The 123,372-nt window shown below is 37.3% G+C and overlaps 2 protein-coding genes across 3 annotated transcripts; one reads left to right on the top strand and one right to left on the bottom strand.

Moving 5' to 3' along the window:
* Window positions 1-2,291: 2,291 nt before the first annotated feature.
* LOC125240761 (large proline-rich protein bag6-A) lies at window positions 2,292-53,423 on the bottom strand. Of its 2 annotated transcripts, none has more exons than XM_048148823.1 (23): window positions 53,318-53,423; window positions 53,109-53,196; window positions 50,150-50,267; window positions 49,208-49,338; window positions 46,711-46,896; window positions 45,462-45,545; window positions 44,278-44,351; window positions 42,982-43,132; window positions 42,591-42,773; window positions 33,851-34,412; window positions 33,379-33,609; window positions 32,030-32,236; window positions 29,846-29,972; window positions 27,769-27,874; window positions 27,358-27,438; window positions 26,885-27,091; window positions 25,372-25,605; window positions 24,453-24,602; window positions 23,571-23,800; window positions 22,731-22,803; window positions 20,406-20,592; window positions 5,537-5,702; window positions 2,292-4,824 (listed from the first exon to the last, which is right to left on the bottom strand). In XM_048148823.1, the coding sequence occupies exons 2-23, from the start codon at window positions 53,169-53,171 to the stop codon at window positions 4,788-4,790; spliced, it is 3,588 nt and encodes a 1,195-aa protein (XP_048004780.1). In that variant the 5' UTR covers window positions 53,172-53,196; window positions 53,318-53,423; the 3' UTR covers window positions 2,292-4,787. The 2 variants fall into 2 exon arrangements, with proteins under 2 accessions (XP_048004780.1, XP_048004781.1); XM_048148824.1 differs by having other exon boundaries at window positions 33,409-33,609.
* Window positions 53,424-54,198: 775 nt separating this feature from the next.
* On the top strand, window positions 54,199-70,860 carry LOC125241762 (putative peptidyl-prolyl cis-trans isomerase dodo). Its single transcript, XM_048150377.1, has 3 exons — window positions 54,199-54,423; window positions 54,953-55,168; window positions 69,931-70,860. Exons 1-3 carry the CDS (start codon window positions 54,366-54,368, stop codon window positions 70,149-70,151), a joined length of 495 nt encoding a protein of 164 aa, XP_048006334.1. The 5' UTR covers window positions 54,199-54,365; the 3' UTR covers window positions 70,152-70,860.
* The last annotated feature ends 52,512 nt before the right edge of the window (window positions 70,861-123,372 follow it).

Genomic DNA, 123,372 nt, shown 5'->3' with positions numbered 1-123,372 from the left:
TTTTGTCTAAAATATGTAGTTTTTATTACTGATTGATGTGTCAAATACTATTAAATAATAATGCTAAATATATTTACTTTAATGTTAACTACTATCACAAAACTGGCACTAAAACCTCGTTTGTATCGTTTGTTGTTGTTCGAAATACTTAGCAAGACCGATTTTGACACAAAATGGGCTTTCCTGTAAAATTAATAAAATGAAAATTGCAGTGTTATATGCCTTTTAGGTACGGAGTTATTGTCTTAAACGTCGATTAATAATAAATTATAATTTAAAATTGTATTATTTCATCAGAAATCCACCAGAAAACAAAACGAAAAAAAATTGTCCAATTCCGGAACTAGTTCCGGAATTGAAAATCGTCCGATATTGCAAGCCCTAGTGTCTATGTAACTATAGACCCAGAGCCCAGGCCCGCCAGACCTTCCTCAAATTCTCAAGGATGAAACTTTGAGACAATGTAGAGTTCATATCGGCGGTTAATGTGTGCATATTTTCTAGTTCGGCCCATCGGCCAATTTTTTGCTATCAAGTGATGAAGGTGAAAAAAAAAGTGCTTACTTTCCTTAAATTCTCAAGGCTGATTTTTATATATGTGTTAGAGCACGTTGTTAGAAATTGGTTATCATCAATGCCAGACCGTTTCCGCCGGCCATAACTTTTACCAGACGCGACAAAGTTGGCAAAAAACGACTCTAACTTACCTCATTTTCTCAAGCCTGATTATGATATATGATACGCAGGGACCTGTAACTAGACCGTTTGTAAGCAGCCAGACCAATCGGATGGACCCAACCATCCGCCAGACCGACTTAAAGTTTCGATATGAGCATTAGTAGAATTGAAATATTCCGGGTCTATAAAAGCTAAAAACTTGAATTTTCTACATTAAGCTACGTGTATATTGTATACTTGACGTAATAAGCGACTTTAAAAAATTTTACTTCTAAGGAAATAAAAAAATGAAAGTTTATATGTGGTGCAAGATTAATTTTAAGCTATGAATTTTATTTTTAGGCCTAGGCCTGCAAAGTAACTTTTTTTTATAAAATATTGTCCTTTAGAGCATTTTTTTTTATTTCATTGTACGAGTATGTTTGAGAAAAGCACTATACATGCCTCGGCGTGAAAACGGATTCCCGGCCTCGTATCCCTATCCGGCCTCGCTCGCACGCTCGCTCGGCCGTATATACCCACTTGGCCGGAAATCGTCATTTTCCCGGCCTCTGATGTAATGTACTATTATGATAAAAGTCTAATTAAAAGTTCAACTCTCGTGTAGGTACTTAGTTGTATTAACTACGGAACCCTAAAAACCATGTCCAAAAATGCTCATTATACTAAACGCAAAGTGATACTTTTTAAAACGCGTGCGGGAATAAACACACACACACTTATACATAATTGCTAAAGATAAGTTAGATAAGAATGTGCGAGACAGGAGCGTTGTTACCTGCTGGGTGACGTGTATACTCGTATGTCGGTCGACCGTGAAAATGCGAGCGGCCGATCGTAAACCTGCGACCTCGAGCGACAAATGGTACAGTGAGCACAAGATAGTACTCAGGAACATCCAAAAGAACTTTTCCTATCGTTGTGTTAGTTTTCGTTCACACAAACATAGCAAATGTACAAATGTTAATATTTTTTGTTATATAAGCTGTACTTTTTTACCCAACAATATTTAAAGAGGTGATGATCATATTGCTGAACAAGAGTTTCCCTTTAAGCGTACAATTTTCCTAAATAGCCGGGTCCACACAGAGCGAGGCAATGCGCTCACGCGGCAAATGTCCAACGTAGACGTGCCTCGGCCGAGACACGCCTATATGGCACGCTTGCCGCGTGAGCGCATTGCCTCGCTCTGTGTGTACGGGGCGGGGCTATTTACCATAAATTGAGGACAACAAGCGTGTGACGGCGACGGTGCACCAGAGTGAACAATCGCCCGATGGACTTGCCCCGCGGTTTAGATCACTATGTGTGTGCGCACTCGTTATATCAATCAATCAAACAGGTATCTTTATTTGCTAGAATGTGATACGATTGCAGAAAGGGGGAGTTTTAAATTTGTGATGATTAATTTGAATACAACCGAAGGGGAGTCTTAAATCGACAAGAGTTACGATTTTCCTCTTCGCACGTGTATTGTACGACGTTTTTCAGTACAATTATGCCATTTTCTATATAGGCACATCTCTCACTAGTGCGATAAAGTAGCACCGTAAGTATGTACTAAAAATAAATGGAAGTGTAATGAATACTCGAATAAAATAAAACAAAATGTATTACCGTAATCATTAATTATATTTATCTAACGCCACATTAATTACATCAACGCCTATAATTTTATCCTGTGAACTTAAAATACACCCACTACCTTAAACATCACATAGTCAAAAAAAAACAGCAAATTAACTGTTTCTGTGCATTCATACACGGACTATCACACAAAATCGTAAAGTTTAATTCAGATTTTTTTTTATGTGACTCTTGAATACACGGTACAACACTAAGAGAGAAGACAATTATTACAATCTGAATCATTAAATACTATTGCTATCGAAAAAGTTATAATCTGAGGTCGGCGAGTGTGAGCTATTTTCCTACTAATTTAACATGTGGCGCTGACAGATAACTATCCCAACTTGTCCTTTCTCTGTATGATTACATAATCACATATTCCCAAATCGTGTTAATAATATGGAAACAAATTCGCGGTCGCTACGCTCGTTTGCATTTTTATTCTGTATGCGTTTGACTCAACATCCTCTGTCTTTCTAGTATCTAGGTACGTGCTTGTCTGGCATTATAAGGCAAATAGCTCACCCTTTCCGAGCACTGGTAATAATCCGCGCTTGCACCTCCTTACAAACGAATAGGCGAATAAATGACTGCTATTTGATAACACTGATAACATTTAATTTTATTGTTAGTATTTAGCTAAACATCAATACTGTATGTGATGGATCAAAAAGCTGATTAAAGGCTATGTGAATAATAAAATTGCACTAAACGTTATCGCTAAGTAGCAGTTACAATTTGGTTACATTATCGACCGATGCCTGCCAGAATAGTTCGTCATGTCCTTTAAAAGGTAACGAAATTTAAGTCACTGAAGGGTCGGTGTTACACCAGGGGCGGCTCACTACGCGATTCTAATATCGCCGCGCTACAAGTACATGCGAGTTCGCGGCCTATTCAGTGGTGACGACCTTCGCGCGGCGCATTAGAACTCAATGTCGGGTGCACAAGTAACTCAATGTCGGGTGCAGATGTGTGTATGTAATGTAGGTAAGAATTTAGAATGGTGGCATTTTGTGAACATCAAAGGAGTGAGCCTTCTGTACTTGTACTATTATATATTTCGTGGTTGCACTAAACTTTCTGTCAAGCGTTCGCTTTATTGTACGGGAAGTTCCACAGAGCTCTGCTGTGTGACGTTTACGTTAATGTGTCTGTTAACTGTGGTTGATACAACTGGCCCTACGTCGTTCACAGTATTGGTTCGTAGAACGATCAGGCGGAATAATGTGTGTAAAATAGCTTCAATGTGTGAGAACATGTCAAATAGTGGCTTTTATTCTCGTTGTAAAATAATTGATATTCCAAAATGTTTATCAATATCGTGTATACCGACTAGTAGGCTATAATGTAACCAAACTAATGCTTGCATAAGTATATATACAAGAGTACATCAGTCTCATGACACATGTTTCAACAAGTATTGGTCTCCTGTATCGTCCTGACTCAGCACCAAGTAACAAACATGAGCATGGGTCTGCGCAGGTCGGCACTCCACGCCCACCTGGACTACTGCTCTGCACGTACTAACTATTATAACTATTTCACTTTGAATTCAAAATATCTTTTAAAAACATTTTATTAGCATACTGGGTAAAACGAAATGGTTAAAATTAAGTGTTTCTGTTCTGTAATTAGTCATTTTATTTCAAGTAAACGATCAGACGCACTAATATTAAATAAAATGTTAAAACCTCAATTAAAAAAAGAAAAAAAGAATATCTGGCGTATTCTTTCAAACAAAAATATTAACAGTATACGAGTATGTAAGGTCGAGTAGAAAATAAAATGTATAGTATTTGACCTGATATTTCAAATGTAAAAACTTTGGCGTTCATAATTTATAAAAAAACTCAGACTTACAGACAGACAGAACAGTAATGCTAATGGAGGTTCGAAAACAATATTGTATTGGATGCCTACACAACTTACATTCAGCTACAAACTGTAACAATTAAATATTGTGTAAAGCTAGTTAATGTAACACTTGATAAATGGAGAGTCTATTAAATGTTATTATTTTCTAACAGATATATTTAAAATTGTCTCTATCCTTAAACATAACGTTTACACGACATTGTGACAATACGACAAGTATTTGAAACAAGTTAGTTATTTTACATGCAGTAAATTAGAATAAATTAGTTTCGGTAAATTAAACTTATATTTTCTCAAAGGTCAATACACCGGTTGTGCGGCTTGTCGGACATTGTCATCAACTTAAATTATTTGAGTATATTAAAAAAAAATACCAAGACAATAATAGTACAGGCATATATGCATACAGTAGCTTTTAAACAGAAGAAGACTCCTGAAATTTAGATCCCATTCAAGTGGTCGTGTTAAAATTTAGAATGCTAAATTGGATTCAGTCTAAGTAAAACAACACTCGCATACAGTGTGAGTAGGAAATGTTCAACTTAATGTTGGGAGAACGAGGCAGGCGTAGGCTGCGACGAACGAGTGCACGGAGAGTACATTTAAGATTTATCCTCTGTTTTCGGCTCTTTCTTTGTGCTGCAATAAAAAAATTATGGTTAAATACTGAAATGAAAACAAAATAAATCTTTCTACCTTTTAGTATTGTAGTATGGAAATACTATTAATTAGTGAAGTACAATACATATAGGTAGGTATATTGTGGATTATGTGATTGAAAAACCCGTCAAATGCGAGTTTACTTCTATCTCAGCATTAGTCCATGCATGCAACAGAAAGCAAGAAATTTGGGATGTATTTTATAGTTTAGTAAGTGTAATGGTGCTGTTACACGGGCAACACAACTGCCAGTCATTCACATAGCATTGCGGCGTTTGTTCAATACGCACCAACTAACTATGGAGCAAACGCGGCAATGGTATGTGAATTGCTGGCAATTGTGTTGCCCGTGTAACAACACCTTAAGTGCTACGCGATTGTCCCGTTTTAATTTAATAATATGTGTGAGAATAGTGTTGGTTTAAGTCAATATATAATTAGTTTTATTATATGGTGGTACACAGATCTAGATAGGATGGAATAGGCTAGGATGGTAGCTATTGATATTGGCCCACACATTATACATCGTGTTTCTCTTCGATAATTATAAGAGGAGATTATTCAGGTAAAGACATGCATAACAATTTTCAAACCATTGCCTTTTTTCCTTCTGTCTAAAAATGGAGTTGAAAATGTTGATGGTATCGGTGAATAAGTATAGCAATCAGGATGTTTGTCAAGATATACTCACTCGGAGGAGTTGAGGAAGCGCGCCGCGGAGGCGTACCGCAGCGGGTCGTAGTCCTCGGAGTTGGAGGCGCGGCTGCGCGCCATCGTGCGCATGTGCTCGCGGAACGCGCGCCGGACCGCCTCGCTGTCCACCGGCGCGGGCCGCGAGCTCGCCTCGCGGACGCTCTCTGCGACAATCAAACAAACATCTCAACTACTTTTTGAATTCCCCAGTAGGCCCGGCCCACAGGGCCCGAGCCAGGTGCCAAACAATGGTTTTGCGATGGAGAAGGGGGCCCCGATAAATTTAGGTCACTAAATTAGAGCCTGAACCTACCATGAAACTTTAAATATTTGCTCAGTTATACGAGTATAGTAACACAAATTGAGAAAGGCATGTTGAGATGGTTTGGACCAGGGATAGGAACCCTGGTAGTTATATTGTTCGTAATTGGATATTGTTCGTAAACTGTAATAAATTTCGTTCAGTGCGAACAAAATAATTTAGGTTACGGTTATTTCGTTCTCTAAAAGAACGGTTTATTTCAGTAACGTTTAAATGAACGAACAGAATTTTTCGGTTACCAGTATTCGAAAAAAAAACAGAATTTAAAACCAATATTATGTGTTCCGAGACGCCCGTCTTCATAGGTAGCGAGAATTTTCCTTTGTCAATGCCGACGCACCGGGCTCGTTCAAATTCTTGGAATATAAAAACCATTTCAATGACGTTCCCACGAACCGTTCTTTTTGAGTCACTTATATTTTTGGGTAAGGAACTTGAAACTTGGTGAATAGATAATAAATACAAATAGAAGAAAAGTAATTTTAGCGATTTTCAATTTACAGTCCCTATCAGGGATATTTATTTATTTAATCGTATGGCATGCATGTTCAGGCAATCAGAGTACAGCTTTGAGATCATTAAGCCAGGAAACTGCATCGGGTGTCAGGGCATTTAGATCCTCAGCTGGGCCAGGATAAGAGTGGAGGGGGCAGCGCCGGAATATGTGGTCAGTGGTTTGCTCTTCTTCGCCACACTCGCAGAGGGGAGAGTCCTTCCAGCCCCACTTATGTTGCCAGTAATTGCAGCGGCCATGCCCACTTCTCAATCTATTCAGGCGACACCAGGTGTTACGCGGAAGATGAAACCCTCTTGGTTTTCTCGTCGGATCTGAAGGATAGAGGTTGTCTTTTTCTGCCGTAGCACTAGACCATTCAGCTTTCCACCTGTCGGAGATATTGAAGTTGCTTAGGCTTGGCGCTTTAGCATAGGGTGGGTTTCGAGAAGCCAAACGCTGTTGAGGGGGGTGGCAGAATTCTCTGTGGACGGGTAAGTTTGGGTTTTTATTTATTTTGTCCACTTCTCTCTTCAAAGCCTGCGTGCGTCGGAGGTGGCTTAAAACTGGCAGCCAGTGAACCGGAGTGGATTTGACAGTGCCGGAGATGCAGCGCATGGTCTCGTGCAGCTTGACATCAACTTTGTTGGTATGTGCACTACCAAGCCACACCGGAGCACAGTACTCCGCCGCAGAGTACACAAGCGCGATGCCTGATGTGCGCAAGCAATCCGCCGAAGCTCCCCAACTGGTCCCACAGAGTTTATGGAGAAGGTTGTTTCTAGTTGAAACCTTTTGTGAAAGCTTGGTCAAATGTTCCCTATAGGTCAGGGACCTGTCCAACGTAACACCTAGGTATTTCGGGCAAGGGTTGTACTTCAGTACTTCGTTGTCCAGGTATACAGTTGGACGATATTTGGCCATCTGGTTGTAAAGATGAAAACAGGAAACTTCAGTCTTACTTTGGCTAGGTATAAGTCGCCATGCTCTAAAATATGCCGACAGAGATTTTAAGTCCGATGTCAAAGTTTGGGCTCCAGATTCAAAATCTTTACTCTGTGAAACGAGCGCGATGTCATTTGTGTCCAAAGACTACCTCGATCACCCACTCCCTTGTAGTCGCTCGGTACTGTCTAACTTTCCGAACAGTCAACACAGACCCGTGTGTTTGGAGATTGGTCTCAAAATCCCTCTCCAAAACTCCATGCCGCTACCACGGTGGAACTTTGCCCGAGCGGACTGGCAGAAATACAAGGAGCACTTAGACCTTAGCATATCTTCTGCTAACTTGGACCCTGTAGCCTCCAACTATGGTAACATCTGCAAACTAATCATAAAGTCTGCAAAGGCGTCTATACCACGGGGTTACCGAAAAGAATACATACCTGGATGGAGTGGGGAAAGCGAAACCCTATATAAAGAGTACCGAAAAACGGGGAACCATCGCACTGGCGCTGAACTTCTCGCCTCCCTGGATGAGAGCCGAAAAGCAAAGTGGGAAACTGCGGTTGACCAAATGGACTTCAAACAGTCTAGCAGAAAAGCTTGGAGGATCATAAACAGCCTAACGGGAAAGCACAGTAACAACAGAGACAGTGCATGTGTTAACCCAGATGCCATAGCCACCAGAATGGTTGAGTTAACTAGAGCCAAAAGTGATAAAACCTTCACGAAGAAAGTTAAGAAAGAACTCACAGCTCTCAAGCAAAACTCCCCAAGAAACCATGAGCTTGCTGGACCTTTCACTGTCGAGGAAGTTACGAATGCTATTAAACAGCTCAAAAATAACAAAGCCGCTGGCCCTGACAACATATTTAATGAGTTCTTGAAGCACATGGGGCCCATCGCTGTCAGCTGGTTCTCAACCTTCTTCTCCAATATCTTAAAAAACAATGACCTACCTAAACAGTTTAAGTTGGCAAAAGTAATAGCCGTGCCCAAACCAGGAAAGCCTGAAAACCTTGCTGAGAGCTATCGGCCTATTGCTCTTCTAAGTTGTTCTCACAAGCTATTAGAACGCCTTCTTCTAGGCCGCATTGAACCTTTTATAGAAGCTGTCACTCCACCCGAGCAAGCCGGCTTTAGGAAGGGCCGGAACTGTGTTGATCAGGTTTTAGTTCACTAATCACCTAGAAGTCGGATTTCAAAAACGCCTTAAATCAACTACGGTTTTTATAGACCTTACGGCAGCCTACGACACAGTTTGGAGGCACGGTCTTATTAAAAAGCTGATGTCTACAATCCCCAGTAGAGAAGTGGTGGACCTCATCTCCAACATGCTGGCTGAAAGGACTTTCGAAGTTTTCTTGGGAAACAATAGAAGCAGGAAACGTAAGCTGAACAATGGCCTCCCCCAGGGCTCTGTGTTGGCGCCGATGCTGTTCAACTATCAGGGATAAAAAGGGAATGAAAGCTTGTATGATTAGTAGTTTAATTTTATCTCTTGTACACTTTATAAATGCAATTATGGAAAACGCTGAAATTACTTTTCTCTTATTTATATTTATTATCTTTTCACAGAGTTTCAAGTTCCTAACTGAAATAAAAATTTGATCCTCATACAAACTCTCATCCCCTTTTTAACCCCCTATGGAGACGAAAATCGAAAAACGCTGAAAATATTTTCTTCAATTAGTATTTATTATCTTTTTACCAAGTTTCAAGTTCTTAACTCAGAATAAAATTTGGTCCCCATACAAACTGCCATCCCTTTTTTAACCCACTAAAAGGACGAAAATCGAAAAAAGCTGAAATCACTTTTCTTCTACTTCTATTTACTATCTTTTCACCAAGTCTTAAGTTCCTAAGTAAAAATAAAATTGGATTCCCATACAAACTACCATCCCGTTTTTCACCCACTAAAAGGACGAAAATCGAAAAAAGCTGAAATTACTTTTCTTCTACTTTTATTTACTATCTTTTTACAAAGTTTTAAGTTCCTAACTAAAACCGTTCTTTAAAGAAATCATAAACGATTGTTCACTGGACAAAAAAGAATACCGGTTTATGGAACCAGGAACCCTAAAATAACGGTTTAGGGTCAACGTAACGTACGGAACCATTCCGAAAAAAATATCGGTATCCGATCCCTGGTATGGAGAGTGAAGATACAATTAATAACTATGTATAGAAAATAACCCCGGCACCATCGAGCAAAACACGGTACAATCATTCAATTTTTATTTCTTGACACGAAAATACTCTCTAATACTTTCAAATCTGTAAAAAGTGTTATAACCATTTGCGTGGGCGTGGTGATAGTCTGAAAATAAGGCGGAAAGCCTTTATTATTCCACTGCCCAAAATTAATAATCCGATTTCACTCAACCACTTTCGTCCAATATCTATTCTTCCATTTCTGTCCAAAATTTTAGAGGCGGCAGCCCATAAACAATCTCAAAATTTATTTACGGTAACAGCCTACTTTCACCGCTGCAGTCTGGTTTTCGAAGTGGACACAGCACTACCACTGCGCTACTTAAGATATCCGAGGACATTAGGTTCGGCATGGAATCTTCCAAAGTTACGGTGCTGGTGCTGATAGACTTCTCCAATGCTTTTAATGCGGTAGACCATGACCTACTTTTGGCTACTCTCAAACATTTTCGGGTTTCTTCAGATGCGACCAGGTGGTTTTTCTCATATCTGTCCAATCGAATCCAGGCTGTCCGTGCCGGCCACTCGTTTTCTGACTGTTCTGAACTGAGTGCTGGTATACCTCAAGGCGGTATTCTCTCGCCCTTCCTATTTTCTATCTTTATAAATCTTATTACCGCCGAGATTCAAAGCTCTTACCATTTATATGCAGACGACCTCCAGTTGTACGCTCAGGCTAATGTGGATGATGTGAATACAGCCATCTTATTAATAAACGCCGACTTAGATTACATTGCTGAGTGGTCTGCTTGCTTTGGTATTTCCATCAATCCTGCTAAATGCCAAGCCATAATTTTGGGTAGCCAACAGCAACTGTCTAGGTTAAGCTCCGTATCTGTCGCTCCGGTTACTTTCGAAGACGCGGTAATACCACTGAGCAGTAGAGTCAAGAATCTTGGTCTAGTTTTTGATGCCAACCTTTCCTGGCTTGGTCAGCTGTCTGACGTAAATCGCAAAGTTATAGGAACACTTAGAACCCTCTATAGATTTAAAAACTTTTTGCCTGTTAATACGAAAAAGATGTTAGTGCAATCCTTAGTGTTACCAATAATTGATTATGGGGATGTGTGCACTACCAATATCACTCAAGAATTACTCAACAAATTAGACCGTCTCCTAAATAATTGCATCAGATTTATATTCGGACTTCGTAAATACGACCATGTCTCTTTTTACCGTAAGAAGTTCCATTGGCTTTCTATACGTCGCCGAAGATCTTTCCGAATCCTCTGTATTCTATATTCCATCCTGTTCGAGCCTTCTGCTCCTAGATACCTAAACAGTAAATTCTCATTTGATGCTCCTCGCCTGGGATGCGAGTTGCGTACATCCCGCACTCTCAAACTAACCATACCTCCGCATCGCACTGGCTTTATGACAAATTCTTTCGCCGTTCAGGCTAGTCGCCTTTGGAATTCACTCCCTTTGTATATCAGACAAGCTCCAAGTAAGTTTTCATTTAAGCGTTTGTTACGCAAGCACTTGCTAAAACAAGAATTCGAATAAAATCCATCAATATTATATGTATTTCATTGTATGTATTATATGTAATATTTAAAATATTTATTGTAAATATCTATTTATGTAAAAGTATGTGTAGTATATGCTGTATATGTATATATATATAGTTTGCTTTTCTTCTTAGTAAATCACCTTTTTGTTTTCTCTCTGCACCATTTGTATTGAATCTCTGTTTGGCCCTATGGTTGACTGGTAGAGAATGCCTTTTGGCATTAAGTCCGCCATTTGTACATTTTTGTATTTTTTGTGCAATAAAGTTTAAATAAATAAATAAATAAAAAATAGCTGGAGAAGCCACCGAACTCATTGTTACGCAAACGGAATACAAGATTCTATTTCTCTGCCCACCTTAATATTTTTCATCACATTTGCTGCTAAATAAAGGGCTTATCTTATTACATATACCAAAGATTATGAATAAATAACTACTATATTCGTTTTTGTAACTCACGCTTAATAGGCTAGTTTCCTACTAGTCAGATCAGCTTCTTTTTAAGAACTGTCAAAACGATTTGCTAATATCAAAGACATATGTAACTGCGTATAGACAGACAAAGTCTAAGAAAAAAACGTACCTCAAAACCATACTGAAAAAGGTACGGTGACCTAGATGGCGATACATATTTGGGGAACGCTGGGCTAGATGGCGCTAATATTAATATTGGACATTTTAACACATATCAAGCTTAGAATATGGGCACAGTATAATAAAGAGTACTATCGTACAGTATGGCCACCACCCCTCCCCGCTGAAAGTGCCGCCCACCCCCTCTCGGTTACCTCACAGTTACCGCATGTCAAAAACGCGAACAGTCAACCTGTCATATCTCACTCACACAAGCATGGTACGCGTTCACCTACACGAGCTTAGAATGTGTGCTAGGAACGCGCTTCTTTCATATATTTGACCGCCAGTGACCGAGATGTGACATGGGCCAAATTGTCAAAACTGAGGTTCAAAAGTATATCTGAATCTGAATATGGAATTACTATGAAATACTGAGGAGGAGGAGTTTCTCTCTGACTTATTAAATAGAAATTATGTTTAAAGTTAAACTACTGTCCATATTTTTCTTCTAATTATGTGGTGCTTTATTTCGTGCACTGCATATTTTATTTTAAGTATGGAAACTAGCCTATTAGTCCGTTGTTTCTGGAAAGTTATGTATGAAAATGTTGGCATAATTAATGGAAGATTTTTTTTGATTGGGATATGTACATTACAGGCCGAAGTTATTTTTCCATCAACCCTCCCCATCCCTCCCCCCTCTGCGTCACCCCTCTCCCCCCCCCCTTAAATAGCCGAAAATGCGGTTTTTCGCGATTTCTGACAAAACCGTTGTAGATACAGAAAAAGCGTGTAGGAAAAAAGTAATCCTTGATAAATTTACTACAAATCGTTCATTGACACTTTGGTTTTAGCACTTATAGGTTTCGCGTGATCCATCACGAAAGTTGGTCCTTTACTGCAATTTTCTTTAGTTAATGTTAAGTTTTCTCCCAAATTGCTTACGAAATCTGTTTGATATTACTAAAATATTATAAACTGAAAATGAATTTCAGGGGGAAAAATCACTACCATGGGTGGGACTTGAACTCACGGCTACTGGATTGATACTCCAGGGCTCTACCAACAGCTACCAAAAGCTCATCCCCAGTCATAGATATACTATAAAGATCAATGGTACTCCTAGCGACTACTACCGTGAAAATATTACGTCTTAAATAGTTACTGGAATTCCAAGACATATTGGAAATTCCACCCATGGTAGTGATTTTCCCCCCTTAATTTTATTTTAGTCATGAGTTACAATATTTTAGTTATATCAAACAAATTTCGACGATTTCGTATGCATTTTGGGCGAAAACTTAACATTCACTTAAGAAAATTGCAGCAAAGGACCAACTTTCGTCACGGATCACGCGTAAACTATAAGTGCTAGAATCAGATGAATGATTTGTAGTAAATTTATTAAGGATTACTTCGTTCCTACGCGTTTTTTCTGTATCTTCAACAGTTTTGTCAGAAATCGAGAAAAACCGCATTTTCGGCACTTTAAGGGAGGGTAGAGGGGTGACGCAGAGGAGGGAGGAGTGGGGAGGGTTGATGAAAAATAACTTCGGTCTATAACGTACATATTTCAATTAAAAAAAACCTTCCATTAATTATGCGCTAATTTCCCCCTACTATATTATTCACGGGTGTATTAACGGAAAAGTATTAATAACCTAAATATAAAATACATCTACTCTTGTATATTATAATTTTGTTTCCCATTAATAGTCCACAAAGCAAATAAGTTTACAACAATTGTGAACGCGGTACCGTCTAGTTAATCATAACGACTCAAAGCACTCGAACTAAGTTCTTAAGAGGAATTAACTTATACCCAACTAAAGGAAGTAGTTTGCTTCAACAAATACTCGAGTTCGAGAGGACCGTTTGATGAACGGTTGAGTGAATTCAATGCCTAATGACTCCGGAATCGTTTTAATTATACTATGGCAAATACTGGTACTATTTGTACTGCGTAATTAGTTAGTTCTCCGAATGGAATAAATCAATTTTAAAGGGAACGGAAACATTTTATTAAATTGAGAATTTATGAGACGGGTTGTTATCGTATAATAACACCTTAAAATAAAAGTTACAAAACAAAGTCGCTTTTGTGTGTTTGTTTGGAGGCGGTTCCAAAACTTTCATTTCCCGGTTCTGAGTGGGGCTGGAACCAGAACTCCCGGTTCTGTCCCGGTTCTTAGTTTTTTAAAGGTCCATACCAAAAAGTGAAAAAAGGAACCCTTATGGCGCGACTCTGTCCGTCTGTCTGTGTTTTTAAGAGAATCTGCACATTGGATTGAAATAATTAACAAATTCTTGCCCTATACAATACTTTCCTGTGGTTTATTTACGTTATATAAGGAAGAACTATAGTACCTTGGCTTGCAAACAATGTTGCAAATTGCACTACTTACAATAAATATCATGTTTATCTTATCTAGTCAGATTCAACTTTACTAATTATTTTACAAATACTAAAAATGCCAACGCACAAATACAAAAGCAGATACAAAAAAAGATAAATAAATCTGACATTTTGAAAAGAACCGGGAGTACCGGTTCTTAATTTTTAGTCCCGGTTCTTTCGCCACCATAAAATTACCGGGATTTCCCGGGAAATCGAGAACCGGGAAATACCGAGAGCATGCCCTATTTCGCGATGAATTTCAGTGAAAATGACGCTCTTTCATATATGTACCTATCTATAAAAAAGATCCGGGTGGCATATACCAATCTTTTAAGGAAATATTACTATAACCACTTTTAGGATTTATTCTTAATAACAAGAATCATTATAACAACGTGCGAAGAAGGGTCCCAGTAAACGTAATCTTATGGGCATGTCAAATATTAAAGCTAGCGACGGCAGTTGGAAATCAGATTTAACATAGATAAGCCTACAAAATAAGGACTAAACCAGTCTTGCACCTAACGAATAAGTTGTTCGGAAAATGCCCGAGTTTTCTATTATTTTTACATTGATAATGCAGTCGGATTTGCTATCATTTGCAGAGGGATGGTTAAAACATGAAAAGACTTTTGCTGGTATGACCACGCATTACGGAAATTTGCAAACATTAAAAAAACTACTCAGTTCCGTAGATTTCTCTTTATAGCAGCTTATATAAAATTCTAAACTACGTAATTTTATGAATATACTTAATTTTTAGGGTTCCGTACCAAAAAGGTACAACAGGAACCCTTATGGTGCGACTCTGTCCGTCTGTCTGTCCGTCTGTCACATTCCTAAATATCTCGAGAACTACTAATGCTATCAACTTGAAATTTGGAATAGTTGTGAACATTGTGAACCTCAACAAATAGAAGGTATAATTTTTTTAAATTTATTAATTTTAATTGTAGAAAATGGCCAAAATGAAAGGGGGGCAAACTGTAAATTTCAAGTTACTAGGTCAAGTGGGGTATCGTTAGAAAGAGCTCAAATTGAATGTAAATAAACTATTTTTTATAATTTTTTTGTTGTGGAAAAAAAAGAATTTTGAAGGAAAATGTAAAAAAAAATACCGTCCCCCCCCCCCGCCCCTTATCTCCGAAGTTTACCAACGAAAAATTATGAAAATTTTAGGAAACATTGGTTTTATGCTAAATATTACAGGAAAAATATAATCGTGTTTGTATCTTGAAAACTTTTTTTTTAATTCACAAAAAACTTTTCAGATTTTTACTTTTAATTTTTACCTTTTAATTTTACCTTTGCGGATGTATATAGTACTTCAAATTAATACGAGATGTTACTTAAATCATCTTCTTTCCAATAAAGTAAAAATTGTTTAAATCGGTTAACATTATAAAGAATAATCCCTGAAAAACCAACATACTATGGTCGCGGAAATTAGTTAGCGAATTCACCGAGAGATGGCGCTATACACAATAATGCTCATTAGTACATATACTTTTGTCTTCTAGTCAAGTCGTTAGAGTTATGTGAAAACATGAGATTATTTTAACTGGGGAGTTTGAAAGTTTGTACGGAACCCTCGGTGGGCGAGTCCGACTCGCACTTGACCGGTTTTTTTATTTTATTTATTTATTAAGAATACACACAAAAGTTAACAGTATTTCACCAAAGCACTTATGTGGTAATATAATTATGTAAATGTTAAACTGACATAAATAAAAGCAAACACACTTAAAAGTTAAACTATGTTTATTACATTAATCACCTTAGGTGTGTAGAGTCACAGTATAATAAAGAGTACTATCGTACAGTATGGCCACTCCCGCTCCCCGCTGAAAGTGCCGCCCACCCCCTCCCGGTTACCTCACAGTTACCGCCTGTCAAAAACTTGAACAGTCGACCTGTCATATTTCACTCATACAAGCATAGTACGCGTTCACCTACACGAGCTTAGACTGTGTGCTAGGAACGCGCCTCTTTTATATATTTGATCGCGAATGTCCGCGGTGTGGTAGAGTCTATGTACCTTAAGAGTTTTCTGTAAAACACACCAACACTATCAGCAAATATGTCAATATCGTCTGTCTCCAACAGCTGTTAAGAGCAGCTCGGGCTCGAGCGGTGGGGGCTTAATGTTACTTTATGAGTAACTGGTAGAGTTACGAGATGAAGACAGTTCAGTTACTAAAATATCCATCAAGGGACCCTAAAAATATAAATACAGGATCGCGAGGGCTTAACATCCAACTCAAATAAAAAATAAACGTATTCTATACGTCGGACTGCCGCAGTTTTTATTGAAAATAATTTTAGCAGTATTTGCGGTATTTTTGCAGTTTTTCTCGTGCCCTCTACAAAAGTTTACTTCATCTACAGTTGTTGCAACTATAAAAATACTCAATATACCAAATTATTTATTACTGAATAGTTAAATTTGGTTTAATTTATAGTGAATAAATACTTATCATTTTGTATTTCTTTGTTCAAGGTGAGATTTGCCAAACCTATGTATATACACCGTGTTTTCTTGTATTCCGTTAAATTCGACACGTTAGTTTCACTAATAGAAACCACCTGGTAACTTAACTGATAACTTATTAAATAAAAAAGAAATGTTTCATTGTTTTCATACATAATAGACAATTAATAAGTGTAAGAGACCCTTAAGAATAACATTAAAGTTAGTGTCTAGTATCGGCCGTCACATGAAATAGTCATAGTAAGTTATAAAGGCCGTACTACATTTATTGAGCTATTAAATTTTGTTTTTTGAGGTAAGCAGTGACAGCGCCGAATGACTGACTGGCATGTCCGGCGAACTGACAGCCTGAGGACCTTTGACAATGCCCTAATAATTTGAAATTAACAAAGCAATTCCTTCTTGTCGCGTGGTGCCGGTTTTTGTGGAGTATGCAACATGTTTAGCGCACGACAGTGTGACGATAATTTCTGAAATTGTGACGCCTCATGAGACCTTGATGGAGAATACAATTATGGAGCTAGATGAAGCTGTATAATTGAATTTTCTATCGAGATCTCATTACCGAGCGGCAAACTACGCGTATTTGCAGACTGAGCGATGTTTTTAACACGCCGGTTAATAACCTTTTATGTTTATTAAAGGTTAAAAAAATGGCAGTTTTTGGAGTTGGTGCATTTGATCAAAGACATATATATGTAACTCCGTATAGACGGATAAAGTCTAATTTATTTTAGTTTTAGTTTTATTAATTTTAATTTAATTTAGTTAATTTATTATGTTAATATTAGTAATAATCTATGGAATGTATTTCCGGTAATAAATAATTTTCATTTCATTTCATTTCATTTCAAAGCCCTAGAGAAAAAGGTACGGTGGCCTAGATGGCGTTACACCTTTGGGGAACGCTCGGATAGATGGCGCTAATATTAATATTTGACATTGTAACACATATCAAGCTAACAATATGGGCCAAATTGTCAAAACTGAGGTTCAAAAGTTTTAAGCTTGCGTCGAGAGATGGCAGTCTATGCACTGTGATTACACATTTTACTTTGACAGTAACTCTCTATAATACTCGACCCTCTTTGATTTGATAAATTATATTGATAAGTACTTCTACCGGTTGATATTATAAATAAGAAACTATCCAATCTTTAATATTTTTATTGTTACATTATTTACATATACACTATATATATATATATATATATATATATATATATATATATATATATATATATATATATATATATATATATATATATATATATATAATATATATATATATATATATAAAATAAAGGAGACCGTCCATTTAATTATTTTAGAACTTATACGTATACTACCTACGAAAGGGACACATAAATTCCTCATAAACTCTACAACACTAGGACAGTGAAAACCAAAGCCCGAATAAAATGGAAATTTCCAGAAATCCAGGAATGAAAACAAGAAAATAATTTCAAAACATATGCGGCATACTATTGATACTATTTCTATTGTTTTCAGTTTGTATATTTTCCGATCCTAAAATGATTTAATGTTCTATTTATTATGTCTTTCTAATCCCCGTATCAGTTAGTCCTAATATCAAGTTCATTTAAGCGTATTGACATCCGTATTTATTAATTCATTGAGTATGAATTTCAGTCGCAATAGTATCAAGTGGCCCCATAACGGACGACCACCTTAGCTTGCCTCATTTAGAGATCGCTAACGCTAAGGCTATTCGCTAGTAAGAGTATTAGTATAGAGATCCATATCCTTAAACATAACCTGACCAACAAAATTAAATTGTTTAAAAATCCTCCACCGCTACATAGTGAACCGATTTTCATGAAACATGGCTAAGAACACTCCCGACTAATTCAGCTTTTAAACAAAAAAAAACTAAATTTAAATCGGTCCATCCATTCGGATACCACAGACTTGACGTGTCTGTCTGTCTGTCTGTACTTACGTACTTATAACACCCTGTCGTTTTGCGTGGGGGGTTAAAAATCGTCCCCAAACAATGTTCTTTTCATTTCGTTGCAGGTAAGAAAAACAATTGATCTAAAATTTGTAAATCAAGAATTTCAAATGCATAACTACACTCAGAAAGTGTTTATTGTAAGGTAATGTTTGTTATTCGTAGTAAGCGATTCTATTGAATAATCCATTTCTGCACAGTAAGCGCTACTACTAATCAAGTAATCATTATTATTTATTTCCTCACATACTGCGTTGTAACATGTTGTATGATATTATTATGTACAAACATACCTCTTGAAATGTAGGTTTCTTTACTTTCTTTCTACACTTTTATCGTAAATAACTATTATGATTTATGATAAATTATTCAACTAAGAAAGAGCCCTTGAGCGTACATTCACAGAATCGTAAGAAAACATAACAAATGTATTGATTTCACTCTTAAAGGTGTATCAGTTCATGGAAGAGGTTATAAATTACTAACAAACGGATAGGAGTAAATTTGTACGGATATTAAAATATGACTTGTATGCACAGTGACTTCTGAAAATGATCCCAGCACTTGGCAAAGAAAATCAGCATAAAAGTCGGGACTTTTGTGAAAGAAGTTGTTGATATTATACTATAATCTGTGTAGGTACAGTACAGTGTAAAATATGGGTGCATAAGGCCTGATTTAGACAGCGTGCGAACTCGCAAGCGATTTTAGTTTCATTACGGGATGTATAATAATATGCATTCACACATGACTGTAGGTATCTGTATACTGGCGCCCAAGTAATTGTATAGTGCAAGGAACTATATTCAGAAGGATCATTACTATTATTTACCTGTGATGTGGTTGTTGCAATGAAATATCACGTAACGAGGTTTTTTTTTCATGGTGCGTTGACCACCTCCAAAACATGACGAACGAAAGTCGATCTTGAGTAGCGACAGACTAGGTACCTAGACATTTTGACCAAGTTCGGGCACGCTAAGTAGATGCTGTTCCTTGATCTATGGAACGATCAACCGGCAATTTAAAACGCAGGGACGTTTTGATTTTTTTTATAATACGTCGGTGGCCGCCTGATGGAAAGCGGTCACCGTAACCTATGGGCGCCTGCAACTCGAAGAGTGTCACATGCGCGTTGCCACCCCATTAGAAACTTGTACACTCCCTTTTGCTGTGTTAAGTATAAGTACAAAGAGAAAAGCAGACCCCCCTTGCATACAATTTTGAAGCTGACTGTACAAGTTCTAAGGAGGGTTCGGGATGCCGACGACTCAAAGGACAATAGACGGAACAAATTAGTTCCGTAAGTCTTCCCGTCGTCAGCACACCGCACCCTCGTTGAGCTCTGGCAGCCTTACTCACCGGCTCTAGTGCTATTTGGCTGCGGTCTTCTGTAAGGCGGAGGTACTTCCCCAGTTAAGCTCTGTTCTAGATTCAAGCGAGACGATATCCGCTGTGCTGTGCCCTACCACACAAAGCTGAATATCATTCGCTATGCCCTACCTCCTACAATTTAGTTTTAAAGTCATACTGTAAGTAAATTCGCGATGTTCTATGGTAGATTTACAAGAATATTTATTAATCTAACTAGTTACATGAACAGTTTCCGTAAATAATGAATAATGTTAATTTTAAAGCCGAACAAATACCATCAAAGTAACCCTACTTTTTTTTAAAGCGGTTGACGGTGTGTATGAAATTTTTGGTACGATGGTGATATTTCTTAGGATATAAGTCACATATGGGCACATGTGGTTTTAGGCTATGCGCCCACGGACATCTTTGTTTCCGCAACTATTTTCTCTTGGATATGTTTCTATGAAAAGTCGCGTCGCTACGTGGGCGCACTTTCATATTAGCGTATCGTCTGATGTGAGAGACAAAATAGTTGCCGCGAGAAAGTTGGCTGTGGGCGGCCACACTTATTAGCAATATTGACTGACCGTTGATGAAGGAGTCGAGCGTGTGCGGTGGCCGCGACTGGCGCACGCAGCGCCGCTTGCGGCTCGGCATGCCCGACAAGTAGGCGTCGCTGTACGGCTCCTGCGTCGCACTCATGTTGTGCTGGTCGCGAGTGAACACCGGCACCCACTCTTCGCCCCAGTGCTGTAGCAGCATCATTGGCGGCACCTGTACGTACAAAATAGTTTATGCAATCTCACACTAAAGAAATTGTAACAGGCTACTTGACCCTTTTTAGGGTTCCGTAGTCAACTAGGAACCCTTATAGTTTCGCCATGTCTGTCTGTCCGTCCGTCCGTCCGTCCGTCCGTCCGTCCGTCCGTCCGTCCGTCCGTCCGTCCGTCCGCGGATAATCTCAGTAACCGTTAGCACTAGAAAGCTGAAATTTGGTACCAATATGTATATCAATCACGCCGACAAAGTGCAAAAATAAAAAATGGGAAAAAATGTTTTATTAGGGTACCCCCCATACATGTAAAGTGGAGGCTAATTTTTTTTTTCATTTGAACCCCAACGTGTGATATATTGTTGGATAGGTATTTAAAAATGAATAAGGGTTTACTAAGATCGTTTTTTGATAATATTAATATTTTCGGAAATAATCGCTCCTAAAGGAAAAAAAAGTGCGTCCCCCCCCCTCTAACTTTTGAACCATATGTTCAAAAAATATGAAAAAAATCACAAAAGTAGAACTTTATAAAGACTTTCTAGGAAAATTGTTTTGAACTTGATAGGTTCAGTAGTTTTTGAGAAAAATACGGAAAACTACGGAACCCTACACTGAGCGTGGCCCGACACGCTCTTGGCCGGTTTTTTAAAGTCTGTTTTATATGATTAAGCATTGTCCAATTAACCGAAATAAAATATTACCTAATTTTATTATGACTTAAAAACAGCAAAAAATATTTTTAAAGTATACATTTACGTAATCATGCGTAAACAACACAGCCATGTTAATGTATAGATAATCTGTGCTGAGGTCAAGAATGACGTGATGAGTAGAAACTCGAAAACAACATTTTCTGACTTTTTAAGTATGACAGCGTTTTCGGTGGCCAAAATAAATAAAAAATTACACACATTTTTTATCAGTAATATGTATACATCATACACTTTTAATACCCAAAATCTATAAATATTGTTTTTTTTTTGTCAAATACTACAGAAGACAATCATTTATTGTGTCAAATTCGACATGAGTCTAGTAGCCTATTGCAAGGAAAACTTTCAAAGTGATGCTATTAGTTAAAGCGCTCACTAAATTAATAGTAGCCCTGTAGGCAAAGCACGTGATTGCCGCGAGAGTATGTCGCCGCGAGATAAATGACACGTCTTCTTCTAACTGTATTAATGACATAAGGACGGGTAGTCTATCTCGCGGCAATCATGTGCTAACCCTGCTGAGATTTCTGAGAAAAGTGTACTTGGAACGTCATCCAGCAACTGTTGCAATTCTTGCAAGCAGTTCAGATTAGGCTGTACACAGTTCCCAATATTCTTTAAACGAATACTTTCAGCATACAATATAATTTTAAAAAGATTAGTTAACTTGCATGTGTTGTACTAATTTTTTGTCAAGAATGTTGTACATTTGTATTCTAGATTTCTCGTTGTCATGAAAACAGAGAAGTGGTTACAACGTGTAATTTTCTGAAATTGTGTGTATTTTTTACAACGTACACTAGAAACTATAACCACACATTGTGATTTGCGTGTAAAGTATTCTTAAAATTAAAAGGTTGATACTAACAACAACACTCTTAGCTAATCATATAGGTAGACTTGATGCGCTTGTAATAAGGATTACAAATGTACAGCTAACAGTGTTGTCGCAATGGTACGAAACCGGGAAATATCATTATTATTTCTGATTGCCATTCCAATAGTAAAAAATAATTATAAATAAAATACATCAATTGGAATAACATGTTTACATACCTCCCGTTGCCAAATCGTTGCATTTTAATACGAAGGCTGTAAAAATCTGGTATTTGAGTTAGGCCGGCCGCACTTCGGATACGAATTCAGGTCTTTAAGACTTTTACGAATGTGTTGCGCAAAATGAAAAAGTTATTGTTATCAAACTAACCACGATACCGACCAATTCGTATCCAGTAAGCACGCTCACGTACTAACAATCCATGATGTGCTTCCAGAAGTTCCCACTTGGCGTTCCATACAAAGTGATGCTAACCGAAAACGTTTACGTTTCGGCACTTTTTTGAATAAATGCCGAATGGTTCTTGTGAGTGAAGTAAGTACGGGAACGTGATCTATGTGCGACTGGCCTTAGACAGGAAACTTACGAAGTTCAGGTTGTTGGACTGCGAGTCGGGAGACGTCCTTTGAGCCGCAGACTCGCGCTCTGGTCGGCTCGCTCTGTTTCAGTAAAATTATTATTATTTATAATGATATTTATGAGTTCCATTAACCCTTCGTCTGTGTCTGTCAAAAAATTGTCATAAAACAATTAACTTTGATATATTATTTTAAAGTCCAACGCCTTATGTTAGGATCCTTATCAAACACAGACGAAGGGTTAATATGTATTTATATTGGTAACGATGTGAGAAACTCAATTCAAATGAGGGCTGAATATATCAGAATTGGCCAACCATGTTGTTAGAAATAAATTTTAATTTTGATACTTTATTTGTGATAGATGGTATTATAGAATTTCATCCTCTTATAAATGGATACACGTATGTGACTTTTGAACTAAAGGAAATAATGGTAAGTGGCTCTAATTTAGCATCCAAGATTTTACCTGAACGTGTATGTATGAATACATCGCAAGTAAAAGTATGCATCAATCTCAGAATACATCCAAAAGTGAAAAAATAGCATCATTGTCGACAAATCTTAAAAAAAAATTAAGTAAAAATGCATTGTTTTGATGTGACTTGTGATTGTGATGTCGGCTAGGTACTCCGAAAGACACAAATGAAACCGTACCGCGTCACGAAATCTAATTTTATTTATTAACTAATCCGTGAGGCACAAGGACTCCTTCAGATTTGTGTTTTCTGTACACTGCTCGGGTGACGCGACTGAATGAGGGTATTTTATAATGTTAAATGCAGTAATGAATGGTAATTTGAGGTTCCGCTATTATTACGAATAAAAAGTAAGTAAGTAATAAATACCGTGAACTCTGGCTAGGGGTAGAGCGCGAGGGCTGCGGCTCGGCGGCGGGCGCGGCCTCGTTGCCGGGCGCGACGCGCGCGGCGCGTGGGCCCACCTCGCCCGTGGTGCTCGACACGCTGGTGTCGGATGCGCAGGCCGGCGCCGCGCCCGCGCCCGCGCCCGCGCCCGCTCCTGCGCCCGGCGGGGACACGTCCATCGGGCTCGGCTCTTGCGGAGCCGCCGCGGCCGCCTACCAAAATAATATGTACCTCATTATAATGTTCCTCTCTTAATCAAAAAGGGTACTTATAGTCAGTCATTAATAAGGCGCTATTTCCATAGGCGGTTAGTACACTATCATATATCTTATTTTCCAACGTGAAGAAAAAGTACGGCATGTTGTCTATGATCATATTTCTATGATCTATGATAGTGTAATAGCGACAATGTTAAGTAATACTGACAACCTCGTGAAACCCCGATTCGTTAGGGATCCTCAGCAATTAGCTACTTCCGATGCTTAAAAATAAGGGTTTATTCTAGGATTTCGAGGCCATATTATATTAAAGCATGCTGCCAGTACTGACTTCGCATGATGAGAACCGACAATCTCGGGTCCGTTCCAGTAATATAACTATTATAGAGAACCAGTACCAGGAGAACTCCGTAGTATACATCGAAATCAGCTGTAACATTGGTAGGAAATTCCAATAAATCGAATTGTTTGTAAGCGGCTCTGCGACAGCCGATATTTAAACCCCTGAATGCCGTTGTCAAAAATATGTCACTGAATTCCTTCAAGTTGTTACTGTCGGTGACCGATCTGGAATGAGGCGTTTGAGGGGTTAATCCACGAGAACTTTTTGATAGTCAATGTTGTAGATATAGTCGAAAGTACTCACGGCGGGCGCACGTCGAATAACGAACTGCTGTATGGGGTCGACGGGCGTGATGGCGTTCAGGCTGTTGATCACGACGCCGAGGTTCTCCATGCCCAGTGTGATCAGCACTTGCTGGACGTCTTCGCTGCCCCACTCACGCACTTTCTCTTCCTATGTAATAAAAGAAATAATGCTTAAGTAGTAATATATACACACAGAGACATAGTTCTGCAAACGGGAAACAACCTTCCGATAAAAAAATTGAAAATCGAACTTTATTGTTTGAACATTATTACACTATGATGTTGAGTTCTACATGTATCCACTGAACACACCTACTATATATAACCGGTGGACACTATTTAATAATGCAAACGTTGTAACATGGAAAAAAATGGACCAGTTACATTTGTCCCCCAGTCGAGATTTGCCCCGCTGTACCTTATAAATATTTCAATGAAGATATAATGAGGGTTGGTTCCTGCTCGCATATGTAGGTCAGTAAGTACTCAGAAATGATGTTAAGTCTAAATTACTTGTCTAAACGTAGATAACTGTAAGTTGATCACCATACCATATTCACGATATTTAGGTGAAATAGAGGTAAATTCTCGAAAGCTAGGAATGGAACGAACGACAAATGTGTGACACCTGAGTTATAATTTTATTAGTCAATGTGATACACAAGTAGGTTTTTAATCAAATCATCTATTCTATTTGACCCAGCTCTTGGGAATTGATCTGTACTTATGCCACGACCAATTGTGCCGTACTCAAAAGGTACCATTGTTGTATTTTAAGCACAAGGACAAAAAAAGCACGCCATGAGTGTGCACATGTCGGTGAAGACATTCGAAACATGGCGTAGAAGCGCGCAAACACAATTTCGGGTTCAATGCCTTTACTATGGATGTATATATAACAGAATAAAAGTAGGTACCAAAAAAGCTCTAAAGAGCGTGCGCAGTCCGTCGACGCCGTCGCGGCAGCAGTAGGCCATGAGCGTGCACATGTCGGTGAAGAGGTGCGAGAACATGGCGTAGAAGCGCGCCACGAACGCCTCCGTGGCCGAGTCGGACATCACCGACGCCACGATGGCGGGCAGTCGCGACGCGATCAGCGCGCGCATCGACGCGCCCAGGTTGAACTCCGACCGCAGCGGAACTATATCGTCCTAGGAAACGTTTCATGTTGTTACAGATTTAGTGCGAAAATATTTGCCTTCATATTGTTACACGTACCAACGTGTCATGCTATTTCAGTCAGTCTCAGTACAAGATGTACTGACATTGGCTCTAGCATGACAAATACGAACGTTTCCGGAAAAATACGCACTACATCTGTAGTCGTGTATATGGAACTTGCCTATACTTGAATTAAAATATTTTGTAACACGCATGAAATAGAAGAAGCACGCAAGAAAAACATTGACGTATTTTAATCCCAACTTTTATTTAATAAGTCGGTTAGAAACATAAAGTATATTAGTTGACCGTGACGTCACTCAATACGATTTCTTGTTAATTCCATATTAGAAAGTTTTGACAGTTCTTTAAAAGAAGGTGATTTGAATAAAAAGGAAGTAGCCTATTATTTAATTGTGTACTGTAAACATACAATAAAATAAATGTTTTAGCATACTAGACAAGGTAGTCAGGTAAGTTTCAGTGACACGCTGATCATCGGCGCTAAATGGCTAATAACATATGTATTGTATGCTGTTGAGGGAGCGTTTTGGAATAACGCTGAGAGCTGTTCAGCTTTCAGGACGATCGTCCTGATCAGCTACGTCCATTGCTAGGCGCCGATGGTCAGCGTGACCAGCCTTATGTTATAAGCACAGAGAACCTCCTATAGAGTAGCAATCTTGTATATTTTGTTCGCGATATGAGTCACCAGTGTTTGGGGTGCGAGGAGCGGGCGGGGAATGTGTTAAGCGCGCTGTGATTGGCCGTTTCAAGGACGGTGGGCAGTCGCGCCAGATGAAAAGGGACAGAAGTATGACTGTCCCTCTACTGACGCGTAAATGGCCAATGTAAGTTGACCTATGCCGGCTCTGAATAAATTATAAATATGACTTATTTGTGGAATGTAATGCCGTCTGTTTTTAAATTTGAGCTTCTTGTTACCTTTCCACACCATTTCACACTACAGGTGGACATCTTTAAGGCATCAAAATACCCTTTTCCAATTTTTTAGCGCGAAAAACACGCGCTGCTTTCGGGTCTGTTACTTGGTCGATACTGATCGGGCACGGCGAGCGCCCGCGCTTATATCAGTGCAAATACTAGGAAGGCTGGCGACCGCGAGTCGTCTTGTAATGGATGTCTATAGGGGTTGGTCTGTGGTTATAAGGGAAGAAGGAAGGTAGTTATGGTCTCCTGGGCTTCTGCAGAACCCGCGCAGCCTGTGGGAGTAGTGTGGAGGGCGGACACACGCGGGGCTGTACTGACCACGCGCGACAGGAAGTCCTGCTGCTCGTCGACCAGGAAGCCGGCCACGGTCTCGAAGGTGTGCTCGCTGTGCGCGCCGCCCGAGCGCGCGAGCAGCTCCTGCAGGTACACGCGCAGCATCTGCCGCAGCGCCTGGAACTCGTTGGGCACCAGCGCCGACTCGCCCGACACAATCTGCATCGGCTCCGTCAGGAACAGGTGGCGGGCCTAAGTACATACAAAGCTTTAATGATTATTTTTTTTACATAAACGTCAGAATTTAACAAATTTTTATTTTCATTTATTTATTAAACAACTTACACTAACAGGTAAACCAAACATGTAAGTTATAGGTGTACATCACAGGGATGTACAATTTTTTTCAGAATAGGTTGTTGTTAATGAATAATAAGATTTTTAAGCGCGTCATATTGATTTTTCAAGGATGTGAAGAAGTGTTAAAGTAATGTGGTAGTGTATTTTTTTTTACTTACAACGGCCACAAAGAAAGCGTTTGTGAACGAAGCTCGCCCCGGCTCGCTGCTCAGCAAATCCATCATAGTTTGAATGTGATTCTGCGAATTAAAAAAATTAGGTACTTATTAGGAAGTAAAATAACTAGCTTTTTTTATTTAAATATCTGTTTCAAATGTTACTTAGTTATAATGCCTTTAGAAATATAACACATAAAAACTTTTTCTTTTGCGTTCTAGCACATTTTATAAGATGTGAACGTTAAGAGTAAATCGCGAGACGAAAAAACTGTATAGAAATATAGACTTTTGGACAAACTCAGTGGCCGTTCGTGGGACCGTTCGCCGCGCCTCGTTTCACGGGCATCCTGCCTTCATAATATAGTACGGCCTAGTAATATTGTAAAGTAGGAAATGTGTGAGATGAGTAACCTGTGTGAAGTTGGGGTTCCGCTCGCGCAGCACCTCGATGTTCTGCGCGGCGGCGCGGTCGGCGCGCGCGCGCGCGTGCGCGGCCGCCTGGTGCTGCTGCTGCTCCCTGCGCAACAACGTAGACGGTTTACACCACAAACTTTAATGACAAACACTACAACACAACCTCAGAGCACATAATACTAGAGACCGGACAAACCGCCGGCGATCATGTCGCAGTTGTTATGTTGCATGAGCGTACAACGCCGCCAGTTCGCCGTCCGTTGTCGTTGTGACACGTGCAAGAGGACTCGCTAGTGGTTCTCAAGTTCACAACACACAATTTGACTTTGTATATGACATTTATTTCATATTTATGAGGCAAGTGACCGAAATGAAGTTTGTGAAATTTAATAGCAGATGAGGTAACAATGCCTTTGCGCGTGGTGAAAATTATTTTGGAAATTAGAAAAAAAAGCGATGTCAACTACCGTAGAAAATTTACTGCATGATCTGCTACCAAGTTGGAAATATCCGTGGACACAGTAAATAAAATACTAGATAGTTTTCCAATGTATATTTGTGCGGCCGGCCGACCGCACAGGCAAACGAACTGAACCAAACTGACATGTTTACATTGTGTGACATTGTCTAGAAGACGATTCTATTCAACCAGTAGAGTTTATAGTGGTACACATACGAACTTCATAGTTAATAAACTTATAACCTTACGTAAGTTCCAACATCAGTGTCACTTAGCTGTCATTGGTGTTTTATTTTCTAATTTCTTACAATTCTATCAGGAAAATATATTATTTGCCTATCTTCAAAAAACTTTACCTACCCAATTGTTTTATAGATGATATTGTGCAAACTCGTTTCGTTTTAAACTGGCTACATAAAGTCCTTGAACCGAAAAGTACTTAGCTCCCTCCTAACAGGGAAGCAAAGTACCCTTTCCGAATGGGTGGTGTGGAAAGAACATTATCACTCTGCCTTAAATGAATTAATTAAAAATGTAGATGTGGATACTAGTCCGTTGCTTCTGGAAAGTTATGTATGAAAATGTTGGCATAATTAATGGAAGATTTTTTTTGATTGGGATATGTACATTACAGGCCGAAGTTATTTTTCATCAACCCTCCCCATCCCTCCCCCCTCTGCGTCACCCCTCTTCCCCCCCTTAAATAGCCGAAAATGCGGTTTTTCGCGATTTCTGACAAAACCGTTGTAGATACAGAAAAAGCGTGTAGGAAAAAAGTAATCCTTGATAAATTTACTACAAATCGTTCATTGACACTTTGGTTCTAGCACTTATAGGTTTCGCGTGATCCATCACGAAAGTTGGTCCTTTACTGCAATTTTCTTTAGTGAATGTTAAGTTTTCTCCCAAATTGCTTACGAAATCTGTTTGATATTACTAAAATATTATAAACTGAAAATGAATTTCAGGGGGAAAAATCGCTACCATGGGTGGGACTTGAACTCACGGCCACTGGATTGATACTCCAGGGCTCTACCAACAGCTACCAAAAGCTCATCCCCAGTCATAGATACACTATATAGATCAATGGTACTCCTAGCGACTACTACCGTGAAAATATTACGTCTTAAATAGTTACTGGAATTCCAAGACATATTGGAAATTCCACCCATGGTAGTGATTTTTCCCCCTAATTTTATTTTAGTCATGAGTTACAATATTTTAGTTATATCAAACAAATTTCGACGATTTCGTATGCATTTTGGGCGAAAACTTAACATTCACTAAAGAAGATTGCAGCAAAGGACCAACTTTCGTGACGGATCACGCGTAAACTATAAGTGCTAGAACCAAAGTGTTAATGAATGATTTGTAGTAAATTTATTAAGGATTACTTCGTTCCTACGCGCTTTTTCTGTATCTTCAACAGTTTTGTCAGAAATCGAGAAAAACCGCATTTTCGGCACTTTAAGGGAGGGTAGAGGGGTGACGCAGAGGAGGGAGGAGTGGGGAGAGTTGATGAAAAATAACTTCGGTCTATAACGTACATATTTCAATTTAAAAAAACCTTCCATTAATTATGCCGTAATTTTAGCTAATTTCCCCCTGCTATACCTGCGTCGAAGCAGGCGGCGGCGGGCGTGCGGGCTGACGCACAGCAGGAAGCGGTCGTAGATGAAGTTGTTGAGCGTGACGGCGTGCGCGCGGGTCGTGGTCGTGGCGCGCCGCAGGTGCAGGTTGGCTGCCGGCAACATTCAACTGTTAGGCTACTGCTTACATCAAATACCTACTTCATTATTTATTGGGAACAACAACTAGGTACTTGTTGAACTTTGCACAAGAATTTAGCAAACTTATGAAGAATTAATGCAGATTTCAGTAACAAATAAATTCTAAACCGTCAACATAGACACACCTCGGACACTGGCGATCAAATATATGAAAGAGGCGCGTTCCTAGCACACAATCTAAACTCGTGTATCACAATCTAAAATATGACAGGTAGACTGTTCGCGTTTTTGACAGGCGGTAACTGTGAGGTAACCGAGAGGGGGTGGGCGGCACTTTCAGCGGGGAGCGGGAGTGGCTATACTGTACGATAGTACTCCTTATTATACCATGATATAGATCACCGTGGTATAGTTCAAGTTCCGAAGCATGTTCATCAGAGTTCCGTGGTCCATGACTCCAAAAGTTGAAGAAACCCTGGGTTATCGTAGTAGTATAGCGTAGGTCTCCTTATCGCTCTTCTGCGTGCGTAGCCGAATGCACAAACGCTCACGAAACGAAACGCTCGTAGATATCTATTTCTATCGCTCTTGCGTATTGACGCGACAGAACCAGACTACCTTTCGCGGCATTTCGTTTTCGTTTCGCGTCGCAAAAATGCCATTCGGTTACGGGGCCTGGAGTGGCGGGGGCGGGACAGAGCCAGACTGCGTATCGGTCGCCACCTAGCGCCAACAATAGTCACTTCGGCTAAGCCGGTTAATAAAGCAAGCAAATATTGACAACAAAAAGCCGCGAAATTCAAACTTCTATGGAACGATCAACCTTAACAATAGGGAACTTGACTGTACTTAAAATAAAATATTTTATACCATGCACGAAATAAAGCATCAGATAAATATAAGAAACACATGGATAGAAGTTATTTTTGATTCAATGTCTATTTAATAAGTCAGGTAAAAATATAAAAGTAACTGCTTTGACCGTTATGTCACTCAATTCGATTTCATATATTTCCATAGCAAGCCATTGAAATAGGCTAGTTTCCTACTAGTCAAATCAGCTTCTTTTTAAAACTGTCAAAACGATTTGCTAATATGGAAATACTATGAAATACTGAGGAGTGACGTCACGATCAATTCATCTACTTTATATCTTTCTCTTTGACTTATTAAATAGAAATTATGTTTAAACATAACTACTGTCCATGTTTTTCTTCTAATTATGTGGTGCTTTATTTCGTGCACGGCATAAAATATTTTATTTTAAGTATAGGAAACTAGCCTATTCGTTTTGACAGTTCCTAAAAAGAAGCTGCTTTGACTAGGATGCAAGTAGCCTATAAACCTTTTTCTACTCCCGTACTGTTATTCGTGACTTACAAGGTCGTGCATAGTACTTTAAAACCCTACATAAAAGATGTCAGGACAAGTCTATCTAGTCTATACCCTGAAAACATTTAGTAGCAGTAGCACGATATAGCTGTTACTGTTCAGTAAATACATTGCTACCAACTTAACAAACCAATCACTTCATCGTAGAAAATTAAAATATTGTATGAAATGGGTACATTGTTGCCAACCTTAGAATGTCAGATAAAGCCTGGCATTCGCAGAGTCGAGACTCGTTCGTTTTCTGCTGCGATCATTGGCGACGCGTCGAATCGCATTCAAATGTATGAGAACTCGATTCAACTCGACTCGATTCGTCTTAGTGGCCAGGCTTCAAAGAACCATGTACCATAGACAGCTTTATTTTCATGTTTGCACTCAAACTGCATATTCGAAATGGTAGGTCGTCCACTAGATAACTAAGATGACTGAAAGTAGGTATTTATTGAATTTATAATTTTCTTTCAAAGTGTTTGGTCGTAGAAAAAGTATTGTATGCAACGGTGTTTAACTGAGTCAAAAAATGCTCGTGGCGTCTTTATTAACAATTTTCGGCTCCGCCTCAAATTGTTACCCACGCCACTCGCCCTTTTCGACCTCTTTTAACCACCAGTTGCATAAAATACTATAACGTGCCGCATTTTTTTTTGTGAAGAGGTATGTGAAAGGTGGTATTTACCGTGTCTGCCCGGCGTGTGTCCGTTCTGCGGCGGCGCCTGGTCGGGCGGCGCGGCGGGCGCGGCGGGCGCGGCGGGCACGGCGTGCGCCACCTGCAGCGCCACGGCCTCGCCGCCCGGCAGCAGCCCCTGCCGGATCACCGACGACACGATGTTCTGCAGCAGGTCCGCGCTCGGGGCGCCGCCCCAAGGCATCCCGCCTAGGTATACTGGACAAGACAACATCCATCTAAACTTCACACTCATTTATTTTACTACATTTGTTTAATACAAAACATATACAGTGTAAGCTTAGCTTAAGTATTTTTAGTTGTAGCAACATAATTTGTAGTTGCCTTATGTTTGCATCTGGCAACTCTCTCTCTTCTCCCGCGATCCAACCCGACGACATTGTACGCGACCACTTAATGTAACTTTAACTGTTTAAAAAGTTAATAAAACTTAATTTAAATTCAAAAAGCGCATTTTGTTTTCTCCAACATTTGTTAATATAGGTCTTCAAACACTATTGTTTTCTTCCGCTCGATTTTGTGTAATTCTTTCAAGAATATCTCTAATATTAGAAATTCACTTTCTAATAATATACCTAGTTGTAAACGAATGGCCAATAACATGAGATTCCCAATTGTTCACAAAATACAATTTTTACATTTTCGATTACTGCACAGTGTAACGAGATTAACGAGTAACGATATCGAGCGTTCAGAATTCAACAATAGCGGTTCACACCGCAGTCTAATATCATGCTATATTGTGCTTAATTGCTTAGGACTATCAGGCTTGAAGTAGAGCCGAACACATTGTAAATGTTAAAAATCATTATCACATATTAAGTAATAAAATAGGCATTGCGTCTTTAAATTATTAAATGCTATTGTTAATTATATTCTTTTGTAAACTAAGTAAATATTAGGTAATATTTTAAGCTCCAGTAGTGTAATTTTTCCTGTTAGTATAATTTAGTTACAGCAGGCATAGATAAGTTTATTAAGTAATTTTAAACAGACATATCAAGTTAGAAAATTACTTTAAATACCCGATTTGTGTTATTTTGTTAAAGGTCACATTAGAAATATGTGCAGGTTTGACAAACAAACTACCGCAAAGTAATACTTATTACTTAAAATTGCATTATCACAATAAAAAAAGAACCAATATGAAGATGAATCCACCTTAAAAACATGAGTCGAGGAAGAGCCAAGAGGAGAAGTTAGAGAAATTAGAATTAGGAAATGTTTATCTCAATTATCCTTGTCATACCGTGTCAATTAGCGATGTCGGCCCATGATGATGGTATTCAGGATGTTGGTTATAGACATTATATGCAACATAACAAAAATAAACAACTAACTGTCTGCTCCGAAGATGTGGGGAGTATTACCTCCGCCGTCGGCCTGCTGCACGCCGATGCCGTGCAGTGTGGGTTCGGGGCGCGCGCCCCCCGCGCCCCCCGCACCGGCGGCGCCCCCCGCGGCCGCTGCCCCCAGGAGCTGCCCGTTGGGGATCTCCTCCATGCTCATTACCACCTCCACGCCGCCCAGACCGCCGTTCTGGCCTAGGCCACGGAACAAATTCTCAAAATCTACGACAAAGAAATTAATACTATTACACCCAAATAGACAACGTATGTTAATGTACCTGTGCCCCCCTGTTTCTCGTAAAAATTAGATTATGTTTACGAATATTGAAATTTTTCCATTAGATATACAATCTTTGACAATTCAGTTGTCTGGAGCTCAGTAATGAGCATAATATGTGTTAGAAAGTTTATTTTGTTGAGAAAGGAGGTAGATCAACAGGTGTTAGACAACGCTTGCACTCACCGAAGAGAACTTGACGCCTTGGTTGTTGTTGCTGATTGGGCTGGCTGGGCTGGGTGGGCTGGCCATCCTGCGGCTGCTGCGGCTGCGGCGGCGGGTTGGGCTGCGCCGGCTGGACGCCGGCGGCGGCGGCGGCGGCGGCGGCGGGCACCTGGGCGTGCGCGCCAGTCAGCCCGTTCAGCAGACCATTCTCAAGGGCGAACGCTATCGGAACCCTGGTTTCGATCTCCACTTGGTACGTGATGGGATCGGGCTGTATGTTTATGTTGACTGTGGGCTGCGTGGAGTTCCTGCCGGCGGCGTTGGTCTCGGCGGAGGGTTGGCCGTTGCCGATGAGCCCGGCGGCGGGCGCGGGGTGTGCGGCGCTGGCGCTGGTGGCGGTGGCGGCGGACGCGGCGGCGCTGGTAACGGTGGCGGCGGCGGCGGCGGCGGCGGTGGCGCTGGTGGCGGTGGCGGTGGTGGCGGGCGCCGTCTGCCCGGCGGCGGCGGTGGCGCCTGCCGTCGGCACGGTGCCGTTCTGTCCCGGCTGGCGGCGGTTAGACTGAACCACGTTAATGTGTGCCTGCTGTGGATCAAAAAAGTTACTTGAGCACCAGTAGTTTATGATCAAACGAACTTCTTGTAGTGAAGTTCGATCGAAATTATATGAGTCACTTCATTTGAAGATATTTATTTATTTATTTATTTATTAGTAAAAACACGTTTACATGACCTTACAGTAAAACCAATGCGTCACGAAACTTAGATAACAAAAAACACAGAAAATGAAGAAAACAAAATTAAAAATAAAATTAAACAATTGATTTGGGCGATGACGTCACAGCGTGGCTCCGTTGCGTCGTTTGCCCCGGTGTGGGATTTGGCAGGTTGCCCCGGAACCGCCGAAAAACCACACCTTTCGGCCAAATAAATAATATAAATTTATATTAACCATGTAGTTTCCCTATTGTACTGGTAGCATCGCACATATTTTAAGAGTAACTGTTTTGATTAAAACTGTCAAACCAACTTCCGGTCATTTCCGGTTGCCGTTGCTAGGGTTGCAAAAAAACGGTTTTTTTTCTGGCTTGAAAAAAAACATGAAAAAAAAAACGTGAAAAAAAACAGTTTTTTTTCTGGAGTATGTTTTTTTTCTAAAGTACGAAATCTCAATATTTGCAAAGTAGTTAATACTTTTATACGGTTTTTTAGACTTAATGTTAACTATTAAACGAATTTAATCAAATAACTTTAATTTCTGGTCTTATAAAAGTAACATTTACGAAATCTGTAGTTGGTAGTTATCACTATTTACTGTTGGCAACACCACCGCCTCTCCACGCTACACGCAGCATCGGGGATTCCCCAATAAACGTTTGTATACTGAATGTTAATTGAATTAAAATGTACGTTATTGTTATTTAAACACGTTACAACCCACGAAAAACCGTTATTGTCGTATTATTTGTTCATCTGAAAAAAAACCATATTTAGAAAAAAAACCAGGGTAGGTACTCGGTTTTTTTCATAATTCTGAAAAAAAACATTTGGTTTTTTTCTATTTACAACCCTAGCCATTGCTCATTATTTTAGAGTAGATATAAACCAAAACTTATACTTGGGTTTAAGGGTGGGAGGGATCTTATATCTTCAAATGAAGTGACTCATATAATTTCGATCGAACTTCACTTCAAGAAGTTCGTTTGATCATAAATTATATTTCGTCATTTCATTTTTCAGATATAAATTTATATTAACCATGTAGATGTTTAGAGATATAAGTTTTGGATCCAAAAATACAAAGTTTGGGCTGTCTTTTTCGGTGTACCTGGTCTAGTTTAGAAGATTTCTTCTAAGTCTTCTAACTAATGCGTGAACCCTGGGGCGTCACGTTACTTATTTATTTTTAATTCTGAGAACTGGCGCTGTATTAAATACTTATGTTACTTATACATTGTACTGATACTAGATCTACAGTATAATCTTATACTTTTAAACGAGCAATTCTTGTATATTTATTTATTTATTTATTTATATATTTATTTACACTGACGATCTCGCAAACCGCTCTAACGATTTCGCTGAAATTTGTTATGTGGGGGTTTTTGGGGGTGAAAAATCGGTCTAACTTATCCTTAAATCCCGGAAAACGCGAATTTTCGAGTTTTCATGCGTTTTTCTTCGCGCGCCATCTCGTGTGCAGTAGTTGTACTGTTAAGACAGAATTCTTTCGGTTGGTGTAAGTACTATTTATTGCAAACACTAGATGGCGACACAGGTCAAGGCTGAAACGAATAGAAAAATACACTATTTGAGTTTTTGTGGCGAAATGCGCGCCATCTCGTGTGGAGTAGTTGTGTTGTTAAGGCTGAGAATTCTTTCGCTCGATGTAGGTACTATTCATTTTTGAACTAGATGGCGACACATGTCAAGGATACGAAACAGAACCGAGCGAAGCTCGGTCGCCCAGATATTATAAGTTAAAAAACAATAGAGAGCAGCCCTCAAAACACATGCTTATTTATTTTAATCCGGAGTAAAACAAGACACTAACACTACGAGTCTATAGGACTCGTGCGTAATATAATTTTAATTTAAAGGACAAGTATTATTTAAGCATACTGTTAAACTGACATATTCGTTTTTATTAGGCCTGCAACTTTTGCAGAATACTTAGGCCGCTGAATCATACAGAGTATCCTTGGTATGGATTCTTTTGTTGAAGTTCTATATGTATATGTCTATTAATTAAAATTCTAAATTGATCATCCCCCATAGTGCATAGGATTTCTTACGTTTATAATGTATGGTATTTACTGAAGATATTCTAAATACTCTTTAAAATATACAATATTTGTGTGTTGCAGGTTATAATATATACATGATTTAAATTCAATTGGCTGCAATTATTTAATTTTAACCAATCCAGTATTAAATATAATATGATCTGATGACCCTAGGTATTATACGAAAGACTATGATAATATATTTTTGATTTATTTACTGCTGCAAGGAAACGCTTGATTTTTTACGCAACTCAAACTTACTATGTAAGTTTTTATCATTATCTTATATATCTTTTGTATCCACCTGCGAGCTACGCAGAATTGCACCTAGTGCAGGACAAAATATTAGAGGTAGTAAACACGTGTAAACGAGTATACTAACAGAGTAATTAAAAAATCTTAAAAGGCGCAAGGAAAGTTTAGTTATGTACATAGATAGGGTCATAAAGGCTACAGCCATTACTAGGTTCTATTTTTTGAACATATAAGGATAGTAAAACGAAACATAATACGTATACCTGTTCATGTCTTTTGTTCGTTGAACACGCATAGAACATGACTGACTCGAGATATTCAGTTTGTCAACTTTACATTAAATTCAATAATTTGTAGAAGTTTAAGAAAAGTATAGACGTAAAATGTATCTTTTTTTTTTTGTTACAATGTACCCTGTCCGCTAAACGAAAGTCCAGGCCAGGCTCGAGAGCGATATCAAGATAATAGACTCCCTTAAGTATACATAGTAACGAAAATAAGACGTACATAATACAGCGTTACCTCCAGACAAGGTAGGTTACGTTGTGGCTGTGATATCGTGTCTTGACGCTTATGACATATCGGCCGCGTGACGTCGGTCCGACTATCTGTATACGACTATTTGGGGACGAAGAAGATGAGAAAATTATTCGGTGTATGCACAATTGCACACCCATGTCGGTTTATATCAGCTCCTGCTGATCGAATAGTAACACAGCCGAGAAAGACTCACGCGACCTAGCGCAATTTGAGATTTTAATCTTCAATTATTATTATTTTCTTCAAAGGTGTCTAATATTGTGAGTCCTCCTGCAAGCACATTTATACATGGAGAAGTTACCACGTGATAATTTTTAGCATTTCAAGAAATATAAAGATGATAAACCTTTTTATTTTATTTTAATATTGTTGAGTGCCAGGCACTAATATGATTGACTATTTTGTCCTTATCATTGTCGTTGCTTAATTCTAGAGCGGCTCAGTAAGTAAACCCAAAACTGCCCCAAGAGCAGGAAACAGAGTTTCATTTATTATACAATATGCATCAAATCTTAGAACTTAAGCCACAGACCAACCCCTATAGACATCCATTACAAGACGACTCGCGGTCGCCAGCCTTCCTAGTATTTCCACTGATATAAGCGCGGGCGCTCGCCGTGCCCGATCAGTAGCGACCAAGTAACAGACCCGAAAGCAGCGCGTGTTTTTCGCAGTAAAAAAATTGAAAAAGGGTATTTTGATGTCTTAAAGATGTCCACCTGTAGTGTGGAAAGGTAACAAGAAGCTCAAATTTAAAAACAGACGTCATTACATTCCACATAAAAGTCATATTTATAATTTATTCAGAGCCGGCATAGGTCAACTTACATTGGCCACTTACGCGTCAGTAGAGGGACAGTCCTTTCATCTGGCGCGACTGCCCGCCGTCCTTGAAACGGCCAATCACAGCGCGCTTAACACATTCCCCGCCCGCTCCTCGCACCCCTGGCACTGGTGACTCGTATCGCGAACAAAATATACAAGATTGCTACTCTATAGGAGGTTCTCTGTGACTTAAGCCATCTATATTTAAATTAAAATATTCGCTCTGAGGCGTTATGTTGTAGATTTAAAAAGCAATGAATTAATAACTTACTAGACGTATTATTTTTAAATCAGCCCGGTATATTCACAATATGCAGGTAGGGACCTGCTTTTTAAACATGATGAAATTGTATTGCACAGTAGGTGACATCGTATTGCCAACGTCGTATTTATGGCAGCTGACGACAGTTTTTACGGTTTCTACCCTCTACTCAATGGTTTATTTGAGGGTAATCTTAAAAAATAACCGAAGGGTAATCTTTTGTTGTTGAATACAACAATGTAAATTATCTGTGTTTATATACTTAACCTCGATCTACAACCAAAAAATAATCACCAAACAACTGTGAGGGATGCAAACAAATATCCTTAATATTCAAATGTTTAAATAAATATAACTCTCTAAAATGTACCGAAGCCGCTTTTATCATAAGACATCCCTCGCGGCTTGAGGTAGGTAGATCGATCCTCAAAAAGTGAAAATACATACACATTGGGCTTGATACTTTTCAGCTTCGACCAGAGCTGTAATGTTTACAATGAAGAGCATCTTTCGTAAGTATTTTAGTGCTCGGAAATTGTAATAAGCAGTGGTTTTATTACATAAATCAAATTGAATGAGGAAACTCATTTATAATTCTCTAATTCGCTTGAATTACACTTTATTCTGATAATAAACATTAAGTACACATACTTAACTGTTGTTAATTTATTATACGATATCAAAAAATTATAATGGTAATATTACAATTATTCAATATCACTTATAAAAAGTATTCGAATTAGATATAAAACAGAAAATCGCCCATTAAAAGGCGATATTATAATTTACTGAATTTCTATTTGGTCGACATTTTATGCAATAATTTTTTTTTATACAGAGGAAAAGTGACGCTGTCAGTCACACGTAACAGCATTGACGTACATAGCCATATTTGTGTGGATGAACGCATCAACCATAAAAAAAAGTAGTAATTAAAATATATGCACTGTCAGGCTCAAGGCACTACTAGCGCAAGAGAGTTATCATTTATAACATTATGTTTAAATGGCTTACAGTTTAAAATCATTATATTATTGTGACGTGAGGTAGGTATACAATTATTTCACTTCCCACTTTAGAGACAAGCTAGCGTACCCACTGTATTAATTTGTTATTTATGTGGGTAGTAAGCTCTATTGCATTAACTTATTAAAAGTGAGAACGTCTCATTTTTTACCGTACTATGGGCTAGGTGTATGCAAAATTTCTTATTTAATTTCAATTACATTTCGTCATAAATTGGGCCATAAAAAACCAAATAAAAATAAAAGTTAAATTGTTACGGGTGCTATGGAAAAAAAAACGATACTTTGAATAAGTATAGGCCCTTTGTTTTTGTTGTGTTATGCGTTTTCCGATTAAGACTATTTAAGACCTTTGTGTTGGTTCACGACTAACCGTCGGGCGCCATCGGTGTTCGAAATGCGAACAGATTTTCCTTCGTGTTGGTTCACGACCAACCCCCAGGATGATTTATTCCTTCGTGTTGGTTCACGACCAACCCCCAGGATGATTTATTCTTTCGTGTTGGTTCACGACCAACCCCCAGGATAATTTACTCCTTTGTGTTAGTTCTCGACTCTAGGATATGTGGGTATGTCCCTCAATTTGCGGGATTGCACAACGATTGTTAAAATAAAATACATATTTTTAATGCACCTGTGCACCACGTGAAAAAAGATAATCTCACAGCTAACACCATAGGACGAAATGAGATCGTTATTAAAAGTGCAATGTGGTCTTGTGCCGAATCTTTCGGCAACTAGACCGACGTGTGGACTAAAGAATGAGCAAACCCCATGTACTCTGTAAATGAGTACATGGATTTGAATTTTTAATGACCGATGATATAATTATACCTATATTTCTCTGTTATATAGTATTTTCTTGCTTCGTGATAATTTCATGATATTGTAACTTAATTTATTAATTTTATTTAGCTTGGCATGTGTATTTTCATTCTTTGTAAATGACTATCCTCATTTGGGAGACACAATTATTTTTATTTAGAATTTATTATGTAATTTTTGACGATCATGATGAGAAGATAAACATAATTTTGAAATGTAGCAAATTTATAGTGTAATTTTTATCATGAAATAAAGAAATCTATCTATCTATCTATCTAATGGAACGCCAACTGCCAACGGGGCGGCAACCGGAAATGACCGGAAGTAGGTTTGACAGTTTTAATCAAAACAGTTACTCTTAACCTTTCGTATGCTTAGTAGCAGATCTGCTCCATGAACGCTAACTGCTATAGAGCAGATCTGCACCAATGGGACTTGTTCGAGAATTATCGGAATTTAGAACTACATACACGGTAACAGAGTCTAAAGTTGTTTTATTTGTACACCTAATGAATGAATGAACCATAGAGAATCGAACATCCAATCACTCTTATGAAAAAAAAAAGAATATTTGCTTTCAAAACCCAACGTTTCGTCGCGCAGGACATCGCCAGTGTGTGTCTCGCGAAAAGTGTGTGAAAAGTGTGTGTTCAATGGTTTTACGAGGGAAATCTTTACGGAAAAGGTAAGTTATTGTTTTATACTGAATTACTAATACTTACTTACAAAAGAAAGAAACAGAATTCTTTTTTTTTGTGCATAAATGTCTTGACTGTGAGAAGTAACTGTAAGTGAGGTAAAGTTTTTCAAGTATTTGAGACCATTGCAGAATATTTGCAATTGGTGCGAAATAGTAATCCTATGGGAAATTTTATGAAGATTTGAATATAAAAGTTCGTTTTGTAAAATATGTTATAGATATTTTGCAAATTCTTTCGTTTTGAAAACCTATCCAAAATACACTCACACTAGCGTAAAAACAAAATGGCGACACGTTGTGTACGTACACAAAGTCGCCGGTGCACTGCGCCGTCTGTAAACTGCTAAGGAGCAGATCTGCTCCCATATACAAACCCGCTGTATATGCGAGCAGATCTGCTCCCCAGCAAAGTATACAGTTTGAAATATTTGACCTTGGAGCAAATCTGCTCTCTAGCAAGCTATACCATTTCAACTTTGAGCAGATCTGCTCTCTAGCAAACTATACCATTTAGCTTCGGTGCAGACCTGCTCCTACGCAGCTTACGCACAACTCAATACACGCACACATATAAACAATACTGTGACGCTTCATTTTCGAATTGACCGATTTCTAAATGGATTTTTACAAATATTATCTATGGAGAGTGAAGTAATCATTTATCCAATCAGAAAGCTAGTTTACTCATGTGAGCAAGTCAAGTCATTTTATACTCTATGGACCATTGCATGTTGCTAGAATCGACGTATCAAAATGGGTAGTCAAATCACCTATTCCTCGAGTTTTTCTTCAAAAATCTGAGTTTTTTCATCGTTTCTGTATTTTTTATGGTTTTTACGTGAAAAGGAGTATTCACTTATATAAAAAAAGTACATTTTGGTCTCTGATATCCAGTAATTTCGTGAAAACTCGACTTGAAAACCTGCGCGACCCGAGAGTAAAGTTGTCGTTTTCAGTATCTCGATTTCAATTTTCAAAATGCTATTATTATGTAAAACAGCATAATATCCAAGCTGTTTTAGTATTTTCCGTTAGCTGTATCCTTTATCTGTTTAGGAAATATAAAAATGAAACAAAAATATTTTCAAAACTTTATAAAAAATGGTCGAATAAGATAATATGTCCGAAATTTCATCAACCTGATTTTGAAGTACCTGTAAATAATTAGTAAAACGTTTATTATCAAAAAAATATAATGATTGTTATTCACTGGTTATCTGACTATAAGAAACTATCAAGACTTTTATGTGCTTCTTTCAATTATGTGCTAATAATTGAGAAAATCTGACTCGCGACGAGCGCGCTCGCCGCGCTTAATATTTCCCGCACGTAGGCGTTCGAAGCGGGGGCACGCTACCGCATACGAAAGGTTAAAATATGTGCGATGCTACCAGTCAATAGGGAAACTACATGGTTAATATAAATTTATATCTGAAAAATGAAGTGACAAAATATAATTTATCTTTTTGTACTTTGTTGTTATGTAAAATACAAGTACAAGTCGTATGTCGAACAGTAATGTACTAAGCCGGCACAGGGCTGTTACCTGCATGGGCAGCGGGTGGCGCATGACGGAGGCCTCGGAGGTGAGGCGCGGGTTGCGCTGGCCGACCTGGAAGTTGATGTCGCTGACCGCGTGGTACGCATGCGCGAAGCTGTGCATAATGTCCGACACTATGTCCACGGTTCGCTGCGCGTTCTGCCGTTCCTCCTCGGTGTAGATCGGCGGCTGTGGGGAAATACCATTGGCATGAGTTAACGTGACGTACTTATTTGGCGGTACAAGGGCTTGGTAAATTCAGACAGAAGTTCAGCGCCAGTGACTGGTTGTTATATACCATTCTGCTTGCTTTAACATTTTGATTGTATTATGTGATTCAGCTCCTCCAGCAGTGGGCGAGGAGGCTAGTGCCGGCGGCTCCTGCGGGCAGCGTTACCTCGGCGCTGTTGGCGGCCATGAGCAGGCGCGTGTACTGCGCGCGGTGCGGCGCGAACTGCTCCTGCAGCGCCTCCAGCTCCTCCATCAGCTGGCCGAGGTCGCGCGGGCGAGAGTGACGCGCGCGGAGAGCGCGGATGGCGCGGTAGCTTCTGTGGGCAATTGACAATATTTCATATTTTTGAGTACTACTTTTTATTGTTTGGTTTGAAAGAACTTAATACTAAAAGATTCACGTATTTTTTATTTTTCCAAAAACTGCTATTTTAATGAGAAAATCCCTTCTTATTACTACTTCGAGCAGAAAGAGCGTAAGTTACAAACGTCAAGACGCAGCTTCGTGACGTCACATGTGTTGTTTCATACACCTAAGAAAACGAGAAAATCTTTAAAAAAAAAGTTTTAACAGTCAGCTCAAACAGTCCGGTATGTCTGACTGTCAAGTGTCACTGTCAACCCATAGTGACTGACTACGAATCATAGACTTAGGCCGGTAACAGACAGTCTTAAAAAATCATAATCTTAAAAAAAATTGTATGCAAATTGACAGTTCAAACTGACACTGACAGATCTGTCAGTGTCAGTTTGCATACAATTTTTTTTTAAGATTATGAAAATTAAGACTCGTCTGTTGCCGGCCTAAGCCATGAAATTTTTAATATCTTTGCTACGAACTATGGAGATTAGAAATTCTTCTATTCTCCCTGCTACGAACTGTGATAAGTGTCACTGTCAAACTCAAGGGACATCCCAACTGGAAGATCAAAGATAAGACCGCAGACTAGATGCGCAACGGATGAATCTGTTCTGGGCGACACCCAGCTAGCTGCACCGCGTGCGTTCAATCCGCGCTCTATAATTGAAACTAGCCAATTAGCCATTGGCATAATATATGCTGAGTGGCATCCTTTTTGGTGACTTTAGTTTAAGATGTATGTATATAGATTAAGGCTATTGTTTTTTTTTACTTGTATATTTTCACCAAATAAACGTTTTCTATTCTATTATCTGTGAACTAAAACTACGTAACGTACTACAAATTTAAAATACATTATGACATTGTGAACCCTTTACTCTATAAAGTTTATAGCGTCCAATATCAACGGGAGGCAACCTGTTATTTTACAAGTAACTAACTATCAAGGACAGAACAACTTAGTCTTTAAACAATGATGAATGAAGTTATTCAACAGCACGTGCCAATTGATACCCGAGCAAACGAAATATTCCAATATTGAAATGAATGAAGCTCTCCAACGTAGCTTCACCAGTAGGTGTGGTGTGAAATACGACCTACCTGCGTCGTGCGTGCTGAGCTCGCGCCGCCGAGTCCGGGGGCGCTTCGCCGGCCTCGTCCAGCGTGGAGTCTCCCTGCAATCACACTACACTTTAGTATCGCTCTCCACAACCAGCTGCTAGAACTTTAGTACTTGTCTCCACTAGGTGTTAGGTCTTTTTTTAACCCTCGACGTAAACGACAGGGTGTTATAAGTTTGTCAGGTCTCTGTCTGTGTGGGTGTCTGTCCGTAGCATCGTAACTTCCGAATGGATAAACCAATTTAGATTTAGTTTTTATTTTTGTTTGAAAACTGAATTAGTTGGGAGTGTAGTTAGCCATGTTTGAAGGAAATCGGACCACTATGGGGCTTTTTCAAAAATGTAAATTTTGTGGTTAGGTTATTTAGGTATGCTAACATCCAATTTGGATCTTCTTTCTTGTGTTAAATCGTTAAATTATTATTACATTACACCCCAACTCATTTTTTTTTTTTAAACTCATCTAGAGTATTCGTCTTTTAATCTGATGGTTACTTTTTTTTTAATTGAATTTTTAATTTTCTGTACAGCTCTACTTGACTTTTAGCTCTACACTCAATAAAATAATTGCTAACTACCATCATAAACCATATTAGTTTTATTTGTGTACGTTACTGCAACGACATAAGGTTTACCAATAGATAGCTAAGATGTCGCTGTAAAACACTTTAAGGCTTTGTCACAGTAAACTTCAAATTGAACAGGTAATCGCAGTAAGTAAGCAAATTTAAACCCAATATTCAAATTGACAAGGTTGTAATTAGGTACGAATTCAATTTGTTATGACTTATGATAAACATTATGATTAAACTGACAAACAACGTCAAACTCGTTGCGGAAAAAATAATCGTCCAAGTAACCAGCCAGTATTAATACCCCCAAATACTGAAAAAGGTAAACAACCTCTATCAATGCGATATACACAATGTTGTATTACGAATACAATAGAATAGGCACATAAAAAATACCCAATAATACCCCCATCAAGATAAAGCTCAATCGATTCTACTCTCGATTCTAAACAAACGGTTTTCAGGTTTTTAGTGTTAAGTGAAACACGGTATTACACACACACACACACACACACATATATATATATATATATATATGTGTGTGTGTGTGTGTGTGTGTAATGAATATAAAGAATATCACAAGCCTCTTTACCTCTTCCTGGGCGGCGCTGGGAGCGGCATCTGTTTCCATGTTCTCTACATTGCCCTCGCTGCTACCCGACGCTGCCGCATTGTCCTACACACACATAGTACACAAGTATGTATACACAATATACTTTACTACTTAAAACCAAAACAATCTTCTTCTTCCTGATAGACCTGGGGCTCATTTCTCGAAGCTACAAGTTACAATGTACAAGTGGTAGTCAATATCTAATATGACAAGTTGAAAAGAGACTTCCGGTTATAAGTATGTATTTATCTATATAAGTATGTATATCGTCGCCTAGCACACATAGTATAAGCTTTGCTTAGTTTGGCGCTAGGATGATCTGTGTAAGGTGTCCCCCAATATTTATATTTATGTATTTCTAATATGACAAGTTGAAAAGAGACTTCCGATTGTATCTTGTAACTTTCAGCTTTGAGAAATGGGCCACTGGGGTTCATTTCTCGAAGCTACAATTTACAAGTGGTAGTCACTGTCTAATATGAAAAGTTGGAAAGAGACTTCCGCTTGTAACTTGTAACTTTCAGCTTTGAGAAATGGGCCACTGTACCCAATTACTTACGGTTAGCCTTCCTTGTCCACAAGTTCCATCTAGCATGGTCTTGCCCTACGTCTTTATTTAAAATAAGACAATCTTGTAACACTTAAATAATAATGGACAGCATAAAATGGAGTGATGACCAACGGTAACGTCAGTAACACACTTGTGGGTTGCCATGTTTGTTCTGAAATTATTTTACCATTTGTACAGAACTTAGCAAGTTCAATGCCTGTGCCTCGAGAAAATCACAGGCGGTTTGTTTTTGCCATCAATTATTTTACGATGGATACAGATGGTTTCAGTATTGGCCTTTAAGAGCACAAATAGATCCAAGTGATTAAACATCAGGTAAATTTGCTTCTTACCATATGTATACAGTACCTGGGCAACTGAGCGAATTCTATTATATCATATCACGTCTTTAGATAAAAAATAAGTTCTAAATACAAAAAAAATACTTTATTTCTGGCCGGGATTCGAGACCCTGACACCTGCGATGTGCCTGCGAATATTAGACCGGCCCACTTACAACTGAGCTACGTGCCGTCGATGCGCGGACGACGAAATTAGCGACCATGTTTTGCGTTTGCGTGAAAAACGCATGAAAACTCAAAAATTAGCGTTTTCCGGGACCTAAGGCTAAGATAGATAGATTTTTCACCCCCGAAAACCCCCACATGAAGAACTCACTGTGCCAGCTTCTCCATTAGCAGTCTGAGCTTGTGCCTGTGCCTGCGCCTGCGCCTGGGCCTGAGCCTGGAGGCTCGCCAGTGACGTCTTGATCTCGGACACCATGAGGCGGATGAAGTCCAGGCGGCCTGACGTAGGCGAAGTAGATGCTTGCTCTTCTCGGATGATACTGGCTAGTGGACTGGCCTGGAAATATAGAGATACTTCAGCACATGATATAAAATAAATAAAATGTTCAAACTTCAACTTAAGGTTTGAAAAACATATCTGCCATTCATTGAGAAACAAGCATTAGTATTTTAATAACTATTGATTTTTAAAATAATTAAACATGGTGTAACTCACGAAAACGGGCGCCTTTACTCGTAATGTCGTGATATTGAGGGATAGATACGACAAACCTGCACATCATCGTGGATGACACGAACTATCATCGAGATAATAATATGGATATAACAGTTTTTTAGGGTTCCGTAGTCAACTAGGAACCCTTATAGTTTCGCCATGTCTGTCTGTCCGTCCGTCCGTCCGTCCGTCCGCGGATAATCTCAGTAACCGTAAGCACTAGAAAGCTGAAATTTGGTACCAATATGTATATCAATCACGCCAACAAAGTGCAAAAATAAAAAATGGAAAAAAATGTTTTATTAGGGTACCCCCCCTACATGTAAAGTGGGGGCGGATATTTTTTTTCATTCCAACCCCAACGTGTGATATATTGTTGGGTAGGTATTAAAAAATGAAGAAGGGTTTACTAAGATCGTTTTTTGATAATATTAATATTTTCGGAAATAATCGCTTCTAAAGGAAAAAAAGTACGTCCCCCCCCCCCCCCCCTCTAACTTTTGAACCCTATGTTCAAAAAATATGAAAAAAATCACAATAGTAGATCTTTATAAAAACTTTCTAGGAAAATTGTTTTGAACTTGATAGGTTCAGTAGTTTTTGAGAAAAATACGGAAAACTACGGAACCCTACACTGAGCGTGGCCCGACACGCTCTTGGCCGGTTTTTTATTTTACTGTCATATTAGTGAAGAAGTCGTTATTGTTTAGTATTACACGTTTAATGCAAAAATGTCTAGAACTGATGAAATTAAGTTAAGACAGGGGCGGCTCACTCCGCGATCCTTTCACCGCGCTACAAGTACATGCCGGCGGCCGCGAGTTCGCGGCCCATTCAGTGGCGACGACCTTCGCGCGGCGCAATAGAATTCAATGTCGTCTGCACGCGTGCGGTCCGTTTGTTAATGTAGGTAATAATTTAGAATGGCGGCGTTTTGTGAACTTCAAAGGAGTGAGCCTTCTGTACTTGTACTATTATATATTCTGTGGTTAAGAATACATTTAAAAGCGGAAAACGTACTACCTTTGGTGACACATGAAACTCACGATCATTGGATGCAGTGGCCGTGAGTTCAATCTCAGAAAAGGCAGCAATTCCACTTTCAAATTTCGTTATCGTAGTTCATGCACAAGTCCAGCACAACTAATTACGGTGAAAAGATGTAATTAGTACCTTAGAGCATAAACACAAGATCTTTGTTACAACATTTTTTTCGCGTTATTAGGTCTGATCAAAAAAGTAGAAATTAAAAACCGGCCAAGAGCGTGTCGGGCCACGCTCAGTGTAGGGTTCCGTAGTTTTCCGTATTTTTCTCAAAAATTCCTAAACCTATCAAGTTCAAAACAATTTTCCTAGGAAGTATTTATAAAGTTCTACTTTTGTGATTTTTTTCATATTTTTTAAACATATGGTTCAAAAGTTAGAGGGGGGGGGGACGCACTTTTTTTTCCTTTAGGAGCGATTATTTCCGAAAATATTAATATTATCAAAAAACGATCTTAGTAAACCCTTATTCATTTTTAAATACCTATCCAACAATATATCACACGTTGGGGTTGGAATGAAAAAAAATATCATCCCCCACTTTACATGTAGGGGGGGGTACCCTAATAAAACATTTTTTTCCATTTTTTATTTTTGCACTTTGTTGGCGTGATTGATATACAGGATGTAACATTAATGCCGCTGATCCATTTAAGAGCATAACCGGTATCGAATAGCGGTTACGAATACCACTTCCTTTTTTTTAAATAAACACCATGAAAATTAAAGGTACTATAGAAGGTAATGTATAAGCCGTAGGATTTATCTTCGGCAATTATGTTACATAGTGTACATATTGGTACCAAATTTCAGCTTTCTAGTGCTAACGGTTACTGAGATTATCCGCGGACGGACGGACGGACGGACGGACGGACAGACAGACATGGCGAAACTATAAGGGTTCCTAGTTGACTACGGAACCCTAAAAAGTGGCAAAACATCGTAGTGTCATCCCGTTTTTTCACGCATACTGATTTGAAAAGGATCACACTACAATGTTGCCAATTTTTAATTTCTATTTGGTCAGAGTCAGACTGTAAGATTGTGAACTAGGGTGAGGATTCATTTCATCTAAACGATTTTTTGAGATATCTAATTGTGCTCGCACCCGTCTGTTCTGGTTGGCGTTAGCGTTGGCGGCGTCGGCGGCGCCCGCGCCCGCGGCGGTGTAGCTGGAGTGTCGCGACTCGGGGCTCGGAGGCGCGCGCTGCACGAGGTGCACTACTTTACCGCGCACATCTGTTAATACAACATACATTTATGACAACTTCTTCAACCTGGCGTTTTCCCGGGTTCGCTTTCCTGCTCAGTCTCCCCCACATTTATGATAATTAATATATATTTAATACATAGGTAGGGTCGGTGATAGTTTTCGCTCGAACACGGAACAGCAAATAATATAAATCTTGTCCGCCAACTGCTCTTGTCCGGCACGCGTAGTGAATTGCAAGTTGCGGAAACTTTCCAAAAAATCTTAAATTTCTTGAAAAATTTACGAAACTTTCACGAAAAATAAAGGGAATTTAAATTTATGAAATGGAAAGTTTCCATCCATACAATTGTCCATACAAAGTATGGAAAGCTTCCGAAGTTTTCCTATGTGAAAATTTTAGAATTTTGGAAACTTTCCATTGGCACATCAGTAGGCACGCGGGAGTCTTTGAGCAAAGGACGAAACAGATAGTGGTTCGCGCAAAATCTTCTGAGCACCAATGCACCTTGAGGCAAAAAACATTGGAGACCCTGGGTTTAGACAATGAAGATTGCACTTATTGTGGGGCAAAGGCTTATGTGCAATGGAGGAAAACTAACGCCAGGACGAAAACCAGATATAAGGAGGCAACGCACTGAAAGGTTAGAACAGGTGTCGCCACTGCTGCAACTGCCGTAGGTAGGTATATTAAGTATAAAAAACAGCATGTGTCACAAAGCCAGAAAACTATCTTCAAAAATCTTCTTATGTTATATGACAGGGTCAGCAGATGGTTGATAGTGGCTTCACTTGGCATTATACAATTAGAGTTTACATGCTCATTAGGTACCTACTTACCATAATCTGATAATCTTTTTTCATCTTGCAGTACTCTCCCGCAAAATATGAGTCGCTGCAGATTAGTTTCTATGCCCATTTGCTCCCTGACTTTCTCTTTAAGTTGCTGAATGGTGATCTAAAATTACACAGAGTAGATTAGTGCCATACAATTTATATTGTATTTAACACTATATTTTGTGTGATTGGACAAGGTTAACAAAGTAACTTGCATTGCACTCAATTCTATATTAATGGAATATAAATCATCATCATCACTGGAAGGATACTCTGAAGCACATACCTAATAAAAAGGCAAGTTATAAAAGACACAGCTTCTAATTATACAAAACATCACACAAACAGAGGACAAGCTATTTTTTGTGCTGTATAATTAGTAAATTTCTAGTTTTGTCATATCATAGTCAAATTTTAAAAGATTGCAATGTTTTCTAATATACTTTTTGCTATTACCTATATGACAACTATACACCATGCTTTATATAATTACCGTTACATTAAGTCATTTGGCTCATTAACAGAAGCTATCTGATACATATTGCTTTTTGTTAAATTGAGATTTTTTTAAATATTTATAATGCTGTATCAGGTTTTTATATTTAAATAATAATAATAATTAATAAGCATATTCATTACTTGATAAGAGTAAAGTGCCATACAGAATGCTGTTAACAAAGTGGGAACTTTGGGCCAGGCTTGTTGTAAGGCAGGGATGGAAATAGTATTTACTTATTCAATGTTTTTTTTTTTTACATAGCTTGTTGCAGACAATACTTGAGCAAATTAAATCTGAATTTTGACAAAGCATGTTATAGTAAAAAATATAATAAGAACCAGAGAACCTTAAGAATAACATAAAAGTTAGTGTCTACTAGTATCTGATGACACATGTCAAAATAAATAAATAATATTTTAGCGGCAACCCACACTCAGGCAATGCATGTCTTAAGATGCGGAATGGACGTCAGCGCCACGCCATTCCGCGTCTTAAGACATGCGTCGCCTGTGTGTGCATAGTCCCTTGAAATAGTAAACGTTGTGATACACTTGTTCAGCCATTAATTTCATAGAGAAATTAATTTCATTTGTAAAAACACAGTATATAGTTATCATACATAGAATACCATTATTCCAATATTATGGTGAAGATAATAAATCACATAATAAAAAAGCATAGTGCTATTCATCTACTAATGTTATTAAAAAAAATATTTAAATAAAATCGCCAAGCACGAAAGAAAATCATAAGAATTGCAATGCTACAAACTATAGCTAATTTGGTACCATAAACTATAAAAGGCATGTGCAGACTACAATAAATAGAAATTGCATTGACACTTAATGCAATTATAACAATTTATCAATAATTAGTTTGCCTACAATTTGCTTTGAAAACATATACATTTCTACTGCTATGTGACAATTTTGATTAAACTAGCTTCTTTAGTCAACTGACGAAGTAGGGTGGCTCTAAATGACTCTTTAGTCCTCTGCATACATTTTGATGACAAAAACCCCTGCAAGTCTGCAGTCAAGGGATTTTCCTTTCATGAGCTTTCATGTGACTTGCCAGGCCTTTCTTGCTATATATTGTCCCTGCAGCTCACTAAACTGTTTATATTTTAACTATGTACGAGGTGCGGTCCAAATGTCTCCGGCCCGACAAATATGGCGGAAGAGTTTAAAAAAAGTATGGATATCATTGTGTTCGTCATTTATTCCACTTTTTTGGTGTATAGTTTCTTTAGGTGTCTGTTGGCTATAGGTTTTTTTACGGTGTTTAGTGCTAGGTTAGTGCCCAAACTTTTATCGTGCTTACAGCGAGATGAGTGAAAAACCGTGAGTTCATGAAACTTGAAACCAGCATAGACACCGCGTAGCGAGTTTTTTGAATGCAATTGCTACTGTAGATGAAACCATGGTTATGTAAGACGATACTCTGTACAAAAGAAAATTAATGGAGTGACAACGTCATGGTGAAAAGGCACCTAGAACAACCTCTGTCACAAAATGCACGAAAAAAGATAAAGGCTACGGTATTCTAGGGTTGTCACGAAATTCTAACGATTTACATAAAAGAAGGGTAGACTACGGTAAATAGCAGATGCTACGCAATATTTTTTGTGCAATTAGGATAGCAGATTATGCAGAATAGTCTTTAAAAACTTAGCAGAGGCACAAGGGCATCTCCGCGACAATTTCCCCGTTCACGCTGCTTCATTTTACAAGGTTGCTTTGACGAAATGTGTCTTCAAAAATATTCGGCACCTACCTTATATTCGAGACGTGACCCCAAGTGATTATTATTTGTTCTAAAAACTTAAGGTAGACTGAAGTAGAAAAAAAAATCTTCGTTTTACGAAATGACCCGTGCGGTTTAGGGCGATTTTGAGGACAAAAATCTTTATTATTTTTATTAGGTGATGGAGAAGCTTATAAAGAGATTTGAAAAGTGCGTTGTGACAGAGAAAGACTATATTAAAAAATAAAAATAAAATTGTAAAGATATGTAAGCCCTTTCTTTGTTAGGCCGGAAACTTTTGGACCGCACCTCGTAGCTTTGCCTGTATTAGAAAATTGATTTGAAAATGAAAAAAATTTAAAAATCATTAAAATTTTAAAATCACATGTATTAATTATTACTTACTGTAACTTAGAAATGCAAGTAGAAATATGAGGGTAGTTGATAAAATATTCTTAACAATGTAAATTACTTAATGAAGTAAACTCATAATATAGGCATGCTCATCATATTTTAAGCAATATTTGCAAAATGTTTCAAATTAAAGTAAGCATATTCAATTCACAAAACGTAGTGCGTTGCTTTGACATTTGAGTATCGACGTTTAGTGATATACACTATTTCAATGTAAGGGTAGGTACAATACAATCCGGGCTGCAACCAAATATAGAATAGTATGTATACATAGAAATACATCGTTAAATCAATATCTCTTACCCCATCTTCCACTGAGAAGTTGTGATTCGTTGAATCCAAGGTTTTTATGGTAAACTCGATCATTTTTTACAACGAAACATGAACGCCCCTGCAAAGTACAGTAGAACAATGTGATGCTTAGGCGTGATACGTAATTAACACTTATAATTTATAGCACCACCATAAATAAGAAAAAACACTAAACATTTACGTTACAATTCGGTACTCACGCTTGTGACAATTTTTTTCACGAAATAGTTTAATTGTTAGCTGATAAATTTCCTTAGGAATGTGCATTCGTCTGTATGCGAGCCGAGAACACCGAGCGAGAGAAAGATCATGGGAGCATAGACAATCTAGACTTTGACGTAGTCAATGTTTACAAATCTGGCTATGTATAAAATTCTCACAGCCATCTTCTTAAACGAATCAAGCTTAATTTTTTCATTAAGCTAGGAACATACTACGCGGACGTCCGTCGTAAATCGACCGCGACCGCGACCGATCAGTGTGCACGGAACAAAACATCCAGCGAGCCAGATTTCGATCGGACGTCCATGCGCTCAAGGCCACGTCCACGTCCGTCGACCGATAGTTTGCACGGTTATGTGTATTTCCATTGTCCAGATTCCCGTCCGCGGTCGATTTACGACGGACGTCCGCGTAGTATGTTCCTAGCTTTACACTTGCATATAAAATTGAGTTATTCTATACAATGTTCAGAATAATAATAAGCTTCATATTTCCATAGGCTATTGAATCACTAGGTACCATTTTTTATTTAACATCAACTTATTCTACAACAACTTATATTATGTCATAGTATAAGTTCATCGCAGCTCTAGGACCAATTTTAAGATGTTTTCACGAAACCCCATCGAAACTCGAATTCCGCAAATTGCGAGCTTTTTACTCTTTTAGAGAAAAAGGTGGTCTATTATTCTCCCGAGAGGTGGTCACTCAAAGAGTAGTATAATATTGATACTTCGATGGTCGCGGTAGGTCTTTATTCTGACACCTGATGAGATGGCAGAATGGTGTCTGATTTTGGTCTATTCATGTGAGGAAAAAACCAATGACATTGACAGTCATCGGAAATTTGGAATAGACAAGAAAGTCCGTTGCCCATAGGCCCATAGTCTTCATCTCGTTCACCGGCATTAAAAAGCAGAATTGGCTTTGGTTCGACTCAGAATCATCAGACATCAGATATTTTCTTGTGTATTAAATCTTAATTTCTTACGGCTATTTGTAAATTACATAGGCCGCATCTTAAAGATGTCTCAAGAAGAAAGTCTACCCGAGGGATGGGAAGCTCGCAAGAGCCGAAGTACAGGTAAGAGAACGGAGAAAGAGACAAACACGGTTTTTTCGTAATTTTACTTGTAACTAACGTATAAAATGCGTTCTCTCGGAATTCAAGTCCGCCTAGTTAACTTAACCCCTTTGTAAATGTACTTAAGCAACCCTGTTAATTTCATACCTACCATCAAAACCATTACCGTCTTTGATGTGTCATTGACGGGGGGTCCGGAGATTTTTTACACGAATTCTCACTTCTGAACTAGCTATTAACTTGTTCTTCATATGAAAACCTAATACTTTATAAACCTAGACTTTACAGTCTTATCCCATAAACACTGTAAAATAATATGCAGAAAAACAGGAGGCTAACTGCATTCTTATCTACTACCCTAATTAATTGGAGATCAGGAGAAAAGTGACAGATTAAAATTCCGCCTATTGATCATATCATAATGTTGATATTTTTAATTATTATATTGCTAGCAGCTAAGTACTGATGCATGCTTATCACGTTTTTTTGTTAACAGGCAATAAACACATTTTATGATGATATGTTACAGGTATGACATATTACCTGAACTCCCACACTAAGAAGTCACAGTGGGAGAAGCCAGAGGGCCCTGCTCCTATGGAAGAGGAAGATGATGATGGCAGTTCTCCAAAGAAGGTGCAGTGCAGCCACTTACTGGTGAAGCATGAAGGCAGTCGGCGTCCATCATCATGGCGTGAGGATAATATCACTCGCTCGAAGGAGGAAGCTCTTGCTATTCTCTCAGGTAAAGCTATTTCTTTTTAACTAAGTCACATCTTAGGGCCGGTTGCATCAAACCATCTGTCACCATTAAAGCATTCGTTAAATTTTATTGTATGGGAAGTTCCATACACATCTGCTGTGTGACGATGATGTGTCTGTCAAATGTGGTTGATACAACCCCTTAACCTCATAAATCCCAGCATACATATACAAGCTCAAAGGCCATGCTTGGCTTGAATTCAAGTCTTGGCTTGAATTTTTTTTTATTGATTCGTCTTTGTATTAGTATCGAGTATGCCAAATTTTAGCTCTCAAAACTTTATAGCTTAGTAATTTAAAAAAAAACGAAATTTGAACTTTCTTTGATATTTTTTTTTTCTGGGCAGCCGATTTGACGTCCGTCACGTATATTGTGCATGTAGGTAGGACAATTAAAAATATTATCATGCAAGCGACACCTCCAGATTTTTCATCAAAGTAAGCCTCTTTAATAAGCTACCAAATGAATATAAATTAGAGATGGGCCGAATATGGACTTTGCCGAATACGAATATTCGGTTACGCCATATTTTTAAAGCGGATGTTAAGATTAAAACTATTAAATGATTGATAATGGCTACATATGTTACTACAACTAAGTTTTTATGATTTAGTGGATGAACTTAAACTTAGTTAAAATAACTCTGAACTCTTCTCAACTCTTAAACTACGGTTTTTTTACTTTTTTACAAAACAATTATACCTATTTATATTTTGACACATAGGTAATTATCTCGTTTTAGTGGTTCCTTAGAAAGCTTCTGAAATAGGAGCTTATTATCCAGTGGAATACGTAAGATCTTCATTAGTTATTTACTTTGTTTATTCGGTAAATATTCGGCAATGCAACCGAATTATTCGGCCGAATACGAACATTGAAAAACTTGCCGAATATGCCGAATACCGAATATTTACCGAATATTCGGCCTTAATTTTATCTGTGGTAGAACAAGGTGTTTTTTTTAATTGAATACAGATATACAGAATTTATTGGTAAATAAGTACATTTACAAGTCATAAATTTCATTAAAACAATAAAGATTATTATTAACAATAATAAGTTAGGTATCTAGGTATTATGGATCAATGATCATTTTTCATAGACAATATAAATTCGTCAATTGAGTAAAAAGCCTTTTCGATAAGCAACGATTTAGGCTCCGCGCACACGGGCGACAAAGTTGCTCGGCGACTTTCGTATTTGTATGAAAAGTTGCGTCGCCTCGTGTGCGCACCTTCATACTAGCCCATAGACCGAGCGACGGAGACAAAACAGTTTTGTCGCCCGTGTGCGCGGAGCCTTAAGCTTTTTGTTAAAAATTGTGTCACTTTTTGATTCCTTTATGTTAGTCGGTATTAAGTTATAAAGTGTTGGTCCCATGACTTTGAGTGACTTTCGTGACTTAGCAAGCCGGCACTTTGGAGCGAACAATATAGGCGACCTGCGGGCTGGCCGACTGCGGTTACATGCACTGAACACATCACAATACATTTTACTCCCATACACGCTTGTTAAAACGGACTCATTGTCAAAGTGGACCCCAGGCTCCTATAAGCCGTGGCAAATGCCGGGATAACGCAAGGAGGATGACACGCTTGTTAAAACGAATCGCACACAAACTCTAGAGAAACGTGCATGTTCGTCATAAACACTGGCCACTAATACAAATTAAAAAAAATACATATATGAATATGTTTTTTTATTAAAAAAAGTCACAAATTGCGAAAAAAATTTCTTATACAATTTGGATGAAAAAAAATTTTTTTTACATGGTGTTTTTCTGATGCCAATCGATTCCATTCCTATTCAGTATCAATATTTTCTTAGGGCTCAACTTCCGGTTATGTACTAAAAAGCCGCAAATTGTAGAAAACTTTTTCCACGTTTCCCCCATAGTGTATGATAAGAAAAGTAAATTAAACTTTAAACTAAATGTGCTTGTGCACGGGAAAACGTCCCACTTTGTCGATATGGAGTTACGACTAGTTCCTAATACTACGGAACATAAGCTATCTTTTGGTGTAAAAAACATGGTTCTAGGTGCTATAGTTATTTTTTGAAAATTCTTCAAGTTTGCAAAAGCGAAAAACCGACAATAGGCTACTAGACTCGTATCGAATTTAGCACATCAAGTTATTGTTTTCTGTAGTATTTGACTTAAGAAATCAATATTTATAGCTTGCGGGCATTAAAAGTGCGTGATGACTGCGTATTTTTAATTAAAGATGTGTGTATGTTTTTTTTAATTATGGACTCCGAAAACGGTGTTGGCCAAGAATCTTATATACATACTGGATGTTGCACGCCGAACATTACTTTGAAGCCAGAAAATTTGACCTTGAATTACGTCACGCCGGTCTTGCATCTCTTTCTTTAGGGGTCCATGATTAAGCATACATTAGGGATATCCCGCGGAATTTGACGTATTACGTTTATACGACTGATTGATTTTGTAATTTATTAAATTCAAATCCGATCAACCGTTTTATCACGAACGTGAACATCCATCCTCACAAACTCAAGTAAAAGGTAAAAAATTACTAATTTGTCCATAATTTGTCAGTCGTCAATAAGGTCCATTTCTATGCCACTCTGCAGTTACTCGACCTTACTGATGTCCGGCAAAAGGTTACCTTTTCCTAAGAACACCACAAATACGATACTGTTTTTACCAGTGGTAAACTAGGTAGGTACTGGTTTTTTTCCTCACCTCCAAACCTAGAGGTGGTAACACTGGTAACCACTGGGAAATAGTTATGTTATACAAGGGGGCAAAGTTGTATTTTAACGGCGAGTGTGGAATGGAAATATGAGCTAGCGAATGGATTCTAGGGTTGAACCGTTCAAGAATAGAATCATATCATATCATATCAATCGTACCAAGTTGATAGATTTAGCTCCATTCAATAAGAGTAAATACCATGCAAGAAAAAAGATTGGTCACCCTAGTCGTAAAACCACACATAGCATTATTTTTCTTTTAAGGTCATATTTATCGTTCTGAACCTATTCGTGGGAATTTTGATATAATTTGAGACAATAAAAACAATATACCTAATGATAAGAACTAACCAAGATTACAAGCAAAATAGCAGAAAATTTATTGCCAGTGAGGTTTATGAACATTTTGGTAAAATAAGTACTTACTTGTGAAATTTTACGTCGGATTTCGGTTTCCATTTACTTCCACAATGGTTCACTATGCAATACATAGCGCAGAACTTAAGTAAATCGTCGAAAAACGTTTATTTCGCAAAATAAATCTCTGAATCGGTGTATGAATTTTGACAATTCTGACATATCGGGCATATTTTTTTATTATTAGTGTTCCCATAGTACGCAGGAGGTAAATACCGGAGAAATAAGGTTTTTGATTGAGTTTTTTTTCGTATAATACAAAGAAAAGTAAGTCAATTTGATTGAAGAATGTTTTATACGTTTTTTTTAATAACTTATCTGGCAATACATCATAGTGTTGGAATGAGATAGAACATAGGAGTAAAGGTGAATGAACCTGGCTTCAACTCATTGGTCGGCACGCACTATCCAGAGATATATATAAAATTCTTGGTGTTGGCCAATGGAGTGACGTCACATAATTCAGATCAACTATGGAAATTAGAGCTAGTAATCTGATCTCCATAGAAGCAACCTCTACTGTATTAAAATTCATAGTCGTTGACGGGTGTGACAATGTATATGGCTACGTGCACGACAATTACGCCCACTGCCATGTGAACTTGAAGTGGAAAATGTCAAAAAATGACATGTAAATAAACATATATTTTAACGATTTTTCTTTAATTTTAAATAAATCCAATAACAAGAGCTACTATTTCAAGTGTAATTTAGGTAGATCGATTATGGGCCTTTTTCAAATTTTGTTCCGTCACGTAATGGAATTCCACCCCGATTTTTTTTTAAGTTTTTTGTTAGAAATGCTTTAAATTGACTGCTTTATTACTCTATTTTATGTAAATACAACTTAAGTTCCACAAATAACATTATATATTGATAAAAACATACTTTAAACTTATGACGCCCCAGTGTGAAGATCCATTACGCTACAACTTTGAGGTACATTTAAAGTAAAGATCAGAGAGTTTTATGTGAAGTATTCTTTATTTAGCGTAATAAAAAACATAAACAATCTTATAAAAACTAATAATACTTGTTATAACATGTATCATAATAAAGCTATTGACTATTATTTGTCCAATACGCTACACTTTGGTTTTTAAGACTGCTTTACAATCGTCTTAGCCTCACATACAAGATAAAAAATCTATAAATGTCACGCTTCCCAATTAACACTTAATATCTTAAATAAATGAGATCTAAAGTATTATGTTTTATCCTTATAATTATTATAATATTTTTTAAAAATCTATCACAGCAACAATAGGACAAAGTGACGTAATGGAACGGAATATCACGTTTAGGAACTACATGAAAGGTTTACATGTGCCGAAAATAGACACTTAAATTGGCCCTCAGTAGGTATTATGTGTACACCATGTTTTTATTGAATTCCGTTAACGTCGGCGTATAGTTAAGTGTATAAGAAACCGAATGGCAAAGTTAGTTTTTTTTTATTCGTATTTTTTTTGTCTAGAAAAAAAAACCATACATCTGCGATAGATGTTAACTTCGATTGTTGTAGAGAAACGGGCTTACAATTAACTAACACTAAGTAAAGTGTCAAAACTATGACATGTCAATCGCATATCGAACACACAAAGCCCGTTTCTTAATAATTTCTATCGCACAGGTGTATAGTAGTTTTCAGAAAAAAGTTAGAAATTTAAAAAAAAACTAAGGCATTGGAATTTTAAACAAAAAACTTGTGAAAGTTGAAATCACAATATTTTAAATTTGGTGTTCTTGTTAGATGAACAAAATAAAAAAATAAAATTAGTACACATGGTGCTAATTTACCTCCCTAGTGCGGTTTAGAGCACTGTGCGTGTCTCATCAAAAAAACAAATGTACTGAAAAACATAGTACGATACACGTGTGAATAGGTAACTCTTGAATTTTACTGACATATAGCTGGACAGGTTACATACAGAAACCTTAATACAACTTGATCAAGTTGTGAACCTTATTCCAATGGCAAAAGGTCCATCGATGGTGAGAAAAGATTTAAAATGTTGCCGGTAGTTATTAATCAGCTAGTTGGTATGTATTGATGTAGGTGTTTTTAACAATACGTTTCATGCTACTTTTATTCTAAATGGAAAAATCATGCATACATGCATAATAAGCTTTGAATTGTCAAAAACCAATGTTAAAGGTTCGGAATTACCCATAAAAGATCAGAATCAGCCATAGCGTAAACCATGCTTTTTTGTTCCATACGTCACGTTTTTGGGTTCCCTTATACAACACGTTTTGTGATGTGGCGTAATGGACGTGACGTAGGTATGCGAGTTAGGAAATAAACCGAAATAGCGGTATAATACCTTGAATTTTCTATACTGTAAATTATTTTTTGAATACTACACATATCACCCTATACGTATTCATAAAAAATAAGTCAAAAAGTGGCTTCTTACCTCGAGCTTGTCCAGTTCGTAGTGGAAGAATAAAAATCGAACAGCGTGACGCGCGACAAACACCTCGCTCTTTTCGAACGTAACTGACGTTTTAAAACATTAAACGCCCAATATTGGGGATCGTAATGTTGCCACGGTATAAAATTCAACTCAATATAGTATTTTATTTCTACCAAATTGTTAAAAACACCGTGACGTATACGGAAAATTCCACAACGCCGATATTGAAGGACAACAAATAAATTAAAATTTGTTTAATTTTGTACTCTACAAGCTAAGTAATAACGTTATAATTCACTTGGGCATAAAAGATCTTATCAAAATAACAGCCATGTCTGGGCCAGAAGGAGACAGAATATACAAATATTTTGCTCCAAAGTTCGCGAGGTATGCATGGGACACCCAAAAATTCGTACTTTTTTTTTTTGGTTTTAGTATTTGTTTTTCTTTCATGTAGGTTTTGAAACATTTTATTTACTATGACTAAATAGATAATTACTTGCTTTATACTTTATACAGACATGCATATAATAATAAAAATCAGTTTCCAAAGCATTACTCGCGGTATAAACTTCCAACCCCATACCACAGAAAGAGGCAATAAATTGGTGCTGGCTGGGCATATAATTGAAGAACATAGGAGTAATGGTAGAAGCTCTACGAACGAGTGATATGGTATTCGCTAAACCTTCGTCCCGTTAATTCCATATAAAACAAGTCTAAACGTAAGTACCTAGTCATGTCCGCGGCCGTAGAAATATCCGACACGGGCCCATTCCCAGGCCAGGCCTGAATCTTTAAGCATAATCTTTTACGGTAGGAAAAATACTAACAGCGTATTGAACAATATTAGGTGAACAAAGCTATAAATATAATTTATTATAATGTTTTGTTTTGACATAACACTTACGTTTTCTTTTCACGGTAGCTATCCATTTAGCTCTTTGATCCAATTTCCAGTGTGTTCTAAGACAAGCATAGAACGTGCAACGACTATTTATACCATTATTTTTACAATTAACAACGAAACAACGTTGGTGCCCCCAAATCAAACATTACACATTGTATTATATTTTATGAGTTTTGATAGATGACAACCACAATCAGTGTCGATTTTGACCACCGCAAGCACTGCGATCGCTTTGCTTACCCCCTCCATGCACTTCGCACGAAGCCAATACTGACGTCATGTCATAGATATTCTATAGATTAATATGGCTGATGTTGTTTTTGCCTGATCACGTAAAAGTAAACTTTAAATAATTTTTTTGCGGGTTTTTAAGTCGTAATAAAATATGGTACTATTTTTTTCGTTTAATTAGACAGTAATTAATAATATAAGACATTCTTTGAAAAAGGGTCAAGTAGCCTATTGAGAAAACGTTGGTTAAAGTATGGGATGGTAAAAAACACACTTGTAGTGTGAAGTTACGGAGTGGTGGGTATCAAATTAATCGTCATACTTTAGGGATTTCGAATGAGTAGACTCATGAGTCTAAGGCACTGGTCCCACCGCAAGCTAGTAAGCTATGAGCTATCGGCTATAAAAACGAACAAAAGATAATCACTCCCATGTAAATAAAAGAGACACGGCGATGTTTATAGTTACTCGCCCAGCGGTGAGCTATCAAAATCGCCGTGTCTCTTTTATTTGTACGGGGGTGCTTATCTTTTGTTCGTTTTTATAGCAGATAGCTCATAGCTTACTAGCTCTCGGTGGGACCAGTGCCTAAATTATGCATGTAGTCATAGTAGTTTTAATGTTACGGAGACTTAAACATAAAAACAGAACAAATATATCGCAACGTGAATATGTCTATTTTTTCCAAATTTACAGCACAACATGCAGTTTTATCATTAAAATTGTATTTATAAATGTATTCTTATGCCAAAAAAAGTAGAAATAATTCTATGGATGCCCTAAGTTAGTCATTATATTAAAAAGTTATAGCCTAAGACCGGTACGATATTTTTGAAAATAATTCTATAACAGTAGTTTTATTTCATATACAGCGCTTAATCGCAATTTAAAAAACCTATATTTACGAATCCACCAATAGTTTGGAATGGAAGATATTAAAAAAAACTACGCCCAGAAAATAAGCGTTTTCTTTCAGCAAAATACCTCACAGTAATTTAATGGTGGAAACATGTAGAAAAAAATCAGTTTTAAGGTTTACAACCCGAAGCCACCTAAACATATGACGGGAAATAAGACTATTTTTATTGATATAGAATTTTTGAATTTTGTCTAACGTGCTCTAGAGCTGATATAGTAACAGATATTTTTAAGCAGAAATGAATAGCACATAATTTTTCAGATATTTAACATGTAAAAACCACCAACATATTTATATGGAAATAAAAAAATCGAAATATTTGACCAGGCAAATTCGAAACAGATAATAGTACGAGGTTGACTTTTATTGTCCCTATTTAACAATATTAACAGCATGATAATCCACCCAATAAATTTTGCGTGGTTTGGTTTGGACCTTTATTTAATACTTTAATTTAATAATATATTTACATTTTTTGCGTGGTTTGGTTTGGACCTTAGTGTCTTACATTTAGGAATCCATATGGCAAACCACCACGCCAGTGGAGCTGGGCCGAGAGTAGGTGATGAGCCGTGTCGCATGCTTTTTATTCTGTTCTTCTATTACACATTAACGTAAATGAGGAGGCACACTGACATTTTACCCCGCCAGGCGGCGCCTATGCAAGAGTCTAGGCATGTCACTGTCATTCATATGTGAGAGAGAAAAAACATAATTATCAGCTTCTCGCTCTCACGTCTCACGGACTAATAGGATGGCGCCATCTGTCATATCCTTTGTGTTCCTCCTCATTACATGCCTATTTCTACATAAGTAATATTTTAGGTAGATTAAAAACAGACGTTTCCCACCGATAATAAAGTCCAAAGTAATTAAAAAAAAATCATATTTATTTTAGGCATGCGATTTGACAGTCGTCGAAAAGAGTATATACTTGTCAGTACATACATCTATCTCACGTTTTTCTCTTCTACCATTTGACAGATCTCCGTCATCTTGTGAAATGTATTCTTCCATTCTTCAGAATCGTTGAAGCAACGCTTGTTACAAACACTCGAAAGCTATGCGAAGTCTAATTTCGACCCATATGTCACGGCCAGATATAGCCCCGGCGATTATCGTTAGACTTATAAGCCACAGGTCACGGGTTCAAATCTCAGTGTCGCATACGTAGATATTACAGCTTTTTTAATTCATTTTTTTAATGTTTTATTTATATTATAAGTTGATGAGTACAAGCTACTGCAATGACATTAAATACAAGGACGCACAATTCATAACAAAAATGTTTTAAAAATCTGGGTCTAAATTGCATTTATAACATTCTTGTTGATGCTAATAACGTTAACTTCTTATCTGCTTAGGAAAAAAATCGTTCATGCCATAACCAACTTAGTGTATAAAGACCTAAGTATCAAAATTGCAAATGGAACTGCGACACACTAAAAACTCTTTATCAAAATACCTTTTGTCATAATATGCTCAAATGACTTATATGTCAAAATAAGTTGCGAACGAATATTGAATGAATGGAGCCGATACCAAATATATAATAAGTATGTAGGTATTAGATATTTCCAATTGTTTCCATAAATAGAAATACCTAAAAAAGGCCGCAATTTTACTTCTTCATTACATAAACTTTAAAAATACCCTACTGTATCATCTTTATCTTGGTCACTTGTACTCCGTTTATTACAATAAATGTATGTAATGTATGTATGTGTAAATTTCCTGAAATAAATGTCATATCTTGTTGTCACAAAGAAAAATTTACAGGGCTTCCAAGAATCTCGAGCTGGAAGGATACAAATTAAAATATTTTCTATGAAAATAATTAAATTCGACAGCAGACAACCCAAAGGTTAATCGCATTTATTTATTATAGGCATTTGTTTTAAATTAAATACCAGTGGCTCTGATCTGATAGTGGGATATTCTTTAAAATTTATTTTCAAAAGGAGATTTAATGTTGGTAATGCCATTCAAATAATATTAGAAGTGTCTACGCGAGTGTTCGAATTTAATTATAGGATAGCACATATTGAAAGTACTGTAATATGGGTACAAAAGCCTGCCTATTGAAATATAAAATACATAGCAAATAGTATAGAAAGGACCTACGACTTTTCGACTTTTTATTTACACTACATACCGACTGACTCTAATTAATCTTGGTTTTAAAAAGTGTAAAATGTAGACCTAAGTGCGTTTTCACATTATCCGATCCGATATCGGATGTCGGACCGATATCCCATACATTACAGGCGGAATCTTGGATTCTTCTATTGATATCCTTCCGACATCCGTTATCGGATCGGATAATGTGAAAAAGGTCTAATAGCGACTCAATAGTTTTTGTTCCTTGACGGTCATTAATTTGAACTAATAAAATTATTTATTTAAATCTATACAATTACAACGAGTATTATAATGTATAATACATTCATTTTGTAATGTAATCCAAAGAAATAACTTATAGAAATATATTCTACCCTTTTTGCTTGTTTTCCGATTACTATTTAGCCAATTTTTCATTGAGTCATACCATGGACTTTCAATAGGGACTGAGCTCACACTTTTTTTGCCATACTAAATTGAACTTTATCACCGGTGCAGAAAGGCATTCTTATTAGACTAGTAAAAGTGTGTCCACATGAGAGGGTCAAAGTTGGGGCTGGTGTCCCTCTCGCACGTGTGACCAGTGTTAAAGAGATTACTATAGTAGTAGTATTTTTACCTGTATGATAACTAAGTTTATAAATTTCTTAAATGATTTTTGTATTATATCAAGGCAAGGATATAATAGCTTGTAACGAATTGGTAAGTCATTATTATGAAGCCATAAAACCAAAGATTTGCGCAATTAAAAAAAAACCTTTAATTCGGTATTAGTAGATTTGGTAGTAACTTTGAATATTGACTGGTATCCCCAAATAATGACAGTGATGACGTCATTCAAATAATTTTGACAGTGGCAATAAGTGCGAGAGGGACACCAGTCCCAACTTTACCCTCTCATGTGGACACACTTTTTGGCCTAACAACTCAATCTAGCTGAATAATATATAAATCTATGAGTCATACCGAACAACTGTCACTGTACATTTGTAATCCTTATTACAAGGGTATAACGTCTAGCGATGGTTTGCTAAGACAGAGTATTGCGGTTAGTAGGAACGATGTTGAACCTTAGGTTACCTTCAATCAATACTAATACTGAAAGACAATTTTTAAACTTATTGCATTACATGTGTCTAACAAAATTTCAATGAAATGGGCTGTAAATCTAATACTAAAAAAATCTATATTTAAAAAGAGAGGGTTGAAAAGGGTATAAAAGATAAAAAAATAATAACAAGAAAAAAAGTTTTCCACTGCCGAGGATCGAACCCACGACGTCAGGTCAGGAGCGCGCCCATCGTCTTACGCTACTATAACTGAGCTATTTAAGCGATAGTAAAGGTGGCGAAATATATTATTATACCGCGATGTAATGAAAATACGAATAAATAACTAACTTTTGAAATAATGCAGAAAATGACATCGTCAATAGTAGAGTTTGTAGGTAAATGAAAAATATGAAAATACTTCTTTCAGTACAGGTTTTAGCGCTTCTTGGCGTGCATTTAAAGGTGGCTTATTTTTTATACTTCTTTATTATGATCTTAACGAAAAGTCTGTTCCAATTTTTTTGCTGATATAATTTTTGCCGTGAATGTTCTTCCGAGCTAGTAAAATATTGAACTTCCGTTTTGTTTTTAGGGTGGTTTCAGTAGAAATAGTGTTTCAACACATAATGTATGTACAAAACAACCATAACTTCACTTGTCCTATTATTGCTTGTGTCATAACTAATTTAATTACTCCGCTTCTTGTTACTACGAAGTATCATTCACAAAAATAGGTGGTTTCTTAATGTGTTATAAAGGTCATAAATTAAAGTAGTCGAATTTAAAACAAAAGTCCTGATACCATTTTCGCCTGATTTTTAGTGAATTAAAATAATCTTTTTTTTATTATATTATACGTTTCTTGTCACAAATTTTGGTGGCTTAACTAAAAAAACTATACCAAATTATCAAACTTAATTTTTGGTGACATAAAAAGTACTGTTATAGAATTAAGTTATTTTCCCAGTAGTAGCAAGACCGGATAGCTCTTGGGGTATTAATAAAAATATAGTTAAAAATTATACTATTAAAAAAATACATATTACCTATGTATATCAATTTATAACATATGATTACTTAAAAACACACTGATCAAGCATAAAAAATCTGAAAAAAGTCTGAAAACATCAAATATTAAGTACTTTTTTATGCAAATAAAGTTTAGTGATTTTCTGTAGGGAGCGTCCCACTTTGTCGGTTTACTAAACTTTAGTACTTGTTCAGTGAAATACATGTGTGTGGTATATTAAACACATTTTATCTATGAGATAAAGGTTTGTTATTATTAACATAATAGTCATTGATACTAATGTCGTTTGTTTGATCTATTTTTACGGAATTTGAATTGAATTTATTTTCGACCTAAGTTTAGTGACCCACTTTGTCGGTCTAGTAGTCCACACGCTGAAAATAGAGTACAAGTATAAAATCAGCTTTTAAATCATAGCTGTCATGTTTTTCGAATTAGAATCCATGAAAATGTTTGTGATAATAATATATTTTTAATTAATAAGAGTTTAGAAGTCTATAATCTATAATAGGTATAAGGTACTAATCATAGGTCATATCGAAATAGAAGAAACATACATTTTTAATCACTGTTTACTTTCGTGAGATTTTGTGACCAGATCCTATCATAAAGTAATGTTATTGTCGAGCCACTTTTTGGATTTTTTTCATAAAGGACTTAAGAGCCAATAGCGTGTACGGCGCTAAAGACTAACGTGACTTGCCTGTGATTCTTCTTCTTGCCCTAAGCCTTATCCCGTCATCTGGGGTCGGCTCTCCTTGACTAACTGACTTGACTATGATAATTTGCTTAAAAGAACTAAGTGTTTTTCACTTTTGCGTTTTCTAATAATATCGCGAAGGTCTACGGGGGTCGTTCAAATAGGACGTAAGTAGATTTATTACAATTATTTACCCCCCTCCCCCTCCCTCCAACACCCTAGTCAGCAAAAGAAAGCATAGCTCTTACCCCATCCCCATGCTTATGTAAACATATTACGTAATCATCATCTAGACCCCTCCCCCCTACCTCCCATGCCATTAAAAATAAGCAAAGCAAAAAAACCTACCCCTCTATGCTTACGTGATACTTGAACGGCCCCACAGCTCGCCCCAGAGCCACTAGAATGTAATAAATTATATTTTTGACTGAAGGGATCCATAGAACTATTTCTGTCTTTTTAGCTTCAGAATACTTTTATATTACAACTGTCAAGGTCACATACATGATTTTGACTAGAGATGGGCCGAATATGGACTTTGCCGAATACGAATATTCGGCCGAACATTCGGTTCAGCTCTTACCGAACCGAACATTCGGCCGAATATTCGGTTACGCCATATTTTTAAACCGAATGTTAAGATTAAAACTATGAAATGATTGATAATGGTTATCCACACTACAACTATGTTCTTATGATTTAGTGGATAACTAAAACTTAGTTAAAACAACTCTGAACTCTTCTCAACTCTTAAACTACGGTTTTTTAACTTTTTTACAAAACAATTGTGTTTATATTTTGACGCATTTTTAGTAGTTCCTTAGAAAGCTACTAAAAAAACCGGCCAAGAGCGTGTCGGGCCACGCTCAGTGTAGGGTTCCGTAGTTTTCCGTATTTTTCTCAAAAACTACTGAACCTATCAAGTTCAAAACAATTTTCCTTGAAAGTTTTTATAAAGCTCTACTTTTGTGATTTTTTTCATATTTTTTAAACATATGGTTCAAAAGTTAAAGGGGGGGGACGCACTTTTTTTTCCTTTAGGAGCGATTATTTCCGAAAATATTAGTATTATCTAAAAACGATCTTAGTAAACCCTTATTCATTTTTAAATACCTATCCAACAATATATCACACGTTGGGGTTGAAATGAAAAAAAAAATCAGCCCCTACTTTACATGTAGGGGGGGTACCCCAATAAAACATTTTTTTCCATTTTTTATTTTTGCACTTTGTTGGCGTGATTGATATACATATTGGTACCAAATTTCAGCTTTCTAGTGCTAACGGTTTCTGAGATTATCCGCGGACGGACGGACGGACGGACGGACAGACAGACATGGCGAAACTATAAGGGTTCCTAGTTGACTACGGAACCCTAAAAAGGAACTTATTATTCAATGGAATACGTAAGATCTTCATTAGTTCTTTACTTTGTTTATTCGGTAAATATTCGGCAATGCAACCGAATTATTCGGCCGAATACGAACATTGAAAAACTTGCCGAATATGCCGAATACCGAATATTTACCGAATATTCAGCCCATCTCTAATTTTGACTAATTTGAAATCCTTAAAGTGTGGGGATTTATTTGATACCAATCACTCCATAACTTCAAAGTGCAAGTGTGTTTTTTGCCGTCCCAAAGTATAAACAGTTGTCGCTTTCTCACTTCTGCAATATTTGAATACATAAAAAAAAAACTACTGGACATACAGACATAATTCTTTCACCACAAGATAGCTTAAGTTTTGTTATATTACAACTACTCATTGAAAAAGTAAGATTTTCCCCTAAAACAGTCACAAGTAGGATATCCACGGTTTTATATGTAACCGACAAAGTGGGACGATCGACACTAAACTTTGAGGCCCTGAAGAGGTACTTAAATTTGAAATTTATGCACCGGCATCAAAATAATAGCTTTATTAGAGTCTTATTAATCAGTTTTTATTGAAAACCTATTTTCGGTAAGTTTTGCCATATTTCACTAAACTGCCCATAGCTCCGTAACTAGAACCGACAAAGTGGGACGTTTTACTAAACTCACTCACAAATAACCTAACAAATTTTATTTAAACCTAAAACAATAAACAATGTAAATTAATAAAAAGAATTGGTGGATTCTTGTTTTTGACTGATTTCAGAAATTTGCATATTTATTTGTACTCATATGAACTCATTGTCAATAGTTACATAATTAATTCTTCATTATTATTTTTCAGAATACCGTCAGAAAATTGTCAACAAGGAAGCAACATTTGAAGAGCTGGCCAAACAATACTCTGATTGCTCATCAGCCAAGCGCGACGGGGACCTGGGCATGTTTAAGCGAGGCCAAATGCAAAAACCTTTTGAGGATTGTGCTTTCTCTCTGAAGATAGGACAGCTCAGCCAGCCGGTTGAGACGGATTCAGGAGTCCACATTATTCTCCGAACTGCTTAAATCAATAAGCAACTTGTTCACACACTGGTTCATCTTACATTCATGCAAAATTTAAACAGTTAACAACAATTTAGAGCTCCATGTAATATGTGTGTTGTTAACTAGCAATAGCAGTGTCTATAATTTACCTAAGCACAAAATGTCCTTAAATTTTGTTTCTTTTAATATTAGGCCAAAGTCTCCCAAGTTATGAATTACAATAAACACGACATACTTAGGTCTTAGTATCGGATAACTTATTTTTTGTTTACAGAATGCATTATATTATGATTATAAAATAAACAAAGATTGTTAGTGGGGTTTACTGGGAGTATAATATATCCATATATTTAAGGGATAAGTTTAAATGCTGATTCATACACAGTAAGATCTACTCATAAATTTATAAATTGTAACCCTCCAGAAAATTCAGACAGATTTCAGAGTTATTACTGTTATTAGCACTTGAGATGATCATCAAAATGTGGCGCTAGGAGAGCGTCAATGAAATATGCATTTAAAGATTTTTATGATAAAGGTTCGAGTAGCATACTACTAAACACAATGATTAATAATTGTGTTAGGTTTGATGAGGCTTAGTTTTCACCAGCTAGAAAATACTTGGATACAGCATTCATCTTTACAGTGAATTAATTGTACTTAGTACTTTAAAATGAAATCTTTTCTAATTTATCTGTACCTTATCTTGGAATAAAAAACTTGTTTTTACTGTGGGATTATTATTTATTTTACTTAGGAATACTGTGAGAGTTGATAGAATCTAAAATTAACCGGGCAATTATTATTTAAATAAAATTGAATATTAATGATATGTAGGTCTTATGTATAGTCATACTTGTTATGGAGAATTTTTGGCCAAAAGCTGCACTTTTGGATGGAAGCAAGCCGCTTTGCATGATGATAGTAGACATCATAGTAAACGATTTTTTCCGAGGATATCGAAATTTCATCCCTTAGGAAGCCGAGCGTAGCGAGGTGTTTTATGAAAATGAAAAAAATTCTATCTTTTTATTGTATCGTCCGATTTTGACAAAACGTATCTCAAATGAAAGGTATTGATTTGTGTAATTTAAAAAAAATACAAAGAAAAAAAAAATTGAAAGTAAAGTAAGAAAAAAATAACAAAAGTAAATTTACGTCTCGCACTGAATAACTTCAAAGAATGACAGACAAAATGTACAATGTCGATATACGAGTTTTTTTTAATCGAAGACAGATAAATTTTTAGTTGAAAACTGAAGACCGCATCGAAATCAGATTAGCATTTTTTAAGATACAAGTTGCCAAAGTTGGGAAAGATCGCTTTATATGGCCACTTTGAAATTCCTTTGCCAGAAAGTCAGAAATAATATGTTTTTCTGACACAGAAAAATACATAGTAACAGTACACATCAAAATAAAATTAACAATTCCGAGGATATTATAATTTCATCCCTTAGAACGACGAGTGTAGCGAGGTCGGTTACGAAAACCGAAAAAAAAATCTCATTTTTTTGTACGTCGTCCGATTTTGACAAAACATGTTTCATTTGAAAGGTATTGCTTTATGTAACTTAAAAAAAAATATTGAAAAAAATTGGAAAAAAAATGTAAGATTTAAAAAAAAAAAAACCTTAATTTTCGTTTCACACTGAATAACCGCAAAAAACGGTAGACACGGTGTATAATTTCGATATATGATTTTTTAAAATTAAAGACAAATAAATGCATGATTATAAACTAAAAACCGAATCGAAATCGAATCAGTAGTTTTTAAGATGCAAGTTGTTGTTGGCTTAGTTTGTTTATATGGTCGCTTATAAATTCAAAAACATTATATTTTTCTTACAGTTAAAAGTATGCATAGGTAATAGACATCATTATAAACATTTTTTTACAAGGATATAAAAATTTCATTCCTTAGAAACCCTTAGAAAGACGATCCAATAAAAAAAAAACTGCCTTTTTATTTTTCGTAACAGACATCGCTACGCTCGGCTTTCCAAGGGATGATTTTTTTATATCGTCGTAAAAAATTGTTTATTATGATGTCTATTACCTATGCATACTTTTAACTGTAAGAAAAATATAATGTTTCTGACTTTCTGCCTAAGGAATTTATAAGCGACCATATAAACAAACTAAGCCAACTTTGACAACTTGCATCTTAAAAACTACTGATTCGATTTCAATTCGGTTTTTAGTTTATAATCATGCATTTATTTGTCTTTAATTTAAAAAAATCATATATCGAAATTATACACCGTGTCTACCGTTTTTTGCGGTTATTCAGTGTGATACGAAAATTAAGGTTTTTTTTTAAAAATCTTACATTTTTTTTCCAATTTTTTTCAATATTTTTTTTTAAGTTACATTAAGCAATACCTTTCAAATGAAACATGTTTTGTCAAAATCGGACGACGTAAAAAAAAAGAGATTTTTTTTTCGGTTTTCGTAACCGACCTCGCTGCGCTCGTCGTTCTAAGGGATGAAATTATAATATCCTCGGAATTTTTAATTCTATTTTGATGTGTACTGTTACTATGTATTTTTCTGTGTCAGAAAAACATATTATTTCTGACTTTCTGGCAAAGGAATTTCAAAGTGGCCATATAAAGCGATCTTTCCCAACTTTGGCAACTTGTATCTTAAAAAATGCTAATCTGATTTCAATGCGGTCTTCAGTTTTTATTTTATCTGTCTTCGATTTAAAAAAACTCTTATATCGACATTGTACATTTTGTCTGTCATTCTTTGAAGTTATTCAGTGCGAGACGTAAATTTACTTTTTTTAATTTTTTTCTTACTTTTCTTTCAAAATTTTTTTCTTTGTATTTTTTTTTAATTACACAAATTAATACCTTTCATTTGATATACGTTTTGTCAAAATCGGACTACACAATAAAAAGAAAGAATTTTTTTAATTTTCATAAAACACCTCGCTACGCTCGGCTTCCTAAGGGATGAAATTTCGATATCTTCGGAAAAAATCGTTTACTATGATGTCTACTATCACCATGCAAAGCGGCTTGCTTCCATCCAAAAGTGCAGCTTTTTTTTCATAACTAGTATGACTATGTAGGTATTGCTCTGGTGACGCCTTCACGTTGCATTTGCTTACAAAAACGGCTGCCGAATTTCGCAGGGGTGAGAAAATAACACATGCAGAAGAGTGGCAAAAGATTACTTCCAAAATTAAATGCAGAAGTGATATATTACAAACACGTACATTTAAAGAAAAACCAACACATTTCTCATTAAGATGCACACAAATATATGACAAGTATTCTGATTAATGTTATTATAAAACTATTATGTAATTAAGTCATTTATTTATCTCTTTTCTTAAGCTAGGTTTTTTACAATATGAGTATAAAAGTAAAATAAAACACTTACAAAACAATATAAACACATTATAAAAAACCTAACCTAGGGTGCCGCCAGCAGCGGGGCAGGGCCCAAGCTGCCCGTGGTTAGGGCTGCAGAGAGAGGAACCGTCGGACTATCCGCGCCGTGTCTAAGATCACCGCCTTCTGCATCTGGCCCTTGATCCAGCCACCTAGCGAGAGTCTCTTAAGATGTTGGTCGAGACTCTTCGCTATGAGACCGTTCGCTGAAACGACTATCGGAACAATGATCGTTGATTCAACATCCCACATGGCGGTTATCTCGTGAGCCAAGTCTAGGTACTTACTGGACTTGTCCTTCTCGGCTTTCACGAGATTCTCATCATGGGGGATGGTGATGTCAACGAGCACTGCCCGGCGTTGCAGTCGATCTATTATCACAATGTCATGCAGGCTTATTGGCTACAATAGTCCTGTCAGTGATAATAGATCGATCCCAATAGAGCGTGGCACGACCATTTTCGAGAACTGGCGCAGGTAAGTACTTGTAGTACGGTACTTCGCGGTCCACAAGGCCGTATTGAAGAGCAAGTTGCTGGTGAATAATCCTGGCTACGAGATTATGTCTGTGCAAGTACTCGCCGTTAGCAAGATGAGAACAACCGGAAATTATATGCCTGAGTGACTCTCCGGGACGGCGGCGGCATGCCCGACAAATGTCGACCGTACCGTCCTTCAGGATATATTTCCGGTAGTTGTTCGTCATCATAACTTCGTCCGCAATTGCACAGGCAAAACCCTCGGTTTCTCGGTTTATGTAATTAAGTTACTCTTACAAAATATTATAATCGAATCAAAGCGGGTGTTCGAATAAGTATAATTGCTGACATTTTATCCCGCTAGGCAGCGCCTGTGCAAGTGTCTAATAGGCCTTAGGTCTAGGCTTCCGTGGGTCTAGGCCATGTCTAGGCATGTCACTGTCATTCATGTGTGAGAGAGAAAAAAATATCTCGCTCTCACTTATGAAATTCTTTATAATATTAATATAAAGAATTTCATAAGTGAGAGCGAGATATTTTTTATTATGTGCAATGGACTAATAAGGTGGCGCCACGGAAGTATAACTGGTGGCGCTCACGTGGCGCTATTTGTCATAAGCTTTGAGTGTGCCTTTTGGTATCCTTTTGGTGTGCCTCCTCATTGATTGCGCGTGACTACATGTCATTAATCTGACATATGACAACAATATTTTCATCTAAATAATAATAACACAGAAATTAATTTAGATAGAAGAAACAAATTCATATATTTGTATAGGGGCCGAGCGTGTCAAATTTTGTACTGAAGTTGATTCTTGCCTGTAATTTTAAATATGTCTCAGGCTCTTGATTGTTCATAATTTTTGTGTTGTTGCAATTGAATATCACGTAACGAGGCATTTTTTATGTTTTGGTTGACTTCAACCAAGGACGATTATAAAGGACCAGCAGAGTCCATACTAAATACCGTACCCCGTTGGCAGCCGTAAATCTATGTCACTAGATGTCACTAAGAGTGTCATTTGAATAAAAATGTCGTTTTTTTTTTAAATACGCACGCGGTAGTTCAACGGCATTACAAGTGATACTGTGAAAAGTATATAGATGACGCTAGGGGCCCGTGTCATGTTTCAGTCCCTGTTTACAACGCAAGCCATCGTTCTTATTTTGAATTATGACAATCATGCAAAAGAGTACCATACTGTCAAATTTTCTATCTCTTTCATTTTGAGCGTGACGTCAATGATTAGTAATATTACTTTCAATATATTTAAAATTTAGATTTTAATGAGGCCATTTCGAACGGTGTTTATGATAGATATCATGTTGACAATCAATCTCCTGACCGTCTCGCTCATACCAATCCTATCCTATATTTGAACGAGTGCGACCGAAACAGTTGAGTATTATTGAAGATTTTTGAATGTCTAAAATCTTATTGGTAGTTGTCGAAAACCCGCTTTTTCCATAAAGTGTTGGCGCGACGTCAAGTGGGTGATAGGCGTACGAGCAAGTACGCGTTGGATGGTCGACTACTATGCGCAGCGGTTTTTACGCGTACTTACGGTGACACACAATCGGAAAAAGGTCGTCGAGCCTTAAGTACGCATACCTGCTCGTATCGTACGTTTATCACCCACTTCAGACTGCGTTTCGATCGGCGTTTAGCGACAATGATTATCAGCTCGGCTTCATGGCTTTACGAACCTTAGCTCGGACCATCGAATATGAAACTTATAAACTTCTTTATACACAAGGCCCACAAGGGTATAAAGAAGTTTATAACCAGGTGCTCCATGACACCATTGCACCAATCTTTGTTTGTCCATCTTTCACGGCAAAACGGAGCGACGTATTGACGTGATTTTTTAAGTGGAGATAGTTGAAGGGATGGAAAGTGACATAGGCTACTTTTTGTCTCTTTTTATATCCCCCCACTTCCTTAGAATGGAGGATGGAAGTTTGTGGAGAGATTTTCGAATTTAACGCGAGCGAAGCCGCGGACAAAGGCTAGTTAACTATAATAATAAAGAAATCGCAGTAAGGAACTTTATGTAGATTTCATTACTTTTTAGAGATAAACAAGCAGCTCCATCGAGACGGCTATTTTTTACAGAATGTTTTTGGTGGGATATACATAGGCATAGGTATATATAACACTAACAAGGTATCTATTGTCTTAGTCCGTTTTCACATTATCCGATCCGATATCGGATGTCGGAAGGATTTAAATGGAAAAAATCCAAGATAGCGCCTGTAATGTATGGGGTATCAGTCCTACATCCGATATCGGATCGGATAATGTGAAAACGCATTTAGTCTCATTAATTATTATTTATGTCAGAGTTTCACTAATTATTTCCTTTTATTCATTTATTATCTCAGTTTAGGTTTTATACGAGTACCAAACGAGTAGTATACGAGTAGAAAATATATTACCAAAACAATACAAACTATCATTAATTTATTATAAAAACGTAATCCAAAGTGCCACACCTGGCGGCCTAACTATCCGCGTTGTGTCCAACCAAGACGAAGCCTGACCGACGAAGCTAGCAAGTCTCTCTACATGTTAGCTGAAATACTGTCAAACCATTCACTGTGATTACTCAGATTATTATAAGCAAAATGATCTTCGAATGAACTTTCTGGACAATTGAGATGCATGGGCGCAGTCAAAACCAGCTCGCCCCTTCAGCCGTGTCCCGTTGAAAATCGGAAAGATTCTTTTCCTTAGCACATTTAATGTTTACAAATTGGATTCGCCTTCTGTCACCTAAACTAGTAATTTTATGTATGAGGTCATTGGTCATACAATTATTAATTTATACAGTTATTAATTCTGTATCTCTACTCGCATTGCTGCTGCGATTCTAAAATATTTAATATCCATATATTATGAATATTCAATAAATCATACAATGACATTTGTGATGTGACATGGATGTCAGATGTCACATCTGTTGGCACAATGATTGCGTTTTGTTGAACGTATTTGAGCTCAACATATAGGTTTATTATCACTAAGTATATTATATTAATGAACAACGAAACGGATGTGACATTTTCCTAGTCCACCAACGTCATCTAGTCATTTTATTTGGCAATAATTAGACAACATGCGAACAAACTTAGCCAGCGAAGCAATCACAACTACGTCGAGGCCGACCAAAAATATAATTTGTAAAAATTGTGTTTTGAGCCAATATTTTGATATTAAACTTCAACTTACAAAAATTGACGCCTGAAAGCTGCAAGCTGCGAGTAAAGACGGACAACTCAGTGGATTTCACTGAGTTCATTTGACACGCTAAGTAGATACGTTTGCTTGATCTATGGCACAGTATAAACCAGTAATAACTCTTCTTACAAACTTCACGCCGCGCGGTGTGTCGAAAAAGTACCCTCGCATGCAGCGAAAACATGCGAAACTGGTAATTATTGGGCTGGACAGTCGGGGCCGCGTTTGCGCGCTGTATCGATGTGTGTGTGAAAATGACGTCAGTGCCGAGGTCATTTCGTTACTGTAGTGCTGTAGTGTTTATGGATGTATGGAGAACAGTTCTAAAAATCCGGATATAACATTCTTCACAATTCCTAGACTTCCAGAAAAGTAAGTGGTTTTTATACTTAAATTTTTGCAGCGTTAGGTAAAAGTGAGATATAGTGATGCATTAAAATCAATAAGGATTTACCTGTAACGACATTAATTACCTACTTTGCAACCAAATACTTGTTTTTTATTTAGGTAGATGATGCGATCTATCTTATCTCGGAAGTTTGGTACCTACTTAAATATTGTGGAACCATCTATTCAGACATTTTATGTAAATACTATTTCGTCAGTATTTAAGAAAAAAACACGTACCTACTTGAATGGTACGTAGTAGAAAGTGCGTTTTCGTTTTAAATAATATCTAAGTATAACATATAAATTACCACATAAGTACGTGATGTGAAAAGCCGTCCCCGTGAATATCTCATTTTGCTCCCTCGTTACACAATCTAGTATTGCGCTTATGAGACTAATATATGAATAATATTTTTTTGTGTATTCAATATTGACTGGTGTGGTATTGTTATACTAATACTTACCTATTAGATAACAACTACTTACTTTATACGAAGTTGATTGATTAACTTTATAGTAATTTTGTTCAACCCTGCGTGACCTTGCGCAGTAGAGACCGCCCGCATCTACCTGCCGGAGATTAACTACTGAATATTCCTTATACTGTGTCTATGGTATATATGACATCTGTGAATAATAAGGACTTTCATTTGACCCGTGGAACATGGCGGATCGTCCTCCGATATATATTTTTATTTTTGCATTCTGTTGTTTAATGTATAAGTTTGATAGGATATTAATATTATGCAGTGAATAGCCTGCGCAAAGAGTGCATTTAATGAACAATTCTTTTGGAGATACGAATAACAAATTCTACGGATATCAGTTATCACTCGGCAGTTCGTGGTCCCGGCCGCCATCATGCTTTGTACTGCTGCTCCAGCTATCCTCCAGTGCATCGCGAAGGCCTCGTTCGCAAAAAAACTACCTATACTGTTTTATATATCTCTGTAATTTACTTGACATTGGCAAAGTGCCCTGGTAGCAGAAAGCCATTATTAAACGAATAAAAATAATAATAATACATGATCAATTCAAAATTACTAGAAATGGAATGTTTATACTATATTGTAAGCTTGAGGTGGTTGAGTGTTTATTACACGTGCTTACAGCATATGTGGGGTATATTTAGTTCAGCGATTTTGTGAATGACGGTAAATCGAATGTGTAATCGACGGTAAATTGTATTTATACGTGACTTTTTGCAGTGCATTTTCACATTTGTGCAAGTTTTTTGGCAGAAGGGTAAGTTACTCAAAGGCGTCTCCAGTCTATTAAATTCCCCTGAGAGGTATTGGTCCAAGAGCTGGCAGGATTTTGGAGTAGGTCCTTGAGGCAACCTGGAAAGGTGCTCAGATGCTTCTCTGATCATAGCCAACATCAGGTCTGCAAGTCTGGCAGCTGGGGAGCGGGGCTTTATCGAGCTATGAATTTTTAAAGATTTAATTTTTTGAGGCCCAAAAAAGGTGTTTGAGGCAACCTGGAATTATTAAAAAGTGAAAATAGAGTTCCTCAGAAGTCGCATAGTATTTATGCCAGATCATTTGGCCGGGTCCTTCACCGTGCCAGAACGGTACAAAGTGGTAAAAAAAATAATTCCAAAAAAGGTTCTTGAGGCAGTCTGTCATTTTTACCAGTGAAAGATGAGGGTCTAAATAGCCATGGAAAAATAATGCCATGACATGAGGTGGGGTCCGTACCCTGCCATTCGATCTTGAAAGTCAATTTTTTAGTTTTTCGTAAATAACTCGTAAACGGTGGCCCACAGCAAAAAAATATGTTAAACAGAAAATATCTACATAAAATTTCCTACAAGAAAGGTTATGTACGTTTTTTCGATAGGATCAATATATAAATGGATAATTCAGTAAGAAAGTTTTTTTTAATCGATTACATGCTCCGTTTTTCGTCAATACCTCGTAAACGGTGGCCCACAGCAAAAAATTATGTTAAACAGAAAATATCTACATAAAATTTCCTATAAGAAAGGTTATGTAACTTTTTTCGCTAGAATCAATATTTTAGTTGGAAAGTATTTTTAAATAGATTACATGGGCCGTTTTTTGTTAATAACTCGAAATCGGTGGCTCACAGCCAAAACTAATGTTACACAAAATTAATCTACATAATATTTCCTACAAGAAGGGTTCTATAACATTTTTCGCTAGAATCAATATTTTAGTTGGAAATTATTTTTAAATAGATTTCATGGGCCGTTTTTTGTTAATAACTCGAAATCGGTGGCTCACAGCCAAAACTAATGTTACACAGAATTAATCTTCATAATATTTCCTACAAGACAGGTTCTATAATATTTTTCGCTAGGATCAATATTTTAGTTGGGAAGTATTTTTAAATAGATTTCATGGGCCGTTTTTTGTAAATACCTCGTAAACGGTGGCCTACAGCTAAATAAAATGTTCACGAGAAAAAAATCTACATAAGATTTCCTACAAGAAAGGTTCTATACGTTATTTCGCTAGAATCAATATTTTAGTTGGAAAGTATTTTGAAATGGGCCGCTTTTTGTTGATAACTCAAAAACGGTGGCGCACAGCAAAAAATAATGGTATACAGAATTAATCGTCATAATATTTCCTACAAGAAAGGTTCTATAAGATTTTTCGATAGGATGAATATTTTAGTTGGAAAATATTTTTAAATAGATTTCATGGGCCGTTTTTTGTAAATACCTCGTAAACGGTGGCCCACAGCTAATTAAAATGTTCACAAGAATAAAATCTACATAAAATTTCCTATAAGAAAGGTTCTATACGTTTTTTCGCTAGTATCAATATTTTAGTTGGAAAGTATTTTGAAATAGATTACATGGGCCGCTTTTTGTTAATAACATCAAAAACGGTGCTCCATTACCAGAAATAATATTAAACAGAAATAATCTATATAATATTTGCTACAAGAAACGTTATGTAAGATTAATTTTTTTTTATTAAGCAGAAACGTCTGCTAACGATTCTAAACATTTTTATACGTCACCCTAAGACGTGTAAAAAAGGAAAGGCATGGAAAGATTTGCGAAGTCCGGCGTGGCTTCCGTAGCTCAATTGGTAAGAGCATTGCACGGATTGCAAAAATGGTGCGGGTTCAAGTCCCGCCGGAAGCGTAAATTTTTCCATTTTTTCCTTTAATATAAAAATGTTATGTAAGATTTTTCGTTAGGATCAATATTTTAGTAGGACAGTATTTTAAATAGATTACACGAGCCGTTTTTTGCAAATAACTCGAAAACGGTGGCGAACACAGCTAAATCAATCTTCAACGGGAATAACAAACATAAAATTTGCTACAATAAAAGTTTTGTACGGTTTTTCGCTAGGATCAATAATATTTAAATAGATTTATTTATTTTATTTATTTACACAAAGAAAATTACACAGTATGACAGTATACAAAACTAAAGCACCGTGAATTTTAAATAAACATTACAACAAGTAGCACAAAATTAAATATTAAATAAACAGCAAAATCAAAACATTACATACCATAACATAACTAATAAATAACAGATGAAGGCCTAGCATCCAATCCCACACAAAACCTCATGCATTCGTCACGTATAAACGCCCATCTGCTCGCAAGAATATCAACATTAGGTGCCACGTCTAAAAACTCATTCACTATTTGCAGTGCACGAACTAGCGGTCACTTGCGGCAAAACACGGTTCGAGCGGCCGGCACCACCAGTAGGGGGTGCCTACATTCACGAAAAGCATATTTCGTCACAGAGGGAACAAATAGACGGACCAGCTGGGATACTAAAACCGGGCAATCTGACTCCCCCTTCAAAATACCACATGCAACAGACATCAGCACGACATTACGCCTAACCTCTAACGAGAAGAAACCCAACGTCCCCAAAAGGAATTTTGTTGGGTACAAGAATCGGTAATACCCGTACATTTTTTTATAAAAGAAACGCAAAAATATTTTTTGGACCTTTTCGAGCAGCAGGATGTAGAGCGCTTCATGGGGATTCCAAACGGCTGAGGCTGTCTCAAGCTTACTTCTCACGAGGGCAGTATAAAGAAGCTTTATGTCCCTGGGATTGTCAAATTCTTTGGCGTTGCGGACAACAAACCCAAGCCTGCGGTAACAGTCTGCAGCAAGCATTGTCATGTGCTCATGAAAGTTAAGGTGGGAATCTAAAACAACCCTCAAGTCCCGTATCGATGTGACACGGGCGATGGGTTTCCACCCCAGGAGATACTGCCTACACAGGGGACTACGCGCTTTATAAAAAGTAATAACCGCACAGTTGTCAACATTGAACTGAAGTTTCAGAAGTTTGTTTACAAGACTTAATTCATAAACCCGATCAATATCACGTAAAGATTGTAAGTCAGAATCTTCCTGGACCCTGTAAATTAGTTTCAGGTCGTCAGCATAGAGTAGGCATTGCGCATGCTTAGGCACCAAGGCCAGATCATTGACCATAACACCAAAGAGCAGAGGACCCAGAATAGAGCCCTGACTGACCCCGGAACGGGTGGGGTAGGCACTCGACACAAAGCATCCGTGCTGCACATATTGCCGTCTATCACGTAGATAACTAGCAAAAAGGCAAAGCAGTTTAGGCGAGAAACCAATTCTGCATAATTTGCTTAAGAGTACGTCGTTATCTACGCGATCAAAGGCTTTTTTGAAATCAAAGTACAGCACGTCCACCTGCATCCCTCTATCTAAGTAGCGCGAAACGGAATCAACCAAGGTTAAGAGGCCTTATTCCTAAAGAAGAGCGGTTTTTGCAAAATGTAACATTTTTCATTCAAAACTATAAAAAAAAACCGGCCAAGAGCGTGTCGGGCCACGCTCAGTGTAGGGTTCCGTAGTTTTTCGTATTTTTCTCAAAAACTACTGAACCTATCAAGTTCAAAACAATTTTCCTAGAAAGTCTTTATAAAGTTCTACTTTTGTGATTTTTTTCATATTTTTTAAACATATGGTTCAAAAGTTAGAGGGGGGGGACGCACTTTTTTTTCCTTTAGGAGCGATTATTTCCGAAAATATTAATATTATCAAAAAACGATCTTAGTAAACCCTTATTCATTTTATAGATTAAATACCTATCCAACGATATATCACATGTTGGGGTTGGAATGAAAAAAATATCAGCCCCCACTTTATATGTAGGGGGGGTACCCTAATAAAACATTTTTTTCCATTTTTTATTTTTGCACTTTGTTAGCGTGATTGATATACATATTGGTACCAAATTTCAGCTTTCTAGTGCTTACGGTTACTGAGATTATCCGCGGACGGACGGGCGGACGGACGGACGGACAGACAGACATGGCGAAACTATAAGGGTTCCTAGTTGACTACGGAACCCTAAAAACTGATAATGTTCCTAAAAGAACATATCTTAAGCTAGTTAATCATAATATAATATTTTAAAATATGTCTTTTTATACTTAAAAGAAATCAGTTTTTTCGGTACACGTTTTCAAATTTCGTAGTGGGATCACTCGTTTAGAATCGTGATTGTGCTGTTAAATATGTTATTTGGGGTAATAAATGATCACAATCCTATTTGTTATAATATCCAGTATGGGAAGCATGGTCGCGCGATAGACGATAAAATCTATCGCGCGACCATGCTCCCCGTGCTGTACGAGGTAATCATAGTTTGACATTTTAAGATTTATTTGAAATGGTGGATAAATAACCTTCCGTATCTTCCCCATTTTTTCGATAAAAAGAGGTTTACATTATGTATTTTTCCTACGATTCCTGCATTTATTGTAACTCTTAAATAATATTATCCTAAACTAGAACTTCTTGTTGACATATAAGAAAAAAATTATACATATAGGACATACCTTTCTGTCGACAGTCATTTTTTTAAAGCACCTGAAATTCGAATAAAATACACTGTGTTGATACGGGCCCGCTCACTCCGCTCAGTCTGCGCCGAGCGCTCGTAGACAATGGACTTGCGTTCGATCGTCCGGCGCTCCTTGCTTTCGTAAGTAGCTAGTTCCGAGAAATGCTGTATACTGCGACTTAACAAATCTTGATCCCGTGGGTGGCAAACAGGCATACGGTCTTATATATAGCTGCAACCCCACTGATTTCTAACCTCTCCCTATATCTGGAGAACGGCTAAACCGATTTCGACGGTCGAAGTGTCTTTGTATAGAGGGAGCGGGGAGACGTGTAGAAAAAATATGGAATCTGGTCTGCGACTCTTGGGTCAAAAAATGTTGGACGGCCTGGCTAAACGGGGGGAGATATTGGGGGGGTGCTCGACCAAATGTCATAGAAGACCCTGGGCAGTTTTTGAGGCCGCCATTTTTTTTTTCAAAATGGCCGACTTTTTGCGGCTGTATGGGCCCCTAGAATACAAATGTCAAAAAATTTTTTTCGAAAATCCAAGATGGCCGCCGTTATGGCAAAATAAATTTTTCAAGTATTTTCGCGAACCCGAAGGGCGAGCTTCAGGGTGGGAGGCCGAAGGCCGACCCCGCGGAGGGCCGCAGGAACGGAGCTCACCTTTAGGCTCCCACCCGGGCCAAATCCAAGTAATTTCACTGCGGGCATAAAGTGCTCCCATACAATTTCCTTACAAAAGTGTCTTAAACAAGCGTAACCGGCGGGCCGAAGGCCCGACGGTGGAGCTTCGGAGCCGAGCGAAGGCCGAAGGCCGAGCTCCGCGTAGGGCCTAAGGCCCGGAGCGTCCCTGATCGACTCGCCGGCGGTCCGGGAAGTTGGAAAAATACTTTCCAACTAAAATATTGATCCTAGCGAAAAATATTATAGAATCTTTCTTGTAGGAAATATTATGAAGATTAATTCTGTGAAACATTAGTTTTGGCTGTGAGCCACCGATTTCGAGTTATTAACAAAAAACGGCCCATGAAATCTATTCAAAAATACTTTCCAACTAAAATATTGATTCTAGCGAAAAATGTTATAGAACCTTTCTTGTAGGAAATATTATGTAGATTAATTCTGTATAACATTATTTTTGGCTATGAGCCACCGATTTCGAGTTATTAACAAAAAACGGCCCATGAAATCTATTTAAAAATACTTTCCAACTAAAATATTGATCCTAGCGAAAAATCTTATAGAACCTTTTTTGTAGAAAATATTATGTAGATTAATTCTGTCTAACATTATTTTTGGCTGTGAGCCACCGTTTTTGAGTTATCAAGAAAAAACGGCTCAAATATCTATTTAAAAATACTTTCCAACTAAAAAATTGATCCTAGCGAAAAAAGTTATATAACCTTTTTTATAGGAAATTTTATGCAGATATTTTCTGTTTAACATATTTTTTTGCTGTGGGCCACCGTTTACGAGGTATTAACGAAAAACGGAGCATGTAATCGATTAAAAAAAACTTTCTTACTAAATTATCCATTTATATATTGATCCTATCGAAAAAACGTATATAACCTTTCTTGTAGGAAATTTTATGTAGATATTTTCTGTTTAACATATTTTTTTGCTGTGGGCCACCGTTTACGAGTTATTTACGAAGACCCTCATCTTTCACTGGTAAAAATGACAGACTGCCTCAAGAACCTTTTTTGGAATTATTTTTTTTACCACTTTGTACCGTTCTGGCACGGTGAAGGACCCGGCCAAATGATCTGGCATAAATACTATGCGACTTCTGAGGAACTCTATTTTCACTTTTTAATAATTCCAGGTTGCCTCAAACACCTTTTTTGGGCCTCAAAAAATTAAATCTTTAAAAATTCATAGCTCGATAAAGCCCCGCTCCCCAGCTGCCAGACTTGCAGACCTGATGTTGGCTATGATCAGAGAAGCATCTGAGCACCTTTCCAGGTTGCCTCAAGGACCTACTCCAAAATCCTGCCAGCTCTCCGTCTATCATCTTAAGGCTTGTCCAACCCAACATCGATGCTAGTGGCGGCCGTTGGAACTAATTTGACACCATACTATTTTATATATATGGAAAGCCCACAAAATGAGGGCAGCACCAGTCGTGCATGTCCTACCGAATATCATATCAAAAAGTTAATTTCACTAGATGTTAAAGATTATTATTATATGTAGAAGTATAAAAGACAGGAGACAATAAATAGGGCGAAATTAAAGTGACTCAGATATAATTATGTCAAATTGAGAAGTGTAGTTTTCGCTATATGTTTTAATTCGACTGTACCTTTTATTCATGATCATGATACTACCAACTTGGCACTGAATGTAGTTTGTCGACACAACGCTTACGCTAGTGCCATCTAGTACTGACTCAACTAATCGCTAAATACCTATAATTACTCTAATCATCGCGAGATGTCGCTGCGTGTTCATATTAATATTATCAAGGACCATTTAATACTAGACTGATATAGCCCATACAAAAAAGCGTACCCCTGAAAAAAGCTTAGTTTTTGCTTTAAAACTAGATGGCGTTGTTTCGTAACCCGGGAGTGGAAAAAAACATATTTTCACACATATTTTTACTTGTTTTTATATTATACTATGAATAACTATCAAAAAACTTTATTTTAATATCAAAATATTGGCTCAAAACACAATTTTTACAAATTATATTTTTGGTCGGCCTCGACGTAGTTGTGATTGCTTCGCTGGCTAAGTTTGTTCGCATGTTGTCTAATTATTGCCAAATAAAATGACTAGATGACGTTGGTGGACTAGGAAAATGTCACATCCGTTTCGTTGTTCATTAATATAATATACTTAGTGATAATAAACCTATATGTTGAGCTCAAATACGTTCAACAAAACGCAATCATTGTGCCAACAGATGTGACATCTGACATCCATGTCACATCACAAATGTCATTGTATGATTTATTGAATATTCATAATATATGGATATTAAATATTTTAGAATCGCAGCAGCAATGCGAGTAGAGATACAGAATTAATAACTGTATAAATTAATAATTGTATGACCAATGACCTCATACATAAAATTACTAGTTTAGGTGACAGAAGGCGAATCCAATTTGTAAACATTAAATGTGCTAAGGAAAAGAATCTTTCCGATTTTCAACGGGACACGGCTGAAGGGGCGAGCTGGTTTTGACTGCGCCCATGCATCTCAATTGTCCAGAAAGTTCATTCGAAGATCATTTTGCTTATAATAATCTGAGTAATCACAGTGAATGGTTTGACAGTATTTCAGCTAACATGTAGAGAGACTTGCTAGCTTCGTCGGTCAGGCTTCGTCTTGGTTGGACACAACGCGGATAGTTAGGCCGCCAGGTGTGGCACTTTGGATTACGTTTTTATAATAAATTAATGATAGTTTGTATTGTTTTGGTAATATATTTTCTACTCGTATACTACTCGTTTGGTACTCGTATAAAACCTAAACTGAGATAATAAATGAATAAAAGGAAATAATTAGTGAAACTCTGACATAAATAATAATTAATGAGACTAAATGCGTTTTCACAGTATCCGATCCGATATCGGATGTAGGACTGATACCCCATACATTACAGACGCTATCTTGGATTTTTTCCATTTAAATCCTTCCGACATCCGATATCGGATCGGATAATGTGAAAACGGACTAAGACAATAGATACCTTGTTAGTGTTATATATACCTATGCCTATGTATATCCCACCAAAAACATTCTGTAAAAAATAGCCGTCTCGATGGAGCTGCTTGTTTATCTCTAAAAAGTAATGAAATCTACATAAAGTTCCTTACTGCGATTTCTTTATTATTATAGTTAACTAGCCTTTGTCCGCGGCTTCGCTCGCGTTAAATTCGAAATCTCTCCACAAACTTCCATCCTCCATTCTAAGGAAGTGGGGGGATATAAAAAGAGACAAAAAGTAGCCTATGTCACTTTCCATCCCTTCAACTATCTCCACTTAAAAAATCACGTCAATACGTCGCTCCGTTTTGCCGTGAAAGATGGACAAACAAAGATTGGTGCAATGGTGTCATGGAGCACCTGGTTATAAACTTCTTTATACCCTTGTGGGCCTTGTGTATAAAGAAGTTTATAAGTTTCATATTCGATGGTCCGAGCTAAGGTTCGTAAAGCCATGAAGCCGAGCTGATAATCATTGTCGCTAAACGCCGATCGAAACGCAGTCTGAAGTGGGTGATAAACGTACGATACGAGCAGGTATGCGTACTTAAGGCTCGACGACCTTTTTCCGATTGTGTGTCACCGTAAGTACGCGTAAAAACCGCTGCGCATAGTAGTCGACCATCCAACGCGTACTTGCTCGTACGCCTATCACCCACTTAACGTCGCGCCAACACTTTATGGAAAAAGCGGGTTTTCGACAACTACCAATAAGATTTTAGACATTCAAAAATCTTCAATAATACCACAGAATATATAATAGTACAAGTACAGAAGGCTCACTCCTTTGATGTTCACAAAACGCCGCCATTCTAAATTCTTACCTACATTAACAAACGGACCGCACGCGTGCAGACGACATTGAATTCTATTGCGCCGCGCGAAGGTCGTCGCCACTGAATGGGCCGCGAACTCGCGGCCGCCGGCATGTACTTGTAGCGCGGTGAAAGGATCGCGGAGTGAGCCGCCCCTGATAATACTCAACTGTTTCGGTCGCACTCGTTCAAATATAGGATAGGATTGGTATGAGCGAGACGGTCAGGAGATTGATTGTCAACATGATATCTATCATAAACACCGTTCGAAATGGCCTCATTAAAATCTAAATTTTAAATATATTGAAAGTAATATTACTAATCATTGACGTCACGCTCAAAATGAAAGAGATAGAAAATTTGACAGTATGGTACTCTTTTGCATGATTGTCATAATTCAAAATAAGAACGATGGCTTGCGTTGTAAACAGGGACTGAAACATGACACGGGCCCCTAGCGTCATCTATATACTTTTCACAGTATCACTTGTAATGCCGTTGAACTACCGCGTGCGTATTTAAAAAAAAAACGACATTTTTATTCAAATGACACTCTTAGTGACATCTAGTGACATAGATTTACGGCTGCCAACGGGGTACGGTATTTAGTATGGACTCTGCTGGTCCTTTATAATCGTCCTTGATATTATAATGAATAATAATGATAATGCGGAAAAGAGGAAATTCGTAACTCGTTTCGAACGCTTCGCTGGTGTATTGTACCACGTTTTTAACCGCCGCCTCAAATCTCTCAAGGAAGGTGGTTTTCAATTCGTCTGTTTTTAGGGTTCCGTACCAAAAAGGTACAACAGGAACCCTTATGGTGCGACTCTGTCCGTCTGTCTGTCCGTCTGTCACATTCCTAAATATCTCGAGAACTACTAATGCTATCAACTTGAAATTTGGAATAGTTGTGAACATTGTGAACCTCTACAAATAGAAGGTATAATTTTTTTAAATTTATTAATTTTAATTGTAGAAAATGGCCAAAATGAAAGGGGGGCAAACTGTAAATTTCAAGTTACTAGGTTAAGTGGGGTATCGTTAGAAAGAGCTCAAATTGAACGTAAATAAACTATTTTTTATAATTTTTTTGTTGTGGAAAAAAAAAGAATTTTGAAGGAAAATGTAAAAAAAAATACCGTTCCCCCCCCTTATCTCCGAAGTTTACCAACGAAAAATTATGAAAATTTTAGGAAACATTGGTTTTATGCTAAATATTACAGGAAAAATATAATCGTGTTTGTATCTTGAAAACTTTTTTTTATTCACAAAAAACTTTTCAGATTTTTACTTTTAATTTACCCACCTTTGCGGATGTATATAGTACTTCAAATTAATACGAGATGTTACGTAAATCATCTTCTTTCCAATAAAGTAAAAATTGTTTAAATCGGTTAACATTATAAAGAATAATCTCTGAAAAACCAACATACTATGGTCGCGCAAATTAGTTAGCGCATTCACCGAGAGATGGCGCTATACACAATAATGCTCATTAGTACCTATACTTTTGTCTTCTAGTCAAGTCGTTAGAGTTATGTGAAAACATGAGATTATTTTAACTGGGGAGTTTGTACGGAACCCTCGGTGGGCGAGTCCGACTCGCACTTGACCGGTTTTTTTGTTTTTTTTTATGTTTGTTCCACGATATTGTGGGGATCGGAGTCAGGTTCGATTAATGGTGAACACGTGTTGATAGTTCAAACGATTTATTAATACTAACTCGCTTACACATGCATGCAATACTTATGCCCACTACATCACCGGGCTAATAAAAGAAAAAAAATTAGTACTTATTACAATTTTTTTTTTTGTTATATTTCTATTTAATAACAAGAAAAGCCTGGAAAAAGTCAAAATGACTCAAATTGTTATATATATTCCTATACCTGTATCTATTACACAAATAATAAATCATTGAATTTTACTCAATAAACAATTTTATACGGTTTTTATGAATTGTTTCTATTTTTCCTTTATTTATTATTTTTATATTTGGTCCACAATCTTGAACAACTTTAAATGGTCCTTTATATAATTTATCCAATTTCTTTGCAGTTTCGTTTTTCATTAATACTAAATCACCCTTATTGTAAACAAAAGAATGAGCATTCTGGTCATACAATTTCTTATTAGCTAATTTACTCCGGAGCAAATGCTCTCTGGCATCCTTATGTGCTAATTGTAGCCTATATCGTAATTCTAACATGTAATTATTAGGATTATACAATGGATCCAAGGTGTTACTTAAATTACTAGGTACTTGGCATACTTTTCCAAAAACGAGCTCAAATGGTGAATATTTAGTTGAGCTATGAATTGTGGTGTTGTAGGCAAAACACCAAAAGGGTAGCCAACTACTCCACGTATCAGAACGTTCGTCACAATAAATTCGTAAAAATGCCGCTAAATGTTTATGCATATTTTCTATTGATCCTAGGGATTGATGATGGTAGGGTGTCGAATGCATTTTTTTAATTTTTAAAAGTTTACATACCTCATTGAATATTGTTGACGTGAACTCGGTCCCTTTATCTGTAGCAATGACCTTGGGGATACCATACCGTAATATGTAATTGTTGACTAAAGCTCGCGCCACGCTGACTGAGTCCTTATTGCGTAGCGGGTACGCTTCTATATACTTACTTAGCTCGCATTGTACAGTTAAGATGTAGGTAAATCCGTCTGAGTCTGTTTGTAATGGTCCTACGATATCAAGAAATATTTTTTCCATTGCCGCAGTGGCTGTTGTCGTTATTTGCATTGGTTCCTTATTTTCTCGCGAATATTTCGTAAATTGACATTTACTACATTTTCGTACAAAATTTTTAACATCGTGTTCTAGTTTTGGCCAAAAATATTTACTTTTGATATTATTAATCATTCGTCGTATGCCGGCATGCCCACTCGTTGGCAATAAGTGATAGTCGTTCAATATTATAGTTTTTTGTTTTTCGTCAATTATCCTTTTAACATTTCTGAGAATGCTAATGCGTGGTCCGGACCACTGATTATTATTCATTATTTCTTCACTGAGATTCTTTAAAAATAACGCGTTATCTACTGTCTTAATGACAAATATCTCATTTATATTTAATTCATTACAAAAAACACTCAGTTTATTCGCAAAATCGACTCGCGTATAGTGCGACATGTAACTAAGGTTTATGTATATAATTGACTTTGCCTCAACATACGAAAAACATTCCTGTTCCGTAGTTACTTCACCTCTTTGTCGTAACTTGTCTAATTCTATATTTTTTTATAAATTGTAACTCAACAGAATTACTCGGTTTTCTTAATATTTCCGAAATTTGAGGTTGATCAGGCCCCGAATCATTGGATATATTAAGATCCGCGGTATTTCCCGAATCTGCGTTTTGTTGTAAAGCTTTTTTGCTTTGCGCTCTAGTTGTAACTAAAACTTGTTCTCCTATACTCTTTAACTCATCCGAAGTGATGGTCACTCTACTCAACGCGTCTGCGACGACGTTATCTTTGCCCTTAATGTAAACAACTTTGTAGTTATATTGTTCGAGTTGCAATCTGAATTTAATTAAACGGGTGGACGGGTCCTTCATGCTGAATAAATACAATAAAGGTTTATGGTCGGTCATAATGGTAAAACTTTTTCCGTACAAATATGGTCTAAAGTACTTGACGCTCCATATCACAGCTAATAACTCTTTTTGAATAGTCGGATAATTTAACTCGGCTTTGTTCAATGTTCTACTTGCGTACGCCACAGGTCTCATATCTTTGTTACATAAACAAGAGCCTATCGCCAATCCGGAAGCGTCTGTTTGTAAAATGAATTCATTATCTTCTGAGAAGTCTGGATATTGCAAGATTGGTGGGGAAATAAGCTTTTGCTTCAGAGTTGAAAATGCTTGTTTACACTCATCCGTCCATTCGAAAGTAACATTTTTCCTACTTAATTTATTCAACGGTAATGTGATTGATGCAAAATTGGGTATAAATTTCCTGTAATAATTACAAAACGCTACGAAACGTCTTACTTCATCGCTATTTGTGGGTTCTGGATAATTTTTTAATACTCTAGTTTTTTCAGGATCTGGAAAAACTCCATCGGATGTTACTTTATGACCTAGGTACAAAAGTTGAGTTTTTAGAAATTCGCATTTCTGCGGATTAACCTTGAGATTTACCTTTCGCAATCGTTCTAAAACGTTAGTTAAATTTTTGTTATGCTGTTCCATATTTCTACCAAAAACCACGAGGTCGTCCATATAAACAAAACATTGTTCATACGAAAGTCCTGACATGGCGATTGACATGACACGCGAAAACGCACTGGCACTTATTTTTAATCCCATTGGGAGCCTTTTCATCCTAAATTGTCCTTGACTGGTGGTAAATGATGTAATGTTTCTACTGTCTTCATCCAATGCTGTTTGATAATAAGATTGTTGCAAGTCTAGGTGACTGAAATATACTGCGCCTGATAATGAGTCCAAAATCTCGTTGATGTTAGGTAGTGGAAACTTATCATCTTGAATTACGTTATTTATTTTTCTATAATCTACGACTAACCTCCATTTTTTCGTATTACCGTCCGATTTTTTGGGAACTAAAAGAATTGGGCTATTCCAATCACTATTTGCGGGTTCTATGATATCATCTTTTAACATATTTTTAATCTGTCTACTAATCTCTGGCTTCATAGTTTCTGGTAGTCTGTATGGTTTTACGTATATTGGTTTGGTGTTGGGTTTAACACTAATACTCTGACTTAATATATTTGTAGTGCCTAGCTTGTCTTCATCTAAGTAAAAAACGTCCGCGTATTTCACACAAATTGATTCAATAAGCTTCCTATCGGTTTTATTTAAGTGATTTAACTTTAATGTTTGTAGCAATCGTGAAACCCTATCGACTCCATTATCATATCTGTAAAAGTAACATATGTCATAGTCCTTCAAGGGAGTAAGTTTTGGCGTGAAAATAGGTATTTGAATGTCCCTGTCAGTTGTATTTAATATTTTAATCGGTATCCTATTATTCTTGACCTTTCCTATACTACCGGCTATAAAAACATTTTCGATAACTCTCCTGCGCTAATTACATATTCATTTCCTATTTGAAAAGATGAATCGACTTTTATCAAATGCAATGTCTCAGTTCTAGCTGGTACTGATAAATGTGTATCGGTGTCACCATTTCTGTGAATTGGTAACACACACATTCGATCGTCAGAATGCAAAGTTAACAAGTTCGTCCGTAAGTTGATATCTGCGCCATAAGTTCGTAAGAAATCTGAACCGAGAAGTCCATCCGCATGACATGGCATTTCATTTAATACGTAGAACTTCTGTGTGAATGATATCTGGTTACCGTTCTCTAGCGATACATAAGCTTTGTTATTGCAGGTGATATCACCTCCCACGCCTTTTATTATTGCATCTACCTTTTGCAATAAGTTATTTGGAACTCTATCTATATGAATTAATGAACACGTCGCCCCTGTATCAATAATGAAAATTAATTCTTGTCCTTGTACTTTTAAACTTACATAATTTAACCCTTCGCATGTAAACACGTAATCTACTCCGTCACATGTTAATACTTTATGGACGAAAAAATTCTGAAAGGTTGGGGTGTTCGTCACTTACCTGGTTTCCCTCTCTTGTTGTAGCAGTGTAGGTCACATTCCGTGAGGTGCCGCGGTTGTCCCGCGCACTCTGGCTCCTAGTACGCGAATTATTGCGCGTAGCTCGTCCTCTATATTGCTGATAACTGTTGCTACTTCTATACCTGTTAAAGTTATTTGGTGCCCAGTTGCTGGTATGGTGGTATTGGTTATAACGCGGATATGAGCCACGGCTATTAGATCGACCACTATAACGTTGAGAGTAGTATCCACGGCTGTTGAAGTGTCTACTTACCGGATATCCTCTCCTGTCTCATGTGCATCACTACTGGTGTTGGCTGGCTGTTGTCCTCATCCTTCGCAGCCTGCACCGCTTCTTTCAATTCCTTGTAATTCCTTGCCGCAATGATAGTACCTAGCCTCCTGTTACGCAAACCATCTGCAAATCTTTTTACAGCTAAGTTTTCGTTTATAGGTCTCAGGATTTCGCAAGCTTTTGTATCATTGTCCGCTTGGGCAATCGTGAGATTTGTAAACAATTCTTCAATTTTATCGCCATAGTCTGAAAGTGATAGATTATTTTGTGTAATGCTATTAAGTTGCATTAACAATGAATTTGCTGACTTTTTCGGGAGTAAATATTTTTTAATGTCTGAAACTAATGCTGAAACAGTATCATAGCTTGTCTTTAATTTGAGTTTCGCATTTTTAGTCAATTTTGTTTTAAGGACAAAAGAAATCAGCAATTTCTTGTTACTTGCCTCTTGTAATATGCTTTCCATCATTTCAATGCCTTCGATAATTCTTTCAACAGTTTCATCCTTGCCGTCGTACAAGGGAATCAGAGACCCTACTTCCTTTAAGTCAAATTTCTCAGCCATTTCGATTCGTTTTTGGATTCCGCAAGTACTGTAATTACTATACTCTAGTATTTTATTATATATTTTATCGATTTTATCGCATAGAACATCAAATATGCAGCCGGGAAACTGTTCCGCTGTACTGCTGCTTGAGGTAGACTCAATTAATTTTACATAACACAAATATAGTTCCTGGGCCTTTTTAATTTTATCGACCCCTATCTTTTGCAAACGGCGGTTGGGTCCTAATTTACTTAAATCTACTTGTAGTTTGCCAAGTTCACTTAATATGGTATTTAATTCTGCTTCCATAAGTAAAACATGCCAAGTTTTTATAGTAATTGCTAAACTACTTGCTAAAATTAAGAATAATCGCGTCAATTAATACGAAAAACACTCCTTTTATCATACCTCACTTTTATCGTATCTCACTTCACATCACACGTGTTTCTTCTTCTGCAATGTCACCGGGACCAGCGTCATCGCCTCGAGTCTGCCTGCGTCCGGAAAGCCTCAGTCGAATGCGCCGTACCATGTCACTTTGTATTTCTCGCCGTATCCATTTATGGTGGCATTTTCTATATCGGTAGAACGCGTAGATCAAAACACCGATAGCGACGATGGTCAATATGCATGACACTAAAATGTTGTTGACTCGCAGATGCTCTGTGTGCTCTGAGATGCCTTGTCCTTCGTTGGAACCTGCCGCATTTTGCGTAATTATAACTTCTTTCTCCTCTTGTTTCGAGTAGGATTTTCCCATCGTCCTTTAAATGTAGCACAACAGACGAAACGTCCAACACAACACGACGCGAATAGGTAAAGTTCATAAAATCAGTTAAATCGATCACCACGGTTGTTTCTGACCGAACGAACAAGTATTGTCTTTGCAAAAGTCATGAAGGTATTACTCAATAATATTAGTAACATCACTGCACCGGACCGTCCAAAATGCTGACGCGCGCGGCGCCGTCGCCTTGGAATGCACCCGGCGGCGGGCGATAAGCGCGTTCATGGCTCAGGGTCGCCATGTGGGGATCGGAGTCAGGTTCGATTAATGGTGAACACGTGTTGATAGTTCAAACGCTCGCTTACACATGCATGCAATACTTATGCCCACTACAATATCTCCGTCGTCACTGGACCGATTTTGAAAAAAAATTTTTGATTGAATGTATAGATTGGTCCCATTTTTCTCAGAACCCAGTTCTGATGATGGGATCCTGGAGAAATCGAGCAGGGAACTCCTCAAATCTGAAAGGCACACATATGGTGATTTTTGTGTTTTTTAAGGAACAGCATGCATTTACGTACGGAACAGTGACATTTGGTGCAGTGGAACTGCTGATGATGGTCAGAACGGAACTCCTCAAATCTAAACGGCACGCTTATAGTGACTTTGGTATTTTTATAAGAACAGCATGCACTTACGTCCAGAATAGTGACATTTGGTGCAGTGGAACTGCGGATGATGGTCAGAACCGAACTCCTCAAATCTGAACGGCACACTTATAGTGACTTTGGTATTTTTATAAGAACAGCATGCACTTACGTCCAGAACAGTGACATTTGGTGCAGTGGAACTGCTGATGATGGTCTGAACACTCTGAACCGAACTCCTCAAATCTGAACGGCACACTTATAGTGTCTTTGGTATTTTTATAAGAACAGCATGCACTATTGCGTCCAGAACAGTGACATTTGGTGTAGTGGAACTGCTTATGATGGTCAGAACGGAACTCCTCAAATCTGAACGGCACGCTTACGGCCCAGCCACGACATTGGTCTAAGCGCGACAGCGGTGAGCGGCAGCCATACGTGCGAATGAAAAGTCCCATCGCTGTGTCTCGCTCCAATGTATGGCCGCCGCTCACCGCTGCCGCGCTTAGACCAATGTCGTGGCTGGGCCGTTATAGTGACTTTGGTATTTTTATAAAAAACAGCATGCACTTACGTCCAGAACAGTGACATTTGGTGCAGTGGAACTGCTGATGATGGTCAGAACTAGAGATGGGCCGAATATTCGGTAAATATTCGGCATACTCGGCAAGTTTTTCAATGTTCGTATTCGGCCGAATAATTCGGTTCCATTGCCGAATATTTACCGAATAAACAAAGTATATAACTAATGAAGATCTTACGTATTCCATTTGATAATAAGCTCCTATTTAGTAGCTTTCTAAGGAACTACTAAAAAGAGATAATTATGCGTCAAAATATAAATAGGTACAATTTTATTGTTTTTTTTTAAAGTTCAAAAACCGTAGTTTAAGAGTTGAGAAGAGTTCAGTTGTTTTAACTAAGTTTTAGTTATTCATTAAATTATAAGAACATAGTTGTAGTAACATATGTAACCATTATCAATCATTTAATAGTTTCAATCTCAACATCCGATTTAAAAATATAGCGTAACCGAATATTCGGCCGAATGTTCGGTTCGGTAGGAGCTGAACCGAATGTTCGGCCGAATATTCGTATTCGGCAAAGTCCATATTCGGCCCATCTCTAGTCAGAACCGAACTCCTCAAATATGAACGGCACACTTATAGTGTCTTTGGTATTTTTATAAGAACAGCATGCAGTTACGTCCAGAACAGTGACATTTGGTGCAGTGGAACTCCTCAAATCTGAACGGTACCTACACTTATAGTAACTTTGGTATTTTTATAAGAACAGCATGCACTTACGTCCAGAACCATTGTGTTGCCATCAAATAATTAAAGTATTAAAAGCAGTTTTAAAAAACCGGCCAAGTGCGAGTTGTACTCTCGTTTCAAGGGTTCCGTACACTACAAGAAGGGCTAAGCGCCCCCTTTTCAGTAGGAACTTAAGTCATTTTTGCGAATAATCGATATTTTGAACAAAACGAAACAGAAATGAGTTTATATGTAATATTCAAACGCGCTCACACAATTTCAAGAGATTTGGTAACTATTTGCAGCGGCAGTGAGTGAAATTCGTAATTTGATTTTTTTTCTTTTAAGTCCGACTTACGCTTTACTGTAGATTTCTAATAAATGTTCCTGTAATCTTTAGATTGAAAACTATCTCGTGTATTTTTTTGAAAATTTTACGCTTAGTAGTTTCGGAGAAAAGGGGGGGGGATGGTAATTTTTTGCCTATTTTCTTAAATTACTTGAAAATTACTTTACTAAAAATTATTAAAATAGTAAATACAAGTGCGTAAAAAAGGATGTTCGAAACAAGTGGCGATAAATTAAAACACGACCGAAGGGAGTGTTTTAAATCGACACGAGTCGAGAGACTTTTCGCACGTGTATCGTACGACGTTTTTCAGTACAGAATTACAGATGAGCCTCCGAAGTTTTGACCTGACATATAATGAACCACTTCTCGCACTAGTGCGTATAAAAAACACCATCTGTAGGTACTAAAAAAATATATTTGAAATACTTAGAAAAAGCTCTTTCATTTGATATTATGTAACACAATATAGTTCTAGAAACTTTGATTTTAAATTTTCACTTTTACTCCCCAAAATGGCCCCTATAATTAAATTTTCTTAATTTAAATTAGGTACATGTTCGTCTTTGGGTCACAAGTTTACATATGTGTGCCAAATTTCAAGTTAATTGGTTCAGGAGTTTCGGAGAAAATTTGCTGTGACGACGGACAGACAGACACACGAGTGATCCTATAAGGGTTCCGTTTTTCCTTTTTGAGGTACGGAACTCTAAAAATACCTACACATTTCTACATAATCCAACATTCGCAAGTAGCTTTCACCAGAACCCCAAAGGCGACGGTTTTTTTTCTTAAAAATTATTCAGTACCTACTATGGCCCTCCTTTATCGCCCTAGTCCGGGAAGTGGTATCTAATAAGTGCCTATTTCGCAAATGCAAAATTGTACTAATAAACGTCGTACAATATTTACTAATACTAAGGATTATTTATTTAGGATTTACATACTTCATTGCTTCATACCAAAGAGGATCGAGTATTATATTAGAGAGTCACTGTCAAAGTAAAATGTGTAATCAGGTAATCACAGTGCATAGACTGCCATCTCACGACACAAGCTTATAACTTTTGAACCTCAGTTTTGACAATTTGGCCCATATTCTTAGCTTGATATGTGTTAAAATGTCAAATATATAGCGCCATCTAGCCGAGCGTTCCCCAAAGGTGTATCGCCTTCTAGGTACACGTACCTTTTTCTGTATGGTTTTGAGGTACGTTTTTTTCTTAGACTTTATCTGTCTATACGGAGTTACATATGTCTTATTTGTTTATACCAAAGAGGATCGAGTATTATAGAGAGTTATTGTCGAAGTAAAATGTGTAATCACAGTGCATAGACTGCCATCTCTTGACACAGGCTTAAAACTTTTAAACCTCAGTTTGACAATTTGGCCCATATTCTTAGCTTGATATGTGTTAAATTTAAATTGTCAAATATTAATATTAACGCCATCTAGCTGAGCGTACCCCAAAGGTGTAACGCCATCTAGGCCACCGTACCTTTTTCTGTATGGTACTGAGGTACGTTTTTTTCTTAGATTTTATCTGTCTAGATGGAGTTATATATGTCTTTGGTTCATACTAAGAATCGTACCTCGATTTTTTAGCGCCACCTATCAAATACTATCATAACTACACTGCTGATGCCTACAAATTTATTTTTTTCATAATGTGTATTGACGTGATATCATTATTTTAAAATAAAGAAATATGTCATTTGGTCTTATAAAAAATAAAAACTCGCAAAAATATTTGGGGAAAATATGTTTTTGGCCACTTCCAGGCTGCGAACAGCGCCATCTAGTTTTAAGCCTAAAAGCACGCTTTTTTGTATGGGCTTTGTCAGTCCAGGGGGGCGATTCTTGAATCTCGGCCATTCGATCTGGTGAAATATCTCCACTGCTAGCTATTTAAATTCTACCAACAGAATCAAAAACGAGTGGTCATTAGGTCATTGTCATTACCACTAGCTTTAAAATTACCGTCCTTTTTCAAAAATAGCATTACGTCGTTTTCAACAGACTTTCGAACGGCGAATTCGTGCGTTCAAAAATTAAAAATCGATCCCCAGTATTAAATCGTGCTTGCTAATATCTACACATGCGAAGAAATCGTAAGCACTGTGTCGTAAGGCCGTTTTCGCATTATCCGATCCGATATCGGATGTCGGACCGACATCCTACATCCGATAAACGCTTCCGATAATGTCGGATGTAGGTCCGATAAAACGCATTGTTCCAAATCAATGATGTATCAAATATCAAATAAAATATCAAATCTTTATTGCAGTAATTAATATTACACATTACATAAAAATGTAGCAGGTAATACAGACCCTGTAAGGGCATAGCAACTTACATGTTGTAAATATATACTTATTATAATAATTACAATTATTTCTCATAAGCTAATGATATGTCTATACCTACATATAGATGAGGCTCCAAGAGGATGTTCGCCCGCAAAAACAGCGCACTTTGTATCAAAAAATATTTAAAAAATGATTTTTATTTAATAATTATAAGCACTATATTCCAAATATTATATTGTAAAATTAAAATAACGAGCATAAAAAATACTTCCAAATATTATATTGTCGAGCAAAATAAATAAATAAAAGCTTACATTCAACTATATCTACTAGATATAGTTGAATGTAAAATTATTTATTTTTACTCTATTATTTATTAGATTATTTATTAGATTATTTTCTAATTTTTTTTGGTGTCAGGCAAAATAAATAATTTTACATTCAACTATATCTACTAGATATCACTCTGAGTAATTTTTATGCTTTAGTTGCATCTTTTAGTAGATATTATCTACTAAAAGATGAAAAAACTAGTATCCGCAATTCGGACCGATGCATTACAACCTTTTTTTTTTTAATGGAAATTGTCAACTAATTTGAATTTCGATCATTAACAGCTGTTTAATAGACGCCATTTTTTGTCACGCACACTACTACTAACGTATACCTACATTATATACGCACACAAACAAATATTATCGGCCGACAACTGGCGGGGGACATGCCTAAAATGGTCGGAAGCGTCCTGCCGATATCGGCAGTTCGATGGTGCCTCGTACTAAAACTGTTGTAGGAGAGTGCCATCGGCATTAAATCCGCATCCTTTTGCGTTTTATATCGTTTTTTAGTAATAATGATCTATTAAATACATAAATGAAGACCTGGAAGCGCATAAATCTTACATTTTAAGTCCTTCCTACATCCGATATCGGATCGGATAATGTGAATATCGATTTGAAACACTCCCTTCGGTCGTCTGTTAATTTATCGCCACTCGTCTCGATCTTTGTCTTATCCGCACTTGTATCGTAATGCACGAATATGGTCACAGTCGATAAAGATTGCCTCCTTAAGATCCCTCCAGCAACTATCAGTTTTGGTGCAATAATTATAGGAAATATATTTCAGCTAATATGTACAGTCAACCAATTTGAATCCTAATAGGCCACTCTAGAATGTCTTATTGACACCATGCTGTATTTGTCAAAGAAGTCACACGGGTTTAAATTTGTATGGCCAACCTGGATCCGCGAATGTTTCTAAATAGGTAGGTATACTGCTTATTGCATTTTTTAATAATTTGCCGTAGGTAAATTATCATTTTATTTTATATCGGTAATACCTAAGTACCTAAATACCTTAGTAACTTTAGATAATTATGTCATTAGTATCATTTGGTATCATCTATGCAAGATATACGTTCAAAGTCATTCGAGAATTAAGGTATTGACTAATTTTTCTTGTGGATAAGTTGGTATTTTTGGCAAAGTGCCCTAGCGACAAAAGCGAATCTTAATAATTAAAAAAAAACCGCCTTCCTTTGGGGTTCTGGTGATAAATACTTTCAAATGTTGGATTATGTTATCAATTCGTCTGTATATTTTTAATGTTTGTTTTTCGATATCTCCGTCATTTCTGAACCAATTTTGAAATTTGGATGATTCTGAAGTACTTACAGATGAGAATGATTATCAGAACGGAACTCTAACCAGGGGCGGCTCACTCTTCATCAGCAGTTCCACTGCACCAAATGTCACTGTTCTGGACGTAAGTGCATGCTGTTCTTATAAAAATACCAAAGTCACTATATAAGTGTGCCGTTCAGATTTGAGGAGTTCCGTTCTGACCATCATCAGCAGTTCCACTGCACCAAATGTCACTGTTCCGTACGTAAATGCATGCTGTTCCTTTAAAAACACAAAAATCACCATATGTATGCCTTTCAGATTTGAGGAGTTCCCTCGATTTCTCCAGGATCCCACCACCAGAACTGGGTTCTGAGAAAAATGGGACCAATCTGTATGCAAAAAATTTCAAAATCGGTCCAGTAACGACAGAGATATCGAGGAACAAACATAAAAAAAAAATACAGATTAATTGAGAACCCCTTCCCTTGAGATTTGGAAGGCGGTTAACAATAACTTTTAAGAAAAAAAAACCGTCGTCTTTCGGGTTCTGGTGAAAGCTACTTGCGAATGTTGGATTATGTAGAAATGTGTAAGTATTTTTAGGGTTCCGTAGTCAACTAGGAACCCTTATAGTTTCGCCATGTCTGTCTGTCCGTCCGTCCGTCCGTCCGTCCGTCCGTCCGCGGATAATCTCAGTAACTGTTAGCACTAGAAAGCTGAAATTTGGTAACAATATGTATATCAATCACGCCAACAAAGTGCAAAAATAAAAAATGGAAAAAAATGTTTTATTAGGGTACCCCCCTTACATGTAAAGTGGGGGCTGATATTTTTTTTCATTCCAACCCCAACGTGTGATATATTGTTGGATAGGTATTTAAAAATGAATAAGGGTTTACTAAGATCGTTTTTTCATAATATTAATATTTTCGGAAATAATCCCTCCTAAAGGAAAAAAAAGTGCGTCCCCCCCCTCTAACTTTCATTTCATTTCATTTCATTTATTTCATGCGAAACCATGGTTACAAGAGGTGTTACATAACATAAATTAGGTACATGGTCACCCTGCAAGGGCGTAGCACTGTCTTATAGAAAACTAGCTTAAAACTAAAAACTTTACATGTACAATAAATAAAAGAATATTAACAAGCTGTGAAAGTATTACATTACGCGTACATTGTTATTTTCCGTCAATAATTTATAATATTAGTTTACAATTTTCCACTTTCAGATTAAAATCAGACTTTTGAACCACATGTTAAAAAAATATGAAAAAAATCACAAAAGTAGAACTTTATAAAGACTTTCTAGGAAAATTGTTTTGAACTTGATAGGTTCAGTAGTTTTTGAGAAAAATACGGAAAACTACGGAACCCTACACTGAGCGTGGCCCGACACGCTCTTGGCCGGTTTTTTTAAACAGCCTTTAATGCTTTAATTATTAGATGGCAACACAAATGAATACACGTATAACGTTAAGGTTTGAGGAGTTTCCTCAATTCCTCATGAATCCGATTATATTATAAGAAATCGAAGCTTGACAAACTTTGACTTGAAAACTCAATATGCTTAACAAACATAACTAAATAAATGTCACTGTTCTGAACTTAGGGTCCCCCCACATCTAGCGTCTCGCGAGCGTCGCGTCGGGCCAACTGTATGGGCAAAGCCTGACGCTGCGTCGACGTCGCGTCGACGCGGCGTCTTTTTCCATACAGTTGGCCCGACGCGACGCTCGCGAGACGCTCGATGTGGGGGGACCCTTAAATGCATGCTTTTCTTACAAAAATACCAAAGTCACTATGAGTGTGCCGTTCAGATTTGAGGAGTTCGGTTCTGACTATCATCAGCAGTTCCACTGCACCAAATGTCACTGTTCTGGACGTAAGTGCATGCTGTTCTTATAAAAATACCAAAGTCACTATAAGCGTGCCGTTCAGATTTGAGGAGTTCGGTTCTGACCATCATCAGCAGTTCCACTGTACCAAATGTCACTGTTCTAGACGTAAGCGCATGCTGTTCTTATAAAAATGGCAAAGTCACTATAAGCGTGCCGTTCAGATTTGAGGAGTTTGGTTCTGGCCATCATCAGCAGTTTCACTGCACCAAATGTCACTGTTCTGGAGAAAAGTGCATGCTGTTCTTATAAAAATACCAAAGTCACTATAAGCGTGCCGTTCAGATTTGAGGAGTTCGGTTCTGACCATCATCAGCAATTCCACTGCACCAAATGTCACTGTTCTGGACGAAAGTGCATGCTGTTCTTATAAAAATACCAAAGTCACTATAAGCGTGCCGTTCAGATTTGAAGAGTTCCGTTCTGGCCATCATCAGCAGTTCCACTGCACCAAATGTCACTGTTCCGTACCTAAATGCATGCTGTTCCTTTAAAAACACAAAAATCACCATATGTATGCCTTTCAGATTCGAGGAGTTCCCTCGATTTCTCCAGGATCCCATCATCAGAACTGGGTTCTGAGAAAAATGGGACCAATCTGTATGCATATACATTCAATCAAAAAAAAATTCAAAATCGGTCCAGTAACGACGGAGATATCGAGGAACAAACATAAAAAAAAAAAAATAAACATACAGACGATTTGATAACCGTCCTTCTTGAGAGATATGAGGCGACGGTTAAAAAAGTAAGTATAATGTCTGCACTTGAACACATTGGCTATGTTGCGTTCTCAACAACGTGTAAGTACCTATTACTTTAAAACGATGCGATTGATTTGACGTCAATGTTGGGGGAGCTGGAACGGCTTCTAAACTGGATGATTGGGGGGGTCACCGCCGACCTCCAGGCTTCGGTCATTACTGTTGTCGCATCCTCTTCTATCCCTTGTTGTTTTCGAATGATACTTGCAATTGTATCGCATGTCAGTTTCAATTCCATTACAAATCACACTATTGCGGTTTAAGTGCTTATACTAGCTCGCATTGTGGAATCATTTTACTGCCTTAGTCACTGTGTTTACGATGATGCACTGCTTATACTATAGGTATATATATAACCAATAGTTTAAGTTCTCTTAAACGGTTTTATTAAAATGGGATGGATTTTGCCGTTACATTAAACTACCAACTTGTACCGTAAATAATAATAAACTATCAGTAATTAATAGGAATATTTAATTTACTTTTACCATTAATGAAAATTCATAATTATCTCGTTCATCGTTCATTATTCTTTGCTCGTCCTAATATTATTGACTGCGTGTTTGGAATAATATAGGGCGTAATAAATAAACCAGCAGATTATAATTCTTAGAACAATAGCGTTGATTAAGTTTTGTTACTATTACGCTACTTCCATATCCATTACAAATTACGACTATAAAACTTTAAACATGACTTATAGAAGACAGACCACCGATTACCATCAAGTGCAATCCTATGTCTATGTTCTATGTCTAAAGTGTCCGGCGCTGTCGACACGCGACGTACTTACTACGAGTAGGTCTAGTAGGTATGTTATGATATGATAAATTCTCAATGGACATGATAATATACCAACTTTACATTTTCGGGGCTCGTCCACCTAGGTTGGTCTGTCCCTAAAATTCTAGATCAACCGCATTGAGGATAAGCGCGTTCTATTCGTATACATGTACGTAGGTACGTACGCTATGAACCCACTTGACACATAGTGCTTGCGTGTACTTTACTTCCCATATCTTATGCGTTTTTGAAACTATGAATGTATATATTCACAATATAAGTAGTTAGAGTCCGTTCGGAACGAAAATAATCGTAAAATGTATACATTTCATGATTGTTCTCTTTCCGCAATGAGATATCGTATCTAAATATGTACAACTCATTAAACAATGTGATTCTCTTTGCTACCCTCATTCGTCTAAAGAAAAATGTTAAGATTATTTTCTAGATAAATTCCAGTCTTACATGCATGTTGTGATTTATACCGTTTTAAATATTCTTGGCATTTTTGTTTCTTTGTCGATTGTACGTCACGGATTTTATTTGTTGATCCACTTCTAGCTCATTTTATACTGGATATCTCATAGTTAAGCAATGACGTTCCAGTATTCAGTGAGCTAGAAGTGGATCAACAATTAAAGTCCATGACTGTACCTATACCTACATATGGTCATATTACGCTTGCTGTGTATTAATTCCAATATATTTAGCACGGAGACAAGACAGGTACCTCCACTATCTTAGTACTACCTGCTAATAGGTGGCTGCGCAGATATGCAGGATTATTAAAAAAAGATATTTTTTAAATAATGGAAACATGAGAGAAATACCTACACACAAGAACCCGATTTCTTAAACAAAAGGCCACATTATAGAGAGTTATAAGCATAATAATATAAGTGACGTGTAAAGTGTCAATAATAATGAAACTGTGAAGACTAGACGAGCTAATGCCGTCTGTAAAACTATTGTAATGTAATAGGTACATTAAACACTAATTGTCCGACGTGACTAATTTATTTTAATGACTGCCAGCGAGCTCGTGTATCTTTGCTACTTGACAAAACTTGAAATACGACTGAAATTACATCGGTTTCACCTTTTATATTTTACGCATAATCCAAAGCTTTGTAATTTGTAATAAAGGTATCTTAAATAAAAAAATACGCAAAAAGAGAGGAACATTTACCTATGTACCTACGAGAGTAATGTAGAAATTGCAGAACATTCCCAAAAAGCGGAAACATATTCTTGAGAATGTTCGCAGAACATTCCTGCAACATGAAATTTATAGTTTAAACAAGAGAATATACTTGAAATAAAGTTTAAATGGGCATAATATAAAACTATATGTTATTATACATACAGAGTGGGGCCTGTAACAAAGCCGAAGAATTGAACTGTAGGCTATTCTCCTTATACTGATCAACATTTGTTCAGTGACTTTTAAAAATTATGAAGTCTTTAATTTTTTAATTTTTCATACAAAATAAATATTAGCTTCAATGTACGCCATTATTGTTGTCATTGACGTTGTCTGTCACACTTTAGACTTAACAGAATTCGCAATACATTACCTCTTAGAAAAAACTTTCAAGGGTGATAAAAATCAAAATACAAGTTATTTTTAAAAGTCGCCGAACAAATGTTGATCAGTATAAGGAGAATAGCCTACAGTTCAATTCTTCGCCTTTGTTACAGGCCCCATTCTGTATAATATTGTCTATTACAGTTATCTATTTTTTGTTGATAAGTGATAAGTTACCAATAAGTTGCTTAAATTCTCACTAAACTTCAGGGAACATTTCGACTTTCAGACTTCACAGTTTTAGTCCTGACTTTTTTAAATTAGGTACCGAACGATTATTTCTTGATACCTGTCTTTGGTCATGTCAAAAAAATAAAAAAGATCGCTGTCAGAATCGAACCTGAGAACATCGGCATACGAAGCCAGCGCACTACCACGGGACTACGTCTTGACTTGCTGAGTCCGACGAAATCATGGTAAATGGTATAAAACTGCAACTTTGGAAACTTCTCGTCCGTGCATTGCTACCTACGAGTATTAAAACACTTGTTCCTTTCACTTCCACTTATTTAATTTAAAGAATACTTAGCGAGGAAATGTCCAGCATCCTTGGTACAAAGCCTCAAGGCCCTACAAAACGTAGTGATTATATTCTCTTTGGGGCCTACATATTTTAGATAAACAAGCTTTTAAGCCTAAATAGTCTTAGAATCTGAAGCATACTTAAGCGTTATTTCAGCCCAATAATAATACTGAATTATTTATGTTTATCCTATCATGTTTATTTACCCAATAAATACCTATAGGACTGCAAGCTGGCAATTATGTTCCTTACACAATACCTGATGTTCACTCTGTAGGTACCTATTATTATATTATCTAATATTGTGTTTTTAAATTGTTGATGTTTAAGTATTTTTATGTAATATAAGTATATATCACATGTTGGATTAGTCTGCAAGTGGTAATAATTTAATAAAAATAATGTTAGGCATTTTTTTTGGGAAATCGTGTTGAAGACATTACTTTTACCACGCTTTCATGTTGCTCGCATGTCGCAACTGTGATATTGGCCCTGGTGATGTAGTGTAGGAAGTTATTGTGCAGTCGCGACTGCATTTCCGCAACACAATAGTTAATAATAACTAGGTAAAGGTAGGCGTCTGAGGACAAGGTCACTTCGTCGCAGAAACAGTGGACAAGCGGTCTAGTTCCGTTATCATTTTTAGCAGCAGTTAACTGCATTTTCAGGCATCGTTTTTGTTGTACCATTCAAAAGGCTGTTTTTCACTTTTAAATTAGCTTTTTGCAGATAAGTATGTCGAAAACTGAACTGAATTGAATTGCTTACTCAATACAAATATGTATTAACTCAATAAGTTCTTACTTGTGAAACTTAGACACAAAACTTAAAACATCACATTCCTAACAAAATTGTACATTATATAGGTTACTTACATAATATATGGACCATTTTGAGTTCCTCATTCGGTGATATTATTGTTATTAAGAGCGATAATATAGATCCAGTCCTTGCGAACAGAACAATCCTTATTATATATTGATCTCAAAGCAGCTATTGACGTAGTTTGTCTGGTATTCTGTTTTGTAACAACCTAATAACCTAAGAGCCCTGTATTATTTACACGCACCCTGCCGGCCTAGCCGAAGTGACCATCATAAACGCTACTTGATGGTTAGAAAGTAGTCTAGCTCTGTCGCACCACTAGAGAAGAGCGATAAGGAGAGTTAGCTACGTTACGCTTATGGAGTGTAAGCGATTGCCACTTCGGCTATAGGCCGGCTGGTATCGCAAATCGCTCCGCACGCGATGCGCAGCATGTGTGGCCAATTGTACCAACATAATAGAAGATCCTATTGTTATTGCCTGTGTTACTTATACTCATACGATTGTATTTATCTAGCTTCTACTACTTAATGTTTGGAAACTAAAAGTTCGCGCTTTGCTTTAATCAAACGAGCGAAGCGAAATTCTTTATTTCAACTTCATGTACGGCTGACTAGAGACACCTCCCAGCATTTCGATACTTTTAACCTGAACTCTGATCATTAAGTACTACGTAATATATATATATATATATATATATATATATATATATATATATATATATATATATATATATATATATATATATATATTATATATCTCGATGTTAATAAATGTGTGTTTAGGTATCTATGATAACTAAGATATAGATAAATAGTGATCTTTTAGAAGAGTTTTAAATAAAGATAGGGATTTAGCGCGTCTAATATCTACGGGCAGAGCATTCCACAACCTGACTGCACGAAAAGTGAATGAATCGACATAGGACTTAGAAGAAGAAGGCGGGGGGGCAAGAAGAAGATTTTGAGAGCACCTGACGGAGGATAAAAATTTAAAACGGACTTTAAGATAGCAGGGAGTGTTAGGAAGAAACAGGACGGAATATAGAAGATGAAGAATGTGAGAGTTTCGGCGGAAGCGAATAGGCAACCACTTGAGTTGCTTACGATAGCTCGAGACGTGATCGAATTTACGTAGACCAAAGATAAACCTAATTAAAATATTTTGGAGCCGTTCGAGTTTGTTTAGTTGCTCTTCCGTTAAATCGTTAAATCGTATCGTATCGTTCGTTACGTATTTAATTGCTATGCCTTTACTACTGTATTATCTACTAGAGTCTGTGCGGAAAGTCAAGTGTCGTCTGTGTCGTGGAATGTATTGGGCTATTGGACCCCATACATTTCACGACTCTTGACTTTCCAAACAGACTCTACTTGTAATAGGGTAATTTTTTTCAAAGTTGTCCACCCCACTTTTTTGTGACATGGGTATTTTTTACGCGATTAATACTCAGAATCGCGAGCTCTTTCGATCCTGATAGGAGAAAAAAAATGCACAAGAGTAACAAGAGTTTACGTAGAAAGCCAAAAATCTACATATTTGTAACGGGTCTAGTCATAATAATGACCATTGATTTGCAAAAGAAGAAGCGTCGTGCGTCGTGCCCATGGCCGACATGGCCGCTATGTGAACTGTTTGGTTAAGGTACAGCGGGGCAAATCTCGACTGGGGGCAATTGTAACTAGTCCATTTTTTCCATTATTACACTATGATGTTGAGTTCTACATGTATCCACTGAACACGCCTACCATATATAACCGGTGGACACTCTATTTAATAATCCAAACATTGTAAAACATAGAAAAAATGGACCAGTTACATTTGCCCCCCAGGCGAGATTTGCCCCGCTGTACCTTAATTCTGGCAGGTATCCCTTACCTCCCGTGGGTTTTTTTATACTAAGTACGTCGGTGTCAAACAAGCATACGGTCCGCCTGATGGAAAGCAGTCACCGTCACCTATGGACGCCTGCAACTCCAGGGAGTGTCACTTGCGCGTTGCCAACCCATTAGAAACTTGTACACTCCTTTTTATCCGCTATTTGGCTGTCGTCTTCTGTAAGGCGGAGGTACTTCCCCAGTTGGGCTCTGCTCTAGATTCGAGTGAGATGAAATCCGCTGTGCTGTGCCCTACCACACAAAGCGTAATATCATTCGCTATGCCCTACCCCTACTTAGGGTGTCGTAGAAGTCGAGTCTGGGGTCTCTGGGCGTAATTTTGTAATGTATGTTCAAATATTATATGTATAATAGCAAGGATTATTTATATAGGACTAGCTTTTGCCCGCGGTTCGCTCGCGTTAGAAAGAGAGTAGCATGTCACTCCCCATCTAGACGGAGAGCTGGCAGGATTTTGGAGTAGGTCCTTGAGGCAACCTGGAAAGGTGCTCAGATGCTTCTCTGATCATAGCCAACATCAGGTCTGCAAGTCTGGCAGCTGGGGAGCGGGGCTTTATCGAGCTATGAATTTTTAAAGATTTAATTTTTTGAGGCCCAAAAAAGGTGTTTGAGGCAACCTGGAATTATTAAAAAGTGAAAATAGAGTTCCTCAGAAGTCGCATAGTATTTATGCCAGATCATTTGGCCGGGTCCTTCACCGTGCCAGAACGGTACAAAGTGGTAAAAAAAATAATTCCAAAAAAGGTTCTTGAGGCAGTCTGTCATTTTTACCAGTGAAAGATGAGGGTCTAAATAGCCATGGAAAAATAATGCCATGACATGAGGTGGGGTCCGTACCCTGCTATTCGATCTTGAAAGTCAATTTTTTAGTTTTTCGTAAATAACTCGTAAACGGTGGCCCACAGCAAAAAAATATGTTAAACAGAAAATATCTACATAAAATTTCCTACAAGAAAGGTTATATACGTTTTTTCGATAGGATCAATATATAAATGGATAATTTAGTAAGAAAGTTTTTTTTAATCGATTACATGCTCCGTTTTTCGTTAATACCTCGTAAACGGTGGCCCACAGCAAAAAAATATGTTAAACAGAAAATATCTGCATAAAATTTCCTATAAAAAAGGTTATATAACTTTTTTCGCTAGGATCAATTTTTTAGTTGGAAAGTATTTTTAAATAGATATTTGAGCCGTTTTTTCTTGATAACTCAAAAACGGTGGCTCACAGCCAAAAATAATGTTAGACAGAATTAATCTACATAATATTTTCTACAAAAAAGGTTCTATAAGATTTTTCGCTAGGATCAATATTTTAGTTGGAAAGTATTTTTAAATAGATTTCATGGGCCGTTTTTTGTTAATAACTCGAAATCGGTGGCTCATAGCCAAAAATAATGTTATACAGAATTAATCTACATAATATTTCCTACAAGAAAGGTTCTATAACATTTTTCGCTAGAATCAATATTTTAGTTGGAAAGTATTTTTGAATAGATTTCATGGGCCGTTTTTTGTTAATAACTCGAAATCGGTGGCTCACAGCCAAAACTAATGTTTCACAGAATTAATCTTCATAATATTTCCTACAAGAAAGATTCTATAATATTTTTCGCTAGGATCAATATTTTAGTTGGAAAGTATTTTTCCAACTTCCCGGACCGCCGGCGAGTCGATCAGGGACGCTCCGGGCCTTAGGCCCTACGCGGAGCTCGGCCTTCGGCCTTCGCTCGGCTCCGAAGCTCCACCGTCGGGCCTTCGGCCCGCCGGTTACGCTTGTTTAAGACACTTTTGTAAGGAAATTGTATGGGAGCACTTTATGCCCGCAGTGAAATTACTTGGATTTGGCCCGGGTGGGAGCCTAAAGGTGAGCTCCGTTCCTGCGGCCCTCCGCGGGGTCGGCCTTCGGCCTCCCACCCTGAAGCTCGCCCTTCGGGTTCGCGAAAATACTTGAAAAATTTATTTTGCCATAACGGCGGCCATCTTGGATTTTCGAAAAAAATTTTTTGACATTTGTATTCTAGGGGCCCATACAGCCGCAAAAAGTCGGCCATTTTGAAAAAAAAAATGGCGGCCTCAAAAACTGCCCAGGGTCTTCTATGACATTTGGTCGAGCACCCCCCCAATATCTCCCCCCGTTTAGCCAGGCCGTCCAACATTTTTTGACCCAAGAGTCGCAGACCAGATTCCATATTTTTTCTACACGTCTCCCCGCTCCCTCTATACAAAGACACTTCGACCGTCGAAATCGGTTTAGCCGTTCTCCAGATATAGGGAGAGGTTAGAAATCAGTGGGGTTGCAGCTATATATAAGACCGTATGCCTGTTTGCCACCCACGGGATCAAGATTTGTTAAGTCGCAGTATACAGCATTTCTCGGAACTAGCTACTTACGAAAGCAAGGAGCGCCGGACGATCGAACGCAAGTCCATTGTCTACGAGCGCTCGGCGCAGACTGAGCGGAGTGAGCGGGCCCGTATCAACACAGTGTATTTTATTCGAATTTCAGGTGCTTTAAAAAAATGACTGTCGACAGAAAGGTATGTCCTATATGTATAATTTTTTTCTTATATGTCAACAAGAAGTTCTAGTTTAGGATAATATTATTTAAGAGTTACAATAAATGCAGGAATCGTAGGAAAAATACATAATGTAAACCTCTTTTTATCGAAAAAATGGGGAAGATACGGAAGGTTATTTATCCACCATTTCAAATAAATCTTAAAATGTCAAACTATGATTACCTCGTACAGCACGGGGAGCATGGTCGCGCGATAGATTTTATCGTCTATCGCGCGACCATGCTTCCCATACTGGATATTATAACAAATAGGATTGTGATCATTTATTACCCCAAATAACATATTTAACAGCACAATCACGATTCTAAACGAGTGATCCCACTACGAAATTTGAAAACGTGTACCGAAAAAACTGATTTCTTTTAAGTATAAAAAGACATATTTTAAAATATTATATTATGATTAACTAGCTTAAGATATGTTCTTTTAGGAACATTATCAGTTTTTAGGGTTCCGTAGTCAACTAGGAACCCTTATAGTTTCGCCATGTCTGTCTGTCCGTCCGTCCGTCCGCCCGTCCGTCCGCGGATAATCTCAGTAACCGTAAGCACTAGAAAGCTGAAATTTGGTACCAATATGTATATCAATCACGCTAACAAAGTGCAAAAATAAAAAATGGAAAAAAATGTTTTATTAGGGTACCCCCTACATATAAAGTGGGGGCTGATATTTTTTTCATTCCAACCCCAACATGTGATATATCGTTGGATAGGTATTTAATCTATAAAATGAATAAGGGTTTACTAAGATCGTTTTTTGATAATATTAATATTTTCGGAAATAATCGCTCCTAAAGGAAAAAAAGTGCGTCCCCCCTCTAACTTTTGAACCATATGTTTAAAAAATATGAAAAAAATCACAAAAGTAGAACTTTATAAAGACTTTCTAGGAAAATTGTTTTGAACTTGATAGGTTCAGTAGTTTTTGAGAAAAATACGAAAAACTACGGAACCCTACACTGAGCGTGGCCCGACACGCTCTTGGCCGGTTTTTTTTTTATAGTTTTGAATGAAAAATGTTACATTTTGCAAAAACCGCTCTTCTTTAGGAATAAGGCCTCTTAACCTTGGTTGATTCCGTTTCGCGCTACTTAGATAGAGGGATGCAGGTGGACGTGCTGTACTTTGATTTCAAAAAAGCCTTTGATCGCGTAGATAACGACGTACTCTTAAGCAAATTATGCAGAATTGGTTTCTCGCCTAAACTGCTTTGCCTTTTTGCTAGTTATCTACGTGATAGACGGCAATATGTGCAGCACGGATGCTTTGTGTCGAGTGCCTACCCCACCCGTTCCGGGGTCAGTCAGGGCTCTATTCTGGGTCCTCTGCTCTTTGGTGTTATGGTCAATGATCTGGCCTTGGTGCCTAAGCATGCGCAATGCCTACTCTATGCTGACGACCTGAAACTAATTTACAGGGTCCAGGAAGATTCTGACTTACAATCTTTACGTGATATTGATCGGGTTTATGAATTAAGTCTTGTAAACAAACTTCTGAAACTTCAGTTCAATGTTGACAACTGTGCGGTTATTACTTTTTATAAAGCGCGTAGTCCCCTGTGTAGGCAGTATCTCCTGGGGTGGAAACCCATCGCCCGTGTCACATCGATACGGGACTTGAGGGTTGTTTTAGATTCCCACCTTAACTTTCATGAGCACATGACAATGCTTGCTGCAGACTGTTACCGCAGGCTTGGGTTTGTTGTCCGCAACGCCAAAGAATTTGACAATCCCAGGGACATAAAGCTTCTTTATACTGCCCTCGTGAGAAGTAAGCTTGAGACAGCCTCAGCCGTTTGGAATCCCCATGAAGCGCTCTACATCCTGCTGCTCGAAAAGGTCCAAAAAATATTTTTGCGTTTCTTTTATAAAAAAATGTACGGGTATTACCGATTCTTGTACCCAACAAAATTCCTTTTGGGGACGTTGGGTTTCTTCTCGTTAGAGGTTAGGCGTAATGTCGTGCTGATGTCTGTTGCATGTGGTATTTTGAAGGGGAGTCAGATTGCCCGGTTTTAGTATCCCAGCTGGTCCGTCTATTTGTTCCCTCTGTGACGAAATATGCTTTTCGTGAATGTAGGCACCCCCTACTGGTGGTGCCGGCCGCTCGAACCGTGTTTTGCCGCAAGTGACCGCTAGTTCGTGCACTGCAAATAGTGAATGAGTTTTTAGACGTGGCACCTAATGTTGATATTCTTGCGAGCAGATGGGCGTTTATACGTGACGAATGCATGAGGTTTTGTGTGGGATTGGATGCTAGGCCTTCATCTGTTATTTATTAGTTATGTTATGGTATGTAATGTTTTGATTTTGCTGTTTATTTAATATTTAATTTTGTGCTACTTGTTGTAATGTTTATTTAAAATTCACGGTGCTTTAGTTTTGTATACTGTCATACTGTGTAATTTTCTTTGTGTAAATAAATAAAATAAATAAATCTATTTAAATATTATTGATCCTAGCGAAAAACCGTACAAAACTTTTATTGTAGCAAATTTTATGTTTGTTATTCCCGTTGAAGATTGATTTAGCTGTGTTCGCCACCGTTTTCGAGTTATTTGCAAAAAACGGCTCGTGTAATCTATTTAAAATACTGTCCTACTAAAATATTGATCCTAACGAAAAATCTTACATAACATTTTTATATTAAAGGAAAAAATGGAAAAATTTACGCTTCCGGCGGGACTTGAACCCGCACCATTTTTGCAATCCGTGCAATGCTCTTACCAATTGAGCTACGGAAGCCACGCCGGACTTCGCAAATCTTTCCATGCCTTTCCTTTTTTACACGTCTTAGGGTGACGTATAAAAATGTTTAGAATCGTTAGCAGACGTTTCTGCTTAATAAAAAAAAATTAATCTTACATAACGTTTCTTGTAGCAAATATTATATAGATTATTTCTGTTTAATATTATTTCTGGTAATGGAGCACCGTTTTTGATGTTATTAACAAAAAGCGGCCCATGTAATCTATTTCAAAATACTTTCCAACTAAAATATTGATACTAGCGAAAAAACGTATAGAACCTTTCTTATAGGAAATTTTATGTAGATTTTATTCTTGTGAACATTTTAATTAGCTGTGGGCCACCGTTTACGAGGTATTTACAAAAAACGGCCCATGAAATCTATTTAAAAATATTTTCCAACTAAAATATTCATCCTATCGAAAAATCTTATAGAACCTTTCTTGTAGGAAATATTATGACGATTAATTCTGTATACCATTATTTTTTGCTGTGCGCCACCGTTTTTGAGTTATCAACAAAAAGCGGCCCATTTCAAAATACTTTCCAACTAAAATATTGATTCTAGCGAAATAACGTATAGAACCTTTCTTGTAGGAAATCTTATGTAGATTTTTTCTCGTGAACATTTTATTTAGCTGTAGGCCACCGTTTACGAGGTATTTACAAAAAACGGCCCATGAAATCTATTTAAAAATACTTCCCAACTAAAATATTGATCCTAGCGAAAAATATTATAGAACCTGTCTTGTAGGAAATATTATGAAGATTAATTCTGTGTAACATTAGTTTTGGCTGTGAGCCACCGATTTCGAGTTATTAACAAAAAACGGCCCATGAAATCTATTTAAAAATAATTTCCAACTAAAATATTGATTCTAGCGAAAAATGTTATAGAACCCTTCTTGTAGGAAATATTATGTAGATTAATTTTGTGTAACATTAGTTTTGGCTGTGAGCCACCGATTTCGAGTTATTAACAAAAAACGGCCCATGTAATCTATTTAAAAATACTTTCCAACTAAAATATTGATTCTAGCGAAAAAGTTACATAACCTTTCTTATAGGAAATTTTATGTAGATATTTTCTGTTTAACATAATTTTTTGCTGTGGGCCACCGTTTACGAGGTATTGACGAAAAACGGAGCATGTAATCGATTAAAAAAAACTTTCTTACTGAATTATCCATTTATATATTGATCCTATCGAAAAAACGTACATAACCTTTCTTGTAGGAAATTTTATGTAGATATTTTCTGTTTAACATATTTTTTTGCTGTGGGCCACCGTTTACGAGTTATTTACGAAAAACTAAAAAATTGACTTTCAAGATCGAATGGCAGGGTACGGACCCCACCTCATGTCATGGCATTATTTTTCCATGGCTATTTAGACCCTCATCTTTCACTGGTAAAAATGACAGACTGCCTCAAGAACCTTTTTTGGAATTATTTTTTTTACCACTTTGTACCGTTCTGGCACGGTGAAGGACCCGGCCAAATGATCTGGCATAAATACTATGCGACTTCTGAGGAACTCTATTTTCACTTTTTAATAATTCCAGGTTGCCTCAAACACCTTTTTTGGGCCTCAAAAAATTAAATCTTTAAAAATTCATAGCTCGATAAAGCCCCGCTCCCCAGCTGCCAGACTTGCAGACCTGATGTTGGCTATGATCAGAGAAGCATCTGAGCACCTTTCCAGGTTGCCTCAAGGACCTACTCCAAAATCCTGCCAGCTCTTGGACCAATCCCTTCAACTATCTCCACATAACCTCCTGAGTCCCCACGTACTTGTACAAGTACAAATTAAGGATAGTAGTTAAGGCCTGACATTTCAACGACATACATAAAGTAAAGGCCTAATGTACTTACCAAAGTACAAACTTTTGTTTCCCCATTTACCGGGTAGTTTTTTTACAACGGCAACACTGACACGGACATTCTGTTTCTCTACTCTATGGTCGATTCGCCATGTTGCCCAGGTAACTGTCAACTGTCAGTGTTAGTGTCACTTTTTCGCAAGATGGCCACACGGCCGGGTCGCCGGGCGGCACGAGGTAAGTTAATCTGTTTATATTAAAGTAATCACTTGTAATTTCTTTTGTTTTTTATATTAATTAGTATATACAAATTGTGAATATTGTAGATTAAACAAAATTTTAACGAAAACTGTATGCTTAAGTTGGTTTATGATCAGTCAAAATATTTTGTACTTGACGTCGTACGTTAGGCGTATGCTACATAAATAACTGTTTAGAATTTATTCTTGTGGTTGTACGTTAGGTCTATAATACGAATGTTTTTTTTTCAGCCTTCAATGAACAACAGATATCGCAACTTAGATAATTCAAATGGTAATATATAAGTATGTTCGTGATTTTGATACATTGTTACTGTTTTTAATTGTGTAATTTTGGTACATTGTTACTGTTTTATTAAGAGCTGATAGAAGACTTTTATAATTGTTTCAAGAGAAGAAGACTGTTTATGTTGTAATTCAATAATGTTTTTTACTTAAATGTTGTTTAGAGGAAAAATGTGATTTATTTTTGATACTAATATACAATTTTCAAACTTTTATGTTGTTTTCATTATACTTTGTATAGGCCTAATGTACTCACAGGAGTACAAAATATTTTCAATAATTTTCTCGTTAGACTGTTGCTATACACAATAAACATACCATAAAAAATATAAAAAAAAATATATCACGTTAAAAAATGCCTAAAATCAACAATTGTTTGTCTCGGTCTTAAGCACTATTCTTAGTTTGTACTTGGTACAGTACATTCGGCAGTTATGACTACCAACGTTGGAAAAACACAGGACTCAGGAGGTTAAAAAATCACGTCAATTCGTCGCTCCGTTTGTGTGTCTGTTTGTTTCTCCGTCTTTCACGGCAAGTGAAAGACGGAGAAACAAACAGACACACACACTTTCCCATTTATAATATTAAGTATGGATTACATACATACTTCATACCAATAGGCTACTTGCCTCCTAGTCAAATCAGCTTACCCACTAGGTATACCCACTACTTACCCACATAGGTACAAGAAATATTAACGAACCATGACCACAAATAATATAGATTTTTTAGGCAGGTTACTAAAGCTAGTTATACAATATTCAAAAATATTACCATTACTATTTTAATAGTTATTTGTTATACAAGGGGGCAAAGTTGTATTTTAACGCCGAGTGTGGAATTGAAAAACGAGCAAGTGAAAGGATTCTATAGTTGAACCACGAGCGAAGCGAGTGGTTCGAGAATAGAATCCTGAACTTGCGAGTTTTTTAACACACGAGAAGTAAAATACATTTGCACCCGAGTGTAACACAAAACTTTTCCCCTCACTATAGCGAGGAAACTACAACGCAAAAAATGCGTTTATCACTGCTTCCAGTAGTTTCACAGGTGGTAACTGGTAAATCATCTTTATTAGTAGATTCACCTACTTTTATCAATTTTAAAGCAGTTAAATTGACTTTATTCAAGGTCAAATTACTTTACCTACTAGTGGATAAAATGCGTTTTTACCCGCTGGTATTAAAGGACAAAACACGTGTTTCCGAGCTAGTGAGGGGAAATAGTTATTTGTTATACAAGGGGGCAAAGTTGTATTTTAACGCCGAGTGTGGAATTGAAAAACGAGCAAGTGAAAGGATTCTATAGTTGAACCACGAGCGAAGCGAGTGGTTCGAGACTAGAATCCTGAACTTGCGAGTTTTTTAACACACCAGAAGTAAAATACATTTGCACCCGTGTGTAACACAAAACTTTTCCCTTCACTATAGCGAGGAAACTACAACGCAAAAAATGCGTTTATCACTGCTTCCAGTAGTTGCACAGGTGGTAAATCATCTTCATTACTAGATTCACCTACTTTTATAAATTTTAAAGCACTTAATTTGACTTCATTCAAGGTCAAATTTCTTTACCCACTAGTGGATAAAATGCGTTTTTACCCGCTGGTATTAAAGGACAAAACACGTGTTTCCGAGCTAGTGAGGGGAAAAAATGCTTTGACTGTGAATGACTTTGGAATGGATGATGTAAATCCAACTCATAATGTGCTTCATCTTTTTCGTAACTTTATCTCAGCAAAAAAGACTCAGATTAAGCGATTCAAGCGTTGTTATTGTTACCAGATAAAGTTTAATTTACATTTTATTAATGTTTGATAGCGATAAGCGAAGCCAGTTGTATAATTTTCTTTCCTAATAGCAACTACCTAATAGAAATTATTTAACTCATGGATTTTGCTAGGGGAAGTTAAGTTTTAGTTAATTAGGTAAAAAATATTACCTAACCTCTGGGAGGTATGAAAAAGCAATAAGTATTTTTTGCATCGCGGCCAACTCGCTCATGTTGTTATCATGGAAAAAAACCGGAAGTGCGAATCAAGTGGTGACCGAGTATTCCATACTTAAGAATATTTATAAGACTTCCAGATTTTTCTCTACCGTAAATTACTAAATTAATGATTATTATTATTAAAGTGAAAGATTTAAAGTGACATCTGTCAAAAACGAACTTGAAACGTTGAATGCTGACGTAATTGGATTAACAGAGACACGTCTTGACTATTCGGTTTTTGATTCTGAACTCTGTCCAAGCAACTGGCAAGTGCTGCGGGGCGACCGACAGGGACGCGGCGGCGGCGGCGTACTATTGGCTGCGCGGGCGCCGCTTGTACTCCGCCGGCTACAGTGTGGTGCCAAAAAAGAGGATGAAATAGTATGTGCTCATATTACAGCCGGTTCAACGTGCTTCATTTGTTGTGTAGTATATCTACCTCCACGGATTTTAGACTCCAGGTATCACTCTATATGCTTAGAAATGCAATGCAATGCTTAGAAAGAATTATAAACGCATATTCTTTACCAATAATTATATTAGGTGACTTTAATTTATATTCGACAAATACTTCAGTACGCAAAGATTATGAAATGTTTATTTCTGCATGCAACTTATCTCAAGCAAATTATATTGTCAACGGGAATCAGCGTATACTCGATCTAGTGCTTGCAACCCCGGCGGTCGCGAAAATCTCGGTATAAAGGCCGGTTCACACGTATTAAGTTGTCAAGTAAGTAACTAAATTTTAACTTAATTTTAAGCGACTTAATTTTAAGTAAGCGTTTACACGTCGTAAACAGCTAAGCTCTTTAGTCATCCCGAAATTCAGTAATTAAATTCGTATTCAGCGAGGATTTAGTTAGACGAACTGAAGGATCAAGGATGAAATAGACAGGGAAACGAGAGCACCCACGAGACTGTGGGTGAGAAACTGGATAAGCAGAAGGAAGGAATATGGCGCTAGTGCAATTTTGTTTAATATATTCTTCAATAATTAAATTTCACTCTCTAGTGTCTTCCAACCACAACATTTTTCAAAAAATATAGTTAACTCACGAACATACGATCGCAACCGCTCCGCCAAACTTATACAATTAACTAATATTTAACTAAATCGTGCCTGTCCAAACGTGTCAAGTGGTAGTTCACGCCCACCCACTTAACCGAAAAATAGACAAAATTCTAATCTACTTGCTTAAGTGCACGCTAAATATTAACTTGTAACTTATTACTAAATTGATTGTTTACACGCGTTAAGTCGCTTAAAATTAAGTTAATATTTAGTTAATTACTTGACAACTTAATACGTGTGAACCAGCCTTAGAGAGTGGGAGTGGCCTAGTGTCCGAGGTACATCACAACCCTCTTGATATATCTATACAACTAAAATCACGCTTTGATAAGCAAATAAAGCATACTTTAGAAACCAATGATTCGGAAGCCGTAAGAAATTTTCGTAAAGCCGACTATCCACTTCTTTATACCCTTCTTTCACAAATAGACTGGTCAAAGCCGTAGGTATCTTATAGATAATTTAGAAGTAGCGGTAAAATTTCTCTACCAAAAGATCAATGAGACAATTGAGTCTGCGGTTCCACTTAAGAGAAAAGGTACCAAACGTACAAACTACCCAAAGTGGTTCAATGCTGACTTAATTTACTACAACAATATGAAAAATAATTACCATAAACTATACAAAATTACTGAAAACCAATTATTTTACGCATTTTTCTATTATTACAGAAAACTTGTTAAAACAAAATCTGAGGAAGCTATGAGTAATTATCTGAACACCATACAATCAAACATCACACGCGACCCAAAGTCCTTCTGGTCGTATGTAAAGTCGAAGCGCGAAGGTCAGGAACCGGCGGTCTTCGGTGACTTGACACCGCGTCAAATAGCGGATTAATTCGCTCAGTTTTTTCAGAGCGTCTTTTCAAAACACCTGTTTTGGATCCGATGATGCGATTAGATCATCCAATAAATCTACAGTGGGCTCAACCCATGTGCACATTGAGCATATTCATAAAAGCGAAATTCGCACCGTTCTGAAGAAACTCGCGCCTAAATTCACACAGGGACCAGACGGTGTCCCGCAGGTTATTGTCAAGGACTGCCACGAGATCTTTACAGCACCCTTGCATTACATTTTTAATCTTTCAATTAAACAAGGTAAATACCCTTCACATTGGAAATCCTCAAAAGTAATACCAATACATAAGACTGGTACTAAATCCGAAATACATAACTATAGGCCAGTGGCAGTCTTGTGTGTATTTGGTAAGGTATTTGAAGCCGTAATATATGCAAGGCTATTCAATCAGCTGAAAGGAGATTTCTGTGATGAACAACACCGTTTTTTACCGCAAAAGTCAACCACGACCAACCTGATGAATATCACTACGTTTATTTCAAATAGTCTGGAATCGCATAAACAGGTCGACGTAGCATACTTTGATTTTCAAAAGGCGTTTGACCGGGTGGATAAGCAGATATTATTGCAAAAGCTAGCTCAATGTGGTCTGACATTGAATCTTCTTTCATTCATGGCTGACTATTTGTCAAAAAGGGTACAGTTCGTGCAATATCAAGGGTGCAAGTCTAATTATTATCAGGTAACATCGGGCATAGGTCAAGGAAGTAATCTTGGTCCTTTGTTATTCTTAATATTAATAAATGACCTCCCAGCACAGATATCGCATTCCTTTTGTTTAATTTTTGCAGATGACGTAAAACTAGCTTACCCTGTTAATGATTACCGTGACACAACCAGGCTCCAAGCTGATATAAATCAAGTACATCAATGGGGTCTAAAGAATAGTCTCGCACTAAACATTTCTAAGTGTTCAATTGTATCCTATACACGCTCAAAACATCCATGTCATAATGATTATGTTATAGCGGGTGAGAATTAAGGCGAGCTACCTTAGTGAAAGACTTGGGCACTTGGTTTGATTCCCAGATGTCGTTTCATCGCCAGGTCCTTGAAACTTGCAAAGAAGCTCATAAACGGATGGGATTTGTTAAGCGTCAGAGCAAGCACTTTACAAATAGACGAGCTCTTGACCTGCTTTATATTTCATATATCAGAAGTAAAGTTGACTGTAATGCGATTGTATGGAATCCGTATGAGGATAAACATATTTTAAATGTCGAAAAAATACAAATATCTTTCGCAAGATACTTATTTCAGAAAATGTATTTTTACTATCCGTATTTGTATCCAACTCCGTACGTGTTGGGTATGGTGGGATACCAGACGCTCGAAGCTCGTAGGAGTATCACCTTGGTTCGTTTCTTTGTTGGTTTAATACGAGGCCAGACGAATAGCAGTTTCCTCTTAGCGCAAGTATCCTTAAATGTTCCACCTGTTTCAAGACACAATCTCCGTCCTCGTAAACTCCACTTACTCAACATTCCGAACACCTGTACTAAGTCGCCTCTCTACCGAGCTCTAATGCTCATTAATAGTATATTGGACCAGGACGACTCATTAGACTTATTTTCAACTCCTGAACCGAGATTTTTAGCCACAGCCGGGCGTTACCTCGAGGCCACAGTCGCCCCGAGCACAATTAGTACTGCTTAGCGAATATTATTTAAATTGAATTATTAATGTTTTATTTAAATTATGACTGTTTTGTTAATTAATTATTTTTATTCGTATGTTCCTATGTGTCATGATTGGTGTATACTGTAAGTGACATTGTATTAATAAATAAATGAAATGAAATTATTAAAAATGTACTAAAACATTTTAATTATAAAAGTATATTTTCTTATTGTTTTTTTAAATATTGGTTTATATTTAAGGTGGTAAGAGAGAGCCTCACTGAAGACCGACTGTGACCCTACAATGCAATGGCGGACGTTTTTTTAAATTTTATTTTATGGCTTGGTGGCGGAACCTTCAAGCCAGCAATGGCAGACGGTTTTCCATGTGCAAACACGATTTAAAATCATAA

Source organism: Leguminivora glycinivorella, chromosome Z (genome assembly GCF_023078275.1).
Source record: "Leguminivora glycinivorella isolate SPB_JAAS2020 chromosome Z, LegGlyc_1.1, whole genome shotgun sequence".
NCBI classification, from domain to species: Eukaryota; Metazoa; Arthropoda; class Insecta; order Lepidoptera; family Tortricidae; genus Leguminivora; species Leguminivora glycinivorella.
The sequence above is the reverse complement of the archived record's forward strand: the minus strand, read 5'-3'. Positions and strand labels throughout refer to the sequence as shown.

What these genes read in the sequence shown, in the direction of transcription:
- LOC125240761 (XM_048148823.1), bottom strand. Translation starts at nt 53,171, where the DNA reads ATGATCGAGTTTACCATAAAAACCTTGGATTCAACGAATCACAACTTC. An exon ending in TGGCCGCCAACAGCGCCGAG is followed by an intron (nt 42,774 to 42,981) that starts GTAACGCTGCCC and finishes ATTTCCCCACAG; the next exon opens with CCGCCGATCTACACCGAGGA. An exon ending in CGCCGCCTGCTTCGACGCAG is followed by an intron (nt 27,875 to 29,845) that starts GTATAGCAGGGG and finishes GTTGTTGCGCAG; the next exon opens with GGAGCAGCAGCAGCACCAGG.
- LOC125241762 (XM_048150377.1), top strand. Translation starts at nt 54,366, where the DNA reads ATGTCTCAAGAAGAAAGTCTACCCGAGGGATGGGAAGCTCGCAAGAGC. An exon ending in TCGCAAGAGCCGAAGTACAG is followed by an intron (nt 54,424 to 54,952) that starts GTAAGAGAACGG and finishes GATATGTTACAG; the next exon opens with GTATGACATATTACCTGAAC. An exon ending in AGCTCTTGCTATTCTCTCAG is followed by an intron (nt 55,169 to 69,930) that starts GTAAAGCTATTT and finishes ATTATTTTTCAG; the next exon opens with AATACCGTCAGAAAATTGTC.